The sequence below is a fragment of the Anabrus simplex genome, chromosome 1 (assembly GCF_040414725.1).
Source record: "Anabrus simplex isolate iqAnaSimp1 chromosome 1, ASM4041472v1, whole genome shotgun sequence".
Classification (NCBI taxonomy): domain Eukaryota; kingdom Metazoa; phylum Arthropoda; class Insecta; order Orthoptera; family Tettigoniidae; genus Anabrus; species Anabrus simplex.
The window spans coordinates 1477145786-1477267681 of NC_090265.1; the positions used below are offsets into that span (position 1 = coordinate 1477145786).

General features: G+C 39.2%; 1 protein-coding gene across 2 annotated transcripts; it reads left to right on the plus strand.

Moving 5' to 3' along the window:
* Positions 1–58909: 58909 nt before the first annotated feature.
* Positions 58910–109289, plus strand: Ho (Heme oxygenase). Of its 2 annotated transcripts, none has more exons than XM_067153243.2 (3): positions 58910–59053; positions 59596–59705; positions 108111–109289. In XM_067153243.2, exons 1-3 carry the CDS (start codon positions 59016–59018, stop codon positions 108746–108748), a joined length of 786 nt encoding a protein of 261 aa, XP_067009344.2. In that variant the 5' UTR covers positions 58910–59015; the 3' UTR covers positions 108749–109289. The 2 variants fall into 2 exon arrangements, with proteins under 2 accessions (XP_067009344.2, XP_067009345.1); XM_067153244.2 differs by lacking the exon at positions 58910–59053 and adding an exon at positions 59074–59379 and having other exon boundaries at positions 108111–109285.
* Positions 109290–121896: the final 12607 nt, after the last annotated feature.

Sequence of the window (121896 nt, forward strand, 5' to 3'; positions counted from 1 at the left end):
TGAAAAACGTAGATGAATAATATCGGGATATCGTAATGGAAATATTTGCGGAGTCACTTAAATAAGCTTGACATAATAAGTATGAGCCTAGTGAATGATCATATACATATTGAGCCAATGAGTAGCGAATTAAGAATTATTTAGTTAGAAATGTGTTGTAGGTTATTTTTATATTTTTGAGTGGTGATTACTAATTTATTTAACATTTAAAGATGATAGGCTAGGATGTTACGAGCCTAGATTTTGGTAGGCAATAGGGAAACGCCAGTGAATAAATCAAAGAAAAAATTCAGATTCCAAGTTCCAATTTTCAATTTTTAAGGAAATGTTTGAGATTGAACTTCAGTGTTGTAATGTTATCGATACGAATCATGAACTTTCTTTAAGTTAATAATTTATTAATATGGCAATTAAATAATTGAATTAATTTCATATAAGATGGAATGTTCATTTCAGAATCAATGAATTCATTTTTTTATTAAGCCAGCACTGACTTATATGAGATGTAATAATGATTGATTTTAAACACCAATGAAGGAATTTTAAGATAATTTGAGTTCTCTATTCTTTCATTCATGAGTAATTATAATAAATTTCTTCTTTTAATTTATTTTTAATTAAGTGAGTTATGATTTGTAAATGTTAGCTGTAGATTGACTTAGTTATTAAGATATTTTCATGCGATTTACTTCGAGTCTTGCGATGAATGAATGATTTATTTGAAAATGCGATAGGATGGAGACGTCCATCAGTATTTATCGCGTGCGGTCCCTGTCTTCTCTTGGTACTCACGTTAATCTAAACCATTTTACGAAGAATTGCCCTGAGGGAACATCACCTACCGGGAAAATTTTACTGGGTCGTACCTGGACGCGGGAAGGGCGCAATTATGTGATCTTGTAATCACTGAGAGGTAAATTCATCAAGGGAGCATTATTCGATCTTTAGGCTTTCTTATATATACATAAATGATATGAGTAAAGAAGTGGAATCGCAGATAAGGTTTTTATTGTAGATAACGTTATACTGTACAAAGTATAGGAACAAGATTGTGAGCGACTTCAAACAGACCTCGACAATGTTGTGGGATCGACAGCAGGCAATGGTATGATGGTAAACAGGATGGAAAGTTGGGCTGTATGTTACACAAGGAGGTAAAGTCCACTTAGTTTTAATTACTGCGTTTATGGGATGAAAGTTCCTCGTGGGTACCTAGGTATTAATATCAGGAAATAACTTCATTGGAATAATCGCATAAACGAGATTGTAAATAAAGGTTACAGATCTCTTCATATGGTTATGAGGGTATTTCGGGGTTGTAGTAAGGATGTAAAGCAGAGGTCATATAAGTCACTAGTAATACCACAATTAGGGTATGGTTGTAGGGTTTGGGCCCTCGCCAGGATTACTTGATTTGAGAATTGAAAAAAAAAGTAAAGGAAAGCAGTACGGTTTGTTCTGGGTGATTTTCGAGAAAACAGTAGTGTTACGAAAATGTTGCAAATTTTGGGCCTGGAAGACTTGGAAGTAAGGAGGCAAGCTGCTTGACTATGCGGTATATTCTAGCTGTCAGTGGAGAGAAGGTGTGGAATGACATTACTAGACGAAAAATATTGAGTGGTATTTTTATAATTATCAAAGATCGCAATATGGAATTAGAGTGTAGTTTAAAGAGGACAAATTGTGTCAAATAGGTATTCGTTTACAGCATCAACAGGAAGAGGGGCTAGTGGATGGAATAATTTACCAAGAGATATATTCACTAAACTACCAACTTCTTTGAAATTATTCAAGGTAAACAACTGACAGGGAACCTGCCACCTCGGCGATTGCCCTAAATGAAGATTGGTGGGGACTGATATGAGTACAGATTTAGGGGGCATGATTAATCAGTCGCTTATCTGTTGGCTCCCACACAGAAGGCTGAGGTTCGTATACCCGTTGTCCCTGCGTTAAGATTTTCATCTCAAAAATCTGGCATTAGGAAAGGCATCCGGTCTTAATTACCTGGTCAAAACCAAAATGAGACTTGGTGGCTTCAGCAACCCCAGAAATAACTTATTTTTTGCTAGGGGCTTTACGTCGCACCGGCACAGATATGTCTTATGGCGACGATGGAATGGGAAAGGCCTAGGAATTGGAAGGAAGCGGCGTGGCCTTAATTAAGGTACAGCCCCAGCATTTGCCTGGTGTGAAAATGGGAAACCACGGAAAACCATCTTCAGGGCTGCCGATAGTGGGATTCGAAACAACTATCACCCGGATGCCCAGAAATAACTGAAAGAAAGCATATGAGTAAAGACCTGGATGATGTTATACTGCGTAGAGTGACAAATAAGTTATAGGATTGTGAACCACAGCGGGAAGCGCGAAGAAGTTGTGTGATTAACAGCAGTCAATAAGGCCTCTATTATAATAGGACACTGGTGGCGCTGAAGGTGTCGCCAACGCAGAAGTTCACTTGACACTGGTGTCGCCACCAGAAATCACGCATAGATCAATTTTAAAAGATGTCGTCAACAAATGAGGGCCTACTTTTACTAGTTCTGCTTATAACGTGATTTTGTTGATTTCTAAATGAAACACCAGTCAAAAAATATAGAGAAAAATTTGTTCAGAATTAATTTTCTGCCCTCAAGTCATGATGCCCATTACGAAATTAAATATTCCTAAAATGTTCTTGTCAGCAACATCCTTGTCCTCAAAATCCGGTAAGAAATACACCATGAAAATGAAATGTCGTATGGCTTTTAGTGCCGGGATATCCCAGGACGGGTTCGACTCGCCAGGTGCAGGTCTTACTATTTGACACCCGTAGGCGACCTGCGCGTCATGATAAGGATGAAATGATGATGAAGACAACACATACACCCAGCCCCCGTGCCATTGGAATTAACCAATTAAGGTTAAAATCCCCGACCCGGCCGGGAATCGAACCCGGGACCCTCTGAACCGAAGGCCAGTACGCTGGCCGTTCAGCCAACGAGTCGGACAAATACACCATAATTTCGTTCCACGCATTTTTTTCTACATTTCTATCACTGTACTTGTCGGTTGCATTGTTCCAGGTTACTGAGTATTTTTCAACTTCGCCTATTAAGTCCTCTGTCTTCACTTGCTTATCTATCAAATTAGCAAACTCCTTCATCTTATCCCCAGCACTACACTTCTTCATAACGTTTCCCTCAGCCACCATGAGCACAATATTGAAAAAAGAACAGTTTGAGTAGAACATTGAGGAAAAAGCGGATAGGGAGGGGGAAATGGGTCACAACCAGGTGACGCCAGGAGTGTCCTGGTATGATAGGCTACATTTGAAGCAATGCCTGGCGGGTGTTCCGAGACACCGTTGGTGTCCCGAGCGGTTACCGGGATCATCTACCAGCTGGATACCAGTTTCTGCTGACGCCAAGAGTGTCCCTAATATAATGAGCTCCATATAACACAACGCCCACGTCAACTGGTGTCGCCACCGTTGTCCTAGTGCAATAGGGGCCTAACTTTCCCGAAGAAGAAAAACACCTCGGTTTCAATTACTTTGTCGATGGAGTGAATGTACCTGAGTGGGACTGCAGTATGTTCCTAGGTGTTGTTGTTTTTTTTTCCGTTCGTTTTGTCCTTCTGTGAACCACGCTTAGCTTGCGCTTCTCCTTCTCGGCTTCCTGTCTCTTTTGCTCCCAAAACCTCATCATATTTTGACTTCTATCCACCTCTGTCGGTTTGTCAAAGTTCGTTATTGCCTCTCTGGTTTCTGAAATTCCCTGTGTCTGTCAACTATCTTCCGGATTTTTTTTTTCTGTCCAACATGCTTTCGGTGATTAGACCTAGTTCAATTAGATCTTTGACAACTTATTTCGTCCAGGTTGCAGTACTCTTGCATTTCCTGGTGTACTCCCATATTCTGTTAGCCAATCTGTCGTTACTCATCCGATGAATGTGTCCAGCAAACTTCAATCGGCTCTTTCTCATTTCATCAGTCAATTCTTTCTTTCTTTCTTTCTTTCTTTCTTTCTTTCTTTCTTTCTTGTGAAGCGGCCAAACTTAGGACCACGCCAATACCACTTCACTTTCTTTTTATCATCCCTTCTTCCTTCCTCTTTCTCCACAGTGCCTTCATTCTTTCAGAATGTTGCGCTTTTTTCTCTTCAGTCCATCTTCCCCCTCTGCGCTTTTTCTTTTCTTCCACAAGAACTTTTATGTTGGAAAGTCTTTTTCTGACTGGGTCTCTATCACGACATTCTTCGTCTGCAGTTTCTAACCTCTTGAGTTCTTCCTTCATCTGCTTGGCATATCCCCCCTGGATCTTCAAGTAGTATATTTTATTAAAAATTTGTGTCCATAGAATCGCAACCGTCTTTTCCTTATTGTTGTTTCCAGATCTTCTGTTTTTTTATACCTCCTTATTTAATAGTAATCTGTAGTTTCCCTCTACCACCCTTGGGTCGTAAATCCCCCTTAATATTCTCCTTTCAATCTTTAGTAGTATTTCCAGGTTCGTTATTGTTGCTGTTTCCACCCCATACAGAATCACTGATTTTACCACACCATCATAATGTCTTAGTTTGGCATTAATAGAAAGATTCATTTTGTTGTAAATGGCTTTGGTGGCAGTGTTTAGCCTTTCTAACTTAAGTCTCCTATTTCCTATGGCCTCTTTATAATCCCGTTGCTGCTGATAATCTCTCCCAGGTATTTAAACTGCTTTGTGACCTTCACTTCGCCATATTTCGTCTTCATTGTTCTCTTCACATAATTCCTGTCCGTGCTCATCATCTCTGTTTTTGTGAAGGAGATTTTTAAACCTGTTTTCTCGGCTATCTCCTGTAGTTCATTAATCTGTTCTGTTCTGTCAGAGAGTTCATTAATATGTTTGTACAGTTCTTCATTTCTTCTTTCCTTCCAGATGTCGCCTGCCTTCCTAGTACCTAATATCTTACGTAAAATGTTCCTTTCTATCTTCCTTATCTCCTCACCTTCTGTTTTTCTGTTGTGGCTTAGACATTCCGATGCATACAGTGCTTCTGGCCTTACTACTGTATTATAGTGTCTTAATTTTGCTCTTATCGACAATGATTTTTGTTGTATACACTTTGTGTGCGTTTGTAAGCTAATTCCATTTTCCTGATCCTACTCTTATTCGCTTCATTATCAACACCATTAAACAGTATCCATTCACCGAGATTTGTATTTGGATACTTTATTCTCCCGTGTTCCATTTCCCAGTCTGTCAGCGTTTTCATTACTCGAGTCTTTTCATATGATATTTTCAGTCCTGCCTTTCTTGCAATTTCTTCGAGCTTGTGTAACATCTTCTTGACTTGACCTTTTGTTTCGCTTAAGATCACTATAGCACCGGCAAAAGCCAAACAATCCACGTTCAGGTTGTCTTTCTTGTAACCTATCTGTACCGGTACACCACTCACGCCTTCCTACTGACATTCTGTTCTCCATACTCTAATTATCTTCTCTAAGACCAGGTTAAACAGTTTCGGTGAAAGGCCATCACTCTGTCTTAATCCCGTCTTGACCTCAGATGGTTCTGATACTTCTTCTTGGAACCTTACTTTAGATGTAGTGTTGGTGAGTGTTTCTTTGATCAGAGATCTGGTCTTGTGATCAACACCAAATTCCTCTAGTATGTTGAACAATGTTTATCTATCGACTGAGTCGTACGCCTTCCGAAAATCTACAAATGCCATGATTACTGGTTTACTTCGGAGTTTTCTAACTTTTATAAAGGATTTGAGGATGTAAATTTGGTCAACAAATGATCTTACCTTTCTAAACCCTGCTTGGTATTCATCAATTTGGTCTGCTGTCTGTTCTTCCACTCTGTTTAACAGATTTTTGATAGGATCTTATACACGATACATAGTAGGGAAATTCCGCTATAGTTATTCACATCTTCAAGGTCTCCTTTCTTGTGAATAGGAGATAAAATTGCCGTCTTCCAACCTTCGGATATCCTTTCCTTTTCCCAGATCTCTTGCATAAGATTGATCATGTTTGCTAACATATTTACAAATCTCCTTCTTCTTCGTCTTCTTCTTGTTCTCCTTCTTCTGCTTCTTCAGCATCTGTTTACCCTCCAAGGTCGGTTTCTCCCTCGGACTCAGCGAGGGATCCCACCCCTACCACCTCAAGGGCAGTGTCTTGGAGTTTCAGACTCTGGGTAGCGGTATACAACTGGGGAGGATGACCAATACCTCACACAGGATGCCTCACCTGCTATGCTGAACAGAGGCCTTGCGGGGGGATGGGAAGATTGGAAGGGATAGACAAGGAAGAGGGAAGGAAACAGCCGTGGCCTTAAGTTAGGTACCATCCCGGCATTTGCCTGGAGGAGAAGTGAGAAACCATAGAAAACCACTTTCAGGATGGCTGATATGGGAATCGAACCCACATCTACTCAGTTGACCTCCCGAGGCTGAGTGGACCCCGTTCCAGCCCTCGTACCACATTTCAAATTTCGTGGCAGAGCCGGGAATCGAACCCAGGCCTCCTCGGGTGGCAGCTAATCACACTAACCACTACACCACAGAGCGGACTATTTACACCTCCCCACTTTATCATTTCAGCAGATAACTGGTCTTCTCCAGTTGCTTTGTCATTCTTCAGCTCCATGATTGCTTTTTCTACTTCTGCTGGTGTGATGTGATGCCTTTTGGTTATTTATACTCCTGAGATATCGCTGTTGTTAACTTATCTTTCGGTGTTTCACAATTTAGTAGCTCCTTAAAATATTCAGTTATAATAATACAGTTTTCTTTGTTTTTTACTGCCACTCTGCCTTGTCGATCGCGTAAAGTTAATCCTCTCGTTCTGTACCCTTGTAATCTACTTTTGAATACTCTGTAAAAGTTTCTTGTGTTGTCCTTACTAAAATTTTCTTCTAGTTGGTCAAGTTCAGCTTTATCCGCTTGTCTTTTAACCTTTCGGATTACTGCTGCTGTTCGTTTCCTAGTTTCTGTGGAGTGATTCCAGTTATTTTCTGTCTTATTGCTGTTCCACTTCTTCCAAGCGTCTTGTCTATTTTCAAGCTCTGTTTCACACTCGGAATTCCACCATCTATGCTTTCTATTTCTTTTTCTTTGTTTCTCTTCTTGAGCCGCTTGTGTTATGTTTTGTCGTATGTTTTCCCAAGTGTTATGTCTCTCTATCTTTTCCTGGTATTTTATCCAGTTGGTCCTATCCATTCGTTTCTGGATGTTTCCTCTTGTTGTATGCATATTTGTGTTGGATTTGAACTTTACCTTTATCTCTGAAAAATAGTGATCTGATTTTATATCACTGTCTTTTCTGACTTTACGTTGAGTATTTGCTTCATACTCTTTTTACTGATAGCAACATGATCCAGTTGGTATTCTCCTAATTCATTGGCTGGTATTACCCATGTTGTCTTCTTTCGTGGTAGTCGTTTGAAATGTGTTGACATTAGCTTCAGTTCAAATTCTCGACAAAAGTTTATAAGTCTTTCCCCGTTCCATCTGGTGCATCTATGTGCTGGAAAATCACCCACTTTTTTCTGTGTTTGTATCCTCTACCAATCTGTGCATTGAAAACTCCTACAAGAATTTTGACCTGATGTTGTGGTATCTTGGACGCAGTATCTTCAAGTTGTTCCCAAAACTCTTCAACCTCCTCCGGATATTCATCTTTTTTTTTTATTTGTAGGTGCATGACAATTTAATATTGTATATGCTTTGTTACCTAATCGAAATGTTAAGGATGATATCCTTTCTGAAGCCGAGTCAATGCTGATATTAAGAAACATGTTAGTTCGGGTAATCACATTTACGAGGTTGTAAATAAGGGCTACAGATCTCTTCATATGGTTATGATGATATTTCTGGGTTGTAGTAAAGATGTAAACAAGAGGGCGTTTAAGTCTCTGGTAAAACCTCCATTAGAGTATGACTCCAGTGTATGGAATCCTCACCGGAATTATTTATTCGAGAACTGGAAAATATCCCAAGGAGAGCGGCACAATTTGTTTTGGGTGATTTCCGACAAACGAGTACGAAAATGAAACTCTTCGGACTGGGAATATTTATGAGTAAGGAGACGTGCTACTTGACTAAGACGTATGTTTCAAGCTGTCAGTGAATAGACGGCGTGGAATAACATAGTAGGTAAAGAAAATTGAATGGAATTTTTTAAAAGTATGAAATAACATAAAGTTGGAATTCAAAACGGTAAATTGAGGCAAATATTCGTTTAAATAAAGAGAATTAGATCCTGGAATATTTTATCAAGGCAGTTGTTCGATGAATTTCCAACTTTTTTGAAATAATTTAGGAAAACATTAGGTAAACAATTAATAGGGAATCTGCCACCTGGACGACAGCCCTAAATGTGAATCAGTGATATTTATAGTTATTCCATCAAGGTCTTGAAACTTATACCGTGTCTCAGTCAGCAAATATGATTTTTGAACTTTCTAAGAACTTTTGTGATTCTGCCCAATAAATAATGTTGAGAACAGGTAGGGAACATGATCATGTTCTGGAATGTCTCAACACACGCCCCACTCTGTCTTCACAGTCCGACACGTGTTACCCAATATAATCATCCTAGAGAAGGAAACAAGAACACTAAGCCAACTTTTCACGGCTCTACCAGATGGTGTCTCTTATGTTCCTCACGTTATAGCAGTCGGCAAAACTTTCAACGATTTCTCAACTCATCATTCCACTTTTGCCATTTATCGTCAATCAGCTAACTTTTGACATTTTCTTCTCACCATCCCTCGCTGAGGAAGCGGGAAGCCATACCGTTCCACACTACAGTATCTGTATTTCAGGTTAGACGGGTTAAATGGTATTCCGTATTTTCGTTCTAACTACTTAGACTCTGACGGTCAGATTCCGATTACTATCAAGTGTGGATTCTCGTCACGAAATTTCGCCGAAGGCATCGAAACAATTGACATTTATGTTCTGAAGTTAATGTATCGCACGTCGATATCTGTAAGCAACTTTTTCATATTTCTGAATATTTGCATTGGATATCGATGTCCTCACATCGATTTATTTGGTCTGTAATACTGAAGAAGACATATTCGACATTGTTTGAGGAGTTATATGTACGCATGAATATGTTAAGGTAAATGTATCGATATCAGTGTTTAAAATTCGAGATATCGAAAATCAATAATTGAGGTGCTGAGATCAAAAACGGGACATGTCACTGAGTAGTAGTTTTGAAATATATCAAGTTTTGTATATAATTCTGTATAATAATATGCCTACACATTATAGTTGACTTTACATGCTCATCAGGAAGATTAAAGTCGTTTACCAAAATATGTAATCATATATGATAATGACATATACTAGGAAACTGTTATAGAAAATTACCGACAGGTCCTGTTTTTATTAAAACAACACTCATTTTACCAAAAATTAAGTTTAATTCAAACAATCGTACAATTTTATAACCAAATGTGTTTTTAATAATTTAAGCATATTAATACGCATTCCAAATAAGTGTATAAACATACTTCATATAAGAAACATACCTATCAAAATCGACGCTGTCATGGAAACACAAGTATCAGCATCTTGGCTTGTAACATGGAAGGGATAATACAAAAGGACTAACAACCCAGGTTATTTGTCAGACAACTGTGTTCATATTTGATTTAGACAACAGATTTCACTCCGGCTCACTGTCCCAAACTTCACTTTCGCACGACACAAAATTCCAGCACTGGTTTAGACAGGGAAAGAGTTACTGAACAAGTCCCATTTTAGCATCAACAGATGCTGAATCATATAAATATAAGAACCACAGTAACCAAAATGATGGCTAGTCCCCTTTTTGACCTCAGCACCTCAATTCTGAAATCAATGTGTAGAAAATATTGGGTATGAGATTCTTGAAGTCGTTGTGCCTGGAATACACTTGCTAAAGTTACAGTACTCTACCATCGGCATGTTCTGAAACCAATGTGTAAGATATTAGATGTGATCGTATCGAGGGAGTCGGCTGCGAAGTGGGACCCATGAAACTTGCATGCTGTAGATGGCGGGTTTCAGAGCAGCCTTGAAGATTGTTTTGCAAGGTTTCCCATTTTTATAGAAGGTACCACCGTTTCCTTACTAGTCCTAGTCCTAGTCCTTTCCTATCCCATCGTCGCGGATATCCTCTCTAGGTTAGCACGACATTAAACCACTAGAAAAAATATGCGATTAAATGATCGATCATTTATTCATTCATTTATTGTCCACCTCCTTAGCGTAACCGTTAGCGTTATTAGCAGCCGTCCTCGGAGTCCTGGTTTCGATTTCCGATACTGCCATAAATTTAAGATTAATAAGAGGTCTGGTATGAGGTTGAAAGGTATTAATTATGTTATTTGTATTTTACGTCCCACTAACTACTTTTATGGTTTTGGAGACGCCGAGGTTCCAAAATTTTGTCCCGCAGGAGTTATTTTACCAGTCAGTAAATTTACCGCCACGAGGCTGGCCTATTTTGGCACCTTCAAATACCATCGGACTGAGCCAGGATCGAACATGCCTAGATGGGCACAGTTATAGCAGTTGGCAAAACTTTCAACGATTTCTCAACTTATCACTTCACTTTCTTCCATTTATCGTCAATCAGCTAACTTTTGATATTCTCTTCTCACCATCCCTCGCTGAGGAAGCGGGAAGCCACGCCGATCCATACGGTTAGATAGGTTAAATGGTATTCTGTGTTTTCGTTCCAATCGACTCTGACGGTCAGACTCCGATGACTATCGAAGTGCGGATTTTCGTCATGAAATTTTGACGATGGTATCGAAACTATTGACATTTATATTCTGAAGTTAGTGTAACGCATATCGATATCCGCAAGCAACTTTGTCATAGTTCTGAATATTCTCATTGGACATAGAAGAAGATGCATTGGACATTATTTGAAGAGTGATATGTTGACATGAATATGTTAAGGTCGATGTATCGACATGTGTATGCTCTATTGGTGGAAAAATATCTAATTCCCTCCATGGGAACTTAGAATTTCCATTCGGAATTGCTAGGCGGGCATTAGTTCCATTGTGGAGTTTTATCTCCCGTATGCAGTTATCAGACTGTGCCTGTTAAATAGGCTTCTGATAAGTTCACCTGCATACACCCCAGCGTCAGTGGGTAGAGTCTGACACATCCCACTCTGAAGAGTCTAGTGTCAGACCTAAGACGAAACGCTGGTTAATAGAGCAAACACCTGAAAAGCCATACATCTAACTTTGATCTGATGTGTAGGACTGTCAAGACCGAATGGGATGTGTGTTGGAGACATTCCAGAACATGATCATGTTCCCTACCGGTTCTCAGCATTACTTTTTGGATAGTAGTACAACAGCTCATAGACACGGTTAGAGCAACTCATCTGTGCCTGAAAAGAGCTGCACCACCTCGGGACGAAGACACAATTTTAATCTGGCTGCATGGCTAAATGGTTAGCATGCTGCCGTTTGGTTCAAGGGGTCCCGAGTCCAGTTCCAGGCCGGGTTAGGGGTTTTAACTGTCATTGGTTAATTCAGCTGGCTCGATGGCTGGGTGCTTGTGCCATATTCAAAATTAGAATCCATCATACGTATGGCCCCTATAGGGCATCAACTCGAAAGATCTGTACCAAGCCTCTCATGAGACCACAAACTATTTATATTAATTCATACTGTCGTTATAATGCCACCTGCTTTAGTGCCTGGATACTAACATTTATCTGCGAATTACCTGAACTGACCTGGAGATCCACTGGTCGATCGCGATCGACACACTGATGATTTGTGCCCCAGGAGATAACCCTTTTATTCACATAATATAACAAGCAGAAGATATTTAACGGTCCCTCCTATAGGGGCAGTGCTCCAGCGAGCGTGCGTATCACAAGCTGAGACAAACGCCGGATACCCTTCCCGACGCCACGTAATTTTTGAGTTGGAAATTTCAACCCAAGATTGACCTGAATTCGAAAGCCACCAGCTAAGCCACTGAGGTAATTATGCTCCCCTCGTTGTGTCTGTGGATAATAATCAACTATTACACTCATTTTTCGGCGATCTATTTTATATACGTATCAGCTGTACGAAAACACATTTATGTAGTTCGACGTGTATATGAAAAATGAAAGCGTTCACAGATTAGAAACAGTTACAAGTAACAAGCTATAAGAGCTTCGTTTTATGTTAAAAGCCCGTAGTGACTATAAAATCAAGTAGCGAATATTTAAGAATAACCTTAAATATTGTATTTAAGCGGTCCACCTATTCAATACATATATCAATTATTAGACTTACAGAATGTTTCTTCCCATAAAGGACATTATCAGCTAGCATATTTCACAAAATACATCAGATATAAAATCACATTAATAGATTGGCAAGACATAAATTTAAAAAAGCACTTTCATACAAAAGTACATTTAAAATCAAATAATTGCAAACTTGACTAAAGTTTCAAGTCATGTTGTCAATAATATTGATGTGAAATGTTCATAAATTTCTTGATGAAAAGGTCCGTAAAAACTAACATTTGCATAAGTAAAAATGGTAAAATAAACATTGATGTGAGTAAAATCCTTGAATTATAATATATTTTATAATGTACTAGCTATATTACCCAGCGCTGCCCGGGCACTTCGTTGATTATTTACTTTTAGGTTTCTTAGTGCCTGTTAATTATGTGTGAAGCGAATTTTTGTAGTTCTTTTTATTGTGACGTTGACTGATATCTTAAGAACTATTTGTTTAGATTAAGAGTTATTTTTGTGTGTTTAATTTCAAGTTTTAGTTATAGATTCTTTTGTTTCTCGTTAATTAAACTAATATCGGACAGTTTTGACATTTTCTTCATTACCACTTCTTACCATGCCTATGCAGCTGAACTGGTACTTAAACGGCATCCATTGTGCCGCAATACATCTCAGCGACCACGAAAAGTATGGATTCGATGCTAATATTGGTCGCTTTCGACCCTCCCCTGGGATTGCTAGGGGTGTCTAACCCCTCCAGTATCTTATCGAGATAGTAGGTAATTCGTATTTGTACGAAGTTTAGTTGACAGCTGTTCTGGAAGATACTGTACACACATGCATTTAAAATATTGGCCATTTTGGTCATGTTCTCTTTCACACAGGATTTATATTACCAGTTTGAAGTGATATTTTAAAGTTTTCTTATTGTGGCGTTGACTGATAGTTTATGAACTATTTTGTGTATTTAGAAATATTGTTAGGCTATTTGTATAATTTTACTTTTTAGTTTGAGATTATTTAGTTTCGCATTAATGCATTTCCTAGTGGCAGCCCATATTGTCTGGGAAATGGTTTATTCTTTCAAACAAATCATAAGTTATAACGTAGGAATTATAAATATGATGTACATAATTCCAACTGTCACTGGAACTGTCACAAATCAGCTGAAAGCCCCGAAAAATGTGTAATCAACACTAACCTCGGTCAATTTTGTACATTTCCTTTTTTACCCCTTCTGAATCACCTTGGACTTAAACGACATCCGAAATGTCACTATTCACCTCAGTGACACCAAAAACTATGGATTCGACACTAATATCGGCCGTTTTCAACTATTTTACATGTCACTTCCTCCCCTAGGGGTGTTCTACCCCGACAGTATATTTTCCAGATAGTAATTCATACCCGTACGGAGTTTGGTTAAGACATGTTCTGGAACATACATACATCCATAATCTCGGACATTTTGGACATTATCACACCTTCTCATCGCCCTTGCCAATGGGGAATGACCTACAAATTAACGGCACGCGGAATGTCAGTATTCATCTAAGCGACCGCGAAAACTATAGATTCGATAGTAATATGCGTCGTTTTCTGTTATTTTTAGTGCTAGGAATGCTAGGGATATCATACCCCACATATTTTTTTCAGGTAGTATAGTAAGTCATGGGTTCACTAAGTTTAGTTGACAGCAATGTTGCAATATAACACATACCCGGTACATCCATAATCTCGGTCATTTTGGACATTAATTTTCCCTCCTTCTCAAACTCCATTCCGACTGGGCCTGATCTGTGACTTAAAAAGCATCCAGAATGTCACGGTGTTAGAAGAGTCCTACGACCACAGTAATTTTTTCAGACAGTAAGCCATATGTATACTATGTTTGGTTGAAAGCTATGCTGGAACATAATGTACCTACCTCGAATTCCAAGCCTGTATCTATATAAATAAAATCGTAACGACCGTGTGTCTGTACATTGATTATTTTGGACAAATTTCCGTACAGTTATCCGTTTCAAATGTAATAATGACCACCTGCATATTTTTTAGCTTTGGTGTTTGTTTGTTTGTTTGTTTGTTTGTTTGTTTGTTTGTTTGTTTGTTTGTTTGTTTGTTTGTTTGTTTGTTTGTTTGTTTGTTTGTTTGTTTGTTTGTTTGTTTGTTTGTTTGTTTGTTTGTTTGTTTGTTTGTTTGTTTGTTTGTTTGTTTGTTTGTTTGTTTGTTTGTTTGTTTGTTTGTTTGTTTGTTTGTTTGTTTGTTTGTTTGTTTGTTTGTTTGTTTGTTTGTTTGTTTGTTTGTTTGTTTGTTTGTTTGTTTGTTTGTTTGTTTGTTTGTTTGTTTGTTTGTTTGTTTGTTTGTTTGTTTGTTTGTTTGTTTGTTTGTTTGTTTGTTTGTTTGTTTGTTTGTTTGTTTGTTTGTTTGTTTGTTTGTTTGTTTGTTTGTTTGTTTGTTTGTTTGTTTGTTTGTTTGTTTGTTTGTTTGTTTGTTTGTTTGTTTGTTTGTTTGTTTGTTTGTTTGTTTGTTTGTTTGTTTGTTTGTTTGTTTGTTTGTTTGTTTGTTTGTTTGTTTGTTTGTTTGTTTGTTTGTTTGTTTGTTTGTTTGTTTGTTTGTTTGTTTGTTTGTTTGTTTGTTTGTTTGTTTGTTTGTTTGTTTGTTTGTTTGTTTGTTTGTTTGTTTGTTTGTTTGTTTGTTTGTCTGAGTTCTTATAACTTGAGAACTGCTGGTTATATTTTTACCAAACTTCATATTTAGAATCCACCTGTCCTTGGGTAGGTTTTGGGGTCAATATTATTTCTAAATACCTAAATTTATTGGGGGTTTATACGAAATCGAAACCGTGATTTTGCACTCCCACAAAATATACACATCCAAATTTAATGGAAATCTACCATCCTTAAATGAAGGCAATTCCTAAAACTATTTTCTCATGTGCAGCATTCCGATAGGAGGATTAATGAGGGAGATATCAATAACGGACGGTTTTTCAGCACAGGTCCCAGCGAACTTAACTCAAAAGCGGGTGCATGTAAAGCTTGTAAAACTTGAAAACTACTGGAGATATTTTAACCAAACTTCATATTTAGCGTCTATCTGTCCAAAGGTAGGTTTTAAGGTCCAAGCCATGTTAAATTTCCGGAACGGAAGGGGGGTTTAGAGGGAATCGAAACAGTGATTTTACTCTCCCACAATATGTACAAGATCAACCTAACTGGAAATCAACCAACCTTGATGGAAATCCATTTCTAAAACTCTTTTCTATGTGCATTCTTTTCGTTATGAGGATTAATAAAGGAGATATCATGAACGGTCGGTTTGCAGGCCAAGTCCAGCGGACATAGGTAGCCCAAAAGGTGTACGTGGAGCAGATTCCTTATCTATATAAATAAAATCGTAACGACCGAGTGTCTGTACACCGAATATTTTGGCGAAATGGTCGTACAGTTATCTGTTTCAGGTTTAATAATGACCATCTGCATATTATTATTATTCTTTTTTTTTTGCTAGTTGCTTTACGTCGCACCGACACAGATAGGTCTTATGGCGACAATGGGACAGGGAAGGGCTAGGAGTGGTAAGGAAACGGCCGTGGCCTTAATTAAGGTACAGCCCCAGCATTTGCCTGGTGTGAAAATGGGAAACCACGGAAAACCATTTTCAGGACTGCCAACAGTGGGGTTCGAACCTACTATCTCCCGAATACTGGATACTGGCCGCACTATATTATTATGTTTTAGCTTTGGTGTCTGTTTGTTTGTCTGCTTCTTTGTCTGAGTTCTTATAAATTGAAAACTAGTGGATATATTTCTACCAAACATGATATTTAGAATCCACCTATCCTTGGGTAGGTTTCGGGGCCAATATTATTTCTGAATACCTAAACTTACTGGGGATTTATACGAAACCGAAACCGCGATTTTGCACCCCCAAAAAAATATACACATCCATATTTTGTAGCCTTAATTTCCTGATTTTTTTTAATTTTTACCCCCTCCCCTCAAATCAAGATTGTGGCACAATCTGCTAGACGAGCTAGAAAATTGAAATTTTAATAACGGTGCAGACCTTCGTTTCGAGGTATTTCGAGGCTAAACGGAAAGTCCTATCACAAAAAGGATAGCACAATCTCGGTTCAATTTTGAGAGCTCTACAACCTTGGTCCTATGACTTGTTGCCGTATCCCTATCCCTTATATGTTAGATGTGTCTCTATTTCTCGATTGTAAGTAAATTTTGCACGTTTTACGCGTATAATTCATAGTTTGAATCACTTAGAGGATAGATAGAATTATCAAATTCTACACGAACATTATCCCACTCAGTATCTGTATGTAAGCCAAATGCTATGTTTGTATCTGTCACATAATTATCCGAAAAGTAATGCACTGTGAGGAAAACCCTAATTTCACCCTATTCAACGTTTTAACTCAATCTGACGCATGAATAGGTAAGATACGGGAAAATCTCATAGGACCAGCCATTTAGACCGATAAATGTTGCGTCTTATGGTACAATCAGTTTGTCGATATGACGTACCGATTAGCAGCAAGGTCTGCAATATTGTAAACATGCATATCATTTCGTATTTGGATCTACATATATTCATTGATGTTGATTTGTAGCGATCTAGAAAGGGTGTGTCTACTATTGTAATCAAAGCTACCCACATCGACTTTGAGTGGCAGTAGGAATGGGGTCCTTCTCCAATTCCTGTGTAACTGGCATTAGTAAGGAGGGCCTTCCATTGTAATGAATAATTCTCTTCTCGGTGTGACTGCCAGAAGGCAAGGGAGCGTGCACTTGAACTCCCTTACCCCATTGTGTTCGGCTGTAGGCAAGGGTGCGCGCCATTATAAACAAATTCACCCATCCAAAATGTTACTGGCATTAGGCATAGTGGCCTTCTATTTTAATAGAAACTCACCAACTCGGGGTGAATTGCAGTAAGCTTGCTGGCATTAGGAAAACGCGTCTGCCGTGATAATGATAACAGCACAACTCCATTTTGACTGGCAGTAGGGAAGGTACCTGTCATTATAATAAAAACTCCTCAACGGTAAACCGCCTGGAAATAGGAAAGGGGTCTGGCAGTGTAACGAAAACTCCCCAAATCGATTGAGACCATGCAGTAGGCAATTAGGCCTGCCGTTAAAATGAAAACTTCCCAACTCGATTGTGAATGGCAGTAGTCAAGTGAGCCTGCCGTTATCATCATAACTCCGCAACTCACACTTTACATTGGAAACAACGAATGGGAACCTTCCCATGCTGTTTCTCGGATAACGCTAAAAGACACGCAATTTTAAAAAAATCATATTTGCTGCATGTACAGTAAATTACTTCGTTATCCGTATGCAATGTAGTGCACAATATCCGTCCAAAATTGGACTAATCTCAGAGGTAAGAGCACGTGGTATGTTCGGAAATAAAAGTCGACGTGAAAAATCTCAAATATACAACCTGTGACAATAAAGTTCGGTGAATGAACTCAGAACTGTCGATCCGGCAACACTGGCGATACACTACGCTGCACCTACGTAGCAGCAGGTTTTGACAACCTGCTCCCAACGTTGTTCAGTTGAGCATCGTGTGTGTGCCGTGTAAGACCTGTTTGACACAGTGCGTGTTTAGTGCGTTGGTTCTGAACTGCGAACAGGAACGTGAATGAACAAAAGATCAATGTACAGTTTTGTTCTAAGCTTGGCAGGACACCGAAAGAAACGCATGCGATGCTGGTACGTGTTTATGAAGATCAAGCACTGTCCTTGAAGTGTGTGTACGAGTGGTTCGCCCGTTTTCGAGGAGCCCGGGAAAGTGTTTCTGACAACCCCCGTAGCAGAAGACCACAGACCGCCGTCAGTGACGAAAACATTGTAAAGATGAGGACATTAATTACGAACTATCGGCGATTAACTGTGCGCATGAAAGCGGATGAACTGAAGATTAACCGTGAATCCGTGCGACAAATCATTACCCAGAAGTTAAGGAAGAGGAAAACGTGTTCTCGTCTTGTGCCACATCACTTGACTGACGATCAGGAGCAGGCGCGTTTAAGAGACTTCACAGGATTTTGTCGAAACGGCGGATGCGACACCAAATTTCTTGAACTGTATTGTCACTGAGGATGAAACCTGGTGTCTCAGGTCAAACAGTTCATGACAAAAAAGTGGGGGTGCAACTTGAACATCCCCCATACTCGCCAGATCTCAATCCTCCAGACTTTTTTCTATTCCCACGACTCAAACTCGCTTTGAAATGAAAGAGATTTGACGATATTCCTGACATTCAACGAAACGTGACGAGGCTTTTGAACACCATCCCAAAGAAAGCCTTCTTGCAAAGTTTCCAGGACATGTATCGCCGATCTCAGCAGTGCACAGTTATGGGAGGGGACTATTTCTAAGGACAGTAAGGTCACTGTCGTGCATTGTTCATCTATGTTAATAGTACAGGACTATTCACCGAACTTTATTGTCACAGGTTGTATATATATATATATATATATAAAGAGTATGTGGCCGGCCCCGTGGTGTAGGGGTAGCGTACTTGACTCTTACCCGTAGGCCCCGGGTTCGATTCCCGGCCAGGTCAGGGATTTTTACCTGGACCTGAGGGTTGGTTCGAGGTCCACTCAGCCTACGTGATTAGAATTGTGGAGCTATCTGACGGTGATATAGCGGCCCCGGTCTAGAAAGCCAAGAATAATGGCCGAGAGGATTCGTCGTGCTGACCACACGACAACTCGTAATCTGCAGGCCTTCGGGCTGAGCAGCGGTTGCTTGGTAGGCCAAGGCCCTTCAAGGGTTGTAATGCCATGGGGTTTGTTTGTTTGTTTGTTTGTTTTATATATGGACGGGAATACGACTACATTAATTTGTGAATAAGAAAGCATGTGAATGGCTAAAATGGATTTATTAATTAAATGCATAAATTAAATTCACACTAACTATAATAAACTGAGCAAATAAATAAATAAAAAAAATCGACCCAAAATGATCATCAAAAATATGTGTCACGCACATAAGCAAAAATATATGTGACAAGATAATATTGATATCGAACAATTCGGGTGGCGACCTGGAAAATAAAATACAAAATGTAATACATTGGAAATCTTGGGTTTCGCTACATTTAGATGGTGTGTCGACCTGGCTAAATTTTCTATGTCCGTGCCCAACCGGAGCGATAATTAAATCGTTCATCTGCAGCCTCGGAAAGAAAACAATACACTAGCACGTGATCCAACTTTACAGATATACACTCCGATGTTATCGGATACAAAGATAAATTAAATATCTAGTTTAGGGTTATTTCCTAATTCATCCCACCAAAAACACTGAATCTACGTATGGGACGTCCCATATGCAAATTGACCGGTACAGAAACCGTCAACCAACAATTATCTTTCGAGCTAAAACACACTAATCAACGCAGAGTAACATAAAGGCACATGCATATATACAAGACAATGCAAAATACACAGACAAGAAATACGCATACGAGCCTGTAAATAAAACACATAAATATACAGTATATACGTTTGATAAAGCTTATTCGGGATCACATTTCGATAAACGTGGGCATAGGATATGCGTCTACAGCAAGACACGATTGTAGCAGTCTATCCTTCTCACTCTCCACGAAGATCGGTCGATCAGCTGTGATCTACAAACGAGTCACTGGTTGTCTAAGGAATGCAAGGTTCCCGGAAGTATACGGTCTAGCCTCGAAATAACTTTCACTAACGGACCCACAGCTCTTGTCAACTGACATCGGCTACCTGCGAAGGGAGATATAATTTGTCGGGTCTAAGCAGCTCTTTCGTCTTCAAACACAAGAGACCAAAACTTCTCTTTCAATTAACAACAGCAGCCGCTGCATTCAATAAGCAAAAACACAAGCTGGCTAATATAACACATAACTGTGTTCCCAGCAGATTAATACAGCTTCACGCCTATCTCACATATACACAGCTTCATTAGCCATTCAGGGCAACTCTGGCCTCGCACCTAGTAACTCCTCGGTTCGACCCTACACTTCATCAATACATATGCAACTCAGGCCTTTCGACTAATAACTAATAACATTTGAAGGGTACACAGGAAAAACGAACAATGTCCAAAAATTCAAAAAATGAGTTATTAGTCCCATTCGTTAGCTTAGTAGTGAAGCTATCAACACGAGAAATATCAAAGAGAAACAATGAACGATGTCCGAGATATGCAGTAAAATAGAAATCGTACACAGAGGAAGAACGAACAATGTATGCGCGGAACTACATTAAAACGAACAGAGTCCACCAACAGCTTGAATGCGCATGCGCGTGTCACCGTCATTGCAGTTTAAGGTGATTGATGGCTATGTCAGTTGATTTGTTCTGTCTCTGTATTGTGTAGGTTTGTTACACTAATATTGTATGTAGTACGATGGATGTTGTGATGGACACTCATGTCTACAATTCAAGTGATGAAGAGACTCAAGTAGCGAGCATGGGGAATTCTACAAAGAAGAAACGTAAATTCGGTAGTGTGAAAAGTGTTATGAAGAGGTTACGAGATACTACGTATGAATCCGGTGAAGACTGTGACTGCAAACGATTACAATGTTTTAAGCAGGTCAGTGCAAGTGAACGGAATAAGCTAATATATGATTTTAATAAGTTAGGTGACAGAAATGCCCAGAACTCGTATTTGGCGGGATTAATTACCGTAATTCCTGTTAACCGAAGGCGACCACGGCAGCCAGCACAAGAGGCCCGTCTGCATGATTTTTCTTATGTGTATAAAGTTCGTGTCGTGCGTGAAGGGACACTCGCTGAAATTAATGTTTGTTTTAAAGCAATCTTATCTTCTTTTTGGTGTAACTGCCCGCCGTTTACACACAATTAAATCATCCCTGGCTACAACAGGACACTCCCCAATTGACAAAAGGGGAAAACATGAGAACAGAGGCAAAAGTAAACTTCCTGAAGAAACATATGAAGCAATGACTACATTTCTCAGTTCTCTTAAGGGACATAAAGCTCATTATAGTTTACAAGATACAGGAAAAGTTTACCTACCTGAAGAACTGAATGTGAAAAAGCTACTTTTCATGTTTCTGGAACGCTATCCGCATGTTCAAATTTCTGATGAGACATTCAGAGTAACATTTGTCACAAAATTTAACAACTCTTTTGGGTATCCCCGAAATGACACGTGTAGCACATGCGATGAACAGAAAGCATCAGCTAGTAACTTAGAAAAGGCTAAAGAAACGTCATCTAATCTGGAGGAAATAAAGATTGAAGAAGATTTGAAGAACTGCATAATGAAATGAAACTGCACAAAGTTAGAGCTGACTGGTTCTACAAAAGGAAGAGAAACGCAAGAAGAGAAGCTAGAAAAGATGCAACATACGAGGGAATAGCAATAGATTTTGGTAGAAATCTTCCGTTACCAAACATATCGACCAGTGAGGCCTATTATCGTAGACAACTTTCATTTTATGTGTTCAATATACATGTTTTAGCAACTGATATGTCGGTGTTTTACACTTACGATCAGACAGTGGGAAAAAAGGGAGCAGACGACGTAGTTTAAATGCTACATCATTTCATAACAACCTACCTAGATCATTCTGTCCGTAAACTCCACTTTTTCTGTGATTCATGCAGTGGACAAAACAAAAACTTCACCATGATTAGATTTCTCCAATATGTAGCAATAACTTTGAATCGCTTTGACCAAGTAGTTGTCACATTCCCAATAAGAGGACATTCGTACATGGAGTGTGACAAAAACATGGGCCTAATCCAAAAAAATCTCCACCAGAAACTCCAGATGACTGGCGGGAAGTAATTAGAAATGCTCGAGTGAAACCTCCTCCTTTTGAGGTAGTCGATTGTAAAACAGATATGTTCAAGTCCTGGGGTAACTTCCTAACACCGATGTATAAGAAAACTTTCCCTGCTGCAACCCGGCCCATCGTGGAACTTCGAATTACACCCAGATATCCACAGACTGTTGAACACCGTGAAACATACAAGGGTCTCTTCAATTCCACCGTTATTACAGCAACAGGGCGTAAGAACGTGTTACACGGCCAACATGAAGTTGCGCAAGCATATTCAGGACCAATTCCTTTGCCTGAAGAAAAGTACAAGGACCTTCAAATACTGAAGAAGTTTTGCCGAGATGATGCACAGGAGTTCTTTAGTCGTCTACCTGTCGTAAAAGGGTTGACTAAGAACCAACCGAACGATGGCGATAGTGATGTTTGATTAAGTACTGTGGTAAGGTGATTAAATTAAATCAATCATTACATAAGAGGACAGAGAAGTATTAAAATGTGTATTACGTTTCATGTGTGTATGGCCATATTTAGTTATAAAAATGTTCAAATTATTTTAATTTTTGAAGTCGAAAGCCAAACTTTTACAAATTGAACCATTTTTAGAAACACATTGATACAGACATTTTAATGTGAGGTATAATGTGCATGTTTAAAGTAACATAACACATTCAATTCATAATTGACTGTAATGCTTTTATTTCAAATGTGTGTTAATTTGAGTTTATTATTATTATTATTATTATTATTCTAAAACATTGTAAAATACCCTCAAAACTATTTTTTAACATATTGAGGTATTGTTAATGCTATATTGGAGGAATAATCAGTGTAATATCGTGCAAGTTCCCATTCTTTCAGGAGAATCCAGAGGAAAAACGCACATAGTCCTTGCACTAATGAACTAAAAAAATTATTACTAGAGTACTTGTTAACTTAGAAACATCATATTGATGGATGAGATACACATATATGTGACAATAATTTAGACACCTACACACACAAAATTATCTCCTTAGTATTTTGTGTAGAAGTGTTCAAACTTTAAAATGTCTCTCCTGTAAAATTTGCTTTTTGTGACAATGTTCGTTTTTCCTGTGTACCCTTCATTTACGTTACTAAAACAAAAACCAACCAAGTGCCTCTCTGGCAGACATTTAATTTTAAACCCACAACTTAAGAAAAAGGAACTTGTCAAGTGCTTGTTATCTACCTATGGCATGATAAAAATTGGACATAGAACACTTAGCTTTCGTTGACACCAGCCACCAGCGAAGTTCACATGACCGCTACTGTCATAATGGCCTTAGCCCATCATGGCGGTGAATCCCTGATGTTGAGCGGTCATCCTGTCGACTCCAGATATTGCTATATCTGTCCTTGTGATGAAGAAACCTCCTGCAATATAGATGAGTTAGGATTCTTCTACTTCACTGCTTAGTCGTGCTCGTGCACAATATTTTGCCTTTAATGCTTGGCTGACAATTGACTACAGCCTGTGCGCAGATTTTAGTCCCATCTGGATACCATTAATTTAAGGATATATTGCCCAGGCATAATCTGTCCTTCTTAGCGGCACTTTGATAACGGAACGCACGCGTAGTTTCGAGGTCCACGAACGCGACCCGAATGTTTAATTGCTAATCACTGAATTTACATGTATATGTGATTTCACTCGGAAAAATCGAGTACCGTCCTCACAGTTATTGTCTAGCCATATTTAATTTATGCGCCAACCCGCACCTTGGCGTCATCACTATGATAAAAGCCTTGATAGAGGTAACTATCTTTCTTTAACACATACTTTACTCACAGACGATTACAACAGTTTGCACTGCACATGCAGTGTGCGGTTAAATTTATGCAGTCATAAAGAAAGAAGCTCGCTTTTAGCGTGCGGCTAAGTTCAAATATATCAACTGACAACGCTTCCATGCGAGTCACAAACGAATTAGCAGCACCTCCGCGAATACGACTGAAGGAGATCGAAATGAACGAATGAATGAGCCAGGTTCTTCCACTACACGCTCTTTTAAAGCCTCACAGAAATCCATTTGCAAAGGGGACTTCTCGTCGTATAATAGCACGTCTCTCTCAACGGCTACACAAGTTCAAAGAACTTTCCGTTAAAATGGATATCAAAATAGAACACAAGTAGTCAATATTTATATACCCAGGTAGTTAGTAATTCTCATCTCCATTTCTGAATAGGTCAGAACTGTGGAACTATGGCGCAGTGACGGACTTCTCGTCTCATATTCCAATGGTCCCACTCCTGCGGAGATGAGGTTTGTCATCCAGGTTTCACTGTCTGGTGGATCCTAATCTTCAAACATTCCCCCTCCCAGCACGGTCGGTTGAGTTTGAAATAGAGAACAAGGGAACTTCGTAACTGCTCTCGCTCAACGGCTTCTTTCAAACTTGAAATAAACGTTTCTGCTGGATCGACACCGGCTTTATTCTAACATGGGCGCAGCTCTCTTCTTCTTCTGGCCTTTGTCTGACTACCATGCAATAATGCTTTAATAAATAAACCTACAGTGTTATGCATAATCAAATAGTAATTAATTGATATGATGCATACGATGACATGGTTCAATAGGATACCGTAGCGAAGAACGGGTACATTTGCTAGTTCTGCTATAGAATTCTTGAGCTGACGTTGCCATGGTTACGGCTGGCCATTTCTTCGTCCGATTCCTATAGCGAGGTAGTATGGTGTCAATATCTTCATAACGGTTGGCTTTAGGCCCTTAGGGACTTGCCGAGTTTTGTTCCTCGCGTCGTGAGGCTTAAAATGAGCTTGGTCTCGTCTTCGTACGACAAATTGTATATTTCCTATCACTATTAATAATCTTTACCACAATGGCCAGTATTGGGTCCGTATTGACTTAATCACAGCAAACAGAGAGATGGATGATCCACCTATTTAATACATGATGAAGAGTACATTGACTAGGCGGATCATTCCTCTATTTACTGTGATTAAGTCAATACGGACTCGTAGTATTGACTAGGCGGATCATCCATCTCTCTATCTACTGTATTTCCTAACAGCCTATGTTAATGTGTCAAAGGGCTTAAGTCTAGGGAATGGTAAGGGCTGTTAAATTTCTCGTAGATGGGGTAACACGAATGGTCCTAAAATGTAAGTATACAAAATTTGATTCATATTGGTGAAACAGTACGGATTTCTATAAGGAACAGACGGACGGACAGAGACACGGATAGACATTCTGCTTTATGCATTTACAGTACAGCATGATACAGCCGCCCCTTCCAATGTAGATTTATTCCGTCCTGAAAACATCTGCCCTGCCGGTATGCTCAGAAAACACAACCGGATATCTTCGCATTTACCGCCTCACCATGATAGGACGCCGTAATGTTATACTCGTCAAAACACTAAATTGATATTGTGATCGCAGTAAACCTCAAGTTCTCGGAATGTACTAGAATTAAGTATCTTAAGTCGGTGGAACTGCTTTTATTTTTCAACATAGTCTCCCTGTAGACTAATGCATTTGGTCCAGCGATGTTCCAATGCCTTGAGCCCATCTCAAAAATGAGATTCCTCCAGGCTTGCAAAATACCTCTCCAATTCGGCTGTCAGTTCTTCCCTTGTAGAAAATCTCCGTCCACCGAGGAAAATTTTCAGCTTGGGGAATAGACGAAAGTCTGATGGTGCCAAATCAGGTGATTAAGGTGGATGTGGCAACAATTCGTACTCCAGTTCATGAAGTTTTGCCATGGCAATAACACTTGTGTGCGGCGGAGCGTTGTCCTGATGAAAGATGACATTTTTCCTTGCCAAACCAGGCCTTGTTTCGCATATCTTTTCTTGTAGTTGGTCTAGGAAGTTTGCATAGTATTGCCTCGTAATTGTTTGGCCAGTAGGGAGATAATCTATCAGCAGAATGCCTTTTGCATCCCAGAAAACTGAGGCCTTGACCTTTCCGGCTGAACGCACTGCCTTTGCTTTCTTTGGTGGTAGTGAATCAGCATGTTTCCACTGCTTTGACTGCTGTTTTGTCTCCGGGGAATAGTAGTGGATCCAAGTTTCATCTGTAGTCACAAACCGGCGCAAAAATTCTTGTTGGTTGCACTGAAAACGGGCCAGACTTTGTTCGGACATTTCCAACCTGGTGCGTTTATTGTTCAATGTCAAGAGCCGCGGCACCCATCATGCGGATAATTTTCCATACCCAATTCTTCGGTTAAAATATAATATACCTGTACAGAAGAAATCCCTACAGCTTCAGTAATCTCCCGTACTGCCAGTCGACGATCCTCCATGACCATTTTATGCACTTTTGCGATAAATTCTGGGGTCGTAACACTTTTTGGCCATCCACTACGCGGATCATCATCCAAGCTCTCCCGACCAAATTTAAACCCGCTGGTCCAATTGACAACAGTTGAAAATGAAGGAGCAGAGTCCCCCAATGTGTTCTGAAAGTCGGCATGAATTCCCTTTGCTTTCATACCTTTCTTTACAAAGTATTTAATCACTGCTCGAATCTCAGTTTTTCCATTGTCACAAATCACTACGCGGGAACAACAACAAAGAGTCGTCACTACCACACTCCTGCAGCTAGAGCACTGATGCGCCACGTGTTCACTCACAAAGGATGTGTGATAATTGCGCGGGAACCTCGTTGCTCTAGCACTGACATCTAGCAGTGATTCCGAGAACCTTTCAAACCGTCCTCGTACTTGCTATAAGCTGCCCAGCGTGCCGTACGGAACCGCAGTGTAGCTGGTAAAAGCGTGGCGGAGCGGGCTTGCATGTCAGGTGGGAGGTTCGAGTCCGGGGCGAAGATTACAAATTTTTTACATATTTGTTTAATACGTACCGCACGTAATGTAAAGTTCAGTACCCGCTTTCATGCAAATTGTGTGTGAATGAAAGTGTTTCTGGCCCTAAGAAGGACCGATTAGCTATCAGCCCGGACACATACAGACCGGAAATAACAGGAACACAACTGCAACAAATGTTCGGTGTAATAACCGGTTTGGTTTATGCATATTCGGGCTCGGTGTCCAATAGATCGACTTGCGCGCTGAAGCATTCCAGGTGTAATTGCTCGGCAGGCGTCTGTGATGAGTTGCTGGAGCTGGTCTGGGTTTTCCGGCGCTTCAGTGTAAACGACGTTCTTCGAATGTCCCCACAAGAAGAAGTCTAACGGCGTAAAATCTGGTGATCTGGCGGGCCAAGAAACAGGGCCTCCTCGTCCTATCAATTTCCCTGGCATTTCCTCGTTCAGGTGGTTACGAACGAGCAGTCGAATGTGGTGGAGCTCCATCCTGTTGCAACCACATCGTAAAACAATAGTGCAAGGGCACATCCATCAGCATCAGTGAGAGTTTCTGACGCAGAAAGTGCAGGTAGCGTGGGCCCGTCCAATTGCCCTCAAAGAAATAAGGTCCAATCAGGTGATCCCCGAAGATTCCACACCAAACATTCACTCCCCATCGTACTTGATGGGCCGCCTGTCGCACCCAGTGAGGTTTGTCCGAACTCCAGTAGTGCATGTTGTTGTGATTGACGTTCCCATTATTGATGAAGCGCGATTCGTCGAACAAGATATGCGATACAAATGCTGCATCACTTTCCAGCCTGCCCAATAGCCACCGAAAGTACTCCATTCGAGATTTGAAATCCCGCCCATGGAGATCTTGATGTAGCTCAAGATGGTATGGATGAAATTTATGTCCATGCAGTATTCATCTGTCGTGCAAACGCCCTTGTACTGATGAGTGGATTATTACGAGCTGTCTCCAGAACAGCCTCTTCTGTTTCACCCGAGGTAACGGGCCTATCGGGACTGGTGGGTGGTTGGAAATCACGCCTCTTATCCTTAGGCGTCCTTCAACACGTCGGAATGTCGTAACAGCTGGGTGTCGCCTGTCAGGATACCGTCCCTGGTACAGACGTGGTGCCTCGCACGCGTTTTGTCTTGCTTCCCTATAAATGAGGAGCATGTCAACGTATTTCTCTGTGGAAAACATGCCGAATGGCAGCAGATATTACAGTAAATACAGGTCCTAACCAGCAGAGTATGGGCAGGGCACAAGACGAATAACAGTGCAACGTAACCCCAAGGAGAACAGGAATGACGTTACACTCAACAAACGCCATGGGAGTACGAGTACGGTGAAGAAGGAATAGTGAACAAGCAAAATACACAACACACCAACATATAAAGAAATCAACTTACCCAGAAACAAGCGGAATAAATGGAAATTGAGCTGAAAACCCACCCCATATATAAAAGGACAGGATCCGCGTGATAATGCTGAGCCAAACTACTGAAGAAAAATTAAACATATAATTGATGATTTTCAAAAAAAATAGCTTAACAGGAGGAAATATAAATGAACTTTGTAAAATAAATGAATTTTTGAAACTAAAATGAACATCCTATTTTAAAATGAATAACTAAATTAACAATACAAGATTCGGTGAACCAACATGAGTTAACTTTTACCTAAATTTAAGTTTATCGAAATTAACAAATTTTAAGTGTGGGACGAAAATCAAGGTTAAAAAACGTAGTAAAGGGTTTATATCAATTTCTAGTGTAAGTATCACCCACCTAAAATATGCCCTGAGGCAATGGTCCATTAACAATCAAATGAAGTGAAAACGTAAGGACAATCCAGAAGAAAAATACTTAAGCACACAACAAGCCCCAGTTTTTTCAAAAAATTCAATCACAAATCATTCAAATCGAAATCCCAAATAAAACCATATGGATCAGTAAACAAACTAAATCAAATCACACGGGCGACAAAATAGTGCTAATCCCCGACTCAGTAACTCAAGGCGTCCATACACACTGAGTATCAACAACGATCCCACGCCAAGATCCAAACAAAAACAAAGCAGCGTCTCCACAGGAGAACAAAGGAAAGAAGATCAGGGGCAGGTTACAACGACATAATTACGTCATTGTATAAAATGGAGGGAGAGCAAAAACAACAACGCGAAATTAAGAAAAGAATTTAAACTCTTGAAACATTCCACTAGGAACGCATAAACCCCACGAATAATGGATTTTTTAGTTAACTATGAAAGTTACAGTTAAAATATGGGTTTCAACATAGTTACAATTTTCAAATTTTTAAGGCATCCCAAAATTAGTCGAATAACTATACATTTCCTTTCTAATGGCCTATATTTTAGGATGTAAATAATTTACTTATTTACTTACTTACTTACTCCATGGCCCTACGGTCCTTTAAGGACCTTGGCCTCCTTGACCACAGCTCTCCAGTCGTCCCGGTCTTCAGCACGCCTACGCCACCTCCTGACTCCAACGGTCCTCAGATCAGTCTCCACATCCTCCAACCATCTCATCCGGGGCCGACCTCTCCTTCTCCTGCCCCCAGGGTGTCCTGTCAGTGCTTTACTTGGAAGTCTTCCCTCCTCCATCCGTTGTACATGCCCCAGCCATCCAATTCGTCTCATTTTGATTGATGTCACCAAGTCCGGCTCCTTATACAATAATCTTATTTCTTCATTTGTTCTGATTCTCCATAAATCTCCCTCCTTCACCGGTCCAAATATCTTCCTCAGTACTTTCCTTTCCCACACATTTAATCTCCTCTCTGTGGCCTCAGTCAATACCCATGCCTCACTCCCATACATAATCACTGGTTTAATTATTGTTTTGTAGAGAGTCAGTTTTAATTTACTGCTTAAGTTTTTACTTCTCAGAAGGGGATTCAGTGCCCTGTAGGATCTGTTGGCAGCCTTAATTCGATTTACAATATCTGTCTCAACTTTATTTTCTGATGTTATTACTGAGCCAAGATATGTGAAGCTATCTACTGCTTCAAAGGTGTAACCATCCACTTGGAGTTTTTTAGTGTTCCTTCCATTTCTCTCTGTTACCATATATATAGATTTAGCCTCACTTATCTCCAAGCCCAAGGACCCAGCCGCATCTTTCAGCTCCCTCAAGGCAGTTGTAAGTGCCTCGTTACTTCTAGCAGATATCACCACATTATCTGCATAAGCCAAAATTTGGATCAGTCTATTGTAAATATTACCACCCGGATTAGTAGTTACTGATCTTACAGCTTTCTCCAACACTAGATTAAATAACACTGGTGATAAGGGGTCTCCCTGTCTTAGGCCTTCTTCGGTTCTGAAAGATCTTGACAGACTTCCCTGAACTTTTACCTGACTTCTGCTGTTCTCCAGGGTCATCTTAGTCAATTTTATTAATTTCTGTGGGAATTTAAACTCCTTCATTGTTTCCCACAATGTCGATCTCTTAACTTTGTCATAGGCTTGTTTAAAATCTATAAAAAGATGCCCTAGTCGAACGTTGTATTCATATGTCTTTTCCAGGGTCATTCTCATGGTGAAAATATGGTCCATCGTTGATCTTCCAGGTCTGAAACCAGCTTGGTACTCCTCTATAATTCTTTCCGCTCTACTACTAACTCTCTTTGTTATGGCTGTAGAGAGGATTTTGTATACTATACTCAGTAAGGATATACCTCGATAATTCTTGCATTGTATGCGTGACCCCTTCTTATGTATAGAACATATATTTGCTAGTGTCCAGTCCTGTTTCCCACACCTTTTTAATTATCTCGTGTATTTTCTTCACCAACACTTCTCCTCCATGTTTTACCATTTCTGCTGTTATGAGGTCATTCCCTGGGGCGTTACTACTCTTCAATTGTTTTATAATTTCTCTTATTTCTTCAATCGATGGTGATCCCATATCGTCTTCATCCTCATCTCTATTCTCCTCATCCATCTCTTCCTCCTCACACTCATCTCCATATTCACCCTCCTCATCTCTCTCTGAAGTTTCCATACGGTCTGATCCTTCTTTTTCTTCATTTATTGGTCTGACAGAAAGTAATGTTTCAAAATGTTTTGCCCATTTTTCCAGAATTCGTTCTTTCCCAACAATGAGTCTATCAGTCTCATCCTTAAGCATATTCACTCTGGGTTGATATCCCTTCTTTACTTGTCCAACCCCATGGAAGAATTTTCTGCCTTGTTTGTTTTCAAAATTCTTCTGCATTTCATCCACTCTCTCCTTTTCTTCTATTCTTTTCTTGTTCCTTATCAATGTCTTTGCTATTCTCCGTTTCTCTTTAAAAACTGCAATATTATTTCGAGTGGGTCTCTGTAGCATTCTTTGTCGGGCAAGATTTCTCTCTTCTAGAACCTTATTCACTTCTTCGTCATACCATTTATTTCTACTCTGTTTCCATCTTTCTCCAAGTACTTCCTGCGCCGTTGTATTTATTGCTAGCTTGGTTTCCTCCCACATTGTGTTGATGTCCACATCTCCGTTTCTGCCCATCTGTAGCTTTCTTTGCAGCCGGTCTCTATACTCTTCCACCTTCTTCTCATCCCTTAACAGTTCTACATTATAGATCTTTCTCTGCTCAGCTCTGTCCCTGGGTTTAATTGCCAGTCTTTCTCGGAACTTGATCCTCACCAGTATGTGATCTGAATCACTGTCTGCACCACGCATGCTTCTCACATCCATTATATTGGAGGCATGTCGCGCATCTATCAGCACAGGGTCTATCTGGTTCTTTGTCAGACCATCCGGTGATATCCATGTCTCTTTATGGATCTCCTTATAGGGAAAACATGTGCTCTTAATCACCAGCTCCTTGCTAAAGGCAAAGTCAATCAATTTCCACCCGTTTTCATTTGATTCTTGATGTTTACTATGATATCCTGTCACTGGGTGGTTTTCTTTCTCTTTGCCTACTTTGGCATTATAATCCCCTAGGACAACTTTAACATCATACTTGGGCAACTTGTCATATACTTGCTCCATTTTTTCATAGAAATGTTCTTTCTCTTCCACATCGGCATCCTCTGTTGGTGCATGGACACTAATTAGTGATATGTTGGCAAATCTCCCTCTCAATCTTAACCGGCATAGTCTGGGGCTTATTGCTTCATATTCAATCACATTATGACTGACCGATTTCTTGACCATAAACCCTGTTCCTATTCTATTTTCTTCCTCCCCACTATTGAACAAAATGTAGTGCTGTAGATCTGTCACCTCGATTGTCTTCCATCTTATCTCCTGTAATGCTGCCACATCTATCTGATATTTAAGTAATTCCTCCTCCAATTTTCTACTAGCCCCGGCCTGAAAGATACTTCTCACATTCCATGTTCCAATATATCCGTATCGTTGCCATTTAGCGCGCTTTAGACGTCGTAAGTTTGGGACCGTCCAGTTATCTTGATTTGGTTTCTGAACAATATGTAGTTTTGTGGTAGTGGAGTTGTTAGCCCCACGTACCAACCCCCAACCTGGAGGACCAGGGTATCACTCTTAGTCTGGATCATCACCTTAGACCTGTCCGGCTTGGGTGGCCCTACCAGGAGCATATGATCCCTCCGGCATAGCTCTAAGGATCATTTGAACACGCAAGCCTCCAAAACACCCGGCAAAATGTATTTTGCCTTCGTCAAGGTGGTGATACCATCGGGAGGAGGATGTAAATAATAACTAAACAATATAAATTTTAAATAACTTGGAGATAAAATATCCATGAGAAATTAACATTTTAGAAAGAAAATAATAAGAATAATAATAATAATAAATAATAAATTTTAAACTTAAGAAGAAAAAGGTAAGAAAATGGTGATCTACTCAGAGCATGACGTTAACACGAGGCAATTACTGAATCAAATCTAACGCGTTTAAATTAATAAACCATAACGGAAGGATCGCAATGAAAATCAAATAAAGAGAGTGAGGAATATCATATCCACAAAACACAAAAATGAATAGTAAAAACACACTCACCAGACGAAAAAATACAAGAAATCACAATAAACCGACCGAAATAGTAATAATAAGAGAGGGAAAATAAAATTTTGATAAGCAAAATGAATTTCCGAGTTACCGGTCAAACACTATACAAGTCATTTTAAAATATCACCAAAATGGCGATCAAACAGCGAAAAGAAAGAGAACACAAAACCCAAAATTTCACCACTAACTCCACAAAAAATGTTATTTACGTATAACTAGCTGTTACCTACGGCTTCGCTCACGAGGATTTCTTAATTTGATAAAAATTAATTGTTCCTCAGTACTGCACTGAGACATTATCTGAAAATCCCTATAGTATAAAAACTCGCCGAAAAATTGCATTTCATTTACGCCAGAACCTCTTTGTAAACCACGTTTGTGGCATTGCCTTTTAGGGCTAAGATGACCAGGCAACTGGCAGAGCTAAATCTGGAACATGCGTCATGGATTTCTACATGTGAGAAACAGTCAAAAAAAATTTTATTTCTAAAGAAGATTAATAGTACCATTTTTCACGGCTGCAACATGTTAAGTTTATGACATATACTGCAGATACAATAACTTTAAAAACTTCCCCACTCCTTGGCTGAGAGTTCATCGCTGAGGCCTTCGGTTCACATAGTTACGATTTCGATTCCAGGATGGGTCGGATATTTTAATTGCGTTGATTAATTCTTCTCGTTCGGGGACAGGTTGTTTGTGTTTGTCCTAACCCTCCCCTCTTCATATTCACTCAACACACCACATTACCAAACACAACAGGAATACGCAATAGTAATTACAGCCCTACACATGGGGTTGGCGTCAGGAAGAGCATCCAGACGTAAAACAGCGTCAAATCCACATGTGCGACACAGTTCGCACCCGCGACCACACATGGGTGGGATAACCGGTAGAAGAGAGGAAGATACTAATTTTAAAATATCACATGCTTCTAAAAAGCTTTCATCCCCTTAAGTGGATTTTCCAGAGAAAGTGCGTTCATTTATTTTTAAAAGAGATGCCAAGTACGGCCTGCCAATTTAAACATCTGTAACAACTTCCGTTTCTCACATATATGTATCCTCATATAAAGAATTCAACTCCTTCCTCACTTCTTTTCAACCCTCACCCCTTAAGTGGATTTTCTGAAAACAAAATGTTGTGTTCTTTTATTTTAAAGGAGATTCCAAATACCAAATTTTATGTCCGTAACATGTTAAGTGTTTGTGATATATTGTAGACTAGCAAATGTACCCGTGCTTCGCTACGGTATTCTGCATTGTATACGAATATTGAAGTAAATACTGCACATGCAGTAAATAAGATTGTTTTAAAATAGCATGTCTCTTAGCGTTATCCGAGAAACAGCATGGAGAGGTCCCCATACGTTGTTTCCAATGTAAAGTGCTTGTTACGGATTTGTGATGATAACGACAGGCTCACTTGCCTATTGCCATTCACAATCGAGTTGGGAAGTTTACATTATAATTGCAGGCTCCATTGCCAACTGCGCGGTCACAATCGATTTGTGGAGTTTCCGTTACAATGGCAGTCCCCCTTTCCTACTTCCAGACATATTACAAATTGAGGAGTTTTTATTGTAATGGCAGGAAACTTCCCTACAACCAATCAAAATTGAGTTGTGCAGTTATCATTATAATGAGAGGCCCCTTTTCCAACTGCTAGCCAGCTTACTGCCAGTCACACAAAGTTGGTGAGTTTCCATCAAAATAGCAGGCCAGTATGCCTAATGCCAGTCACATTTCAGATGGGTACATCTGTTTATAACTGCGGGAACGCTTGCCTACAGCCAAACAATCGGGTAAGGGGAGTTTTGAACAAAACTACATGCTCCCTTGCCTTCTGCAAGTCAAATCGAGAAGTGAATTATTCATTACAATGGTAGGCCTGCCTTATTAATGCCAGTTACACAGGAATTGGAGAAGGACCCCATTCCTACTGCCAGTCAAAGTCGATGTGGGGAGTACTGATTACAATAGCAGACACACCCTTTCACGATCGCTACAACAAGACATCAGTGAATGTTTATAGATTGACATACGAAAGTATACGCATACTTAAAATATTGCAGACCTTCATTTACAGATTGACTGCTGCAAAACGGACGTTATATCGACAAAGGATTCTACCATAAGACGTCAAATTTAGCGGCCTAAATGGCTGGTCGTATGATATCTGATCTATTCATGGGTCCGATTGAGTTAGAAACGTTGAATAGGGTAAAATGTTTGTAAGATTATCTCACATTGCATTACTTTTCAGATAATTATGTGACAGCTACATACATAGCATTTGCCTCACATATGGCCACTGGGTGGGCCAATTTTCGTGTAGGGTTTGATGATTCTATCTTTCTTATAAGTGATTGAAAGTATGAATTATGCATGTGAAAAGTCCAAATTTACTTAACGTCGAGAAATAGACAAAAATCAAACGTAAAAGGGATACAGGTACAACAAAAAGTCATAAGACCAAGGTTGTAGATCACTCCAAATTGAATGGAGATTGTGCATTCCCTTATGTGATAGGACTTTGCTAAGATCTGCACCATCATTAAAATTGCCTCCATATTTCGATATTCTTCGGGGAAAAAGTGAAAAATTTAAAGCTCTTGGAAATGTTCTGTCCGTTACAGCCTAAAACGTATAATTTTGCCAAATTTCTGTTTTCTTGTTCGTCTGGCAGATTATGCCGCAATGTGGATTTTGGGCGAGGAGGGTTAAAATTAGGACTTTCAGGAAACTAAACCAAAAAATCATGCAGACCATTGTTATTATTACCCCTTAAACGCGTAGCTGTGCGAACATTTCACCAAAATAGTCAATGTACAGGCACACAGTCGTTAGGATTTTACTTATATAGATAGATAAGGAATCTGCTCCACGTACAACACCTTTTGGTCTATGTCTGCTGGACTTACCCTGCAAAACCGACCATTCATGATATCTCCCTTATTAATCTTTCTGTCGAAAAAATACACATGAAAAAAGTTTTAGGCGTGGATTTCCAACAAATTTGGTTGATTTCCAGTCAGGTTGGTCATGTATTCTATATATTGTGGAAGAGTAAATTCACCATTTCGGTTCCCTATAAACCGCCAGTCCATTCCAGGAACAGGAAATGTTATTGACCTTTAAAATCTACCTTTGGAAAGGTGGATGCTAAATTTAAAGTTTGGTTCAGATATCTTCAATAGTTTTCAAGTTGTAAGAAATACGCTCAACACGCGCCCGTTCTTAAGTTAAGTCCGTCTAATGATATCTCCCTCATAAATCCTCTTACCGAAATGATGCACATGAACGAAAGGGTTTTAAAATTAATTTCCATTAAGGCAGGTAGATTTCTATTAAGTTTGGTTGTGTATATTTTGTGGGAGTGCAAAATCACGGTTTCGGTTTCGTATAAACCCCACCCCACCCCCGTCATTTCATGGATTTAGAAACAATATTTGCCCTGAAACCTACCCAAGGACAGGTGGATTCTAAATATTAAGTTTGGTGGAAATATATCCAGTAGTTTCCAAGTTATAGACAAACAGAAAAACAGACACCAAAGCTAAAAATATGCAGATGGTCATTATTACACCTGAAAAGGGATAACTGTACAGAAATGTCGCCAAAATAGTCAATGTACAGACACACTCTAGAAGTGCAGACTTACAGATTAGGCACCAATTACCCCGAAACGAAGGTCTGCACCGTCGTTAAAATTACATCCATATTTCGATATTTTCCGGGGCCGAAAGTTATACATTTGCATAGCTTAGAATATTTCCTCAAAGGAAAGAGTGTCAAGCTTTCGGGATTAGCACTCGCATGCATATGGTGTAATTAAGGAAGAAAATAATTCAGTAAAGAAAGTTGAAATTAATAGAAAATGAATTAAAAACTGAGGTCAGCCGGATGACGACAAATATGTAAATACCAAGTGAATGTATTGGAAAATCAAATGCCCCTCAATAAATTATGCTGGTGTGAGTTATGGATATAAGAAAGAGGTAACAGAGGAGAAATTTAGGCGCAGGCATTCTTAGGTCAACAGATAAGATGGCCAATGGTGTTATTACTTAAGCCAGGGCCTCTCAGGGTGCATGCGCGTGGTGCATGCACTGTGCACGGTGCAAAAGACGACTTGGCTTGGTTGACCAGAGTGCAGACCCCCCACTCCTCGATTTGGAGCATTAGCGCTTACTCTCTCTTTCCTCACGCCTCTCTCGCTCGCTCCACCTGTCTCCCTCTGCCCCACTTGCGCCGTAGCGCTCCAAATCCGGGCTGACTTGAGCCGAGCTTAGCCGAGTAGCCCAGAGACGAAGCGTTGATCCAAGCCATGCCGAGCGGCAGCGATGCACACTGCATGGAGCTCTTGCGCCTCTATCTGCACGCTTGAGATTTTGGGCGTTTGAGAGGTCCTGACTTAAGCATTTCGAGGACGGTTATAAACTCCAACGATATTCCGCCAATAACCCGCAGAATGGCCGATTGACGCCCTCTCTTGCCTTCTACCCAAGGAACAACCATGAATTTAAAGGTATGATGAGGAAAATGGCGCGCGGCTGTGAGCTTGCATCCGGGAGATAGTAGGTTCGAATCCCACTATCGGCAGCCCTGAAGATGGTTTTCCGTGGTTTCCCATTTTCACACCAGGCAAATGCTGGGGCTGTACCTTAATTAAGGCCACGGCCGCTTCCTTCCAACTCCTAGGCCTTTCCCATCCCATCGTCGCCATAAAACCTATCTGTGTCGGTGCGACGTAAAGCCCCTAGCAAAAAAAAGGAAAATGGCAATACGTTATTTCCCTGCTGGCAAGCAGTCAGAGACGTTGCCATGGTAACCTGTAGGTTCGTTGTCGGTCTGTCGGTCACACACGCAGACCATGATACCCGCAGAAAATAATAAATTTCTCCGTCATTTGAATAGTAAGGTAAATTATGAACATAACCAAAGTTGTTTATAATGAAGAGACGTTTCACATACGGTCCACGGAGTTTACAGGAAATCAATAGTATAAGAGAAAATGGAGGAAAACCGTTCTGGTTTTCCTATAAACCCCCGTTAATCAAAGATTTTAAAAAGAAATGCATATAGAAACCTTCCTCGGGGTGAATATACTCCAAATATGAAGTTTGGTTGAAATCTATCCAGCCGTTTTGCCGTGATGGTGGAACAGACACGAAAAGTAAAAACCACCGATTCGGTCTTGAGTTGACTTAAAACGGATAAATATCTGAAAAATTGGCAAAACAAACGAAATTACAGACAGCGGACCCCCTACAACTTTTATTTATAAGATAATATCGCTGCTGTAAGCATATTGGAGCTGACGTTGCCATGGTTATGGCAGTTCATTTCTTTGTCTGATTCCTAGAGCAAGGATAGTGAGGTGCCAATATCTCAATAACGGTTGGTTTTAGGGCCTTAAAACATGGTTTCCGGGCCCGTATGGCTTACAGAGTTTTCTTCTTTGCGTCAAGGGGCTTAAAATGAACCTTGCCTCGTCCTTGTACGATAAATTCGATATTTCGCCTATGTTAGCCTAGTATTTTTTATCTCCCCACGTCGCCCCCACCCTTCGAATTGTTTTGAGAATATAGCCTATAGCACTCAGGGATAATGTATCTTTCTTTTAGTGAAAGAATGTTTAGAATTGATCCAATTGTTCCTGATATTAGCCATTCCCTACAAACAAACTTCACCTCTTTATATATTAGTATAGATAAGACAAAATACACAACCCAACAAAAATTTGATTAAGTACTTACAAGGGTGGTGAGGTAGCCAAATGCAACTTACCCGTGCTGAACCATACACTGTTAAATCACCGACAACCAATAAACAAAAAGTAAATATTAAATTCACATAACTATTTTATAGTAGAGAAATAATGAAAAATAATCCCTAAACGGGATATAACTTAAGATTTTATCCAACCCCTGTCGGATTGGGCTTCATCTTAGTAGATGCGGGCAGTGACGTGGCTAGGTGCGTCCACACACACCCAGTCTAATGACAGACAACCGCTTTCAGAAGCCGACGGTACAAGCATTAGCATCAGGCAAATTGCGTGCGCTCTGGCGGAAGAGTCCAAACACGAGACTAGTAAGTTTATTCACTGGCAGCGTCAGAGTCCACAACAGCCACACACGGCAGATACGGGCCGCAACGACAGAATCTTTCACACTAAACACATGACAAAGGTATCCTAATATTGACTCATTTTTTTTAATGAGCGGAAGAAAATGTAGGCAATTGTTAAATCCATCTCTGAATTTAAGGTTAGATGTGCCTTCCAGACACATAATTTAGAATACACAGTTTGTAGTGGAGATAGTAATTTCTTATAATTGTCTTTGTCACTTAATAACATCACATACCTCCCCACCTGAAATAAGACACCAGGGGATCTTTCGGTGAGTATATGGAACATGCAATAGAAGTTAACACAGCATTATGCTGAACACAGTAGCATTCAATGTACCTCGTATGATTTACAAAGTAAATTCGGTAATATAGGGATCACTGCACTGGATACAAATGGTTATCCACAACGTAGAGTTCTTTCATTTCATGCAACCAAGAACAACTTTAAGGACCAGTTTACTTCGTCAGTAGATGTCATCGAAAGCGCAAACACGTACAGATCAATGTGCAGAGAAGACGGTGTACAAATGGCCAGTAAGCACAGCGCACAACGCACCAGATTGTAAACAGTAACATCACTTGTGAGGACCCAGCACCAAATGATGAGCTCCAATGACACCAGTTTAATGTTTAACGTACCTCATATGCTTCTAGCAATAGCAGCTGCAGGATAGAGAATGCGCACAATAGCTGTAACAGGAACAAGAACGCAGAAAGCGATGGAACAAGTACCATACCTTCACAAACCAAGGTGTCTAAACTACTTCGAAAACTACAGGTGTGGGAAAAGTGGTAGAAAGAAGAAGGCGAAGAAGAAGTTAACATTCGAAGTGTTCAGCGCCACATACCAGAGGCTACAAGTAAAAGCTGTATAGCCACTTCCACACAGTCTTGCTAATAAAAATAGCCATTTTAGGAAATCAGTTGTAATAAATAATTCTATTTTTGAATTTCGGCATGTATGCAATTTTTGGGAGCGATTCATTGTTGACACGTGAAAAAATATTTAGGTTGCCGAGCATGAAGACAGAGTCAAGCGCGAAGTAAAAGAATTTTGCATTTGGTTGCTCTGCACGAGTGGGTTTGCCTGTAATGGTGGTATATTGTGAATTTTTGTAGCCTTCCTCTTGGATTATACCGTAGGTGAAGTTTTCGCAAGTTCTGTGGCATTCTTCGTGAATATAACAGTGGTATACATCGTGAGGAATATTTCATCTCGTTTGTTGTTGCTGTACCTAAGCTCAGTAAGCGAGTGAAAATGTACAACTTCAGCGACGCTAAAATGTCTGCTAAATTTTGCTCATTCAGTTTAGATTAAGCCTTTAAAGTTAGTAAGCGAAAAGGTAGTCCCAATACATTTCTATGAAAACCATGACTACACTCTTACGAAGCATCAACAGATGAAACTGTAAGTAGGCTACTTTCTTTAAAATTTGCTGTAGCTTAAATTATGATGGTGCCGACACTGCCATGAATACCAATTCGGAAATATGTGCGAGTATATGGTTGAAAATATTATTCAAGTGATTTATAATTTCATAAGTTCTTATTCATTTTCTGATCTGTTTGCTTGTTATATTTCCACTTAGTTATCGAGTGAGTTTATATGGATGCAGAAATTTTCTCACGGAACTGGAGTGTGTATCGTAGAGATAGGTGGGAAGGGGAGTATTCATTCTGGCGAAAGAAGAATTTGTAAGCTACGAAAAAGCTATGAAATTCTAGGTGTAAGGCTCATTTCTAAAGATAATAGGCAACTTGATATATTTGGATTGTACAGACCAGGAAAGGGTAGCGCTGACACCGATTCAGAATTATTTGATAAGTTAATCAGCTATGTCGAAAACGACATGGAGAGGAACGTGATTGTACCTGGAGGTATGAATTTAACAAATGTCAATTGGGAAGGAAATGCGAACGACAGGAAGTATGACCAACAAATGGCAAATAAGTTAATATGGGAAGGACAGCTGATTCAGAAAGTGATGGAACCAACTAGAGGGGAAAATATACTGGAAGTGGTGCTGGTAAAACCAGATGAGCTCTATAGAGAAACTGAAGTAATAGATGGTAGTAGTGATCATGAAGCTGTTTCGTCGTAGTTAAAAATAAGTGACAGAAAGCAAGGTCTTAAAAGTAGGACTATTAGGCAGTACCATATGGCTGATAAAAGAGGCATGAGACAGTTTTTTTAAAAAGTAACTATGATCGGTGGAAAGCCGTGAATAAAAATGTAAACAGACTCTGGGATGGGTTTAAAGCAATTGTTGTTGAATGTGTAAACAGGTTTGTACCTTTAAAGGTGGTAAGGAATGGAAAAGGCCCACCTTATTATAATAGAGATATAAAGAGACTAACAAGGAGGTGCAGATTGGAAAGAAATAGAAATAGTTGTGGAAGTAAGGAGAAATTGAAGGAACTCACTAGAAAATTGGATCTAGCAAAGAAGTCAGCCGAGGATAATATGATTACAAGCATAATTGGCAGTCATACAAATTTTACTGAAAATGTAAGGGTATGTATAGGTACTTTAAGACAGAAACAGGTTCCAAGAAGGATATTCCAAGAATAATTAACGAACAAGGGGAGTGTGTATACAAGGACCTTCAAAAGGCTGAAGTATTCAGTCAGCAGTGTGTAAAGATTGTTGGTTATAAGGATAATGTCCAGATAGAGGAGGAGACTAATGCTAAAGAAGTATTACAATTTACATATGACAAAAATGTCATTTACAATAAGATACAAAAGTTGAAATCTAGAAAAGCGGCTGGAATTGATAGATTTCTGGGGATATACTAAAGACAACGGGTTGGGATATAGTAGCATATCTGATGTACTTATTTGATTATTGTTTGGTTGAAGGATCTATATCAAATGAATGAAGTGTTGCTATAGTAGCCCCTGTATATAAAGGAAAGGGTGATAGACATAAAACGGAAAATTACAGGTAAGTAAGTTTGATATGCGTTGATGTAAGCTTTGGGAAGTCATTCTTTCTGATTATATTAGACATGTTTGCCAAATTGATAACTGGTTCAATAGAAGGCAGTTCGGTTTTAGGAAACGTTATTCCACTGAAGCTCAACTTGCAGGATTGCAACAAGATATAGCAGATATCTTGGATTCAGGAAGTCAAATGGACTGTATCACAATTGACCTGTCTGAAGCATCTGATAAGGTGGATCATGGGAGACTACTGGCAAAAATGAGTGCAATTGGACTAGACAAAAGAGTGACTGAATTGGTTGCTATATTTCTAGAAAATAGAACCCAGAGAATTAAAGTAGGCGAAGCTTTATTTGACCCCGTAATAATTAAGAGGGGAATTCCACAAGGCAGATTATTGGACCTTTATGTTTTCTTATATATATAAATGATATGAGTAAACAAGTGGAATGAGAGGTAAGGCTTTTTGCGGATGATGTTATTCTGAATAGAGTAATAAATAAGTTACAAGATTGTGAGCAACTGCAACATGACGTCGATAATGTTGTGAGATGGACACCAGGCATGGTATGATAAGAAACGGGGTTAAAAGTCGGGATGTGAGTTTTACAAATAGGAAAAGTCCTCTTAGTTTTAAATATTGCGTTGATGGGTTTAAAGTTCCTTTTGGGAATCATTGTAAGTATCTAGTGTTAATATTAGGAAAGATCTTCATTGGGGTGGTCACACAAATGGTATTGTAAATAAAAGGTACAGATCTCTGCACATGGTTCTGAGGGTGTTTAGGGGTTGTAGTAAGGATATAAAGGAGAGGGCATATAAGTCTCTGGTAAGAACCCAACTAGAGTATGGTTCCAGTGTATGGGACCCTCACCAGGATTACTTGATTCAAGAACTGGAAAAAATCCAAAGAAAAGCAGCTCGATTTGTTGTGGGTGATTTCCGACAAAAGAGAAGCGTTAAAAAATGTTGCAAAGTTTGGGCTGAGAAGAACTGGGAGAAATACGGCGAGGTGCTCGACTAAGAGGTATGTTCCAAGCTGTCAGCGGAGAGATGGCGTGGAATGACATTAGTAGATATATATGTTTGAGTACCGAGCTCGATAGCTGCAGTCGCTTAAGTGCGGCCAGTATCCAATATTCGGGAGATAGTAGGTTCGAACCCCACTGTCGGCAGCCCTGAAAATGGTTTCCGTGGTTTCCCATTTTCACACCGGGCAAATGGGCTGTACCTTAATTAAGGCCACGGCCGCTTGCTTCCAACTCCTAGCCCTTTCCTGTCCCATCGTCGCCTTAAGACCTATCTGTGTCAGTGCGACGTAAAGCAACTAGCAAAAAAAATGTTTGAGTGGCGTCTTTAAAAGATCAGAATATGAAGATAAAGTTGGAATTCAAGAGGACAAATTGGGGCAAATATTCATTTATAGGAAGGGGAGTTAGGGATTGGAATAACTTACCAAGGGAGACGTTCAATAAATTTGCAATTTCTTTGAAATCATTTAGGAAAAGGCTAGGAAAACAACAGATAGGGAATCTGCCACCTGGGCGACTGCCCTAAATGCAGATCAGTAGTGATTGATTGATTGATTGATTGATTGATTGATTGATTGATTGATTGATTGATTGATTGATTGATTGATTGATTGATTGATTGATTGATTGATTGATTGATTGATTGATTGATTGATTGATTGATTGATTGATTGATTGATTGATTGATTGATTGATTGATTGATTGATTGATTGATTGATTGATTGATTGATTGATTGATTGATTGATTGATTGATTGATTGATTGATTGATATAGTATTTTGTCTTTAGACAGAAAGATGGGGCTACTATCGCTTTCTTTTTAATTTTGCAGCTGGGGTAACGAGTGTGTTCACTGCACGCAACTGAATAATAATAATAATAATAATAATAATAATAATAATAATAATAGACTAATAATTTTTATTTTATTTATTTTGTTTATTTATAACTTATCTAAAATACATTTGCAATATGCAGTAGGATATTATACATTATCTTTGCAATTATTTACACCTGCAAAGCACTTGATGTGCTTATCTGCCGGTGTAGTTGTTTCACATTTATATACAATTTTGCAATCCTTACTGTTTACAACATTAATAAGGTATGTATATTTACATTAGCATTGTAATTTTGTCCTGTGGTGTGAGTTTTTCTTAATCCCTGAAAGTATCACTCAAAATAGATAAGTCTTTGGTACATTTTTCACTTATGAACAAATATTTAAACTGTAATTTTATTATCTATGATCCATAGTTTCACATGTTTTTTAGTTGATATTTGGTTTTCAAGTGTGTCAATTCTGAGGGCAACTTGTTCAAAAATTTAGGAACTACAACTTGCAGTGTTCTGGATCCATATTTTTTGTAGTACCTCATGACCTGAAAATAACTTATATGCCTCAGTCTTGTTCCATGTGTATGTTCATTAACAATTCTATATTGTGGCTTCCAGTAATTTTCTTTAATTATGTTGTACATATATAGTTCTTTAACTCTCAAGAACCTTTCCTTCTGGTACATCCCTGTTAACATATCCTCACTTAAGCTAAATATTCCTCTGTTTTCATACCAAAAGAATAATAATAATAATAATAATAATAATAATAATAATAATAATAATAATAATAATAATAATAATAATAATAATAATAATGTTATTTGTTTTACGTCCCACTAACTACTTTTTAAGGTCTTCGGAGACGCCGAGGTGCCGGAATTTAGTCCCGCAGGAGTTCTTTTACGTGCCAGTAAATCTACCGACACGGGGCTGTCGTATTTGAGCACCTTCAAATACCACCTTTGACATAGCAATTTTGTAACATTTGTACCATGTTTATGTCTGTAACAGAAGCTCATCCCCCATACACTTACACCATATGATATAAGTGACTCAACAAGTGAATGATAAACCAATTTTAAGCTATCATGAGGTATTATATACTTAACCATTTGCATTTTGAACAAGCTTAGCCTCAGTCTTTCACACAACTTATTAATATGTTGCTTCCATGAAAAATATCTATCTATTATTATACCGTACCTAAATATTTCATGTTAAGAACTTCCTCTATTACATAGTCACAATTGCATGATTTTTGTTCACCATCGTGAATGCACTGAACGGAATGGCCTGTTATTTTAATGTTTTCTCTTTGCATTTTTGGGGTAGTAATGTACAAGACTTTTGTTTTTGAAGTGTTACTTATTAGACCCTTATCATGGCACCATTCTTGAAAGTAGTTGTACTCCATTTGTAAATGCTTCTCTGCTACTTGTGGGTTTTTATGTACTGATACAATTAGTTTATCGTCTGCATACATGAAATATTTACATTTTTTTTAAACATGAGCTTATATCATTGACAAAAATAATATACAAAATGGGTCCTAAGATACTTCCTTGTGGAACACCTCTTTTAATAGAAGTTATTTCTCCATATATATTATCAATTTTTACCCTATACGTTCGGTCAGTCAGCTAACTTTCAAAAACTTTTAGTGGTGTTCCTCTTACCCCAATTTTGCTTAAGGCTGCAATAATTTTTTCATGGGAAATTGAATCAAATGCCTTTGAGAAATCAATAAACATAGCTAAAATGTGCATACCTTGACTTAGCTTCCCATTGATCAAATTGGAGAATTCCTCAAGAAGATTACTTGTACCCTTGTGTTTTTGATAAGCAAATTGATGTTCATCAATAATTTTAAATTTTTTTAAATATGAGATTAGGTGATCCGCAATGTATCTTTCAACTGCTTTACCTATAGTTTGAAGAATAGATATCTGTCTATAGTTTTAATACTGTAAATGTGAACCTTGCTTGTAAATAGGTCTCACTATGGCAGTCTTCAGATCCTTTGGGAAAATACCTGTATTATTTTATTGATTAGCTTCTGTATTACTGGTGTTATTATGTCTATGTTATCCTTCAGATGTTTAACTGTTAATTTATCCATGCCTGGTGATTTATTTATGTCCATTCCTTCAATTATGTGTGCTATATCTGCTGTACTTGCTAGTGGTAGATAAAATGATGAAAGTCTCTCTGTATTAGGTAATGGTCTTCGTTGTACTCTACATTCATGTACTAACTTGTCTAGCTGTTCTGAAAATGTTTTTTAAAAGTTATCAACTATATTTTTTAGTGAGTCTTGCCTTCCTAAATAATGTCTTACCGTTTCTTCTATTGTCCATTTCTTTTTAGTCTTTAGCACATCATTTAATACTTCCCAAGTTTTCTTCATGACCCCTCTACAACTTTCAAACTGCAATCTGTAATACTTTCTTTTTGCTTTATGAATATCAGCTATTATATCATTCCTCATTCTTTTATGTAACCTCCTTAAATTTTCCTTACTTTCTGGATTTAAATTTGATGCATTTTTCCATCTTTTGAAAAGTCTGTCCTTTTCTTTGATTTTTTCTATTATAGCACCAGTCAGCCACGGTTGAGAGTCTTTCCTTCTCTTCTGTTTTTTTTTTTTTTTTGTATCCTTCGTTTCAATAGTTGCCTTGTTAACTGCATTGCAAATCTTCATGTATATATCATCTGAACTCATGTTCTCATTTATTTCTTTTGCAATAATTTCTATTTCTGTTCTTAACATGGATTTACTCACCCTTTCCTGTATGTTATCTATAACTTTTTCACTTGGAACATATTTATTACACCTAGTATCATGTGATATCTGTACAGTTATTATATAATGATCAGAAACTTTAGTCTGAATTACAGAAGAATCTCTTACATTTTTCCCACTCCTAATCACTGCATGGTCAATGCAGGATTGTGTTAGTTTTCCATTTACATATTCTTCCGTTGTGAACTTGTTAATGCAATGAACTAACTGATGATCTGCTAGCACATTATTGTACAAGGATGTGACTCTGCTGTCTTTCAGAATATCTATGTTCATTTCCCCAATAATTATTAAGTTTCTGGCATTCATACTATGTAAATGAAGATCTAATTCCTCCACAAAATCCCTTGGATTATAGTCAGGTGGTCTGCATACTGCCATAATAATCCCATATAGTGTTCCATTAATCCAAACTTCCCCTGATAAATTTTCAAACTGATTTGTTATACAATTTTTTTCTTTAAATATGAACCCTTCCTTGACAAAAATGACTATTCCTCCACCCCTAGAAACATTTCTTATTGAATAATGCATACTATATCCTTCTAACTCATACTGCTCAATTTCCATTTCATTATTTACATTTATTTCACTAAATATTAGCACATCTACCAGTGGCCTGCTGTGTCTTAATATTACAACCATCTGATCCCAATATTTTCTAATTGATCTTATATTCATATGAAGTAGAGACATTTCACTTTCTTGTTTCTTTGTCATCTGTAGCCATTCATCACAATTATTGTATACCTTTGAGTCTAGTAATAAACTACAACTATCAATGTAACTAACATCCATAACTAAATTTAAGATACACTAGAGTAAAATTAAATATTGATATTTTCAGTCAGTTACTGGATTTTTTCAATGTCTTTTTTTGAAAGAATTCTTACCGGAGTAGTTTTCTCTTCCTTTCTAGCGAACAGCTTTCCCTGCTTCACCCATACGTACTTCCATCCTTTGATGTCTGCCTGACTCCATGCCTCCCAGCGAAGATTAGCCATGTAAGGGGACAGTTGCTCCGTGACAAGTACCTACCCTCCTTCAGTTGGTCCAATAACTTTGGAGTTAAGGATGGTCTTGCTTTTCCTTCTTGCGAGCATTAAGTCTCTCTTCTTCCTTGGTAGCTGAATTATGATGGGTTTGGTTACTCCTGCTTTCCTGGTTGGAACTCTGTGTACTGCATCTATTTCAGTTTTACACAATGGAACATCCAGCTCTGCTGCAATTCTGCATGCTATTTCTTCAACATCTTCCTCATCTTTCTCTGGAATACCATGTAACAAAAGGTTTCTATTTCTGGAATATTGCTCAAGTTCTTGTATTCTAATTTCCTGTTCATGAATTATATCATCCTTTTCTTTGCATGCATCTGTTAAACACTCCACTTTCTTTTCCAACTCCTTTATCTGTTTAATCATGCTTTGCATTCCTGTCCTAATGTCCTCATACTGTTCACAAATGAACTTCTGACTTTTAACACTTTCCCTCAGTTCTTCCCTCATTTCATTCACTGCATCCTTCAAGTCCACAACTATTGTTAATTTTTTGTTAATGTCCGTCAAGTCATCGCTTTTTTTAGCGTTACTGCTAGTGTCCACTTTCTTTCTGCATTCAGCACATCGCCATTTTGTTTTCTTGTCCTTGCTCATCGCACGGTACGAATTTTCTGTCATGGCGGAGCAATCATAGTGCCATGCATTTCCGCACCCCTTGCACTCCACATAGCCCCCGTCATTAGGCAGTTCGCACTCGCACGCTTTGCAGTATTCCATGACTTATGCAGCAGTTGGCAGTACTACCGTGTTTTGTTTCTCGTTCCTTACTCCGCCACTAGAGTCTCTGATGTCATACGTTAACTAAATGGCGACTTAAATTTTAACGAACTCAACAATCAAGCAAACACAGTTTTTACTCTTGTACAGGTTTCGAGTGAAATGTTAATTATGTCAATTCAAAGAACTTCATTTAGTATTAAGTAATGTAACTGAACTGTACCTCAATAATGTCACTTTCCACTTGAAAAATGAAACTCTCACGGTACTGTATACAAACACGTCATTTCACCATCAAAGAATAATAATAATCCTCACAGGCCCGGTTGTATAAAGACATCTGACTGGAGATCAATTAAGAACTTAGTTCTGAAAATGAACTGAGATTACGACTTCATCGCGTTGTATAAAACTGAACTCGGCTTACACATGTGTAGTTCAAATGTAATCGGAGTTCAAAAATTGGACGTGGCAACACCGCAAAACAAATGAAATACGAAATAGCTCGGCCCGTTAGATAATACTTAAATAGTGGGATTGACCTGGCCGTGACTGTCAACAAATGAAGTACGAAATTGCCGTGACTGTCGAAGAAGGAGAAGGAGAAGAAGATAATATTGTAATCTCGCGAAGTAAACATGGAAGGAACTTCACACAGAAAGAAAAGGGCGATCTGGTGGATATTTTACTAACAAGGTACAAACATATAATAGAAAATAAAAGAACCTATATGGTGACATCAAAGTTGAAAGAGAAAGCCGTTGACTTGTCAGTGTTAAAGAGCTCTCCAACAACCATTTGAAAACTTACTGTAGCATAAAACCTAAGAGTTGTTAGGAACATACACATGGGTGACAGGGGATAATTTATTTGACTAGGTTTCTGTAGTGTGTCCCTTAGCTTTAGTTCCAGTCGTTCCACAAAATCTTTCGATAAACGAAATCTTATTTTGAACATTTCACACAATTCAATAATCGGATTCCGTCGGTGCCGAAAGACGCGAGGAGCTCGTTGTAAAATCAACTCTTCTTCATCAGACGAAAAGTCGGAATAATCTGACATCCCTGCTAAAGAAAATATACGGTATATGCTTTGTTTTTTAAACTTGAAAAATAATAGAAAACTAAGTAACAACATGTTGGTATAGCAGTAGGCTATTGTTTATATTATATTCACATAAACTCACTTCTGAAAAAATAGACCGATCTTTAGCAATATTATTTAACTACTAGCATTCAATATATTTATAACACACCTCGATATTATTAAGGTACGATACGATACAAGGAAACACTTCTCAAGTCTTCAGGTCTACTTCAATGTTTAATATGAATGATAATGATCTAAGTTCAGGGAGATTAACCGACGAATATTCGGCAGTCAAATCTGAACTTAGATCAAGACAAGATGATCTTAGATTAGCGTTTATTCAACGGAAAATCGAAATTCAACTTGACTGGCAGCCATTTTTCCTCTTTAAACTCAGATCAAAAGTTTTATACAACCGGGCCCTCAAGTCTTCAATGTCTTTCCTTTTTTGATTTGCATACTTATTCTAACCATGCTTACATCATAGGGTGGTGAATTATTCCTGCTTTAGAAAATGTATTCCGTGGACGCTATTTTCAAGAGCGGACGTCTTTCTATTTATAGCAGAAAAGAACTGAAAAGGCTAGGACCTCCGAAACCTGATTTAAATATTACACAGGTTCAGAGTCCTTACAAAAGTAAAGCTCGCTATACCAAAAGTTTCAATCGCACATTGTACGAGCGACTGGACTGGTTGTGTGGATGTGAGATAAGAAAAGCATTATTTTGCTACATGGGTTTGGCTATGAATTCTCGTGGTCTCGCATAGCCCTTAACTGGTGTTACGGATCTAAAACACTTGAATCTAGTGAAAAGCATATTATTACGAATAAAACTCCGTCTGTTTCATTATGAAATATTATGTCAATTATTAACCACAGCAATATGATTAAAATAATCAAACATGAATATAATAAAATACTTAATCGCCTCAAGCTTGGGAGTAAATTGTAAACTAATTCAAAATATATGAATAAATAAATAAATAAATTACTAAAATAAATTAAATTAATAAAAATAATTGATCGAAATGTTCGCAGTATGGGCGCCAGAGTGCACCAGAATGGATCCCTGGAATTTTGATAGAGCATGATAATTCCTTCTCTCCCAGGTGTACATATAGCTGTGTACTGGTACATCTGCTTCAGGCCTTACCTAACCTTCTGAAAACGACTAAAATAAGTAGGAACTGCACCTAGGTTCATCAATAACTCCACTGATTCTAAAATAACTGACTATATTCTGAATAACATCCGTGCGTGAGCACCTCATCAACACACCAAAATATACATAAAACATACTCACAAAATATCGCTGGAAGACTCCATATTTACAACAACAACGAAAACAGTGGGAAACAAAAACGAGTACCAAGCTACGATTTGCAGTTAGTCCGTTGAACAATGCACATATATGTAGATAAGTACCCTTCATTGTCTCTGTATCAACACGACCTGCAGATTCTCATAATTGGCACTTATTATATCACACAGATATTATATATTTATAATACTGTGTTCACTGGCTCTAACACTTGATTTAAAGATACATTCACTTGAGCAACACACGCTTGTCGTTCTGAAACGTACATTCTGGAATGTCTGAGATAATGCACCCCACAGCTTTCACCAACATACCGTATAATACCAAGCCGCCACAAGTGATACAGTACCCAGTGTCTAAGCACTCCACAGTTGTAGGTCAGTCACCTTCCACAAACATAATAATACCACGTTCCATCAAAGTTTGAAGTCCAGTCCAGTATCAGAAGTTGTAAGTCCTCTTCCGCCGTTTGATCGCATGCCTATATAGACCTCAGCTTCCCCCTCCCCTCACACGATACGTCAAGATTGATCCTGGCCAGCCAATCACGAGTAGATCCTCTTGTTAAGACCACGCCCTGAACCTCTCCCGTGTCACAAGACAATCACAAGATCAACAGATTCGGGTGTTTTACATGAGTCATCGAAACTTTCCGACTACAACAACAAGTCCACTTCATCAGAAACTGGGCCGTTCCATATGACTCATACAAATTTTCCAAGTTGAAAATAGCCCTGATTTCCCATCCGTTTGTATAAAACAAATTACTCATATCACATATGGAGACCTCCCAGCTTTACAATATTAATAACTGTACAAGTGAAATAATAATGATGACAATAATATCTCTCACTTCTAAATACAGTGCGAGGGTGTATATGTAATATTACAATTACTCTAATTTATTTCAGGATGACCTAATAAATGCACGCGCACATATACACACAATTCTAATCAGCTCTGAATGGCCACACGTACCAGTTGATGTCTATTCACAAGTTCCTCTTCCTTACGTCACAGCAGGCGATCCAGCCCGTTGCTATACCTGCGGACGGTTAATCCTTACTCCCACTTCTCCAAGTCCAGTCACCTCATACAGCAGCTATTGACCGCTGGATCTGAACACAGGGCTACGGGCCACTCAACACACGATGGTTGTTCGTTAGTTCGACTCCAGAGACAGTCCAGTAATTTACATATTGAGATGCAGCGAACACCCAAACAGCAACAGCTCAACAGTTTTCGATAGCAAGACGATACTCCCAACAGCGAATATTAACACAGTTCCATTTACCCTCACACTCACGACAGCGACAACCCTCGCTGATTCACAGCAATCCTCAGTTCACAGAAAGGCACAAACACATAGTGCTCTCAGTACACAGTCTTCCGTTCCGTCATTGTCTTCAAAGCAGCTACACTCTGGACACTCCGACACCACAGCTCCTGGTTCAGATCTCGGTGGGACACTAGTGACAGCCAACACCTCTGTCACCCTCAGCCCAGCCATCGAACCCTAATATATAATACTGAGTCGCTCACTGACTTCACCACGGAACCCAACACCGACTATAGCTCCACAACGGAGCCCAACTCTCACTGTCTGTCCGCAGCTATCCTTCCTTTCTATAGCTCGGGTGATGGAAACCAGAAGATTCTAGAGGTGGCTAGAGGCGGAACATTCCCGTTGAATCTCCATGAAACTCACAGGCAGTGGCGGTTTCTGGTATAGCGCAATGGAGCAATGAACCTCCAGTTTATATCAAACTATACTGAACTACTTTATATTCATAACTCCCTTGTCAAACTCGAAGCTTTTGCTTAGCCTATCTATACGTAATATACTCTTACTGGCTTTCGATTCATGTGAACTGCGCACGTCCTGTGGCTGGATACTTGTCTGAAATGAACTCCCTTGGAAGGCGAACTCTCCGTCCGTACCTGGGCGAAGGGAGTGGCGAGGTTGTAGTAAGGATGTAAAGGAGAGTGCATATACGTCTCTGGTAAGACCCCAACTAGAGTATGGTTCCAGTGTATGGGACCCTCACCAGGATTACCCGATTCAAGAACTGGAAAAAATCCAAAGAAAAGCAGCTCGATTTGTTCTGGGTGATTTCCGACAAAAGAGTAGCGTTACAAAAATGTTGCAATGTTTGGGTTGGGAAGAATTGAGAGAAAGAAGAAGAGCTGCTCGACTAAGTGGTATGTTCCGAGCTGTCAGCGGAGAGATGGCGTGGAATGACATTAGTAGACGAATAGGTTTGAATGGCGTCTATAAAAGTAGGAAAGATCACAATATGAAGATAAAGTTGGAATTCAAGAGGACAAACTGGGGCAAATATTCATTTATAGGAAGGGGAGTTAGGGATTGGAATAACTTACCAAGGGAGATGTTCAATAAATTTCCAATTTCTTTGAAATCATTTCGGAAAAGGCTAGGAGAGCAACAGATAGGGAATCTGCCGCCTGGGCGACTGCCCTAAATGCAGATCAGTATTGATTGATTGATTGATTGATTGATTGATTGATTGATTGATTGATTGATTGATTGAGGTGCGGGGGGAAATCGGCCGGCGCGTAGGCAAGACCAGGATATCGCAGAAACAAATCTCTGTGGTTTGCGCATGCGCAATATGCTACTCCCTCAAGTCGTGTTGGGGTAAGTATGTGCCTGCCATCTGTTGCCCTTACAGGAATTCATCTACGTAGCAGAAAATAGTGCACATAATTAGCGCTAGTGTTGAAGAGCATCATTACTACCAGGGGGGTGCACTCAGCCGTGCGCAGAAGGTGTTGCATTTTCCTCGCTTAGCGCATGACGTCACGGTGGAACAGCTAGCCACGCGGGACCAGGGTAGATCGAGGCAAATTCTTCAGTTATCACATGTATCGGATGTATTTGTTTACCTTTAAAGTGCGTGGGTGTTTAAAAGAGTGTCAGAGGACCTAGTTTCTTTTTTCGTTTGTGCTGTTCAAATACATGGAATCTTTCGGCGTTAAATACATTCTCCCCCAACTTGGCAGGTTCGATCCTGGCTCAGTCCGGTGGTATTTGAAGGTGCTCAAATACGTCAGCCTCGTGTCGGTAGATTTACTGGCACGTAAAAGAATTCCTGCGGGACTAAATTCCGGCACCTCGGCGTCTCCGAAAACCGTAAAAGAGTAGTTAGTGGGACGTAAAACAAATAACATTAATTATTATTAAATACATTCTCACAGCAAGTTTGAATCAAGATTGCCTCGAAAATTTCTTTTCGCGCCTAAGAGGTCTTGGGCATTTTTACGATCATCCATCTCCACCTGATGTGAAAAATAGCATCAGACTGTTGTTGTTAGGAGCCAATTCCAGCGATATTCCTCATTCCCATGAGTCACCTGTAGCTCCTGCCGAAGGAGGAGAATTTGTTACATCGGCTATGTTTGGCAACATCCTCCCGGATATGACAAGCTCTGGCGATGACTGAGGGTGACAAGGATATTAATGACATTGAATTGCCAGCTGTTGATAGTGATGATCTATCCGTACAGGAAAATACTGACTGTAGTCTGGAGGGATTCAAATTCGTTGCAGGGTTCATCGCATATCGCTGCCGAATTTTTGACAGGTCCCTGGGCACGCCTACAGGAGATTTGTTGATACCACCTGATGACCCAAGTCTGGGGTGAGTACACGTGCTGTTTCGGGGAGGTTTGCTCGTCCCTTCCGATAGTTTTATGGAAATTATCACTAAATTCGAACTGATATTTGCTGAAGTTCACGGACGAACATATTTGAACAGGGAACCAGAAGTTGTGAAAAATATGTTTGTGAAGTTGAAAAGCCGTTTTCCTGACGTCCATCCACAAGTCTTGAAATCATGTGCTAGGATCCGAACCTTACTCCGTTTGCGTTGGTTGGCTGCAAAACAGAAATAAAAAATAGAGGCTTCCCGTAATAATTAATTAATTAATGTTATTTGCTTTACGTCCCACTAACTACTTTTATGGTTTTCGGAGACGCCGACGTGCCGGAATTTTGTCCCGCAGGAGTTCTTTTACGTGCCAGTAAATCTGCCGACACGAGGCTGACGTATTTGAACACCTTCAAATACCACCGGACTGAGCCAGGATCGAACCTGCCAAGTTGGGGTCAGAAGGCCAGCGCCTCAACCGTCTGAGCCACTCAGCCGGCAAAGAGGCTGCCCGTAAGCGAAAAACGAGAATGTGGCATTTATCAACAAAGTAAATGTTAAGAATGTTCGTTACCATTGTATTTGTTGTTTTAAACTTCGTGTGCAAAGCCACGGGACCTTTGCCTTCTGCGCAGAACTCGGAGAAGAACTTATTTCATACCCTGTCTCGCTTCCATTGACTACGATTCGAACTGTAGCCCTTTTGATGAAAATCGGATAGATAGTGAATATGCTTGACTGTGATACTCTTCTAGACTTATGTTAACGGAAAGAAAGACAAACCGTTTATTTGGTGCTAGTGTTCCAAGACTTGAAGTTATTACATATCGCAATGTAAACTTATCCTGTAAGTTTTCACCGTGAAGTGATGAACAAATTAACAGTGTTTGTGATATAAAACAAAACCCATCTGTCAATCAGAGTGAGGTGCAGATTCCATGCATTTCGTCAACATCATCTTCACTGAGGTAAGAGTGAATAACAGTAAATAAAAATAGTCTTATTTGTCCCGAATCTGTTGATTTAAACCTAACATATCGCGCACTTCTAAGTACCTCTTATTTTGTAGCGCTACGATGTTTACGTACTTTTATCTTGTACAGAATGTATGTTTCTATAGAATACATTGTATGACGTTCAAAAATTCTAAAATATCACTTCGGTATATTATTAAAATGTGAAACATTACCCGTGCGCTAATACAGTCTGCCGTCAGCGGCTACCAGCGATGTTCCATGGTGACGTCACAGCGACAGCCAATGGCAGCCCGTAACGCGGAATGACTAACCTTACTGTTCTCTATTAACCTTGATTACTACCAGCAGTCACATTAAACTGCCAAATTCCAATTGATGCCTTTTCCGAAATACATCAATACTTAAACATCTATTCATTTGCCTTCTTTGGAATATTTACTTTTTGGAGAGATAATTAACTTAAAAATCACCGAGGTAAAGAGTAGCGGGAATGAAAACGCTACTTGCCTAGCCGTAGTAGTTCTTAAATTTATGTTACCAACATTGTGAACAGTGCGAACATACATCCCTAGAGTTTACTCGTGCTTTTCAAGTCTGATGCTAGCGTTTACAAATTTTTGCAACAGTTATCATAATTCGTAATATTATTGTACGCTGTGCAAGCGTGTGAGTGTTTTTCTGCACTGTTGTGCCGTTCAGAAACTTAATTTTTAGGACATAAAGAAGTTACAATATTTTGTCCGTGTGTGTTTTTTTGTGCACTGTAGTTCTGCCCCTAATATTTCTTCCCGGGAAAGGTAAGGAGCTACATAATGAGTTTGAACAGTGATATGATACTTAAGAAGACAAACTCTTCTTCTTCTTCTTCTCTCTCTCTCTCTCTCTCTCTCTCTCTCTCTCTCTCTCTCTCTCTCTCTCTCTCTCTCTCTCTCTCTTGAGCGTAAACTTAAGATTAAAATTAAGGATGCCGGACGTCCAATGCCTGATCTTGATATAACGAAGCATCCTAAAATTATAATAATAATGGCGTGTGGTCTCTGGGGAGACCTGGTGCAGGTCTTTTGATTTGACTTTCGTAGGCGACCTGCGAGTCATACTGAGGATGAAATGATGATGAAGACGACACATACACTCAGTCCGGGTGCCAGGGAAGTTAACCAATCATGGTTGAAATTCCCGACCCTGCCGGGAATCGAACCCGGGACTCCTGTGACCAAAGGCCAGCACGCTAACCATTTAGCCATGGAGCCGGACATCCTAAAAGTAAAAGTAATGAAATCGTGCATAAATTCAGAATGGATATATGTATAAAAGAATAGAGTGGATCTGTGGGTGCGAAATTACTAACATGTTGATTTGTTTTCCTTTTTTATGATTCATGAGTGATGAAGGTGAAGGGACTTGGACCAAAGTCGGAGTGGTAGATTTAAGACATTTGTCCCCCAAAAAAATAAAGAAACACAAAAGTTCTAAATCTCATATGCTTGCCCAGTTACAATTCGATCTCCTGGGAAGACACGATTACCGTCTGTAATTTGACTGTGCTTACAGGCAGTCTGTGGAAAGAGACAACGATCAAGTACGAAAAAGTCGTTATGTGCTGTGTAAAGTTCTGTGGCGCGTTTGAGATGGCGCTTCGCGGGCATGACGAAACAAGTGAATCATCGAATCCTGGCATATTTCGAGGCCTCGTTAATTTTAGTTCTGAAATTGACGTTGCATTAAGAGACCATCTGTCCAAAGCTACTGTTTTCAAAGGCACCTCGCAAGACCTTGAAAATGATTTGCTTTCGTGCATGTATTAAATCTGTCGTGAGAAAAGAAAAAAATAAATAAATCACCACAGCGCACTTCATTTCGATAATCGCAGATGAGACCATCGATATATCAACTACAGCACAATTTGTTATCGTTCTTCCCAACGGTAGGCCAGTTGAAAGATTCTGGGGTTTCCTCTCACCCTCTAGTCCTGATGCTTAGACAATAGCAGAATGTTTAAAATTTGCTTTGAGCGAAGTTGTGGATAGTCCAGATAAGTTAATTTCACAAGGTTACGATGGAAGCAAATGTAATGAGTGGTCACCATTCAGGGTGCAAGTTCTCATCAGGGAAGATTTTAGGCATGCACATTATGTTCACCGTTATGCCCATTCTTTGAACTTAGTCATGGCACAGGTGACAGGGGGGAGAGGAGATATTGACCGGGGGGAGGGATTTTCCTTCTGTTGAACCCCCACTGACGAAAGTCACGCGCCGCCACTGCTCACAGGTAAGCCAGCCGACGAGAACAATACACGGAAAGGCTGATCCCACCCCATAAGCGGCTGGGAGACCCCTGTCGTCTCAGTCACTAGTCCTTCCCTGAAAGTGCATGTAACAATAGAAACAATAGTATTGAGCATGCGATGCTTGGTAAGGTAGACATCAGGTGCCGGTTATATAGTTCGTACAGGTTGAAAAATAAACAGTTCAATGAGGACGTATCAAGAAACCGTTACATACTCAGTAAACTGATTGTCTGCAGTAAGTTTTGTGGAAAATTTGAGTTCGCACTGACAGAACACAATAAAACCGATTCATCCAATCCTGTAATTCTTTGTGGGTTGGGTAATTTAATGGTCAAGCAAGACTCTAAAGGGGCACATTGAAAAAACTAACAGTCGTGTTTTTCTGGAACTACACAGAACGAGCTTTTAGACTCAATACGGTATATTCCATGCGCCTTCAGTTGATATGTGACGAGATTTCTCTCAGACAACCAGAACAATAATTACAGTCATCCAAAATCTTTAGTGAGTTCATGTTTGTAGACGAAAACAGTTCTTACACATGCTGCCCTAAAATTCCATCTAGTGCCGTAGCAGAACTTTTCAAGGCACGTTTTCAAACAGTCTCATCTAGTACGGCTGTCAGATTGGAAGATTTGGAGAAACACGTCGAAAATCCTTCTAAATTACTACTTTAAAAAGAACTTTCACTTGCTTGTTTTGGGTTGCACAGCGCTCGATAATCAAGTTCAATTGATGGGCGTAACAATAAACGAAGTGCCCATTTTTGTACGCGGCCTTCATTAGAGGCTGTACACCTGTGTGTTGCCCGCTTATCACATTCGAACCATCATAGCTCTGTCTAGAGGAATTATTTACCTCCAGTTTATCTAGTTTGGCAAATAAAGCTTGACTAATTCCGTATAGGCCTATACGTAATTTTTACATCAGATCCTCAGTGATGGTATCCTTTAAAATTAATCATCATTGTATATCCAAATGGCAAAAACAGTTGATAAGGGCTGCCGTAAGATCTCAAATTTCTCTTGTCTTTTCTGTCAAAGTTGTCAAGAAAGAGGTATGGGAAAAAGGTAGGTACCGTACTATGCCTTGCCGCCCCCACCTGTAACAGCAGTTACGGCCGGTGGACTGTGTTGGACTATGTGGACTATTTGCTCATTTGTGCGCATTTCACTTATTATATAAAAATATCTGTGACTTTTATCTATGATTCAGTCACAGAAAGTATGAGCATGATTATCGTCACGGGACACGGACACATGCTGTACGTATCATCTTTGCTGTAGGCCTACACTGGTGTTCTGTATCTGTGCTGTCCACATAATATACTTTGAATCTGTAGTCACGTCCATGCACGAATAGACTAATGCTATGTGTAACATTTTCTGTCGTTATATAACGTGATGCTATAAGTCGGAAAATGAAAAAATAAAATACAAGTTGTTTGTTAATTCCTTAAACATAGGTCTAAGTGTTAGTTCTCATCTGAGTTGCAATCTCATTGCTGTCGAGCATAAATATTATTGTACTTTGAGATATTTGGTCTGCCGAACGTCTTGGGATCTAGTGGACTTAAAACTCACTTCTGTAGTACGTACATGTCAAAAACACTAGATGTAAACTGATGTTTCTTTTATTATTATAACTTATAAATGATGTAGTTCTGTTTGCTTGGCTAATGTTGCTGTTTACATAACCTCACTTTTTTCCCCTTAAGAAACATTATTGTAGAGATGAATGCCAATATATATCAGTTTTGATGTGATAGCAGTGTAACTTATATACTTATAACATTATTTATTACAGAAATAACTATTTCATCATGACAGACGTATATTTCACTAAGCAAATGAGAAAAGCTACAAGGGAAATCCATGCTGCAAGTGACGCATTAGTTAATGCTAAACTAGCGTTTGGTAAGTTGCATCAATTGTACTCTAACAACGCGTAAAGCAGACCCTACACGGTCAGTAATACTGAGTTAATAATACTGACAGTACGCATCAATATTGTAGCGACCTTACATGATAATTATTACTGTCAATATTTTGATCAGTACTAGTGCACTTGCTTACCATTGCGGTACTCTTACTTTACAAATAAAAAGTCAATAACTGTCAATATAACTTAAAATTGTGGTAGGGCCTATTCTATCAAAGTGGATCGTAAAAGAGGGCCATGTATAGCTATCATACCAACACTCTGCACAAAACGCAGTGTTGTTAAGCGTAGAGAAGAGTATTCTCATATGAAGTTGTACTTCCTCTTTTTAATCTGTTTACCCTCCAGGGTTGGTTTTTCCCTGGGACCCAGCTAGGGATCCCACCTTTACCACCTCAAGGGCAGTGTCCTGGAGCATGATACATTGGGTCGGGGGACACAACTGGGGAGGATGAACAATACCTCGCCTGCTATGCTGAACAGGGTCCTTGGTGGGTGATGGGAAGATTAGAAGTGATAGACAAGGAAGAGGGAAGGAAGCGGCCATGGCCTTAAGTTAGGTACCATCCTGGCATTTGCCTGGAGGAGATGTGGGAAACCACGGAAAACCACTTCCTGGATGGCTGAGGTGAGAATCAAACCCACCTCTACTCAGTTGACCTTTTGAGGCTGAGTGGACCCCGTTCCAGCCCACGAAACACTTTTTAAATTTGGTGACAGAGCCGGGAATCAAACTCGGGCCACCGGGAGTGGCAGCTAATCACACTAACCATTACACTACAGAGGCGGACTCATATGAAGTTGTTGAGGGAAATACAATATATCGAAGCAGAAGATTATCAGAACTATCTCCGAATGAGTGAAGTAGGCCTACTTTTGCGAAATTACTAGGAGTGGTAGAGCCTTTTCTAATAAGGCAAAATACAAACATGTGGACCTGTTTATCGATAACAGAGAGAGATTAGCACATTGAGGTATCTTGCAACTGGTAGATATTTTGAAGATTTAATTAGGCCTAAAGTTTTCTGCCATTATGTCACCAGTTTCCATCAGTACAGAAGTTGTGGAAACGTGTGAAGTATTGTGTTACGTTTATTCTGGCAGCGTTTCATATAGCTCGATAAACTTTTGCAATAGGCCTACTTGATGGTTCCACGAGCACCTCTACTTAGCTTTGGTGAGAAACACATTTGTCGTCCATCGCTGCTCCGTTAATACTGACAGAAATAATTACGAGCGCACTCACACAGTCAGTATAACTGTCAGTATCCCCACCACTCTGCAGTAGTGACGTTCGCAGATCAAGAAATCCGGATCTGCTTCAATACCGGCCTTCATTCCATCATTCCAGTCCACACACGATGAGTATTATTGTCAATATTTTTCAGTACTGACAGTTTTATTGACCGTGTAGGGTCTGTTTAAGGGTGTGTTGTCTCAACAACTTCCCCCTTATTCGAGCATGTTAAAAAGGGCCATTATTACAGTCGTCAAGGTCTGTTTGCACATTACGTTTATCAGTGTGCACTCTAGTTAATAACGATTCATTCGAGAAATAGTAAGATGTTCATGTAGGTACTTACATATTAATAACACATTTAAGCAAGAGTAAACTTGATGATGAAATGTCGAACGAGTTGGCTGTGGGGTTTGGGCCATGTAGCTGTTAGCTTGGCTTCGGCAGCCATGAAGATAGTGTCCCATTTTTACACCAGGCGAATGCTGTGGCTGTACAGCCCACATTCTCTTCCGTCCTAGTTCTAGCCTTTTCCTATTCCATCGTCACCAAAAAGCCTTTCCAAGTCGGTGCTGCGTTAAACCACTAGCAAAAGAAAAACTTGCAGATGAAAAATCTTCACACATTGACTGTCCACAATTGAATGGCAAGAGATTTGTTACTGACCTTTCAGGCCTTCACAGTTCCTAGTATCTGTATATGTACAAGTAACTTACCAGTTGCTGCCCGTTTCTAATTTTATGCTACTTAGTATATATGACAGTATTGATCCTCTGAGAAGTGAAGTAACAGAGAAGTAGGCACTCCAACCTGCTAAGGATCATTATAACATGACACAAGTTTCAGTGCCTATATTGATTTCTCCAGCCATTCCATAGAGCAGTCGTAGATGCCTTAGGTTTACTTGGAGTACTGTAACCTATTAGGGCCTACATATCATCGTATTTAGAATCAGTCTATCTCCTCATTCTTAATGTCATACATTTATGTAATTAGCCAAAATGTGCTAGCGCAGCAGCGTTATTGCTGACTTCCCATATGGATGGCTGGGCGATAGTGCAGGTACTGTGTATGTGCTAATGACTATATTTTTAATTGGTTAATATCTGCTCTTCATCTGTTTCCTTGATACAGCTTCAGTTATAATCTGTTGGAAATGACTTTCAGGGAATAAAGGTTGAGTTAGATTTATTATAGACCTATGTACAGGCCTAATAACATTTTGATGGTTCTCAAGACCAGTGGATCAAAAACATTTTATGTCGCAACCTCCTTCTGGAACATAAAATTTCTTTCCATTCCCTTTATATGGACGAGGAGCCCTAACTTCACCACAGAAAATAAAGGCTTGTGTCTATCTATCTATACTTCTCTCCTTTGCACTATGTTTAAGTGAGACTGGGGAGGTTGGACCTGTTTTTAACATTTTATTTTTATTTCATCACATAATGCCTTTGAAATTAATTTCCATAGACTAAAAGACAGGGAAACTATTAAGAAATACATAGTGATTTTAACAACACTTTACTGCAGATAATTAAAAGTGCATATAAAATCATAAACTTGGTGAAAATTGGGTCCCACTTCTCCAGTTGAGGAAGGTTTGACCAGTGCATACAAAATATTAAACTGTATATTGTTATGGAAAGTACAGATATGAATTAACACACACATTTAGATAGTAAATGTGTTTCTAATGAAGTACAAACTGATATCCATTGCTGCTTTCAATTAATGAACATTAATATTTACAAATGTTTCTGGAAACCTGAAACGTGATGCCAATCTTTCAAATCCTTCTTGAAGAAATGGGCTTGAGAATTCCTTTTAAATCCTCCAATGGCACAAAAGTAACATCTTCAGCTATAGAGTACATGGCCTTACATTCTTCATTTTGCTCTCTACCACTTTTCCAACATAGGCTAGTGACATGTAATAGATTTGGTGCAAAGTCTAACCAAAACAAAGTTGTAAAGATATCATGTCCGGTACACAAGCTGACTATCTCCAATTAGGATCTCAGAAATATTTTAACCTGAAGGGAGAATTCTACCATGTCCAAAGAAGGAACTTAGATGCAAAAATTATAATGTTTTGCTATTTATAATTATTAAATGCAAATATTTGCCAAGCACTACGATTCTTTTGGCATGGTAACCATGTTTATGATGTCATAGTTCACCCTTTCAACTTGTTGGAGGTCAGCAACGATGAAACTATGATGCCACAAGCCAACATCTAACATTTAATTTGCATAAAAACACTAAGTAAGCACACCATGGGTTACAGCAGAAAATGATCTCATCACATGATGCATACTGATGATATAAAGTCACCATAGAAATCAAAATGAACCATTCTTCTTCTTCTTCTTCTTCTTCTTTTATGACCACATAGGATCACTTTAGTCAGTCCGTCGTTCAGGTCTCTTTGAAGGGATTGTTCGGGCTTTGCGGTCCTCCCAGTACTTCTTCAGACGCTCCGATCTTCGTGCCCTTTCCTCAGTTGAAAATGTGCGTGTTGTTGGTTTGTTTTGTGTAAGGGTAAAGCGGAGGTTTGTATTCTTGAGTTTTGTATTCAATTTTATCTTATTTTTGGTGTCTTCTGTTGTAAGGCCTATTTCCTTCAGATCCTCTCTTACTTCTCTGATCCATTTACATCCTGTTGTGGTATTTTTTGAGACGAGATTGTGTTGTACTAGTTGTTTCAGAAGTCTCGAGTCCTGCATCCTCATGATATGTCCAAAGAATCCCAGTCTCCTCTTACGCATAGTATCTGTAATGGGTTCTAGCTCTTTGTACACGACTTTGTTAGGTATTAACCGCCACTGTCCATCGTTCTGATATTTTTTGTTGATACAGGTTCTTCCAATCCTCCTTTCAATTTTCTGAAGTCTGTCAGTCTTTGATTGTTTATTCAGGTAAAAGAGTGTTTCTGCTGCATATGTAGCTTCCGGTTTTATAACTGTGTTGTAGTGTTTTATTTTTGTATTTATTGATAGACATTTCTTTTTGTAGATATCCCATGTTAATTTTTGTGCTTTAGCTAATCTATTTGTTCTTACTTGGATTGAGATTTTTTCATTTAAGTTATGTGTTATTACTTCTCCAAGATATTTAAACTGAGTTACTATTTTGATTTTATTACCATTTATGGTGACTTCTTTTAGCTGTGTTGGTTTTTGGGGCATAATTTCTGTTTTTTCAAATGATATTTTGAGGCCAATTTTATTTGCAATGTTTTGAAGTTCTGATATCTGGGTTTTTGCTTCTTTTATGTCCACTGCTAGTAATGCTAAATCGTCAGCAAAACCCAGGCAATTTGTTTTGATTTTTCGGCCAATCTTTATTTTGGGGGGACATTTTCTAAACCATTCCCTCATTACCATTTCTAGAGCACAGTTAAATAATAGTGGTGAGAGCCCATCTCCCTGCCGTAGTCCAGTTTTAATTTCAAATGTCTCTGATGTTTCACCCCTAAACTTCACTTTTGACTTGGTATTGGTGAGAGTCAATTTTATCATGTTTATTAATTTGGGGTGTAGTCCAAGGTGTCTTAAAATTTTAAACAGAGATTCTCTATGGATGCAATCATAAGCTTTCTTGAAATCTACAAATGTTATCACCATATCTCTGTTTCTTCTCCTGTTATAGTCCATTATCAACTTAAGACTCATGATCTGATCAGGACAGCTCCTCCAGGGTCTGAAACCTCCTTGATATTCTCCTAGTTCTTTCTCAAGTTGTAAACTTATCCTATTAAGGATGATTATTGAAAATATTTTGTATGTTATGTCTAGGAGAGAGATTCCCCTGTAGTTATTAGGGTCGGTTTTGTCCCCTTTTTTGTGCAGAGGATGAATGAGGGCTGTTGTCCAGTGTTCTGGTAGTTCTTCTTTAATCCAAATAGAGACAAGTTGTTGATGGAGGGCAACTTTTGCTGAGGTTCCTGCATATTTCCAGATTTCTGCAAAGGTCTGATCTTCTCCTGGCGCTTTGTAGTTTTTTAATTTATTCAGAGCTTGGTAGACTTCCTTTATTGTGGGGGGATTGATGTTTTCTGGTGATGTTTTTATGGGGGTGTTGGTGTCCAAATGAAGGAGTTTTGTAGGTTCCTCACAATTTAAAAGCTTGTTGAAATGTTTAGCCAGAATTTCTGCATTGTCTTTATTGTTATGGGCCAGCTTACCATCTTCATCCTTCATCAGTAGGGTCGGGGGTTCATATTTTTGGAGCTGCTTTCTGAAGGTTTTGTAGTAGTCCCTTGATTTAGTTTTACTGAACTGTTCTTCAATTAACTGCAGGGTGTCCTTATGATGTTGCCTTTTTATTCTTCTTAAGACTTGGGTAGTTTCTTTTCTCTGTTTTACTAGCTTTTGATAGGATATTTCTGTCTTTTGGGACTGATGTAATAGCCATGCCTGATGTCTTTTCTCCACTGTTTCATCACATTCACTGTTCCACCATTGGTGTTTTTTACGTGGTTTAATTGGAGCCAGGTCTTCTGCAATTTGTTTAAGGTTGTGTACTAAGTCTTCAAGTTTGTCTGTGATTTTTATTTTTTCAGTTGCTTTCTGGTAATTTTTGTTGTTGATTAGCTGGGTAGGATCTATTTTTCTTTTAGTTTTAAGGGCTTGCTTTTGTTGTCTCCTCTGGGGAGTGAGTTTAATTTTAATTTTAACTACGTAGTGATCTGAACCTGTGTCTATTCCTCGGAGGACTCTGACGTTATAGATCTCTTTGTGGTGGTATTTGTCCATGCAGACGTGGTCCAGTTGCCATTCTCCTTTAGTGTAGTCAGGGTGTTTCCATGTTTTGAGTTTTTGAGGTTTCCTCTTAAAACATGTAGATTTTGAGATTAAATTATGGTTTCTACACAGGTCAACTAGTCTCTCTCCATTTTTATTTGTTTTCTTGTGTGCTGGCCATTTTCCGATGATGTCACGGTATTTTCTTTCTCTGCCTAGTTGAGCGTTGAAGTCGCCTATTAATAATTTTATATGGTGTTTGGGGATGTTATCTATGGTCTGGTCCAATAGGTCCCAAAATTCTCCTGTTTCCTCCTGGTCTTTTGAGGAGTTGTTTTTATCATTAGTGGGAGCATGGGCATTTATTATAGTATAGATTTTATTAGATGCCTTTAAGGTGAGCGTTGAGAGTCGTGGAGACTGTGATCTGAATTCTTGAACTGAGTTTATTATTTTAAGGCTGACCAAAAATCCTGTTCCAAATTGTGGGACATTCTTCATCACTCTCTTCCCGGGTATACCTTTATAAAGTCTGTACCCTTGAGATTCCAAGGCATCCTGGTCAGTGTTTCTAATTTCCTGTAATCCCATGATAAGAATTTTGTGTTGGTCCATTATGTCGGTGATCACTTTTAGTTTACCGGTTTGCATGAGTGAGTTTATGTTGTGTGTAGAGAAGTATGTTATCTGTTTTGGTTTGATTCTTGATTTTGTCTCATTCGTGTATGTAGTACTGGGGTATTTCCGTGCCTCCGACTTCACGGTATCTTTCAGGTGGCAGCCCACCGTATCCGAATGCTGCCTTCTCTGAACTCTTGGTTCAGCCGGTGGAGTATTCCTTAAAAGACCATCCATGGTAGACTGTCAAGGTGTCACCTGTGTGGGACTAGGTCCCGAATTACAACTCTGGATGTGATCCAGTGAGGTGATAATGAGGCCGCTCCTCTGGAGTACAGACGCCTTGTGCAGCCGCCCCTAACCTGGAGAACAGACGCTGCGTAATGGATTCCAGTGGCATTTCCTCCACTGTGGGGACCATCACCCCACCCAAACGGGCTCATTCGCAAATGAACCATTAAAATACTGGAATTTAAAAACAAAAGAAAAAATGTCAGATCGCTTCAACGCCCGATCATTGTGGAGTAATTCACGGTTCCCAATTTACGAACGTGGGTATATGTTTATGAATCATTAAAGTATGTACAAACGATATAAAAAGATACATGAAGCAGGAATGAGGAGAGATCCTTCCTTTATGCTTGCCATTGACCTACTGACCTACCCAAAAATGTGTTATTACTCATGCAGAAAAATTAAAACAAAGCCTGCATTACATTGCAAGTTCATACAGCAACAAGAATAGGAAGTAGTGTGTTCAAATGGTAATCACAGAAGGTTATTTTGGTATACATTGCACGTACTGCTGGCATCGTCTACGAAGTCGACCGGCGTTAATTTGAAAGCACTCGAGGTTAGTTTCATCGCACTTTGATATGCAATAAAACACCTAAAACAACGCACATAATCCACCCGGAATGTACGAATCGTTCCTTAATTACTTAACTACACAATACCGCACAATGTGCATATACGAGCTATTAATTAAATAAATATCAAAACTTGAATTGACACAACCACATGGTAATGGCTTCAGGTAACTACCCCTCCATCTTCGATCTACAAATGCGCAGGTAAAATACCAGCCTAACGAACTTTATCACTCGGCGATTCCCTTCAACCCGTAACGTCAATACTTACCTGTTTATTGACGAAGGTAATAGATCACATGATTACCTTTTCCCGAATAGTTTTACTTAAAATTTTCACAATGTTTATTCACCTTGGTTATGAAAAAAAAAATTCAATAATCCATTATGAGCCACGCATATTTGCATATTTAGATGACCCCAAGCTCATAAGGACCGCAGGGTGTTGCGCCCCCTTCCTTCCGCGAGGAAGGGTTGGCGGCCCTGGCTTACGTCACATACTCGCAGACTGTCTATAGAGGAACAGGGGGTGGTGTGACGTCATACTTATGACATCACAATCATGTTTCTTGTCCACAGTGAAATGTTAAATCATTAAATTAGCTGTGCATGCACAGCAGCAAAAAATTGGACTTAGTTTTTTTTTTTGTTTTAGATATTAATTCCCTACCCCTCTTTAACACACTATGATGTAAGATATGTCATCACCCGTCAGTCACTAAGTAAACATGGTTGCCATGTGTTCTGCTAGTCATATATAGTACTCTTCAGTGTCATATATGTCAGATAATAGTACAAAAGCCCAGTGTTTTTGCACCTCTACTCCTTCCTTGTACCCTAATGAATATGTCTAATAAAATTTGACGGCGCCTAAAAGTGAACTGGCTATGGTCGGCTTGTGTGCCGTATAGATGTTGATTCCCATAGGGAATCTGAAATATTTGTCCCAAATGAGTAAATTTATAATGCCAATATAAATGGTCCGCTATTGGACATTATAAATTTTCCAGCTAACTCATTCCTGGTTGCCAGCGTTTCGCCCCCGTGTGTGAGGTTGGGCTCATCAGTTGGTACCTAGCACACCTACCAAGACACATGGCTAGTGCATTTCATGAAGGCCACTGCGTAGGCTACTTGAAGCCACAGGTCTCACTACCAAAAATTGATGCCTGCTTGGCCATCAGATGATATAGATGTTGATTCCCATAGGGAATCTGAAATATTTGTCCCGAATAAGTAAATTTATAATACCAATGTAAATGGTCCATTGTTGGACACTATAAATTTTCCAGCTAACTCATTCCTGGTTGCCAGCGTTTCGCCCCCGTATGCAAGGTTGGGCTCATCAGTTGGTACGTAGCACACCAATGGTAAAGAATAATCATTCTCTTATAAACTAAATGACATATATAAAATATACATTAAACACACATGAACCTTCCACCGGACATGCACGGACAAACATGAAACATACATACATATATATATATACACTCTCCCATTTACCTCAGCTCCGTGGACTTGGTCAGAACAGGCCAGAAACTGCATGGAACTGAACCCGTGCCTCTTAAAATTACAGGAAGGAGATAATAGAGGCATGAACCCCCAGTGAAAGATTGAATCAAATGAAAAGGTTTATTAACACAAATAAAATGTAAATGAATAAAGAACAAAAGAAACAGAGAGTGCAGAAAACAACTTACTTACATAATCAGTCCCAAAGAGTATTATACATGCAGGCATCTTTCCTTCTGACCACACGCATCGTTTCAACAAACATCAATAATGTTGCTGTAGTAACATAACAAAGCTTAATAAATACATTAGCAATCAAACTAAGTCTTTCCAAATTAGTTCGTAACATAAAGCATTCCTTTCTCCGTCATAAAGAGTTGGACTCGCTTGAAAGAACACACCTCACTCAAAAAAAAAAATCTGCAAAAGGGGACCTACGGTAATACTAAACTTGAGCCACCAACATCGTTTCAAAAGTCGCAGGACACAACAATCGGCTCCATAGAACCTGCATCTCCACATAGTAAAACAAAAGCAAGGAGGATGAGAGGTTGCCATAGTTACTGAGATTAACAAGCATTCCTAACAATGACACATCTAAACAGAAAGGAAAAATCTTTAAAATAAACGACTAATCAGGCAGTTAAAGCTGAGACCAAATGCAAATAAAGGAGTAACTGTGGAGCTAAACTAGCACCCGTGAGAGATGGAAAATAACACAAATCTTCACAAACATACACGCACGCACAGCATGGAGACCATGGTGAAACAAACCCAGTATAATGCCAGTGTCAAGACATGATACGAGCACGCCTGTACAGCATAACAGACTGTTACATTGGATCGCCGCAAAATAGCCCAGGCTCATCCAATCACAATCATAACAATCACACACAATTCTCGCCACAAGTCGAATTCATATCACCCTAACTCAAAGGTGAACATGAAATGCACAGCATTAGCGTCAAACCAAAACAATATCGACCAGCCTGCTGAAGATTTGAAGAAAAATAATCAGAGGTCTCAAATCAAAGCCACATGCATGCACACCAGTTACACTGACAGGTATCACTTTCCATTCTCACGTATAGAATAAAAACACACAAAATTAATGAAATGTAAATCAAAATATATATATATATATATGGGTCGCAATCGAGCAAAATACATAAAAGTCTGCAAAGCAGAAAATTAAAACACAAAATCGGAATAACTATGACAGACCCCAAAGTGTAATAAATACTTTATATTTTAAAGAGCAGAACCCGTAGGCTCTATATAATAATCAATATTGACTCAAGGCAGGGAGTCCAGTAGGGCAGACAGTAATTCCACACAAAATACCATTTAAATTCATAGATTTTTGCGCCGCGGTCCAACGTCTCAATCCTTTCCACACCAAACATTGTTGCCTCTCTGAGAGAAAGCAAAAGAATAATCACTCGAGAGAAAGAAATATTTTGACAATTTCAGATGGTCAGAGAGCGCCATCTGTCAAAGAGAAGTGTATATTACGTCACATTAGGGAACATTGTATAGACTGGTTGTCACTGACATTGCCAAAGAATGCGATAATAGAATGGTGCGACCCATGGAGACCTTGGTGTGGCACAACCTTCATGAGTATGACTTGAATTTAATGTCCCTTGAAAACAGTGAAATGTCGTCTAAAAATCAATGTACATTGACCCTTCTCAGGAATTCATAAAATGAATGTTTCTTAAGGGGGGGAGACCCAGCTTAACAAAGGAAAAATGAAGGTTAATATTCATTCGATTGTTAAATATGCTACAATTGTTGACAATTGCTGCACATATCCCAGTATTGGCATGCTTCCTGGCAACCAGAAGCAACTTCAATAATGTCAGAATTTTAATAATTTTAATATTTTAAAATAAAATGTTCAAAACTTCCTGCCTTTTTAACAATATATCACTGTTTCCCTTATAAATTCCAAGTTTATAACAATTTTCGTACTTTTCCTTTTCTTAAGTGTGTATCAAACCTCCAGCTACAAAATGAATCTCAATCATTAACATAGACTGTGATTTGGATTTTTTGTCAGGTTTTTATTCCGAGCACTAGAAAATATTAATATTTTTGTAAATAAATATGTTATATAAAATCTAATTGATCTGAATGAGGTACAGATTGTAGTACAACACTATGGAAGGAAACTGAAAAAATCATAATTATCCGTGAAACAGTAAGAGAGTTATGAAGGAAACCGTGATATATTGTTAAAAAGGCGGGACATTTTGAACATTTTATTTTAAAATGTTATAATTAGAATTTTGACATTATTGAAGTTGTTTCTGATTGCTCTGAGGCATGCCAATACTGGGATATGTGCTGCATTTGTCAACGTTTGTAGCATATATAACAATCAAATTTGGCCTATTTTTCCCGTGTTAAGCTAGGTCTCCCCCCCCTTAAAAAAGAATTTCATGTTAAAACATTGCACATTTTCTGATAAATCCTCAGTTGTTGTATAAGCACCTGTTAGCTTAATTAACGTAAAGGAAGTGTGGATGGAAGTTAAAGAATGTGTGTTGTTCATGGAATGGGGCTAAAAACATATTAACACTGCAGATCTTAGAAAGTTCTTAAAAATGAGTGCGTCTTGATGAAGAGAATGTTCTGTTTGAAACACTGTGTTTAATCAGATGTGAAGGGCTTTTTTCTTTTTATATAACAGAAGATAAAGATATGAAGATAAAGTTGGAATTCTAGAGGACAAATTGGGGAAGAGGAATTAAGGATTGGGATAATTGACCAAGGGAGATAATTTTCCAACTTCTTTGAAATCATTTAAAAAAGGTTAGGTAAATAACTGATAGGGAATCTGCCACGTGGGCAACAGTCCTAAATGCAGAACAATGGTGACTGATTGATGACTGATAGCTGCAATTACCAGGTCTGTATCTTTGCTAGAGTTCCCAGTTTATTCCACTAGCCCTAGAGGAAAATTCCTTGTTGCTACTCTACAGCTCAAGTTGTGAGATAAATGAAAATACAAAAACCATTAAATAAATATAAGTTTTGCAGGTAAGTTTTCATGCTGTGGTACACTAGATACAGTCCGTTATCTGAAATAATTTTAACCAAAATACCATTTAATCAAAACAATTGGGGAAAAAATTTAGTTGATTACAAAAAATGAATTAAAAATTATTTGATATGTTATTCTGTACGTAAGTTGTGTTTCGAACAGATGGAATCCCTTTGTATGAAATAGAAAGCAAGTGTGAAAAGGAAAGTCCTATCACGAACCCTTATGCACAAGGTGGATGAGTAACAAAATGCATGGAATTTGACTTTGACTGCCACCACACATACCAACACAGATCAATGGCTCTCTCCTTTGTTGATATCAGTCGTACGGTAGTAGGTCGAACATTTAAGTGAAGTTGTGCGTCGTGTCAACTAAGCGGAAACGGGTAGTGATAACGATAGAATAGAAGTTAGAAGCAGTTATCATCATCTTCATCATTTCTTCGCTCCAGCAAGCCGGGCGGTTGTGTACAAGCCTCCTCCAGTTTGTTCTATCCATCCACAGATGCTGCTCATATATGCGACACCAGCAGAACCAGAAGCAGAAGCAGTTAAAAGAATTAAAATGGTGAGATTTTGCATACTGTGGCAGCCAATTTTTGTGTTGGTGTTTCCACAGTTTCTGACTGGGTGAAAATGAAAAATAAGTTTGAAGAGCATGCATCAAAAATGCCTAACAAGAAAACCATGAAGACCTGTCAAAATGATAAAATTAATGAGGTTGTGCTTTTATGGTTTACTGAACGGAGAGAGAAGGGAGTTAGATTATCAGGACCAGTTATTGAAGAAAAAGCCAAGGTTATCCAAACTGATGGGCGAGAAGAGTAAAAGGTTTAAAGCCAGTGCAGGGTTGCTAGAAAAGTGGAAAAATAGGTACGGTGGGCATCAAGTAAATTTTCGTGGGGGCAAGTTATCGAGGATACAGTAAAGATCAAATTTTCAATGAGAATGAGACAGGTTTGAATTATAAAATGTTACCCAAAAAAGTCACCTGCTTCAAGAAATGAAAAGAGTGCTCTTGGGCACAAAATGAACAAACAAAGAGTGACAGTTTTGCTCTGTGGTAATGCTTCTGGAACTCACCGAATGCAGCCATGTGCATAGGAAAATCTAAAAAAAAACAGGGCTTTGAAAAATATTTTGGCAAATGGTCTTCCTGTCTTTTACCAAAACCAAAACAGTTCCAGGATGTCCACTACCTTGCTCATTGAATGGTTTAGAGATGAATCTGTCCCCAGTGTTGAATCTTTTCTTTTTTTAAGTCTAAAACCCTTTCCAGGAAAGCAGTGTTATTAATCGATAATGTGCCTACATATCCACAGAGAGTGCAGGATGGTGACATTATCGTTTAGTATTTACCTGCAAATGTTGTACAAGTCTGATCCACCCCCTAGACCAAGGTGTAATAGAATCCTTCAATTGGTCATTATTTCTTAGATACATGTTGCAAGAGACATACGGATCAAAAAGTGTTCCTAAAATCCTATAAAGCATCAACGTGAAAAATGTGGTATACTGGTGTGCTCAATCCTGGAAAAAATCAAGTCGTCAACCCTAGAAAAATGTTAGAATAAACTTTTTAACAGTATTTTAATTGAGGACAATACTGTGAAAGATGAAAACACTGCAGACCGAATTGTACAAATACCAGGATGTGAAGAGCTCAACACAGGTGAAATAAGTGAATGGGTAAATGGTGATGACTTGGAACTTGATTTCAATGACCAAGGCATTAATGACTCCATGAATCACACGACAACAAATCAGCAGGCGACAAAGATGGTGACATAGCAGAAAATACCAGCCATGATACCATAGACGAGTTATTCAATGCATTCAAGGTAAAAGTTTTAAATATTGTATAGATTGGTAAAATCAGACTGCATTTTTTTTTTTTTTTTCTTTCAGGTAGCATTACAATTTGTCGAAAGACGTAACAAAGCAAAGCCTTCTCACATTCTACTAATGAAACAATGGTGTGACATAGAGGCTATAGTCGGCGTCAACTCAAGTCCTAAATGGTCCTATTGATGTTATACTCGTAATCAACTGAAGAAACATATGCTTCCACATGTGAACACTTCCCTTCTTTTCCCCAGTCTCAATCTTGGTTCTCGTCCTGAACCTGGCGGGTAATGTAAGCAGCATTATGACATATAACATCAAAGGGACCTCTTAGGACTTGAGTTGACTCCGAGTATAGCAAACAATGGGGAGAAAAAAACAAAAGAAAATGAAAGATTTTTTCAGAAAAAAAAGTAGGGCTTACTGTATATTTACAGTACATGCACCATCAAACATCGTTTTGTTTTGTGAATACAGTTAAGTAGATCGATTTCCAATATTAAAATACTTTATCAATAATGTACTATGTATATACATAGCCTATTGTCTTCATTTATTTTAATCTAACCTTCAAAAATTGATTCTTAAGCTCGTAAAAATACAGTTATTATCCAAAACCCTCTTCCTCCTTTGTTTCGGTTAACAGAGGTTCTATTGTATGATGTTTTGGGGCTTATGTCATGTAAAACTGAACTAACAACTGGGAAACTTATCTGAGGAAGCAGTTATTCTAATTATTAGAATACTTGTGGTTTAAATCTAAGAAAGAGGTGTAAGGTCTTCATGAAACATTATTTTTTCCTGCTGTTTGTCTTGTTGCATCTATATATATATAAAATAAGAGTTTTGTCTGTACATTGCTCAGAATTTGAAAAGAATGGTACTTCTGTATCAGTCATGTATGTATGTATGTACACGCATCACGAGAAAACGGCTGAGGAGAATTTAATGAAAATCAGTATGTAAAGTCGGGGGATGAGCCACTACAATCCAGGCTGTAAATCATTTTATTCACGCTGAGTGAAATGGTAGTTTAGGGGAAGGCTTAAAATTTCATTTATTTATATTATTAGTGGTCCTATCGACAAATACTCCATAACCAGAGTTATATGGAATTAAATTTCTGATCATTTATGTCATACATTTTTACCATACCGGCTATGATAACACAGATATTAATGAATTTGTATTTCTGTTGGTAAGTCCATATCAACGCCAAGTCGCGAGAAAATGGGTTAACAGAATTTAATGAAAATCGGTGTATATAGTCAGAGATTAAGAAACTGCAGTTTAAGCTATAAACAGTTTTTTCACCCTGGATGAAATTGTAGTTTAGGGGAAGGCGCCTAAAATTAAATTTTTAAATACCTATGTTATTGGTCCTATCGAAAAGTACTACATAATAAAAGTTATAGAGAATACCATTTCCGATCATTAATGTTTTACTCATTTTTACCATTATCGAAAGCGCATAACACTGATCAACAGTAACATTACATTGACCATTGTTGTGATGTTCTTTGTCTCTCACTCAACTCTGACAATGGGATTAACAGGTGGGATTACTACTGTATACGGTACCGAGTATAACAGCCTGATTGAATATTGGCAGGAAATAGCCGGGGAGTTAGAAGACTTTCTTCTTTATCATGCCTGGTTCATACATTTTCTGATACTGCTGATATGTAACACACTGGTTCATCATAGTATTCCAGCTATTCGATCCCTACTCTGACGCGCTGTTTTGAATGAGCAGTGTGCACACTTAAGGCAGAGACTCACTTCGTAGTAGTAGTAGTAGTACCTGGTCCACAATTACAATTTAGGCCTATTCCAAATTATAGTACCACAATTCACTAAATAACTCAAAATTCAACCCTTAAAAGAGCCTTTTAAGAACAGCTACTTTCTATTAACTTTTATGAAATTCTACATTCATTTTAGTCCAAGTAGCAGTGAAGAGGGGGTTTCTCCTCTGGCTTGGAGGAAAAATTTGCTTCCAAGTCAGATAGATTTTTCTGCCGGCAGTGTATTGAATTGAGATTTTCTGACTCATCGGGTACTACTAGGAAACAGATTAGTAAAAGAGCATAGCTTTTTGCTCTGGGACTCTCCACTTTTTGCTCCTCCCCCGAAGAGTGTTCACAGATCACGGCTGTCTGCAGCTTGGTCATTCCAGCTCTGAAACTTTGGACTGTTCAGTCAACAGCATAGTACTCTTCGTTAAAAGTGAGAAAATATGTGCTTTTTCATTTGCTCGAGTATTTCATATGAAAGGATTGCCTTTAATTGCACCATTCCTACTGACATCATCGTAATGACCTATGTTCATTTCAGTTGGGAAAACCACTAAGACAGTCTTTCTGAGGATGTAAAAAGGCAGGTGAAGAGCAAGTGTCTGCCATTATAATGAAAACTTCCCAGCCTGATTGTGACTGATGGTAGGCAAGCGGGCCTACCATTACAATGAAAATTCCCTAACTCAGTCTTCATACGAGCAAAGACTTTTGGTGACTTCCCCATCGCATTTCTAGGGTAACGTCAAGAGCTATGCAATTAAATACAATCTTGCTCACAACGTGACCACTACCTAACCTAGAATTCTGTATACAATGTAGAATTTCATAGCGAAGCACGGGACATCAGCTAGTATGATATAAATTCAATTACTTGTTAAAAACAGTTCAAAATTAATGTGAATTTCCAGAACAGTCTTGCCAGATGAAATAGGAATATGGTAACAATGTAAAAAAGTGTATGCAACATATATTTAAGAGTTAAAAGATTCTTAACTATTCAAAGAGAGATTAGTGGGAAGCTTGTGGGTCTATTAAAATCCACACATGGATTCATTCCACTGCACAAAGCAACACTCAGGGATTGGAAAAATTGTGCATTCACATCTGATAGTGTGAAAGACAGGCCATGGAGTGGAGGGTGAGCAAGATTAAAAACATGTCCCTTTGCAAATTGTCAGAAAATCTCCATTTAAGGCTTCTCAGAAAGGAGCCTCTAAATGAGGTATACCCACAGTCCAGTATACAAATCGCAAAGCTCTGATGATATTTTTCATCCGATGCCACCACAGCACTCCAAACTGATTAAAATGCAGTCAACATATTACAGAAACGCATGTGGTACCATAAATTGCTCCAATAACTGGAAGAATTCACCGGGATTGTCTTTCTTTAGATTTCCTAAATTAACAACAGTCAGTGTAAGTTTTCCTAAGGATTCAGAAAGGTAAATGTCACCGTTGGTAATTTTTATGGGCCTAGAACATTGTCGGCACGTAAAAGAACTCCCATGGGACAAAATTACGGCACCTTGAGACTCAGAAAACTGTAAATGTTGTTAGTGAGACATAATACAAATAACATTATTATTATTTTGCATATTATAAAGACAATCATGACAACAACCACCATAGCCAGTTAGTTTGCTACTGTGATGGCATAACAATACTTTCTTGTCAGCAATGCTTGGCTGTTGATACACTTTGTAATAAACTCTTGAATATCTCATTTATTACATCTCGTACTGTAAAAAGGTATCAGATGCAAATGACTGAATGAAAATTATATTTTCTATAATTATTGTTATGTGCTAATAGCCGGACTGAGTAGCAGCTCAGACAGAGAGCTGGCCTTCTTAGCCCAACTTGGCAGGTTCGATCCTGTCTCAGTCCGGTGGTCCCCCTGTAGGTGGGGGCGGTAGAATAGCACCCACGGTATCCCCTGCCTGTCGTAAGAGGCGACTAAAAAGGGCCTCAGGGGCTCTGAACTATGGGGCGTGGGTTGGCGACCACGGAGCCCTTAGCTGAGTCCTGGCATTGCTTCCACTTACTTGTGCCAGGCTCCTCACTTTCATCTATCCTATCCGACCTCTCTTGGTCAACCCTTGTTCTTTTCCGACCCGACGCTATTAGGTTTGCGAGGGCTAGGGAGTCTTTCATTCTCACGCCCGTCGTGGCCCTTGTCTTCCTTTGGCCGATACCTTCATTTTTCGAAGTGTCGGACCCCTTCCATTTTTCCCTCTGATTAGTGTTACAGAGGATGGTTGCCTAGTTGTACTTCCTCTTAAAACAATCACCACCACCACCATCATTCCGCTGGTGATGGTTCTCAAATACATAGTTAGTGGGACGTAAAACCAATAACATTAACAATTATTATGTGCTAATAACGTATATTTCTGAATATATTTCAAAGCTCGTGAAATAATACAGTATCCCTGATCCGATATACAGTAAATACAAAGAAAGAGACAAAGTGGACGGTCGGTCACTTGCTTTCTTGGCCTACGCTGCCTGAACCGTCAACGATAGACGCCAAATGTAAGCGTGAAAATTGTAGAGCATAGAAACCTCTGCAGAAAAATCCGCGATGGTGTAGACTATACTTATTTCCAACCGGTTGCCCTCTAGAAACGATTTTATGTTATAGTCCGCGGTAAAAAAATAACTCCTCAAAAGTAAATAAATATTTCAATATTATCCTCAAACTCATCATCGAAATAAATTGTTTGACCTCCTACACTATTTTGTAAGGATTACAATAACCTTGTGAGGACATTATTTGCATTAATGGTTCAGAAGTTATGATCATTTTTACAGTCTAGTACGTTCCCTGTTGTCTGCTAGCAAGTTGCCTCTACCTCGCCGCTAGAGGTGCTAGTATTGCTCAGCCATCAATTGGATGAACCTTCCTCTTATTAGAGCTTCACAACCGGGTTATTAGACTGTGGTATACCATCATCAACAATGGTACACTGACTTAGCAAATGTCGTGGGATAGTCACCTAATAGCGTGTGGGAGGCCTCCCCTGGCCCTGCGAACTGCAGTGAGACGCCGTGGAAGTGAGTCGACAAGTCCCTGGTAGTCCTCTAGACGCATCTGACACCAATTCGTTTGCAGAGCGGCCGCCAATGCTGGTCTTTTCGTGGCTGCAGGATTCATGGCACGGAGCCTGTGTTCCAGGACATCCCAGATATGCTCGATAGGGTTCATATCGGGGCTCCTGGGTGGCCATGGCAGTCGTTGGACCTCCGCTGCATGTTCCTGGAACCATTCCCGGGCAACGTGGGAGCAGTGTGGCGGCGCGTTATCATCCTGAAACACTGCAGAACCGCCTGGGCGTTGGAAGGCCAAAAATGGGTGGAGATGGTCTCCGAGAAGCTCAACATACCGCATACCATTCAAAGTCTCTTCCAGAAGAACTAGAGGGCCCATTCCATACCAGAAAAATGCATCCCAGACCATAATAGACACACCAGTGCCCTGGACCACACCTTTGAGGCAGGCGGGATCCATCGTTTCATGTGGTCTGCGCCATACACGGTACCTCCCATCGGCATGGTGCAGTTGAAATCGTAATTCGTCCGACCATATCACGTTACGCCATTGTTCCAGTGTTCATCCCTGGTGACTGGCGACAAATGCGCGTCATTGTGCCCGATGACGTTGGGTTAACAGTGTCACCCGTGTCCGGCGCCGGCTCCCATACCCCATAGAACCCACGTTCCTACGGATTGTCCACTGGGAGACGTGTCTAGCATGGCCTGTGTTGAATTGAGCCGTGATTTGTTGCACGGTTGCCCGTCTGTCACTATTGACAATCCATCTCAGATGTTGCCAGTCACAGTGGCTGGACGGCCGGTCGTTCGTCTGTTGTGGGCGGTGACACCCGCATTCAACCATTCACGATACACCCTGGACACGGTTGATCATGTGAAGCTGAATTCCCGCACCACTTCCCATCCATCGGGCACTGACCACCATACCCCATTCGAACCGTATCAGCTCACAACAACGTTCCATGTTACACCTGTCACATGCACAGCCACTGCTCACAAAGTCTCCTATACAACTGCCGCTGGCACAGGGGGCGTATGGTGCGCAGACAACACCCCTGCGCATCAGTGCTCCGCTATCCCATGACATTTGCTCAGTCAGTGTATATCACATTAAGAAAGATTTTAAAGACAGTTGTGATTTAGATATCAGATATAGACATGGATCAGCATGCAGCATCATGTAATTTTCTTAGAGAAGAGAGAATTTTCCAAATATAGCATTCTATTCATATTTTCTCTTCTCTGATTAATGTGCCATTTACTGCAGTGCATGCAGGAGGAATATGTACCTCTGGTGGCAATGTAACTGTTCGAGAGACTTGCCTCACTGATCGATGATAATTGTAATGTAGTAGAACCCCGCTTAACCGGAACCCAGCTTAACCGAAATGCTCTGGAAAAAGTGTATTTTAATAATAAAAAAATTTACCCTCTCGTTCTTGCTGTTGATGTTAGTAATTCTCTTGCAATATGCGCTCAGAGGTACTAGGCAAATCCTATTTTTATATTATGATTTATGCCAGAATGCATGTGTTGAGTAAAACAAAACAGTTTCATACCCTCTAATTCGTTCCATGATACATTTTTTCTTGAACAGGCAGGAATTATTATTATTATTATTATTATTATTATTATTATTATTATTATTATCATAATTAGTATTACTGTATTATTCGTCATGAAGATTATGCAGACGACTCTGACCTCGACAATAGCAGTTTTCTAAGAATCGAGTTACATTAGATGATGGATTTAATGCATTGGAGGCAAGATTAATTTTGAATTTTTATTAAAACACAGTACCACATGCTTTAATTACAGTGCTGTTAAAAAATTACTGTATGCAGTATTCAGTTCAGTTGTAACAAAAAAGTTTCATTATTTCAGATTGCTTAGCACTTTCTTGAACAAAGCGATGAACCTACTCCAGCTGATGTATTGTTGAGTAAACAGCAGCATGACATAGCTGCATGACAGCGCTGCACCAAGAAAATTCAGAAGAAAATCACTAATTTTATACAATGAGTGATATTACGTAAACATTTTAATGTTAATATACAGTATGGACCTTTGCGTAACAGAGTTTATGCATTTTTATTCGACATTTAACTTCCGAAAATATTTACCATGTGTCATCCGAAAAAAACGTGTTAACCAAAATGGCTTTGCCCCCTTTATTTTGGATAAACGGGGTTTTACCGTAAGGATTTCAAACAGTTATTTGAAATAGATAGTAAGAACTTAGTCACATAAGCTGAGTGGACCTCGAACCAGCCTTTAGATGTACATAAATATAGACCATCTGAGCTAAGTATCAGCAAACTATGGCGTATGTAAATGGAAGTAGAGACATGAAATTGCGAGTGAAGGAAGCTTACTTTTGGCACATTTTTAATACCAGGTTTAATTTAGGGTTTTTTTTTTCTCCAGGCACAGATGAGTGCAGTACATGCTTGGAACTAGAGCAACGTATTTAGTTTGAAAAAATGAAGAGGAAAGATCAACCCTTTTCAGAGAAAAATCCACAGAAAACAAGCAGAGAATTTTCATCAACATCTGAAGGAAAAAGAGGAGGACCGTTTTTTAATGTCCTATGGTTGCCAAAAGAACCTCGTTTTGCCAAAATTAAGCGATCAGTCAGCTTGCTATTCCAGACAACTCTACTATTAAAATCTGTCTGTTGTAACGCACATCTCAAAGCAACCTGCGCCCTGACAATGTGTCTGTTTATACATGACTGGAAAATGAGGCAAATAAATCATCAAACCAAATAGCATCAGCGGTTTTCAATGAGTTACAATCCAAAGATTTACAAGGATTCACATCAGTCAAGCTAATTGCCCTGGGTTCGATTCCCGTCCAGCTTAGGGATTTTTACCTGGATCTGAGGACTGGTTCGAGATCCGCTCAGCCTACATGATTAGAATTGAGGAGCTATCTGACAGTCAGATAGTGGCCCCAGTCTAGAAAGCCAAGAGTAACGGCCGAGAGGATTTGTCACACTGACCACGTGACACCTTGTAATCTGCAGGCCTTTGTACTGAACAGTGGTCGCTTGGTAGGCCAAGGCCCTTCAGGGCTGTAGTGCCATGGGGTTAGTTAGATGTGTGCAAAGTGGCTTACAGCGTATGCTCCATCCTCTGTTGATGAATTAGAACGGTGTAGGAACTGTGGGTGTGGCCAGGCATTAAGGTGTATGAGGGAGAAGTTGGAGAGTTTGAGGGAGATAATTAGGATTCTCTCAAAGGACAGGAAGGAAGGTAGGCCTCCCTCAAACAATGCACAGGATACAGTAGCTATAAAAGAGGGATGGAAAGGAAAGGGGGCAATTGTAGAAGACAGGTGGTCTAATGCTTTAAGGGGAAGGAGATCGCAGGCTAAGGGCTCCATTCAGGATCAGAATTCGGGACAGGTGTCTGTGAGAAATCGGTACGAGACTGCAGGTATAGAATAGAATAGATTTATTTATCATCAACAGGTTATTTCCCCAATTAAAGATGATTCAATAAAAGATAATATACAGCAAATACACCTTAAGTAAATAACACTAATTTCCTAAAATAAAAACCAAATTCAAACTAAATCTAGAGACCATTTTATATGCGTATTTACAAAACCTTAAATAAATTAAATAAATAAATAAAACTCAATCTCCTTAAATAGTTGACATTATTAAACTACATCTAGTAACATTTACATATCTTACATATAGGGCCTTACATTCGTGAGGTCATTAGGGCATATCTGATTTTAGACGGGGGTGAGTGAAAAAGGTCCACTGATTCACCCACCTCATTCAGTGATGTTAGTGCCCTCACAAGCCATGAGTTAGCCCGAGCCACAGTTCTCACTTTAAGCAGATGAAAAATATACCTTTGCCTAGTATTGCGACGAGGAACATGTAATGGAATCAGCTCCAGTAATGTTGAGCAATCCACTCTGTTCGTCAGACACTTATAAAGAAAGAGGGCATTGGCACATCTGTGGCGTGAGTGCAATGTCCTCATGCTCATAGTCTCACAAAAAGACTCGTAATCGGACGAAGAGAGAGAAATGCCCAAACCCTTGTAGCTAATCCATTTCATGAACCTTATTTGGACTCTTTCCAAGTTTTGTATTAAATACTGCTGAGAAGGCAGCCACACCTCGCAACAGTATTCTAACGATGGCCTGATTAGAGTGCAAAACAAAGTTTTTAGAGTTCTAGGAGAAACAAATTCAGCACAATTTCTTTTCAGAAAGCCAAGTAATTTAAACCCTTTCCTAGAAATCTTGTCTAAATGCTTCTCGAAGGAAAGACCGTAGCAGTTTGAAACTGTCACACCAAGATCATTTATTTCATTCACACGAGCTATTTGGTTATTGCATAAATGGTAAAGGTAATTTACTGGTTCCAACTTGCGTGAAAATGTAATTGTGTTGCATTTTGAAGTATTCAAACCAAGCAGCCACTTTTCACACCAGTTACTTAGTAGGTTTAAGTCAGACTGTAACAACGTACAGTCCAACTCACTATTGATTACCTTAAAGATCTTTAGATCGTCAGCATAGAGAAGGCAATTACTGTGTTGTATAACTGATGTTATATCATTTATGAATATGACAAAGAAAAGAGGGCCAAGTAAAGAGCCTTGGGGGACACCTGAAGTAGGGCGGTACGCCTTTGACATAATACCATCAGCTTTTACGACGCAAACTCTATTAGTGAGATAGCTTCTAATCCACTCCAAAGCTCTTCCTCCTTTCCCATATGCTGACAATTTGGTGAGTAGGGCATCATGTTGAACTGAATCAACGGCTTTGGAGAAGTCCGTATAAACAACATCCACTTGTTGCCTCCTATCCAGAGATTCAGAAATGAAATTGATATACACCACCATATTGGACACAGTAGAGCGTTTCTGTATGAAACCGTGCTGCGCTATATTAATATACTGTGAAACTGAACTGTACAATCTCTTATACACGATCTTCTCTGCCACCTTTGAAATTAGGGACAATAACACAACAGGCCTATAGTTATCAAACACCATTTTGTCTCCTTTCTTGAACACTGGTATGACATAACCTTTCTTCCACTCACACAAAAATACCCTGACGAGAATGACATATTTATTATGATGCTAAGTGGCCTACCTAGCTCAGATGTACATTCTTTCAATACTACTGTGGGTACGTCATCTGGACAACATGATTTGGAGGTATCCAAAGAAGCAAGAATTGAAGATACCTCTGCTGGAGAGGTCACTATTGAAGTTAGGCCTATATCACACACGGACGAAGCGGATAGATTACACTGTGCGGCAGGTGAGTGATACTTTTCAAAGGTATCTGCAAAACTGTCCTGTAATTCTTCCCCATCCTGAAGCATAGTAGATGGCAGGCGAGTTGACCTCCGTTTGTTGTTTACAAAATTCCAGAAACACTTCGGGTTGGCAGCTAATTTTGATTCCATCGAAGTTATATAGTTTCTGTATTTTATGAGCTGAAGACGCTTAAATTCACCACGTATGGTCAAAACTTGCACATAATCACTATTATGGCCCTTTTTTTTAAACTTCCTTCTTGCCCTCTCCTTTTCTTTTAATTTATCTATTACCTCAGAGTCGTACCAGCATGGGTACTTCCGCGTGCTAACTATCCGGGATGGTACAGTGTCTTTTATTACAGCGCGAAGGAAGTCATAGAAAAGGGTTAACGCCTCGTCAATGGAGGGGGAGTCCTCGATTAAATTCCAGGGACACAACGAAAGGAGATCTCTCATTTGAGGAAAATCGGCCTTAGTCCATGCGAACATTAACTTCCTCTGTGGTACGGGGCGCATAACTGGCGGTAAAGATAAAGTGAATTCTACAGCTCGATGGTCAGAAGTAATTACCTTTTCCGTCTCAAAGCAGTCCAAGTGTCCACAGTATTGATCCGATATTAGAACAAGGTCCAGGAAGTTCTTGTTTCTTGTTGGGAAGTGACACATTTGCTTGAGTCCGAATTCACTGACGATTTCAAGAAATAAGAAGACATCCGCACATCTTTGTTTTATAACGGGACCAGGATTCCAAGCCAAATTTCTGATGTTAAAGTCTCCGCAAACTACAAGAATGTCCTGCGGGTTTAAAACAGCTGTAACGTTGGCCAGTGTTGCTCGAAGATTACTCATCCTAGCAGTCACTTCGTTCGGTGGCAGGTAACAGCACACTATAAACACAGACCTCCCTGATGTTGGGGTGGCCTTGACCACGAGACACTCCCAGTCTCCCGCCAGCTCTGGCCGTGAAACTGGCCTTAGAGCAGATTTCACAGCAACCATAATCCCTCCTCCTCTCAGTTTGCTACTATGGACCTGATGTCTGTCTTGACGAAACACACAGTAATCAGTAGACAACAGTTCATTATCACCAACAGAATCATTTAACCAACTTTCAACTATACAAATACAGTCTTTGCTGGCGTCACTGAAAGCGAGGTTAAAGTCCGTCAAAGAATTACACATGCACCCTACATTTTGGTAGAAGAAATTCATACCTCTGTCATGCTGGGGTCCTGGGTTCAGATTTATGTCGCCGGATAAAGCCAATAGAAGCACACAAATCGCTGAACCAGATGTCTTTGGGCTAGAGTTCGTCTGTTGTTTTCTCGCAGACAGTCCGCCTGGTTGTGACGTCACCAAATACATAGTTCCATTTAAAGCCAGCACGTGGGCCAAAATACGAAGCTCCGAACCATTCACAAAAGCGTTTTCCCAACGGTTTGCATATTTCACGTTGAAGTCTAGCACATTCTCATCCCGGAGACAGACTCGAACGGACGTGATACTGCATTTGAACACTACTAATAGATAAAAGACACGGAGCGATACCGACACACGACTACTCCCGGACGCCGAAGGAACAGGGAACTGTTGCTGAGGAGTGTGGAAGTAGGAGAAAGGGATATACGGAGTAGTGGATAGGAAAAGACAGGTGGGACAGGGTCGTGGGATGGAGAAAAGGGAGGAGGAAGTAGCTTCTGCAGCTCTCAGGAAAGATAGGACTGACCAGGAGGAGAAGGGATTAAATGAGGTGGGTAAGGTTGAGGCTCTGGTCATGGGGGATTCCATTGTTAGACATGTCAGGAAAGTGCGTGAAGGACAGGGTACCAGAGTAGAGTGTTTTCCAGGATTTAGGTTAAGACAGATGTTGAGGAAAGTAGAAGAGAAAGAGGAGGGAAAGTAGAAGGTGGTAGTGTTTCACATTGGTGCCAACAACATAAGACAAGCAGGTATAAGTACCAACATAGTTGGGGATTTGTAAGACCTGGAAATGCAGCACGGGTGAGGTTTAAGGAAGCGGAGATTGTTATCAGTGAAATACTGTGTAGGAGGGATACTGACTGGAAGGTGATTGGGGATTTAAGTATTATCAAGTGGGTATGTGGGAAACTGGGAGTGAGATTTCTAGATCGTAATGGGTGGGTAGGAGATGGGGATCTGCGCTCAGATGGCCTTCACTTAAACCACAGTGGTACATGTAAGTTAGGAAATTTATTTAGAAGGGTTATAGGGAGGTACATTCAGGGAAATGGGGTGGCCTAGGGAGCGGTGATAAGGAAACAGGGAACTGGAAATCAAGTAGGGATGACATTAAAATGTTAGTGTTCAACTGTAGAAGTATTGTAAAAAAAAAAGAGGAATAGAATTGAGTAATTTAATAGATATATACTCACCAGATATTGTAATAGGAGTTGAATCATGGCTGAGAAATGATATAATGGATGCAGAAATTTTCTCACGGAAGTGGAGTGTGTATCGTAGAGATAGGATAGGAATGGTAGGAGGGGGAGTATTCATTCTGGTGAAAGAAGAATTTGTAAGCTACGGAGAAGATGACAAACATTAAATTCTAGGTGTAAGGCACATCTCTAAAGATAATAGGCACCTTAATGTCTTCGGAGTGTACAGACCTGGAAAGGGTAGCACAGACGCTGATTCAGAATTATTTGATAAGATAATCAGCTATACGGGAAACGATAAGGAAAGGAACGTGGTTGTTGCAGGTGATCTCAGTTTAACAAATGTCAATTGGGAACATAATACGAATGACAGGAAGCATGACCAAAAAATGGTAAATAATTTAATATGGGAAGGGCATCTGATTCAGAAAGTGATGGAACCAATTAAAGGGAAGAATATTCTGAATGTAGCACTGTTAAAACCATATGAGCTCTATAGAGAAACTGAAGTAATAGATGGTATTAGTGATCACGAAGCTGTTTTTGTGGTAGTTAAAAAGAAATGTGAAGGAAAGGAAGATATTAAAATTAGGACTCTTAGGCAGTAACATATGGCTGTTAAAACGGGCATGAGGGAGTTTTTAAAAAATAACTATGATCGGTGTAAAACGATAAATAAAAATGTAAACAGAATCTGGGATGGGTTTAAAGCAGTTGTTGAGGAATGTGAAAATAGGTTTGTACCTTTAAAGGTGGTAAGGGATCGTAAAGATCCAATATATTATAACTAGAGACGAGAATTATAGGCACTGAAAACAGTTAAAATAGGCAGGCATATAAGCTCTTAAATTAGTCAAAATAGGCATGTAAATAGGCACTAACATGTAAAATAGGCAACAAAATAGGCATCAAAAAATACTTATAATTTAATAACTCACTCAATTACTATAAAAGGAATTTACAACAAGCAAATTTTCAATGTTTTCCAGTAACAATCCTGTTCTCCTGTCAGGCAGACAGTTTTGTACTGAGAGAAAGATTTCTCAACATCACAGGAAGTGATTGGACAAAACTTCAATGAAGCCACTTCATCTGGTTTTAGTTCAACTGCTTCATCTACCTCACCTCATAGTACCCTGGCTACTTTCACCGTCGCTTTCCATCATGGATTCTGCTGCAGGACTCTTATTGAACTTTTTGCTGACAGCGGCTACCTTCCCAGAGGTTCGGTCAAAATTTCTCCTGACTTCTTCCACAATCCTAAATGACACCACCAGGGGAAAGCCACTCTTCTCCAACTCGTTGATTGCTCCCAGCGGCTTGCTGAAGTTAGAAGATGCTCCAGTTTATGCGGGGGGATATTAGCTTCCACCATTGCAGTGCACTGGTCTACAGAAAATTGTTATTGGTCGCTGTTTACAGTGGACAGGTATAAAAGCTGCGATGACACAGCTTTCTGTACTCGGTGTCAAATGCATCGCAGTATTTCTATGTTGATCTGTATGGTATCTTCTCACATTTGACCTGAAAAATAATAAAATTGACTTAAATTACAATGTTCCTATAACTTAAATTTCTACAGGTGGGCTAATTTCAATAATGCTTAGTATAATCATGCATTTGTTTCATAAAAAAAAAAAAGACTATTTGAGGTGATGTTTCTAGAAGTACAAAATTTTAAATTAGGAACAAGAGAATTCGTAATTTACATGGAAATATGTCATCAAAAATCTTCAGTTATAATCTGGCAGTTTTCTGTCAAGTTCACCGGGTGAAAAAATAATATAAATGACGTGAAGCAATACCTGAGTAGCGTAGAGGAGAGATCCTTCCTATATACTTGCCAGGGAATCACCAAGCTGCACCTAGCTGTATTCTTACTTGTATAAAACTCCACCCCATGGCACTACAGCCCTTGAAGGGCCGCTATCTCACCGTCAGATAGCTCCTCAATTCTAATCACGTAGGCTGAGTGTACCTCAAACCAGCCCTCAGGTCCAGGTAAAAATCCCTGACGTGGCCGGGAATCAAACCCGGGGTCTCTGGGTGAGAGGCAGGCACGCTACCCCTACACCAGGGGGCCGGCTATTCTTACTTGTATAGAATAATTAAAACAGAGGCACTATAAATCTCAGATTTGTGAACATTTTATGCGTATGTGGCTATTCGCCATCTTTGGTCAGCTGACATGATGACTATTTTCTTCTTTTTTTTTTTTCTTTTTTTTTTTTTCTTTTTTTTTGCTAGTGGCTTTACGTCGCACTGACACAGATAGGTCTTATTGTGACGATGGGATAGGAGAGGCCTAGGAGTAGGAAGGAAGTGACCATGGCATTAATTAAGATACAGCCCCAGAATTTGCCTGGCGTGAAAATGGAAAACCACGGAAAACCATTGTCAGGGCTGCCGACAGTGAGGCTCGAACCCACTATCTCCCGGATGCAAGCACACAGCTGCGCGCCCCTAAGCGCACAGCCAACTCAGCCGGTGATTTTTTTTTGTGGGGGGAGGGGGGCATTGCCACAGACACACTTCTTCTTTACAATACATCACAACACGTTATGAAGATAAAGCGTACGCGTACAACAATTCACATCAAGAAGGAGGTATAAGGGGTATGGGTTGTGCAACGTAGTTCGACGTCAAATTTTTCCTTGTTTATCCTGACGGAAATTTCCTAAGAACTATTTCTGGTGACTTCCGAGAATTCCCATTTTTGTTTGTGGGGTAAACAGATCATGAGAAATGAGAAGATAATTCTGTCGAGCACATCAGTTACTGGAAGAAAATTGGCTTTTTTAAAATAGATTAAAAAGGCATCAAATAGGCAAATATACTCAAAATAGGCACTAACCCCTGAAATAGGCATTTATAGGCACAATAAAATCATCGAAATCTAGCTTAAAGGACTCCAAAGCAGATTTATATCTCAAAAGCCTACGTTTCTGAACACAGGAATAAAATAGGCAAATAGGCAAATTCCCATCTCTAATTATAACAGAGGTAAAGAGACTAAGAAGGAGGTGCAGGTTGGAAAGAAATAGAGTTAGAAATGGCTGTGGAAGCAAGGAGAAATTGAAGGAACTTACAAGGAAATTGAATCTAGCAAAGAAGTCAGCTAAGGATGACATGATGGTAAGCATAATTGACGGTCATACAAATTTCAGTGAAAAATGAAAGAGTATGTATAGGTACTTTAAGGCAGAAACAGGTTCCAAGAATGATATTCCAGGAATAATTAATGAACAAGGGTAGTGGGAATGCAAGTATCTTCAAAGGGCAGAAGTATTCAATGAGCAGTATGTAAAGATTGTTGATTACAAGGATAATGTCCAGTTAGAGGAGGTGACTAGCACGAAAGAAGTATTAAAATTTACCTATGACAACAATGACATTTAGTTACAAAAGTTGAAAACTAGAAAAGCAGCTGGAATTTAAAGATTTCAGGGGATACACTAAAGACAATAGGTTGGGATATAGTAGCATACCTGATGTACTTATTTGATTATTGTTTGCGTGAAGGAGCTATACCAAATGAATGGAGAGTTGCTATAGTAGTCCCTGTGTATAAAGGAAAGGGTGATAGACATAAAGCTGAAAATTACAGGCCAGTCAGTTTGACATGCATTACATGTAAGCTTTGGGAAGTCATTCTTTCTGATTATATTAGACATGTTTGCAAAATTAATAACTGGTTTGATAGAAGGCAGTTTGGGTTTAGGAAAGGTTATTCCACTGAAGCTCAACTCGTAGGATTCCAGCAAGATATAGCAGATATCCTGGATTCAGGAGGTCAAATGGACTGTATCACAATTGACCTGTCTGAAGCATCTGATAAGGTGGATCATGGGAGACTACTGGCAAAAATGAGTGCAGATAGACTAGACAAAAGAGTGACTGAATTGGTTGCTATATTTCTAGAAAATAGATGTCAGAGAATTAGAGTAGGCAAAGCTTTATTTGACCCTGTAATAATTAAGTGGGGAATTCCTCAAGGCAGTATTATTGGACCTTTATGTTTTCTTATATATATATAAATGATATGAGTAAACAAGTGGAATCAGAGGTAAGGCTTTTTGCGGATGATGTTATTCTGTGTAGAGTAATAAATAAGTTACAAGATTGTGAGCAACTGCAACATGACCTCGATAACGTTTTGAGATGGACAGCAGGCAGTGGTATGATGAGAAATGGGGTTAAAAGTCTGGTTATGAGTTTTACAAATAAGAAAAGTCCTCTTAGTTTTAAATACTGCATTGATGGGGTGAAAGTTCCTTTTGGGAATCATTGTAAGTATCTAGTGTTAATATAAGGAAAGATCTTCAATGGGGTAAACACATAAATGGAATTGTAAATAAAGGTTACAGATCTCTGCACATGGTTATGAGGGTGTTTAGGGGTTGTAGTAAGGATGTAAAGGAGAGGGCATATAAGTCTCTGGTAAGACCCCAACTAGAATATGGTTCCAGTGTATAGGACCCTCACCAGGATTACTTGATTCGAGAACTGGAAAAAATCCAAAGAAAAGCAGCTCGTTTTGTTTTGGATGATTTCCGACAAAAGAGTAGCATTACAAAAATGTTGCAAAGTTTGGGCTGGGAAGACTTGGGAGAAAGGAGACGAGCTGCTCGACTAAGTGGTATGATTTTACATGTAATAAATATCATTTTTGGTCCGTATTGATGATATTAGATTGAAATAATAACATTAAGTTATTTATTAGACCACCTAATCAATACAAAATCGTCTTGGATGATTTACATAAATTTGTTAACTAATAGTGGGACATGTTTCGCCTTCCCTGAAGGCATCATCAGCCACAGTCTTAACCTTAAATTAAAAATAAGTGTCTAAATAACATGTAGTGATGAAATGAATTTTAAAATCTTGAAGAGATTTGAAGTAAAATAACATTAAAAATAACAATGATGGTTTGAAAATACAATGTGATGAGATACAATAGTGGAAGTATTAACAAAATTAACATTAGAAGGCTGCTAAAATAAGTACAATGGATAAAACAACAGATTGTTATACAACAAGTAGTAAGATTGCATAAAAGTAAAGTTGATAGTCATGGCGGTTATAATTAGACGATGGCGAAAAAATCTTATATAATCAAAGTAAAGAGGAGAGAATAAAAGTCAAAGTTAGTCGAGAGATCCGAAGTTAATCATGATCTTGAAGATAAAAGAACGAAAGTCAGATGCATATGGTGAAGTTGTAGAACACGTTGAGGATATGAAGTTGGTGAATAGAAGTTGAAGAACAGTTTCAAATAGGATCACTATGGACCATCTCAAAATTTGAAGTGATGTTCAAATGTTGTAAATTGTGAGTTTGTAGATATTCTAGTTGAAAAAGCATATACAAGTGGAATCTGTAAATGGAAGCAAGAAACGTAGAGTTAATTGTGTGAAAAGATATTTGAAAAATATTGAAGTAGAATCGTATGCACTTACCATTTGACGGTGACAAAGATAGCTTGTAATATTATGAGTTAGAAGTATTTGCAACAGTAGACTTCTTGCTACGTGTGTGTTGACAAAACTTCAGTTATAACACACGTAGCAAGAAGTCTACTGTTGCAAATACTTCTAACTCATAATATTACAAGCTATCTTTGTCACCGTCAAATGGTAAGTGCATACGATTCTACTTCAATATTTTTCAAATATCTTTTCACACAATTAACTCTACGTTTCTTGCTTCCATTTACAGATTCCACTTGTATATGCTTTTTCAACTAGAATATCTACAAACTCACAATTTACAACATTTGAACATCACTTCAAATTTTGAGATGGTCCATAGTGATCCTATTTGAAACTGTTCTTCAACTTCTATTCACCAACTTCATATCCTCAACGTGTTCTACAACTTCACCATATGCATCTGACTTTCGTTCTTTTATCTTCAAGATCATGATTAACTTCGGATCTCTCGACTAACTTTGACTTTTATTCTCTCCTCTTTACTTTGATTATATAAGATTTTTTCGCCATCGTCTAATTATAACCGCCATGACTATCAACTTTACTTTTATGCAATCTTACTACTTGTTGTATAACAATCTGTTGTTTTATCCATTGTACTTATTTTAGCAGCCTTCTAATGTTAATTTTGTTAATACTTCCACTATTGTATCTCATCACATTGTATTTTCAAACCATCATTGTTATTTTTAATGTTATTTTACTTCAAATCTCTTCAAGATTTTAAAATTCATTTCATCACTACATGTTATTTAGACGCTTATTTTTAATTTAAGGTTAAGACTGTGGCTGATGATGCCTTCAGGGAAGGCGAAACATGTCCCACTATTAGTTAACAAATTTATGTAAATCATCCAAGACGATTTTGTATTGATTAGGTGGTCTAATAAATAACTTAATGTTATTATTTCAATCTAAGTGGTATGATCCGAGCTGTCAGAGGAGAAATGACGTGGAATGACATCAGTAGGCGAATAAGTTTGATTGGTGTCTTTAAGTTTGGAAAGATCACAATATGAAGATAAAGTTGGAATTCAAGAGGACAAATTGGGGCAAATATTCGTCTATGGGAAGGGGAGTTAGGGATTGGAATAACTTACCAATGGAGATGTTCAATAAATTTCCAATTTCTTTGCAATCATTCGAGAAAAGACTAGAAAAACATCAGATAGGGAATCTGCCACCTGGGCGACTGCCCTAAATGCAGATCAGTAGTGATTGATTGATTGGTTGATTGATTGAACTGGCATTTCCAGTTACTGCACACTCATATTTGCCCTCAGATAGGATTTTTGGACTCACTGAGAAAAGATCGCAAGAAGATGACGACCATAATAAGTCCTGATGAATATCATGAGGTGTTCAAAAGGTATGACACAGTAAAAGTGATTGGACCAACCTGGGAACCACTGAATTGAAAAGAACAAGCACAGTTTTATCTGAAATCTGCTGGTTAACTTCATTTCAAGGTTTCACAGTGAAAAAGAATTGTACTCAGGCGCACGAAAAGAGTCAATGTTGTAGTTAAAGGTGAGGCAGGTTAGTATTTGGACAAAGGTATTGAGCGCAAGATCACAAAGGCAGGACAGGCAAGTCTAATGTTAATGAATCCTTTACCTATTGACATTGGCGTGAATGTAAATCCACAGAAACTTAAAGATGTTGACAAATTACTAGGTAAGCACTTCGGAAAAGATACGAAATTAAATGTATCTCTTAAGTGGTATGTGTAGTGAAAATGAACAAGCTGTTAATGATTATGAATGTAATCGTTTTGAAGACCCATGTAATGAACTAGAAGTTATTTGCCCAGAAATACAGTGAAGCAAAAACTGAAATGAATGTCAAAATTTTTAACAAAGTATAAGAATACTTAATAATCTTATTTCTTTCATATTTTCATTATATTTCTCTTAAAACAGTTTACTTTCATGTCATCCTGCAACTTCTTTTTTCAAATATTGGGATAGTTTGTTTCAGAAGTGGACAGTTACATGGATGTTAGTATCAAAAATGGACAAAAACCAATCTTATTTTCAAAAACGAACCACGTCATATTTGAACGTGTTTTACACATCTTTAGAATGAATTTTTTTTAAATGTCGACTATGGTTTTATTGTCCACAGGGCTGGCAATATGGCACACAAAAATGTTCACACTCATAACGGGAGGTAAACATAGAGAAACAAAAATGTAGTTCTACTGAAAAATTATCAAAATGGCTTTTGTCCATGTTTGATACTAGGCACCTCAAATTATGGTACTATGATGATTGCCTTACAACCCTTAGGGACAAGGTCATTTGGGGTTGAAAATGTGAGAAAATTTTCTTCATATCTGAATGTAAATTCTGATAATGATCTATGTATCATTAAATAGAGATTCTTATGCCCAACATAATCATTGTGGTAGACTTAGGACGATTAGGGAAGAAGTTATATGGTTTACAAAATGTTGAAAAATTTTTTAATACAGGGTGGGAGGAATGTAATTAGGGAGTTGATAAATAATTATGACCAACATCATAACAAGCTGAAAGACATGAAGAAAGTATAGCAAAAGTTTCATGGTAAGGGAGAAATGAAGAGAAACTGTACGTAGCAGGTGGCAACATCACTTGCAATAGTTCGCTACAGTATGTAAGCCAGAAGCAATTAAATCAGCTGAGTGATGTGTCAGCAGGTGGAGCCAGATATGCTTTGAAAGAGGGGAAGAGATGGAGTTTTTCCGTGGTAGGTAGAGGTGTGAATGGGTTTCAAGCTACGAAATTATAGTGCAATGTAAAATTAATTTACAATTTAACAAGGTTATATTTTCTTTTCGAAAACAAAGAAATAACAAGCATGGCAGGTACAAAGTAGCAAGTCAAAAAGGGGTAGTTACAATATTTACAGAATTTGGGCTTCGCGCCCTGACTTCACAATGCTTGGGCAATCAGCTCAGTTTTACCCCAAACACAAGTTTTAACAGAGGGGCAGAAAACCCCATTCATACCTAGGAGCCCTTGCTCCAAATTACACAGAAAAGCCTCCACGAGGCATACAACACTTAATTTTCAAAATAGCCACTCGCTCTCAAAATTTAAGCCTCTCCCAGGCCACACCAAACTCCACCTTCAAGTTGTCCTCACTGGACATAGACACAGGGGTACAATACCCAACCTACTGAGGTCTATTAAATGAAAAGGGGCAATTACATGACCTCTAAAATAACAATTTGAGAGGAGGCAATCTGCACTCCTAATACACTTGTTTTTTAAAAAAACCTAATCTGGCTCTAGGCCACTAATGCAAGGGCTAATCCCATACTACCGAGGTGACTTTAGAAAAGAGCAATTTGTTTTACATTAACGAAGAATAGGTTGAGAAAATAAGTTCACCTCAAGACAATGTGAGTGGGAGCTCGAGAGGGTTAGCACTCTCTATCCCAATATGCAGCTTAAAAGAGAATAGAAGAAAAGATCGTTACATTTTAGGAAAAGGTTACATGGAGGAACGCTTCGCACCCGCCCCGAGAGTTAAACTGCTGAGCTAGCAAAGAAAGAATTTATTAATCGGCCATTACCTTATTGATGACCGCTGCCGAGGAAAGAGGCGCTTCCCGCCTCCTGCTATGTACTTTATACACTGAAAGATGGAACAGAAGTGGCCCGGAGACCCTAAAATCAGCAGTTTAAATCCTCTCGCGGAAGTTTCTAGGCGTTAGGGGAATGAAAACACCCGCCCACAAACTTTTTATTGGCTCGGGTACAGAAACATATCCAAGTTGGGGGAAAATACATCGGATTGGTCGGAAATTACTAAAAGAAATTCGGGATTGGATAAATCTAAAACAAGGGGGAAAAGAGGGGTATACAGCCAACTTAAACAATAACAGAAAGAAATTTAGCAAGAAACAAACATTTGAAATAAAAATTTCTCCAACAAAATAGTTCTTTGACTCCGCACTAGGGTGCACTATTGTTGATCTTCAGTAGTGTCCTCTAGAAGAGAAAGTTCACACTTCTTACTTCAAGCGAAACAAAAACACATCAAAAATGACACAGTTCAAAAACTCAAAATTTTCCACGTGGTGACATCTTCTGAGAAGGTAAAGAATTAATAGCGTAGATAAAGTTCAGACTTCCTCCAGCAGAGGAGTTTCAACTGGCGCACATTTTAAATTAGCGGAGTGGAGGTGTACCTCCCGGTACAGACCTCCCCCCCCCAAAAGTTCCTCCCGGGGTGACACATGAAATTGTTTGAAAACAAGGTCCAAGTTTTGATGTAGATATGGAGATTAATTGCCCAAAAAAAAAAAAAAATTATAAGATTTTCTTAATTTGGTTTGATTTAGTTTCAAAATTTTGTTGTTGCAGATGAAGTAAAGTTTTTAAGTTTGTAGAAGTAGAATTCCGAAGATAGACTTTTAATACTTAAAAGTGATGAAAAATTTTGCAATGTCCACCAAATATTGCTGTTGAATTCCCAAGTGTAGTCATTGCTTATCGTAACTGTCCATGTAGTTGAGGTTGATGAAGTTGGATGGCCAGACCGGCCGTTGCAGCTTGCGTCCAAAGGAGGCCGCTCGGACCCCTCAAGTACCCTGAGATACCGCTCGCCCGCACTATGAGGGGAGCAGAGGTGTTGAAACACGCCGCGCCCGCGGTGAACCTATACAGGCTGCGGGCAAGTAGCAGGTCGTGCGCCGCACATCAGCCTTGGCCGGGAGGAGAGCTCCGGCTCGCCGTGCACATGTCGTCCTCGCTGGGGCCAAGGGGGCCCGTCCTCGAACCCAGCCGCGGCACAGCGCCTCGCGGCTGCGGGGGCACTGAAACATTAAAGCTAGGCGGCAGAATTGTGTTGGACCATCATGTTTCTTTTGAGGGCACAGGCATGTAGAGAGATTGAGGGGCCAGCGGCGTGCAGATATCCATGGCATTTCATCGAAGCCAGCCACTGTGTGTAGTGGAGCAGGAGACGGGAGCGTGGTAATGGCCGTGGCAAGGACAGGATGGCAGTTTAACAAATCGGGGGAGGTTTTACAGAAATGCTTACATATAAAATAAAATAGAAGGAGCAGAATGCCTTAAGAGTGGAACTCAAAAAAAAAAAAAAATATATATATATATAACCTTCATATTCCTATCAAATTATATGAAGCAAGTTGACACAAAATTTACACCGGTTTCACCTGGGACAGGTGAACCCTAAATATCCTCTCGGTGGCTGGATTGCTTACTAACAATGTAACCGGCGTAAGAAAATCGAGAATGATGCATGGCCCATGAAATCTGGGGGCAAGCTTGCCCGCGGGAACAAAATTCTTGACCATCACCTGGTCACCTACCTTCAAAGTGGTGGGTCTCCGTCCACGATCATACTTTTCTCTAACCTTTTCATGAGATACCTTAAGATTGGCTTTAGCCTTCTTCCAAAGATCTTTAATATTATCCGGATCTATTGTCTCGGGTAGAATGTCACTCAGAGACCAAAGGTTAGAGAGCGGCGTGTTGGGAACAAACTTGAACATCAAGGAAGCTGGAGTGAACTTATGAGATTCATGAACCGCCGAATTCAAAGCAAAAGCTAACCAATGCAGGGACGTGTCCCACCTGGAATGATCTTCATGATGATAGGCAATAAGTGCGGACCTGAGATTACGATTAACCCGTTCAGCCAGAGATGGTTGAGGGTAATAAGCAGAAGTAGTTACATGAGAGATGGATAAGTCAAAACAGAATTTACGAAATAAGTTAGATGTAAAAGCCTTAGCATTATCAGATACAATATATTGGCACGGACCAAAAGAAGCAAAAATAGAATTTAAGCAAGTAATGGTAGACTGAGCGGTAGCCAGCTTAGTCGGAAATAACCAAGAAAATCTGGTAAAACCATCTACACACACAAGGATGAACTTGTTGGCATTACCCTTTGACTGGGGGAATGGTCCTACATAATCAATATACAGGCGTTCCATGGGGCGCGACGCTTGCTGAGAAGACAAGAGGCCTACCTTGGTGGACATGGTCGGTTTACTAAGCAAACAGGATTTACAAGCCTTTACTAGTTCACGGATTTCACCGTCCATACCTTTCCAGATGAACATTTCACGAATCTTTTCACGAGTTTTAAAGATTCCAAGATGCCCTCCTAATGGGGTCTCATGATAATACTTGAAGATCATAGGTACAAGAACCGCTGGAACAACAACTTTCATCATCTTGTCATGCCTCGAAGGGCAACATAAAACACCATTCCTCAGAACATAAGGGACAACATGTTCCCCAGAAGAAAGGGTTTCCATTATCGGAGCCAGCGTCGGATCTTCACGTTGGTATTTCTCGATATCCCTAAAGAGCATGGGAGCATCTGTTAGGATGGCATTAACCTTAGATAGTATGGACTCGGAAGGTGATGAATTGTCGACCGGTTCGTGGGTCTCGACGTCGTTAGAAAACATACGGCTGAGTCCATCAGCAACAACATTTTCGGTACCTCTGATATGTCTAACATCAAACTGGAAGGCAGAAATACGGATGGCCCAGCGGGCTATACGACCAGTACGACGCGGCCTACCTAAGACCCAGCTTAAGGCTTGATTATCTGTCTCCAGGTCGAATTTGACATGTTCCAGATAGAGACGGAACTTCTCTAAGCAAATAAGACTGCCAAACCTTCGAGCTCATAGATGGAATACTTGGCTTCTTGAGCCGACAATGTCCTAGACGCATAGGCGATGGGGCGCCTCCCTAGTTCAGTCTCTTGAAGAAGGACTGCAGCTACCGCCGACGACGACGCGTCGGTTTGGACAATGAATTTCTTCGAGAAATCAGGCATAGCAAGTACAGGGGCATTACAAAGAGCTAATTTAAGGTCTTCAAAAGCGGCTTGTTGAGAAGGTCCCCACTCGAATTTGATGCCTTTCCTACGAAGAAGGTTTAAGGGCGCCGCTCTATTAGCGAAGTTAGGAATAAACTTCCTGAAGAAATTCACCATACCAATGAACCTGGCGATACCTTTAATGTCCTTGGGAGGTTTAAAATCACGGATGGCCTGTGTTCTAGAATGATCGACTGCTACACCATCCGGTGACACAATATGCCCTAGGAAAGACATAGAGGGCTTAGCAAAGGCAACCTTGGACAACTTAACAGTTAACCCAGCCTTACGAAGGCGATCGAGAACTTCTCGCAGATGATCTAGATGTTCTTCAAAAGTCTCTGAAAATACGACGACATCGTCCAAGTAGTGATATAAGTACTCAAATTTGATGTCGGAGAAGACCCTATCTAGTAGCCTAGTGAGTACAGCTGCTCCCGTGGGGAGCCCGAAAGGCACGCGGTTGTATTCGTATAAATTCCAGTCCGTGGCAAACGCTGTAAGATGTTTAGATTCTTCGGCAAGGGGAATTTGATTATAGGCCTGATTCAAGTCCAAGATAGTAAAGAACTTGGCCTTACGAAACCATGAAAAACAAGAATGAAGGTCGGGAAGGGGCACAGATTGTAACACCACCTTCCGATTGAGAGCCCTATAATCAATGACAGGCCTGAAGCCCCCTTGGGGTTTCGGGACTAAAAAAATAGGCGAAGAATACGCTGACTTAGAGGGCCTAATAATACCGTCCTTCAACATCTGATCGATTATTTCTTTTAGAGCCTTCATTTTAGGTGGAGATAGCCTATAAGGTGGAAAACGGACAGGAATCGAATCCGTGACCTCAATTTTGTATTCGATCAGGTCAGTAACACCAAGAGTATCAGAGAACACCTCGGGAAACGACTGACACAATTTGCGAATACTATCAGCCTGCTCCTCAGGTAGATGCCTAAGGTCTAACAACATCTCATCCTGGGTAGGCGAAATAGAAGAACATGATGCAGAATTACACTTTAATAGAGGGATATTACAATTAGAGGCAAATTTGAAAGTGCAAGACCTACTCTGAAGATCGAGCACAAGACCAGTGTGAGAAATAAAGTCCGCTCCCAATATAATGGGGCAAGACAAGTGCTTGGCCACAAACAATTTTCAAACAACTTTCCATTTGAATTGAAAAATACGAATTTTGACATATAAGGAACCGAGAATTTCTAATGGAGAGGAATTAGCCGAAACGTATTGGATCGCCGACAAACAATAGTTAGGAAGCTTACAAACAGATTTCAATTTTGAATACCAATCAGCCGAAATAATAGAACAAACACTACCTGAATCTAAGAGAGCTGTTATAGGCTCGTTATTTAACTCAATTTTGAGAAAGGGGACCGGTGCGGGGGAATCCGCCGCAATCCTAAGACACTCTTTGGGACCTTCAAAAGATGAATTTGAAAATTGCTCGTTCCCTGAAGTTACAACCTGTTTACCCGGGGCTGAGTCTCGGGAAGGTGGATTAGACGACTCAGCCGAAGCCACTAGTCACTTTTTATTATTGGCATAGTTGGAATTTGCGCCAGAAGTTGAGCAGGAGGGGGTGCCATTCGAATTGGGACAATTCTTGGCGATATGTGAGAAAGCCCCACATTTAAAACAGCCTTGTGATGACCCGGCTCCATTCCTTGTCCCACTTGACTTGATCAGTGGACACTTGTTGCGCAGATGGTCAGGCGACCCGCAAGCATAACATTTACGGGGATTGACTGGTCGGCGAGGTGGAGGCCGAGTATTACTAAAGGAAGGTGACACGCAAAGAATCGGCGTATCTAACTCCTTCCGCTGAGACGGCCAATGCTTCAAGTTCAGAGAAAGTTTGCGGGCACGCCGCGAAACACAAATATGACCTGTAGGGTGGTGAAATCCCTTCCACAATAGCTTGTACAATCTGATCCTCAGGGAAATGAAGAGCAAACACCCTAGTATAAAACTTAATGTCCTGTATGAAATCAGCCAAGTTTTCATCCAAGCGTTGTACACGGTAATAGTACTTCTGAATAAGGGAGGACCTGGCCCTAGCCGGGATGAAGTTAGCTAGCAAATGGGCATGGAAATCCTCAATAGATGATTGCTCGGCAATGGCTCTTACGATTTTATCTGAGAGAATACCAATAGCATACGGATAGATAATTTGCAAAATTTGACATGGAGAAAGAGAAAACACAAGGGCATGATCCTGAAATTCAACTAGAAATCTTAAAAAAGAAATTACATCACTGGTGGTATTAACGGAAAACTTAGAGATACCTCTGAGCAACATTGCCAATGGATGAGGCAAGCTGCTAAACCCGGGTGACATAGTAGGTAAAGGTTTCAATGGCAAAGAAGTTAATTCAGAACGGATGTTACTCAATGATGCACGACGTTCAGATTCGTTGTCCAATGGGGCAGGGATAGTTTGAGCAGCAACGGTTATCCTATTAACTTCTCCCTTGGGAGGCGCTTCCTCACTACCTGCATTCACTGTGGTGGGTAGATCGCTTTTGGGAGGAACCTCCCCTGTTAACAATTGAGTGACCTTGCTAGATAATTCAGACATATTTTCAAGCAGCGTACTAGCTTCCTTCTTCTGAACGTCATTCAACTTTAGAGACAACAGATCGTTAACCCTATTCGAAAAATGATATAGCCTAGCTTGCACACGCTTAATTTGATTAGGAGAAGGATCATTTTCATCAAAAAAACTAACTACAGAAGCTAGCCCAGTAATATTCTCCGTGATCGTGGAAAGAGAGTCGTCAATTTCTTTCTCTCCCAAATTGGGGATGGAAATGGGCAAATCTAGGGACTCTCTAAGCTTGTTTGTGTCTACTGCAACAAACAATGTTTAGCCGTCAAAAGGGGCTAAATTGAGACCCATTCAACCACGCTCTGCTACCACTTGTTACGGAGTTTTTCCGTGGTAGGTAGAGGTGAAAGAAGGTGCGGGTGTGAATAGGTCTCCAACTACGAAAGCAAAATTAATTTAAAATTTAACAAGGTTATATTTTCTTTTCGAAAACAAAGAAATAACAAGCATGGCAGGTACAAAGTAGCAAGTCAAAAAGGGGTAGTTACAATATTTACAGAATTTGGGCTTCGCGCCCTGACTTCACAATGCTTGGGCAATCAGCTCAGTTTTACCCCAAACACAAGTTTTAACAGAGGGGCAGAAAACCCCATTCATACCTAGGAGCCCTTGCTCCAAATTACACAGAAAAGCCTCCACGAGGCATACAACACTTAATTTTCAAAATAGCCACTCGCTCTCAAAATTTAAGCCTCTCCCAGGCCACACCAAACTCCACCTTCAAGTTGTCCTCACTGGACATAGACACAGGGGTACAATACCCAACCTACTGAGGTCTATTAAATGAAAAGGGGCAATTACATGACCTCTAAAATAACAATTTGAGAGGAGGCAATCTGCACTCCTAATACACTTGTTTTTTAAAAAAACCTAATCTGGCTCTAGGCCACTAATGCAAGGGCTAATCCCATACTACCGAGGTGACTTTAGAAAAGAGCAATTTGTTTTACATTAACGAAGAATAGGTTGAGAAAAAAAGTTCACCTCAAGACAATGTGAGTGGGAGCTCGAGAGGGTTAGCACTCTCTATCCCAATATGCAGCTTAAAAGAGAATAGAAGAAAAGATCGTTACATTTTAGGAAAAGGTTACATGGAGGAACGCTTCGCACCCGCCCCGAGAGTTAAACTGCTGAGCTAGCAAAGAAAGAATTTATTAATCGGCCATTACCTTATTGATGACCGCTGCCGAGGAAAGAGGCGCTTCCCGCCTCCTGCTATGTACTTTATACACTGAAAGATGGAACAGAAGTGGCCCGGAGACCCTAAAATCAGCAGTTTAAATCCTCTCGCGGAAGTTTCTAGGCGTTAGGGGAATGAAAACACCCGCCCACAAACTTTTTATTGGCTCGGGTACAGAAACATATCCAAGTTGGGGGAAAATACATCGGATTGGTCGGAAATTACTAAAAGAAATTCGGGATTGGATAAATCTAAAACAAGGGGGAAAAGAGGGGTATACAGCCAACTTAAACAATAACAGAAAGAAATTTAGCAAGAAACAAACATTTGAAATAAAAATTTCTCCAACAAAATAGTTCTTTGACTCCGCACTAGGGTGCACTATTGTTGATCTTCAGTAGTGTCCTCTAGAAGAGAAAGTTCACACTTCTTACTTCAAGCGAAACAAAAACACATCAAAAATGACACAGTTCAAAAACTCAAAATTTTCCACGTGGTGACATCTTCTGAGAAGGTAAAGAATTAATAGCGTAGATAAAGTTCAGACTTCCTCCAGCAGAGGAGTTTCAACTGGCGCACATTTTAAATTAGCGGAGTGGAGGTGTACCTCCCGGTACAGTTTGTTTCAGAAGTGGACAGTTACATGGATGTTAGTATCAAAAATGGACAAAAACCAATCTTATTTTTAAAAATGAACCACATCATATTTGAACGTGTTTTACACATCTTTAGAATGAATTTTTTTTTAAATGTCGACTATGGTTTTATTGTCCACAGGGCTGGCAATATGGCACACAAAAATGTTCACACTCATAACGGGAGGTAAACATAGAGAAACAAGAATGTAGTTCTACTGAAAAATTATCAAAATGGCTTTTGTCCATATTTGATACTAGGCACCTCAAATTATGGTACTATGATGATTGCCTTACAACCCTTAGGGACAAGGTCATTTGGGGTTGAAAATGTGAGAAAATTTTCTTCATATCTGAATGTAAATTCTGATAATGATCTATGTATCATTAAATAGAGATTCTTATGCCCAACATAATCATTGTGGTAGACTTAGGACGATTAGGGAAGAAGTTATATGGTTTACAAAATGTTGAAAAATTTTTTAATACAGGGTGGGAGGAATGTAATTAGGGAGTTGATAAATAATTATGACCAACATCATAACAAGCTGAAAGACATGAAGAAAGTATAGCAAAAGTTTCATGGTAAGGGAGAAATGAAGAGAAACTGTACGTAGCAGGTGGCAACATCACTTGCAATAGTTCGCTACAGTATGTAAGCCAGAAGCAATTAAATCAGCTGAGTGATGTGTCAGCAGGTGGAGCCAGATATGCTTTGAAAGAGGGGAAGAGATGTGTCAAACATTTTGTGTGTGTAAACATAGAACATAAACATAAATGCATCAGAGAAGCATGCATAAAACTGCACATTATTGACCGAACTTACCATACAGAATCTCACAAGGGAACCCCACATCTTACCTCCTTACGATTTTGACGAAACTTAGTAATAATAACTTTTATTATAATTTGGGTCCACCTTATTCAATACATAAAAGTTGTTGTGTAGATGTAATTACAATGTATATTTCAATCAGTACTAGTTTCAACCCCCCACTGCATCATCAACTGATAGAAGTTTGTAGAAAAATTGACAATCATATAAGTTTATCAACGTCAAATTGATCATAATTTATAACCATATTAACAACGTAAAACTGTGTTAAAAATAGACTGTCTCTAAGTTCATATTTTCTACAAGTCCAAGACTTGCGAGTCTTATGCCATAAACTGATAAAAACATATGCAAACTGGTATGCTCACTTATGACATAAAGTGGATTTAAGAGAACAACAAATTTAAAAGAGAATAGCCACACTGCTTCGAATCTTCAAAGAAAATTTCGTCTGTTCATGAGAAGACTTCTCTAATAATGATGGATTGAATTTAAGACGACGTTACTGTTGGTTTATTGTAAGTGGTACTCTCGTTCTTCACCAGATAGCTCACTGTTCGCTAGCCTTCCAAGTAGGACATGATGATGACACCATCTTAGCTCCAACACTAAGATGTTTCTGTTCAGTCATAGGCATGTGCGTTGCAAAATAAATAGCAAGGTCATCAGATGAATTAAAGGAATGTGGTAGAAAATGAAATAAAGTGCAACAAAAGACAGAGAATAGAGCTGAAGATGGAAAGAAAAGTGTGTAGCAGAAAAACGAGAAAAGGTGAATGCAAGGTGGGCAGGAGGGGACAAGAGGGATGTACACAATGAGGTTGAAGACATGAGGGTGAAAATATGTTGGAATAATACAGTAATAGGTGTACACATGTTATGAAAGTATGACACAAAGCCTAGAGTGAACCATCTAGTGATGAGGAGAGTACTATTTTGGAAAACACCGGAATTAAATAACAGTAGTTAAAGGACAGGTAAGAGAACTAAATACTTAAATTTTTAATAGATGGTAACCACGTATTACTTAATTGATAGCCAGTGTCCCTGTTGAAGTTATTATGATTTGCACGTGTTTCCACAGCTTCCCATTTAACCCTAGACCTAGGTCGGAGCTCAAACATCTTGGATCACAACATCATGGCCCGACGATAGGGCATGCTCGGCTTGTCTGGCTGGTTGAGACGGATATATATTGGTGTTTCTTGATGTGAGTATCAATGGACCGACACTTCGCCACCTACAAAAGCATAATAAATAAAATACCGGTAAATAAATGTTTGGCCCATGTATACCTTGCTGCAAGTACAGGGAATTTTGAACACCCCAAGGGTGTAAAAATGGAGATGATTTGTCCTTGCTTTTGCCTAAACTGTGAGCAGATTTTGCGACTGTGCCAAACAGTGTTTTTATATTGTGCTTGCAGAAGACCTTGGCAATTTGGTCAGTGGTATTGTAGATAAAGGGAAGGGAGGCAGTTCCCTTCATTTCATTCTGTGAGTTATGCTTAGTCGTCCCTCTGGGATGCAGGGCTCTATAAATCTGTACAGTATATCATTGTAACCATTATCCATGAACATGTCTGAATGTGTCCATCTCCTCCTGCATAGTTGATGGCTCATAAATTCATTTTGTCCTCATGGTTAGAGTTGTGGAAATGCCCTGTTTTTATGCTGGATGGTGGTAAGAATCTGCATGGAGATAACATTTGTGTTGTGGGTAGGCTTACGGTAGATGGTGTTCCCTAAGGAGCCATCCAGTTTCTTTCTTATTAAAACATCCAAAAAAGGAAGGCATCTGTGCAACTCTATTTTATTTATTCTCTTCAACAACATTTGACTTTGATTTGTCTGATGAACTTGCTGTTTATTTCACAATGCAGATACCTACAATTAAACAGAAACATGTTAATAGGAGCTAGGATGGCATCATCCATCCTACTGAGAAGGGTAGCAAATAGTGACCCATCTGGTGACGAACAAGAGTACCACTTACAATAACCCAACAGTAAAGTATTCTTAAATTCACACAGTCTTAGAGAAGTCTTCCTCATGAACAGATGAAGACACGGAGCAGAGTTCTCTGCGAAACATAAAGTATTTCACCTTTTTTTCTTGACATGGTAAAAGCCCAAGAGCTGTTATCATGTCTATAATCATGGGGCGTGAAAGCATCAATCTAAATATCCATGAAGTAGTTTGTTCCAGAGCTCTTTCTGTCTTAAGTTATCAAACTCCTCCCTGTGGTTAGGCAACTTGTAGGTGCCTTTTGGTAAAATGTAAGACAGAAATTACCTTTAAACACTATCTCAGCTCAGTTCCTATCAAAACATGCATCTTATTTGAACAAAATAATAATCTATATAAATTACCTGTAAAATGGAAATGTAATGTGTTACTTCATAGTAACAAAATCTTCACGACAGAATTTTCATCATCAGATTACACACTCTTGTTTATAATCACCTGTGTAGAAAACTGTGATAAAAATGCTTTCATGGTGTGTTTCTAGCGAGATGATAAATTTTGCATTGAACATTGTATTCTTCAGATACATTACTGTGAAGTGCCCTCATCTCATTAAATTTCTATTTTAAAAGTAATTGAACAGCTATTAAATAGGCGAAGGACACACAGACAGCTGATAAGTGTTCGTACTGAGGGAAAGGAATGAGAGTAACGTCTACTGGCTCAAAGCAGCAATGGTATCTTAGTAAACACGTGCCTCCCTCACTCTCACAGGCATAAACAGTAAGGAGCCTGTTGTCAAACAACATCCTTCACAAATGCTTCAGATAAGTGCTTTCAATAACATGGATTTTTGGGTGATCCATTCACTGTATGCTGAAATAACTCAAGACTTTTTTCTTTGTTATGCTCTAAAACATAGAGTATACACCAAGCCTGTTGGAAGTATGCATAACATGCTGGTCAAAGATTTTACCTAAACATATTTTTCCCCCTAAACCATGCAGCTTTCCCTATACTCTTTTCATAACTTTTGGCTTGTTCCAACCTACAGAACCCCTTCTACCCCATGTAATTAGCCGTTTGTATCACTTGGGACCCACCAGATAAGTTAGTTTGCAATAATTAATATCCATAACACAACAGCCATAAAAATAATATCAATTCTCATGTATTTATTTTGTTTATTTGCGATGGTGTTCATGTCTTACTGTAGTTATAATTTGCCACTCGTAAATAAAATTATACTTTCTGGTATAAAAAATACATGCTTACCATAGTGTACATGCTCTCCCTCAACAGTTAAAGCAAATGAAGGCAGTATAGGTGAAGTTTTGCAAAGCAGCTGCGTGTGTTTTGTGTGCTTTATATCCATGCCCTTGTCTTATAGTTTAAGCACTGAAATACCAATTTTTGTTGTTCTGGATGGATCAAAATTCTATAAAGGTGGGCTATTTATGTTAATGAATGCTGTTTGATCCCATTGATGACCTCAAATTTTTCTTTATTAGGTTCATTAAACTAAAACCTCTCTCACAAGACACGCCTGATGCAAATAATATCTTTGCTCATAAGCCTGTTTATCTTCATCCCCTTGCCAAGCATTTTGAATTTATACATTCATATTTATACTTTTTCAAAGTCCATGGTAAGACCCACAAGTTGGTTTTTAAAATGCTGCGCCAGTGTTTTGATCTCTTTTTCTCCAAAATTCTCTAGTCGCTTCCTTTCTGGGTTTCAGTAGTATGTTCTCTCTGCAGTAGTACACGTTCTCTCTTGAGAAACTTTCCTCTAGCTGTTTCTTGCTCCATGTTACACCAAAGCCTCTTTGTTAGAGGTGTATTAGGTATGTTTAAAAAACATTTTTTTTAGTTTCTCTACTTGTTAAAACAAACCACCAATAATGCTTTCTATTACTTCTCAAGATATTTATTATGCTACTCATTCAAGCTGGACACCCTTTGACATTAAGTTCAATCAAAAACTATGAATTTTATCCGGTCACAAATGTATAATAATTTGTTTTTAAACCTTCCATCCACATAAAGATCAGATATACTGGCAGGTAAAAATTAGGAAAATACCTATGTCAGAAAAGCCTAGTCACCAGACTTGTATTTCCAGTCACCATGACCTGGTGCCTGAGATTTTTTGAGCCCTATTTATGACTAAGTTATGTCCCTACCTTTGTTGAGTAAAAAAAAAAAAACTTCTTAGGTGTGCTATCTTTTTAGCTTTGAAGCTATAAATTTGGTAGAACTTCCTGTTTGTTAATAATGTGTGTGAAGATTTCTCGAGAAAGAAAATAATACAACAATTTCTGATTTTATTTTACAGCTCTTTCAGATAATTCTGTATGGGCTGAGGGCTTGCTGATCTTCTATGAGATTTTTCGTTACCTTGAAGAAGCCATGGATCGCCTGAAAGATAAACATGTTGGTGAACTTGACATTGAGGGAATGAGGAGAACTAAGGCATTTGAACAAGATCTGAACTTTTACCTAGGAAATGATTGGCAAAAGAACTACACACCTAGAGAGAGTGTTGCCAAGTATCTTCTGTATCTCAGTAAACTTGAAACATCTGATCCAGATATGCTGATGGCTTATATTTATCATCTCTACATGGGACTTCTGTCAGGAGGGCAGATTCTAGCTAGAAAAAGAGCTATATATAAGAAATTATTACCATTTTCCAAACAAGCAGAAGGTGGATATGCTGTTACAAGTTTTGGAGATTATCCTATTAGTAAAATAAAAAGAAATCTGGTTAAGGCTATGAATGATGTTGCTCAGAACTTAGATGAAGACACAAAAAATAAACTTATTGAAGAAAGTAAGACTGTATTTGTCATGAACAACGAAATAATTCGCACTGTTGAAGGAGCTAATAAAGTGTTTCTTAAAAAAATGGCTGTTGCTGTTGCTGCTGTAGCAGTGATTGCAGCAGCTTATGCCATTTGGAAACATCGGTAGGATTAAATGACAATCACTACTACTCTTTCTTTAATCTCACTATGTTGTATGTATGTATGTATGTATGTATGTATGTATGTATGTATGTATGTATGTATATGGTAACATTTGGAGTAATCCTCTGTTAATTGTTGTATTATGTGTAATCTATATTAAGTATAGGTATGTTTATAAGTACATCACTCAGTGAATGTTTTGCTTCTTTTATGTAGCTGATTGTTGGAAAGATGATTATGATGTAAATGAAGTCAATTGCCATATAATGTGTTTATTTAACACCATTCTCAGGTGTATGAGTAATTTTAATAAATATCCCGATTTTGATATTCCGTCAAGTTCCAATATGGAACTGGAATTTGGAAATATACATATTAGTGTTTACTTCCCCCTATGTGTAATATTTTAATCCATTTCCTCTCTCAACAGCCAGTTACCTCATTGATGCAAATCGTGACAACTGCACGTAAAGTTTGTTCTGGATAAAGAAGAAACGGGAAAGGTTTTTTTCCTCTTATTTTAATTTCAGTAATGTGGATTACGTACCATTGCCTGGAGAATTAAAAATTTTGCCAGCCATATCCTATACCTTAACATCGGTTGGAACCTCAATCCCTGACTACTACTACTACTACTTGAGGTAGTAACCGAGTGGTGTCATTGCTGGCTTCTTTCTATGTTTCAAATCCCAACCATTGTTCATGTGATTTTTGGAACAGAAAGCCACATCCATGGTTTGTATTCTGCATATAACTGTGGCATTACATTCACATGTGTTCATACTACAGAAGTAAACCACTGCTTGTTATATTATGTTTACTACAGTAGAAAAACAGAATTCAAAGAAAATCAAAAAAGGACTCATATTTTAATGTTTGGTTTTGAACAAAGGGAATTAATATTTCACTTTTGGGCTTGGTGTCTATACTTTGCTCAGTCACAATATTAGCATTGACCAGTGAATTTTATGTATTTCCATGAACATACAATTACATCAATTCGAAATGTCTAGCTGTACCCGGTCACACGTTCCTGTGACTTGTGGTTAAATGTATAAGATGTTTGATTTCACAATGCTTGTGGGTATACAATATTTTTTTTGTTTTTCCATTGTGTGGCTATAGAGATTGTCTGGTTTGCTGACTCTAGAACGCAACATATAATTGTCCATGTGAAAAGCATTTGTGTCTAGATCTAAACCACACAATTCTAAAGATTGGCCCTGTGCTTTGTTGATGATGATTTCAAACACCAATCGAATTGGGAATTGCAATCTCGTAAATTAAAATGGCATATCCGTTGGAATCATGGGAATGCGAGGAATGAGGACATCTTCACCTTTGAAAGGTCCTGTCAACATTGTTGCTTCTTTTTACTGCAAGCCGCATGCCACTGCAAAGCATTGGCTAGTTGATACGCGGTGACATCCCTGGTAGATCGAGTGAATGCAAAAATTTTGTTGGATAATTAATGGCTCATCAGCTTCCACAACAGTCTCAACTGACTTGTATGTGACTGCCTCACTTGGAATATTAGACTGAATAATATTGTTAAGTTTGTAGAAGTCTCTGTTATTTGCGACAAGAATAGGTCGTTCACTCAGCCAATCTTGATTCTTATAATTTGTTTGAATATTGGGAAATACTTTTTCAACCAATTCTTCTCTTGATGTCACTACCTTGCGGAAGTTAATGAGGCAATGAAATTCACCCTGAGATCAGATCCACACGCACCATTCCATTTCGGGCACATTTACCAACAGCATGCGAAGAAATCATCACTCATCTAGATTTGGATGCATGGTGTAATCTTCCTATCGTAGTTTCTTTGAATATGCCAGATTGTCCATCGAATCACTCTCCTCGTTTGCGTCATTCAGTGATGATCCACTCTCATTCCATGTGTAATACATAGCCACTTCCAGATACAGCAGTTTTTTCATAAACACGTCATTTTGACATAACGTGAAGAAAGTTGTAGCAGGTGGATTCAAGGCTATTTGTTGTCTGTTTTCAGTGGTGTATGCTTGAATCAAGACGTGGGTTACCACTAGACTTAGGTTATCCCTTTTCGATAGTTGGTTTAGTGAACGTGAAGCCTTCATACTGTTAATTCCCCTGGCTAGGGGACTGCGTTTTTATGATGTCTTTGCCATTCATTTTATCCTCATTAGATCACCACCAAGCCTACACAGATGCCATGCGCCATTATTATTATTATTATTATTATTATTATTATTATTAAATAAATATGTTGCATTTTACAGCGGTCGTACCCATCGTTCACTGGTTTATTAGCTTCCTCGGGAGATCAGTGGTGGTGTCCGAGTCCGACCCATGATCATTGGTTCGATTCCAGCCAACAAAAGAGAACACTAAACTTGAAAGAATGCATTTCAGTTTAGCAGATCTACCTATAAGAAGAAAACTTATAACAGCAGCCCTCCAGTGTCTTCCTACAAGGATGTAGAAGTAAACGGGAGTGAAATACCAGCACTCTGTTATCTATATAATTACATCAGAAATATGGAGGTGAAGTATATACGATGAGTAATGCATGGTCGATAGTTAGCATTGGCGATCTGACGGATCGAAGCCTACCACAGCTATAACCCCGGTCCCAGCAGCTATCGGACATACCGTACGTCAGCAAGCCGCGTGAGGTGTCTCGAGGGGAGAGGGGCGAGAGTCTGGGCTGCAATATCAGTCTCCGATGCCTTGCTCTCAGAAATACGTGCGACGTTTTTTCTCACTGCTTTCAGGTTTTGTAAATGGAACAATGTGTCAGATGCTTACATTGTAATATGGTTTAGACTTCCATCATTCTCAGTTGAGGTTTGGGCTTCACCGATGGCCTTGGTAGCCCTCAGCATACACCACTGTCTATTTTCTATATGTACTGCTAGGTGAACAACAGCTGAACATCGTCCATCGTTTCCTGTAACTGTGATGGATACTAATGATTCGAGGATATCGCTTAGAGCACTTGAATTCAGTGTACCGCAAGGTCCATGTAATATATTTTTCGTCACAACTTCATGTAAATCCGTATCGAGGTACTGGTAGGTATTGGGTGTTTCAGCGCATATTACATCGTCGATTTCGTTTGAAGTTATTTTGTTATAGAGCCAGATTAATATCGTGCGTGTGGCAATCCTCTCTTTTGCCATTTCACCGAGTATATTCAAAAGTACACAGACCCAAACCCTTCATGTTTTACCACGAAATCCAGCTTCTGTCTGAAAACACGTGCTGTGATGTTATTCCTATTCATCGGCGATTGCTCAGGAAGTAAGAGCTTTTGTATATGTAAATGTGATGAACATGTCTGGACGCCCACCGTGACGAACATTCGCAATTGCATGTTGAGCGTACCTACTCGTGCATATGACGTGGATAGCCAGCATTTGAAGATGGCAAAATCATTGGTCTTCCAACGTTAGTTGTATTGTCGTCATTTACAATGGAATCTCGCAAATGAACGTATTCTTCGGAGCGAAGCTTGGTCTCGTTGAAACAGGTGAATATCAAAAGATATGTTCCGATTTTTGCATACATGTGTAGGACTAAATGATGTACCCGTGATTCGCTACGGGATTCTCAGAAAGACTATCTTTGTGGTTTTCTTTTTGCTATTTGCATTACGTCGCACCGACACAGATATGTCTTATGGCGACGATGGGTTAGGAAAGGCGTAGGAGTGGGAAGGAAGCGGCCGTGGCCTTAATTAAGGTACAGCCCCAGCATTTACCTGGTGTGAAAATGGGAAACCACGGAAAACCATCTCCAGGGCTGCCGACAGTGGGGTTCAAACCCACGATCTCCCGATTACTGGATACTGGCCACACTTAAGCGACTACAGCTATCGAGCTCGGTTTTGTGGTTTTCCTAACTAAAGTCAACTTAGGCCGTTACAAAAACGCCAGTAGGAATGTAGCGATTAAAAGCGATGTTATCATATCAAATACTCGATCAAATTAAAAACCGCACATTTCCTCACTTTTAACGAACAGTACTACGATGCCGATCTAACAGCCCAAAGTTACAGTGCTGAAATGACCAGGCCATAGACAGCCGTGAACACGCCTCTGCCATTATTCCGTTAAATATGCACACTGCTCATTCCAATCAGTGCCTCAGAGTAAGGATTAAATAGCTCGAGTGCTGCTACGTACCAGTAGCATCAGAAAATTTATGAACTAAGGAATGGCATGCTAAAGAAGAAAGTTAACTAACTCCCCAGATACTTCCCGCCAATATTCAGACAGGCTGTTATACTCGGACGCCTGGTCGAGTTGGCCGTGTGGTTAGGGGTGCGCTGCTGTGAGCTTGCATCCGGGAGGTAGTGGGTTCGAACCCCACTGTCGGCACCCCTGAAATTGGTTCTCCGTGTCTCCCATTTTCACAGCAGGCAAATGCTGGGGCTGTACCTTAATTAACGCCAGGGTCTCTTTTTCCCACTTCTAGGACTTTCCTATCCCATCGTCGCCATGAGCCCTATCTGTGTCGTTGCGACGTAAAGCAAATTAAGAAAAAATACTCTGTATACAGCAGTAATCGTATCTATCAGCGATGAGTGGCAACAGAGATACAAAGCACATCACAACAAACAATGGTCAATGTAACGTTATTGTTGATCAATGTTATGAGCTTTCTGTATCGTAGGCCTTCACATTTAGTTTTCTTTCGACTCTGTGATATTCGGACGCCTTCCAAAATTATTTATAGCGTAGACTGTAGTTCCTTATTCCCCGATTTTACATACCGATTTTCTTCTTACTTCGATATTGGTCATCTAAGGACTACGGAAAGTAACCATGTGCATTCATCTTAATCCTTCTTTTCTTGACTTCCAATAGTTCTTCATCCTTTCATTTTGCTGTTTCTTCCTCTCTTGTATCCAGATTTGATTATTATCTTTCCTCTTTTCCTTCTCCTGGAAACCATTGAAATGTTGTATCAGTCTTCTGAAAATTGTTCTGTCTTGTATTTTATACAGATTTTCATTAAATTCTGTTTACCAATTTTCCCTTTACCCTGCGCTGGTATGGACTTAGCAACAAAAATCCAAATTCATAAATATCTCTGTTATCACAGCCGGTACGGTAAAAGTGTATAAGACATAAATGATCGGAAATTTAATGCAAAATCATTTTAGTTATGTAGTATTTGTCGATAGGACCACTAATAACACAAATATTTGAGACTTAAATTTTAGGCCTTCCTCTAAACTACAATTTCACTCAGCGTTAATAAAATTATTTATAGCCTAGATTATAGCGACATATTTCGTGACTTTTCGTACCGATTTCAATTAAAATAGGATCTCTAATAAATATTTGAGAAGTAAATTTTAGGCCTTCCCTGAAACTACCATTTCTCTCGGCGTGTATACGATTATTTATAGCCTAGATTATAGCAACGCATTCCCGGACTTTACATGCCAATTTTCATTAGGATACGATCACTAATAACATAAATATTTGAGAATTAAATTTCAGGCCTTCCCCTAAACTACCATTTCTCTCAGCGTGAATAAGATTATTTATGCCCTAGATCGTATCGGCCTATTCCCGGGTTTTACATACCGATTTTCATTAAATTCGCTTCAGCCGTTTTCTCGTGATGCGTGTAGGCCTACATACATACAGACAGACAGAAATTACGGAAAATTAAAAAGTGCATTTCCTTGTTACTATGGACACGACCGATACAGATATACCATCCTTTTTAATTTCTGAGCAATGTACAGACAAAACTCTTATTTTATATATAGCCTATGTATTGATGAAACAATTGACGGCATTTCAAAATATGATTGTCTCCATTCCCTTGAATCAGTAATCGGTATGAATAATAGTTCATCGCGATGCATGTCTTATTTGTTTCTTCACCACTGCCTGGATTTATCATCTTAACGTCGAAGTGATACCTATCGTTACCATCCCAAAAAATGTTTGGATATGGTACGGCATCGTAGAATAGATAAGTTTTTGCAACTGTTGCCATTTGATCGTTTCTCCGATTAAGAACAATGTGTCTAGTTTGGAATTGATCTCCGACTATAACAATTGTCACCTCGTGTATAGTTGAAGCATTGAATCTTTGCTCATGTTCTCCAGCAGGCGTTTTGTCAGCATGAATTACAATCTTGTACTATCTACGTCTTACGAGAAGTCGCGGCAGCTTGTAGGTACGGTACGATTAACAGATACCGCACTATTAAGCTACAAACATTCGTCGTGACAGACAGTGCCAACTCTCTGAAACAGATGCACGTTCAGTACTTATAATTGTAGCAGGCTAAATTTGTAACTAAAGCACAATTGTACTATACCACTTTGAAGCTTTAGATCAGCACTTCATTTCGCAAGAGCAACCGCGGACGAAACAAATGTTTATTGTCAGGCCTTGAGATAGGCGCCTGCGTGGCAGCCATGTTTACCCCTCGCACCCCTTACCGCGCATCTTCTCAGACGACCATAATATCAGATGGCATCATGTCAATTGCTGTTATGAACTGTACCGTACCCAGGGGTAAATACTCTCTAGGACGATGCCTCCATTTCTGTTTGAACATCCGACTAAATCAGGGTTGGTCGTCATTGGGTCAGGCCAAAGGTCGAAGTTCTACACTTAAATATAAGTAAATGACAGGAAAATGGAGGTGTAACTCGAATGAGAAGCAATAATATGCGGTAGGATGAGTTTATTCATAAATATTCCCGAATCATACTACTCGAAAATCAAATAATAAAATGTCATTACAAAAATCTCAAAATTAAATAAATAACTGGATAGTAACAACGTTAATTGTTCAAAGAAACAAAAGTGAGATGAAGTATCAAGCACAACATTGAATACTTGCATACTTTCAGAAATAGTCTTCTTATTGTTCATGTTATATGGTAACATATGTACGCATATACTGATACGTATTTATTTCAGATGGAGTCACACTTGAATATAATCACATTGATACGGGTTTGTAATTTAATTTAGAGTCGTCGCAAGATTAAACGTTAAAAGGAAAATTACAGTATAAAAGAAAAACTAAGACGCAATGGGACATGATATGAATTATGAAAAATACTAGTGGCATTTCCTACGTTATATTTACAATAAACAAAATTAGCAAAATAACACATCTATTTACATCGGATAAAGAGAAAAGTCTTACGTACTACTCAGATTCTACGTGAATCGCGGTTCACCACAAAGGATCTAGTGAGAACTAGATTGACCATCAATATAACTCAGCACTCGGGCTGTTCCCCATTAAACAACATGAAACATCATAAAACACCATCCTGTAAGAGAAAAACATAATTATCCATCAATATCATGTAGAAAGCAATGGGAAACATTACCTTCTTCTGCTACATTTGCGTACTCAACAGCGCGATCATCCGTCATTTATTTCCTGGTGTGCTGTGAGCTAAAAGGAAATGTTGGAACTCAACACTGTACTAAGGCTTGGATTCTGTTCGCCAAGATTGTAACACGGAAATACCATCTCATTCACGCCGTCTTAGAAAACACGGCCAATATATCAGCTTGCAATGAGATATCATCTTTCGTCGGCTACACGGAAACTCACGTACAATCGTATACCTTCCTAGCATGCTTCGACAATTTAACACACATCAGACTCATTGGTCTGGAATCAATTCCGTCAATTCTGATAACTAATATTCTCTCAGAAGACAATAGCAGGTACATATCCACTGCATATTATTCTTTCACTTACCAGGCATGCAATCGGCCTGCATAATCACTTTATAACTCCGCATGCATTATAACTTCTCATATCTCTCACAAAACACATCAGCCTTCGTTTTCTGTGCAAATCATTAGGCAAAAACAGATTCCAACCTGAATTCGAAGATCCTATTCTTTCAACGTTGTTATGCAGCTCCTTACGTACAGCTTCTGAAATACCATGCGTCATGCAATTAACTGTTACTGACTCTCTAAATGACCAAAATAAAATTGAATTAACACTCAACGTAGCAAGTGTTTAACTTTGAACTTGGATGAACTTGTCAATCTAATCCTCCTAGCACTAATATGCAAGTAAAAAGCGGAATAATACTAAACTAAATTATCATGCATAAATGAACAATAAAATAATCCTAACAAATCCCTCATTATCCCAACTATCTAGTCATAAATAAAAATAAAGAGAACATGCATTTCTCTTTTATCCGTATATACAACAATATAAAAGTGAAACAAACACATGCACTCAGGCTTACTTTACGTTAAATAAAATCCCTGCACTAGTATTTTAACATAACCCATATAACATTCCATAATTAACACATGCGCCTTATCTTGGACGACTCTCTGGATACATGGCAGCAGCTCACATCTCTGCCTTGCTGGGTGTCTACTCCATGTTGATCACTGCTTCAACACGTAGAAATACACTTCCTTCTTCCATAGGCGAAGCCATCTTCTTGCTGAAAGTTATTGAACACTGCAACACAGAAGGCTTTGGATGAATATCTCTTCACCGCTCAATTCTGCACGTGCCGAACAACCCTTTTGGTGGTTACAAATTCAGCCAAACACACTGACACATAAATACACTGTAAATTTTACACTTGAGGGTATATGTACACAGTTTCTGAGAGCGGCACGCAGTACGAATCGAGAGTTCCTCGCGAAACGCGACCGACACGAAAATATGAGACAATGGAACGTCTCTCCTGCACTTTCTACACTGCGGCTAATTATCACCGTATATATATTGGTAGTGAACTTTGCGATAATATAAGCTACAATTAACTCTGCATCAGTTACTTTATTCCACTGCACGACTGAAACACTGTTTATTGGTCTTATTAACCATACTCTGTTAATGATATATTCACGTGGCAACTTTTTAAGTACAATTCTCAGAGTACACCGAAGAACACTCACATCACATCAGTGTCCGCGATCAGAATGACACTCTCCAGAGCTTGGGGTGCTAAGGAAGCGAAGGTAACGCCGTTGCAACTATGGGATTCCCGCTTGTCTAGACAAACCACCAATCAGAAAACTTGCCATTTATAATGAGTATACAATATCAATCATAACATATCAATAAAACACAGTTCAGATTATATCAAATCTCTTCCTATAATCTTTATACCGTATTCCTGATTATATTTCACTTATAGACCTGTGGAAATCCGTCAAATAACAGAATTTATCTCAAGCAACTGTACACGTTGGTCAACCTGGGATTGTGACTTCGCGCGATGTAGACTCCATATTTGCCATATCGTCACGTTCTCATTGGCTGAATATTTCGCTTGGTCAACACTTTGTACCCGTGCCGAGATGTGCCAACTCAAGTGACGCTAAGCCATTCTCACGGTCCCGATGAAGTATTGGGAACTATCCAGCGACTTGATGGCTCCATAAACTTCCGGTCTCAGCTATCCTGCGATTCTTTACTTTACCATATATGACTGCATTTCATATCGATAAAATTTGCATATTACAGTATGTCAAATAATAATCCGAGTATCTCTTATGGGCCGGCAGGATACGGCTCAGAACAAATACACTTCCTTTTTCGTGAAGAAGCTCTAGTAGTTGGTAAACGATGGAGATTGTTATGCCTGTAGAAATTCCGCAACGAGCATTCAATTCGTCATTTCCGTCACCGATAAAATACAATTGTAGGAATTTATCTTGACCGTCTGTCGTCGGAGGCAGGGAGCTGGCTTTATGATATACTTATTCTTTCACTTTGAAAGCCGACATGAATCGAGCTGTTACGATTTATGCGCTGAACGACGTCATTTGGAAGCATGAGTTGTATTTCCTAATAATGGATAAGAAATGTTTTGATTTGATGGTATATCCGGCAAGCAAAGTTTTTAATGGCTCTGGTGGTTCCCTAAGTTGAAGCAGTTTCATTTTTCTGACGGCGCAACACATTCGTTTCTCCATAAAATGTCAAAACCTTGCAATGAGTCATAGTGCCGATGAAAACATGTCGGTTAAAATTATAATCGTCTGCTGGGTTGTACCGGAATGTAAGGCGATTGTAATTGCTGAGCACGGAGTTGTGTTTGAAGCTGATGTGTAGAACTGAGATTTTAGGCAAAAACCTCTTTTGTTCCTTAAGAGATAACTTAAAATGAAGTTGTATTTAAACGTTTCGTGTATTAAAAGGTTAGAAACTGTGGTCCTATAGTGCCTAAAAATGCAGAAATTGGCGTTAGATCCTACTTTTGCCTATATTCCTATAATTGCTATATTTTATCTCTCAATCGATTAAAACGCTTTTAATTAAGTCGGATAGACAATATTTGCCGACTCGTTTTCAGTATCTTGAAATTATTTTCAGACAAAATGTGAAGCTGTAAACCAATTACCACCCCCCGGAAGTCTTTAAAAACGTCTCGCTTTGAATACTCCCTTCGTCCCTTAGTCTGTGTGTCACGAGGTAACTCTGGTAACGAAACCCTTCATTCCATTCTGTGAGAAACTTTCAGTGCGTCCGTTTGCTCAGTGTGTGCATTATGCCGAAAGTGGCAGCTTCCAAGACATCCGTAAAAAAGTAGCGATTGCAGGAGTTTCCCCTTTTCACGTCGGATGGAAAAATTATATTCTGCGACGTTTGCAGCAAAGAGGTAAGTGAAATTAGTCTTATATTTCACTCTGAAGTACGCACTTTGGTTTGAGTCGTACTTAATACGTAGGCGTTCTATCTCTCTGTTGTATTACGTTTTATACATCAATTCAGCGTACATACACTAAACGAAGTATTTACAGTACCGGATTACGTGGAACCTTCTTACGAATATAGTTTCATACATTCCTCCGTGAAATTTTCTAGTCTACTACAAAATGTCTCCCTAAATGAACTCGATATGGCACTCGAACTTCGAAAAGATTCTAGCCCGGGCAGAGATACTATAACTTATAAAATGTTGAAGTATCTACCGTCCCACGCTAAGCAAACGCTGGTAAATAAATTTAACGACATGTTCGATAGCCATACAATTCCTGTTGATTGAAATGACTTTCAAATCGTACCAATCTTAAAAAGGTAAACATCCTCAAGACGCACACTGGTATAGAGGGGTCGCGTTGGGATCCTGCCTACGTAAAACTTTCAAACGAATTCTCTTACGCCGTCTTCTATGGTGTTTAGAATATTATAATATACTTCCAGTCTATCAGTTTGGTTTTCTGAAAGACAGAAGTACGACAGGCGACCTTAATATATTTTTACAGACTTATTACTCGCTCGAAGTCGAGGTGACGTTTTGACAGCTCTGTTTCTCGATATAAAAGGAGTATATGATAATGTGGACATCGCAGTACTTCTCGCCAAATTACATAAGTGGCAATTTCCTATCCCGTTTATTAATATCATAAGACAATTATTATCTAATCGTCGCATTTTTGTAAAGAACAACGGACAGATTCTCGATTCTAGGTACACTTCCAAAGGTGTTCCACAAGGTGAAATTTTGAGCCCGATCTTGTATCTGTTATATACCTTTGAATTAGAGCAGGTGATCACTCAACACGCTAGAATCATACAATACGCTGACGATATCGTTATTTATTCCATTAAAGAATCGGTAATAGAATCCCACAATACCATTGAAAATACATTAGCGATCCTCCATAGATGGCTTCCACATCATAGTTCAGAAACAGAATATCAAAAATCCTCTGCAATGATTTTTACGGGGAAACGAAATTATGACCATACGCCAATAACCTCTGGCTCCCATGAGATTTGTATAAAAAATTCGATCAAATATCTAGGAATTAAACTTGATAACAAATTACTCTAGAAAGAACATATCGAATATATTCTTTCCAAATTAGAAACTATATATAATATTATTAAATTAAATCTCGAGCTAATACATTTAAACCCGACATTCTTCACACTATCTTCGAAGATCCTGCTTCAATACTACGAACAGTTAGTCACGTCACGAAGTCTATTTCACTTTGCTTTAAGTAATCACGAGCAGTATATTATTTTCTACACGGATGGTTCAAAACATCTATCTTCAACGGGTATAGGTGCTGCAATTTACTCGCCACAACTGGCTGTGGGAAAAAATACAGTCTACCAGTCTACAGTAAGCCGTCGTGTCAATCGTATACACACACATCGTGTAGCAAGCAAAACAAAACTTGGGAAACTCCACCTACCAGAGAGCAGTCAACTCCACGCTGCGACAGGTGTATATGATATAAGAGATAAGCGTGGCCTGGCTCACTGACCTATATTCCAGCTCTACGGGAAGTCCACCGGATTCGTAATATATTTAAGTAATCTTCTGATGTACGTACCCATTAAAATGCAATCGCCGTCAGATAATTTATAATCACAAGGTCCTAGTTTCTTATGTATACGATAAGGTCCTTGATATAAAAGGAAAAACTTTTTTGTGACTTTATCTTCGCTGTTAGATAACATGGGAACTCTCAAAAGAACAAGGTCACCTACCTCAAATTCATCCAGTACCTTACGTTTTTTCTGCTTCTTTCGAAGGTTGTCAGCTTTTACTAGGTTTTCTCTGGCCAATCTAACATAAAATTCAGCATTACGCTGCGGCACCTCAGTAATACCCAATACTCTCACCAATTCATTTTGTGGCTTAATACCGAAATGAACTTGCAAAGGTGTCAATCTAGTGCTTCCGTGCTGTACGGCATTGATCCATGTCTCAATAAGAGATAATTGCGCTACCCAAGCGGAATGCCTCTCGTGAACTAGCGACCTAAACATGCGCGCTAGTTCCTTCATCACCCGTTCACACATGTTCCCTTGAGGATTTCTGATGGATGAATGGACCTGAGTAATACCTAATTCACTAATTACGGCTTTCCACTTCTTCGATGTAAATTGTGGTCCACTGTCTGACAGTATTCTCTGAGGATTACCTAATTCAGGGACATACTTCTCTTGGATTATACGACTACAGGATTTTCCTGTTGCTTTCCTCATAGGGTATAATCTGACCAATTTAGAAAAAGCGTCTATCAAAACAAAAATATATTGAAAGCCGTATTGTCCTTTTACAATAGGACCGAAAAGGTCGATACACACCAAGTCACCAGATTTTTCTGCAATTACTGCCTAACGAGGTCCCTCTAAATAACGGTTCGATATCT

Excerpts from the sequence above, each read along its gene's own strand:
- Ho (XM_067153243.2), top strand. The coding sequence starts at position 59,016 with ATGAGCATGATTATCGTCACGGGACACGGACACATGCT. Across the intron at positions 59,054-59,595 it reads ACGGGACACGGACACATGCT|AAATAACTATTTCATCATGA; the intron begins GTACGTATCATC and ends TATTTATTACAG. Across the intron at positions 59,706-108,110 it reads TAATGCTAAACTAGCGTTTG|CTCTTTCAGATAATTCTGTA; the intron begins GTAAGTTGCATC and ends TTTATTTTACAG.